A 144,179-nucleotide genomic window follows, 5' to 3' on the forward strand; every position below is an offset into this window, starting at 1 on the left:
CTCACATCGATGTTCCCCTCTCTCTCCCCATCTTTCCTTCCTATCAATAAAATATATATAAATATATATATTTTTTAAATGGTTCACAAGATATCCTTTAACTGAGTTATTTTCTTTAGTATTCCTATCATTTTCCACTTGTCTAGTAAAGGCAATATTTGTTTAGCAAAACTTAGCACTAAAAGGCTTCTCGAAAACTTGACCATTTGCCCTGGCAGATGTGGTCCTGTTGGCTGAGTATTGTCCCATTCACCTAGAGGTCACAGGTTTGATTCCCGGTCAGGGCACATGCCTGGGCTGTGGGCTCGGTTCCCAGTGGGGGGCATGCAGGAGGCAGCCCATTGATGTCTCTCATCAATGTTTCCCTGTCTCTCTAAAAAAAAAAAAATCAATAAAGCATATTTTAAAAAAACCTTGGCCATTTGATAATCAAGTAATTGTGATAATAGTAACATGAGGCTTTTTCCTAAATTGTATCTTGATTTTTTAAAAATGAATAAAGCAGGCAAACATGGAAAGATAACTTATTCCTGCCTCAAATTTTAAAATAGTTGTACCTAATTTCAATGAAATTGAGCTTCCATTATATTCTCTTTCTTATCATTCTCAAAACTCTCCTGACACCCCCAAAAGGGAAAGTTTAATTATTTTTCAGTGGACAGATGTTTTTTAGACAGGCATGTGTGATTGTATGAATGTGCTTATTTATGTATTTTTTAAGTACTAGGAGCATGTTAAACATGTTAAAAATGCTCTCTAGTGGATATTAACCAACCATCAAATAAAAATACACAACAGCCCCAAAGGTGGAAAACAATATATTAATTTATTTCCAAGAAAACAACATGGAACAGCATCAAAAACAGAGACAGATTCAGTAGTTTTGGGGCATCTCCAAGGGGAGGAGAAACCCACTACCCAACACTACACTCTTCCAACATTAAAGTATTAAAGACACAGGAGAGATGACCAACAACAGACATGTAAACATCTATTCCAAAATATTTCTCATTCTATGTGAGAAAGATCCAGTGTAAAACATTACTTCTCAGGTGGTATCATTTAAATAAGTTGCAAACTGACTCTGCCATGAGCTCTCGGTGTTCCCTACCCCTCAGCCCTTTACCACCCAATACACGTCCATCTTTCTAAGCAGCAGGAACAAAGACGGCTTTCTTTCGAAGTCATTCCTTTTAAATAGGATTAACATTCGACAGGCACAATTACAGGAAAAAAAGAAAAAATGTGTTAATTAAATGCATCATTAGCTGGAGTAGCTGTTTTTCATCAGAATAAATAAATATTAAGGAGCCCAGTGGATTAGAGGAATACAAAAGTAGACTTCACATTTTTCTGAGGCGACAGGACTTTTTCTCAATATTAACACTGAGATCATTCTTCAAACGTACCTTCTCTGGTATACTAAATATGGCTATATTTCACCTTCGTTAATATTCCACCTCAGGAAATGAACTAAGGCCAGTAGAAGAATCCCACCTGTCAGACAGAGAGCTTGTTTCCTAAGCCTCAGTAACAACCTCTCTAAGCCTCAGCTACTTCATCTGCAAAAGCGGGGGTCATGAGGACCTCACAAGGGCCTTGTGAGGTTTGAATGCAGTGAGCTGGCAGAATGCCTTGAACACGTAGGCTTTTTAGCTTTCCGTCTCCTCCTTCCCTTCACTCTTTTGAGTAATCTCTGATTTAAACCTTAATTTGTAATTACTGAGATCCTTGGTCCGATATCACAATTTACAATCCTACATATGAATGTCTTAAAATACAACCATTACCTAAGGTTCTCTAGAGCAGTCTTCCCAACGTTAACATTATTACCAAGATTTTTAGAGTGAAAAGCTTGTGTCTTATTTTCCCTGCCTTGTCTCAGCACGTGTCAGGTGTATAATAGACACTCGAGAAATATTTACTGACTGCATGCTGGGCGAATTAGAGGAGGGAATGGACAAGGGATACGTGGCAGGGATGCTCACTCACGACTGAAAGCTCTTAAAAATCTAGGCGTTCTTATCAGCACCAGGCATTGTTAAGCCGCTCAGAGAACACTATGGAGTTGTTAAAGCCTCACAGGACAGCATTTGGTTTCCATTTTGCACATAAGATAATTTTGGTGGGGGTGGAGGGGGGTGGCAGAAGAGGAAAGTGACTCATTCTGAGGTATAAGGGACTTGAGACTAGATCCATGCAGTACCACCTCTCTTCGAGGAGTATCTTCATTCTGTGAGAACTTTCCAGCGTTCTCAATGAAAAGTTAGGGAAGAGGGATCAGAGCACATTCTGACATAATCGAGAAATGGTCTGTCTCCCAGGGGCCTTCTACTGAAGCAGCAGGCAGTGATGCTTAAGGCACGCCCTGCCTCCGGTTAATGACTTTATAGTCTATACAGACCTTCAGACAAGTAAACTGAAAATGCTTGTGTTAAAACTCAGGAACAGGATCTAGTTCTCAGTTCTAATAGCTCAAGTTTTAAAGGAGGTTGGTGAGTTACCTAAAAGCTGCTTATTATGTCTATGTGCAGTTGAGCAAAGAAGAGTGGTGTCCATTAATATGTGGTTGTGGATCTGTTATAAAAGATTCGCTCTTCAAAGAAACCCAATCCTTATTTTCCTAAATCATATTACCTACGATTCTCCTTTTGATCAGAACATTTATATTAGGATGAGTTTCTGGTGCAAAGAGTGACGACAGTGAAATTGATCATTGGTCAGAGAACAAGTGGACACAGGAAACAGCCAGAGTGGCCGAAGTGCCAGGGCCGCTCTGTGCAGCCTCCTATTGGCGTAGTTCACAGTGTCCAGTGGATATTTCAACTTAGAGGGGTGGAGCCAGGTCCTGAAGCCACGACCTCAGTCCTGAACACTTAGCCAAGGCAAAGTCCCCTCACAAAGGCTCTTCATCCCAGGGGCAACTTCCCTTCGATCACGAGTTGCAGTGGATCAAAAATACCAGCTGGGTTGTATTGCAGTCTCACTCTGATTTAGGGTTCTTTCTCGAAGCCTCAGTTCTAGGCATTCCACAGTAAGGGGGTACGTCGTAAGCTCAAACTTGTTAGCAAAAAGGCTTGGCGAATTAATCAACCACTTTAAGTCTCCATTTCCATAGATACAAATGCCACGGACGTAGTGGCCTGCAAAGGAGAGAAAAAACCATCAAAACATGCTTGCTTTCAGAAGTCGGGGTAGCGAACTTGCACAGCGTTCGGTTCCTCCAAATGCTAAGAAGCCAATGCTGGGCCAAGTGCTACGGGTTCTAACGAAACACGATTGTGTAGGCCCAGCCTGCAAAGAAGCTCAGCTCTTCATAGGAAGACAAAGGGTACAATATGTATTTGAAGAAAATGAGTGTTAAGCAATATAAAGCAGGAACACACTAGGCATCACGAGGCAATTCATGTATTATCTAATTAAGAATTATGGATGAGAATTTCTAGAAGTGTCTTTATGAGTTGCACTGGGCAGGCCTCTTCCCTGAGCTCCAGCCTAGTCTCTCCAAGTGCCTATTTTATATCTTCGCTTAGATGAGTGATAAACCTAACCAATATAACATGCCAGGACCGAACTCCTTAATTCTCTCCAGGTCTTCCCCATCGAAATCCACAGCGATTCTATTCTCTGGTGATTTTGGCACTTCTCCCCTCTCACCCCCCACATCCAGCCTGTCAGCAATTCTGTCAGTTCAACCTTCAAAATGTTAATAGAATTTGACTACTTCCCCCCACCTCCACTGCTACCATCCCAGCCCGAGTCACCACCATCTTCCTGTCTTGAGCTGCTGCAATAATAACTGGTTTCCGCTGACTCTGGCCCTGCCTGTTAATAAAGTTCTCAGCACAACAGCCACAGTGATTGTTTTAAATGTAAGCAGAGCGTGTCTCCTCTGCTCGAACGGCTTCTCATCCTATGTGGAATAAAAGCCAAAATCCTAGCAATGGCATTCAAGACTCCTCAGAGTCTAGACCCTTGTCACCTGACTTACTTCCCACCGCTTGCTCGGCCACTTCTAACCCTTAATAACCCTCGCTCGTTCATTTCGGACACACAGGCCTCCCTGCTGGCCCCAAGCACACTAGGCGTGTTCTACTTGAGAATCCCCGTTTGCCCTTCCTCCCAGGGCCACCCCCTTTCCCCAGACATCCTCAAGGCTCCCTCTCGCACTACCTGAGGTCTCTGCCTCAAGGCCATCTCCTCAGTGAGGCCTCGTTTGACCTCCTTTTCTGTTGCATTTTTCTTTTCACACTTATTACCAACTGGTATGTATATATCAGTGCTGTGAAGGAAAATGATATTTTGTTTATTGTCTTTCTTAACAGAGAACTGTTTGTCGTCTTTCTCCCCAGATTAGAATATAAGCTCCAGAAGAGCTGGAATTTGAAACCAGATTGTTTACTGCTGTGTCCCCTGCATGTGAACCAGTGTCTGGTAAATATTAGGTGTTAAATTAATAAGTTTTGAATAAAAGGATGGAGAAGGAGGAGTGGAGAATTAGTGGATGGGTAGAATTAGCAAGCGTCAGGGGGATGAATGGTGGTTTCAGTTGGGGAAAACACCTCTAAAAAACTGTAGAGATGGGAATGTTCTGCTAGAATGGGGAGTTTTATTGGGGAATGGGTTAGAAACAGAATGGTAGGAAGCTGGAGCTCTTTTTCAGAGGTTGCTTGGCATGTAGTAGGACTATTATGGATGACTGACTTAAAACAGATTAAATAAAGACTTGGGCCTTTTTTTATCCCATAATTATGGAGAGTCTTTGAATAGAGGAGTCAATGATGAAATTCATTTTAGCAAGATTAATTTTTCAGAACTTTGCAGGGTACATTAGAAATCAATCAAGAGACTGCAGTAATAACTTAATGTAAACCAGAGAGCTCATTCAAAGTTAATGGTTTCCATGAGTGGGAAAGAAAGGATATTAGAGACAGAACACAGGAGGACTGACAGGTCTTGATGATTAACTCAACGTGGCAGGGAGGAAGTGCAATGGAGAGGAAATCAGTGGGGAAAGAAGCCAGAGTTGCGGGAAGTTACCGAATAACTGGCTGAGAAGTGCAGGCGTAACTTGGTGGGGAGGACCGAGCACACAGGCCGCATCCCCAGGCCTGAGAAAGTGGGAGGAAGGGGAGCGAGTGCTTCGGTCTGCGTCAGGCAGCGGCTGCCGGGACAGCCTGGCCTCCGGCTAGAGGCGGTCGGCAAACTTGCAGACGGAAGGGAAAGAACCATCAGCGAGAAAGACGCCGAGAATGCGAGAGAGCCAGGGGATAAGCCGGGGGCACCCACCCCTCACGGAGACCACAGACAGCGACCTGGGTGGGGAGGACGGGAAACTTTTCCTCTAGGAATGTGAGTGTGTCCAAAATACCCTCCGGTGGAGGGAAGGGGTGCCACGAGAAAGGAATTGATAAGGAGGTTTTGATGAAATGTCTCAAAAGTTCTCCCTAGAGTTGAAATTGTCATTTTTTTTAAAGTGGAAAGGCTGTTTTAGCCCGAGATTGAGAGCTTAGAGGTGAGCGGGGAAGCTAAAGTGGCGTAGGCAGGGAAGATAGTGAGGTAAATAAAAGAGTAAGTGGCAGCCGGGAGCGCCCGGCTGCAGTTGGAGGGCAGGTCCCCTGACCATTCTCCAGCGACGCTGTGCAGGGACACGCAGGCGGCCCAAAGCAGACGCTGGCCGTGACTAAGCGAAGGAATCAGCCTGGCAGGGCCAAATGGCAAGGGAGCCTCAGGCGCTAGTGAAGACAGCATGGGACGGCTGACAGAGTGCACAGGCTGGACACGGGGTCCTCAGAAGGAAACCAGGAAAAGGGAGAAGCTGGAAAAGTTGAACCTCCGGAAATCCCAATTTTAAAAAAGGAAACACATCGAAAACAGCAACGATGATGACAACAACAACATATTTCAGGTGTGGGGATGTAGCAATGGACAATTTGGTCAAAAATCCTAGCCCTCGTAGAGCTTTTATTCTGTTCTGGGGAGAAAGTAAATACATATAGTATGTAAATTGGTGAATGAAATTAGTAGTGTGGCAAAGAGATTGTAAGCAGAGACGAGAGCTCTAAGTTCAAGACCGTAGAGGTAGAATGGTGCTCTGTGATTCTAGGTGCTAAGACGGCTTGTAAAGCAGGTAACATACATGGGGTTGGAACAAATCCTATTACAGCCGAGGGGAACGGTCTAGATCGCGTTACTGACTTGCTGAGTTGGCATGCAATGGTCTGCTTCCTCTGGATTATGTCTTTTTCTTTTTCCTCTATAGTGGTTTGGGGGACAAATTTTTTTTAATTGATTCTAGAGAGAGGAGGGGAGAGAGAAACATCAGTGTGAGGAAGAAACATCAATCGGTTGCCTCCCGCATGTGCTCCCAACTGGGGATCGAACCCAAAACCTTGGTATGTGCCCTGACTGGGAATCGAACCCGCTACCTTCTGGTGTGTGGGACAATGTTCCAACCAACTGAGCCACAGTAGCCAGAGCTAGGAGACAAAGAATTTTTATGCTTTCAGGTGTTCATTGGCATAACAGGGACCAAGAGAAGAAAAATGAGACGTTTGTCTGAGAGGGGCTTGGGCTACCCAAGCTTTGTACCCAGTAGGTTCCTGGCTAGGGGCTACTTTCATGGCCCCCACCTTCACGTGATCAGCAAAGGTTCCTACAGAAATGCGAACCTGACTAACCTTTACCTTCTCTACCGGGACAGGGCCTGGATAGCGGTGATGACAAGGAGACCGAGGTAAAGCTCCACTTGGGGGTGGGGTGGCTGCTGTACAACGGAATGGGAGCTTCTGTGGTGGGGGAGGGCTAGAGCTGCAAAGGAATGATGTCACATGGGTCCCTGTTGGGGATGTTGACGTCCTCAAGTGCTGCAGCTAGAGAGGGTGGAGAAGCAGATCAGGGGATGCCTGCCGCGGTCCTAGAGGGAGGACGGTAGACGTTATGGAAGGATGTGGAGAAGACAGCATAGCCAAATATTGGGCCCCTGACTGATGGTGCTGGTCCGTTTTCTAAAGAAGACCCAGGAGCTCTAAAAGCAAAACATTCTCCTCCTTCCAGCAGAAGGGCAGGGCCACCGTGAGAATGCAAGCAGGTGGTGTGAGCTGTCCCCTGGAGAAAATGTGGGCTGATTAAGGTAAAGATATGACTGTACTAAAGAATAGATTGAAATTCCTGTACAGTGACGTGAGGGTGTTGCCATCCACAGTGGGGGGGGCCTCTCAAGAGAAAGACACAGAAGGAGGTTGAGTGTAATGGAGAGGTGTGGAAAAGCAGCACTCTACAGTTAGGTGTGGACAAAATGAACTGATACGGGAAGCTGTGATTGAACAGGAGAGTGGAGGCGAAGCCTTATTATAATAGGGAAAAAAGTCATATTGCATCTTCACTCATTCATGCGTTCACTTAATCACTCACTCACTGAATAAATATTCATTGCGTGCTATTATGGGCTGAGTTGTGTACCCTGCAAATTCACATGTTGAAGTCTTAACCTCCAGTACCTCAGATTGTGGCTATATTTAAAGAGGTAATTAAGTTAAAATGAGGTCATATAAGTAGGCCCTAATCCAGTATGATTGGTGTCCTTATAAGAAGAGATTAGGACACAGATACACACAGAGGGAAGACCATGTGAGGACACAGGGAGAAGACAGCCATCTACCAGCCAAGGAGAGAGACCTCTGAAGAAACCAAACCTGATGACACTTTGATCTTGGACTCCCAGCTTCCAGGACATGAGGAAATAAATTTAGTTGTGTAAGCCACCCAGTCTGTGGTTACGTGTAAAATGACTTTGCTGTGTTAGCCCTAGCAAACATGTCCACCACGTACCAGGCAATAATTTGAATAAAATGTATGCAGGACTGATAAAAACGCTTCTTCATAAGGTTCAATAGAAATGAGACTACTTAGGATTTCAAGTTCTCCACCGGAAGAGAAATCTCCCATTAGTGTCACCCGCCACCATGCCAGGCCTGCGCAAACCCCTCCAAACTGGAAGCTGTCTGTGGAGGGAGCAGAGGCTGACTTGTGGGATTGGCGTCCGGTTTGCTCGTGGTCAGAGCATGACATCACTACTCCCCCAGACCACTCTCCTAACCACTGTCCTCTCAAAAAGAACAGAAAGGGAAATAAACAATGATAAGAAAGCAGAAACTACCTGGAGAATGTCTGTGAAATGTTTAAATTTACTTTTCAAGGGTAGCCTCTAGTACTCTTTTGATAACTCACAAATCAATCTAAATATACCATGAGAGCCCTGTGCTCCACAACTGCTTTCCTGCCCACACCCGTAAGCAGCGTGGCCTCACAGTGCGAAACGCATGCCTCACCGTGGCAGCCCCCGTGCTTGTCTTCCATGTCAATCCACTTGATGGCTCTGAGGTTACCAGTCCATGATGCATTGGGCATGGAGCCAGGGACACCTGCAATGTTGAGAAAGAAAAAAGCATAAATGAGAGTCAAGAAAGAAGGATGTCAATTTCATGAGTTAACCTTCCAAGTGATTTTCTTTCAGTATAGTAAATTTCACATCAGATTTGTCATCACTGGTACAGGACCCCAAAGGCCTATGGTGTGAATAGTTGGTGGTTATGGGCCTGGCCTGGCCACCAGTAGGAAGAATCTGTTGATTTTTTCATAGTGTGTGATCAAGCCTGAAAAGTACAGCTTAAGAAATACTACAGTGTAAAAAAAAACAACCATAATGCAGAAGATAAAGTTGGGGATTTGGGGTCTCTCAATGGCCTTTAATTAAATTTTCTTTCAATCCTAATGTTAAATTTTTTTAGGGATTTTCCAGATGGCTTCTATTTAAGTGAAAGCCCAGGAAACAGGCTTCTCTAGGTTCTTAGTGCTAATAAGTGAGAGCAATTCCAGGGTCGCTCTTGTTTTAGACATAGAGAAGGCAGACAGCTTGTTCACTGCATATGGAACTCATAAACAAATCCTTCAACACACTACACTTTTTATTTGTTAAAATACTTCTTGAGCATTTGATATGGACAAGCACTGTGCTGGGAACTGGGGACAGAGAGAAACCACACGTGATTCCTGATCGCCCGGTGAAGGTGATGAATTGTCTCTCCCAAGCAGTAGGTTTGGAGCTTTGAGTTTTTCCCCAGAAGATTGGTGTACAGTGACCCACTTGTCTTCTCTCTCTCTTTCAGTTATTCTTTGACCAAATGCTGTTACTGACCTGTTATCAAATTAGTATTTTATCTAATTCATCTTTGAAACATAAAGAATTGGCCTTAAAAAGGGGGAGGCAAATTTAGGCTGTCACCTTGCTAAGCCAAGTTTTCTCCAACTTGACATCATTGATTGACACTTTGTGCTGGATAATTCTTTGTTGCAGGTCCTGTCCTGTGCATTGTATGATGTTTAGCAGCACCCCTGGCCTCCACCCACTAGATGCCAGTAATACATATCCCCTAACTGCGATAATAAAAAATGTCTTCAGACATTGCCAAATAACCCCTGGGAGAGCAAAATTGCCGTGCTAAGCTACTTCAGATAACCCTCTCCATCTCCATAAATTTTGGAGAGGTCCCAGAGGTCGAAGGGTCCATTTAATCACACAGAGTAGTTATACCACAAGATTTCCATTACTGGAAAAGTAGATGGGAATCAACGTAAATGCAACTAGAGGAGGAACACTTCACTTCCTAAGAGCCATGACAATTTTCACCAGCGGGAAATTCAATCAGCATAATTTTGATGTAATGGCACTATGCAAATGATATCTGCATTCATACTGCAATATCCTTTCTTATAAGACCTTAAATATTGATAAGACATACTGCGGTAGGCAGAATAATGCCTCCCCTCCCCCAAACATACACTCCAAGAAGTCCATATCCTAATCCCTGGAGCTTGACAGTATGTTATGTTTCCGTGGCAAAAGGGAATTAGGACTGCTGATCAGCTGACCTTAAACTGGGAAATCGGAAGAGTATCCTGAATTATGCTGGTGGGCCCAATGTCATCACAAGGGTCCTTTAGCAATGACAGAGGGAGGCAGAGAGTTGGCTGGCCTGGTGTGATGTGAGGACTCCACGCCTTTGCCCTCTGAGGGTGGAGGAAGGGGCTAAGACACACGGATGGTCTCCAGAAGCTGGAAGGCGAGGAAACAGCTCCTGCCCAGCCCCATGGAAAGAAACGGTCAGCGCCTTGACTTTAGCCTAGGGAGACCCATGGCAGACTTCTGACCTACAGAACTCTAAGACAATACGCTTATGTCCATTAAGCTGCTAAACTTGTGGTAAGCTGTTATGGTGGCAAATAAAAAACTAAATACAAACTAATGAGAAAAAGTTACCCAAGTCGATGAGTATTTTTTAATAAGGAAAAATATTAGACACAACTAATACTTTTAAAGAAGTTTAATTGGATAGGCACATACAAAATATTTCCTCTTTAACAACATTAACAAAAACATGTGCATTTTCAGGAGGAAAAAAGTTCTGTTCTTTTGCCCTGATGTCACATAATAATTATATGATAATCTAAATCAAGAATTGTACCAAGGTTTCCCAACTAAGATTAAATTGGGCACAGCTTTCCTGTAAATAGCATGAGTCTTTACCCCCAAGGACTCTGTGCAAGTCAAGATTCTTCTTTTCCTGCTGCCAAACTTGAGAACTTTGCTTATATGTGTGGAATATTCAAGAAAAATGATATTTATTATGTGATATTTCTTCCTACTGTTTTGATTTGCATTTAATTCTTTAAAATTTATTTAAGTGCTTGCATTTCCCAAAGTAGCTTCTTTATTTTGTTCTCAGCACATATTTTAAAAGAATTTAGAATAAAACTTGCCTTGGTTAGGTTGGGGTGGGAAGAAGGCAGTCTGGAAAACCACTAGGAAATTTAGTATATTTTCTCATGTCAGAAAGATTAGATTAATATTTTGATTAAATAGCTACAGCAGACAAGTGTGAATAAAACATGGCCATGATGAAAAGTCCCTTACACTCTTTTAAATGACTGCATGTTTAAAAGGACAAGATATTTTCCCTCCTCTGTCATCCTCATTAACATTGATCAACACAGACAGACTCTTACCCAGAGTCACATTCCATTATTTTGGAGATAAGATCGTGACATTCATAATTAATGACTGCTGTCTTGAAAATAAACACATAATACCTATTAACCTCCTGCTAATAAAATTCCAAACCTCAACTTCTATACTTTCTGCTTGATGACAAATCTCAAATTTGTCTGTTTAAATATTATTCATGTTTATGCACCAAAAATGACATTTTTCAAAGCAGAAGCAGAGAGAGGGTCAAACACAGACAAAGTTGGATTCTACTTTGTCTTTTTGGCAAAGAATACTGAAGTACAGAAATATCTGGCAGCAACAGGCAGAAAGCCTTGCTTTCCAAGTGTGATCCTTGGATAGGGGACATCATCCAGCAGCCTGTCAGAAATCAGAATCTCAGGCCCCACCCGACCTCCTGCACCAGAACCAGCATCTTCACAAGCTCCCTGGAGGATCCCTGGGCATTGTCGCGTCTGAGAAGCTCTGGGCTGTCATCAACGCTGTGGGAAGACACAGCTTCCTCTCTTCCTCTCCCTGAAGTCCTTCCCTCAGCCCTCATCAAGTTTCCAGGTTAGACTCCCTCTCTTATTGTCCATCAGATTCTACTCTGATGAGGAAATCTGGTACTATATCCCTTAACATCCTTCGATTAAAGTAACAAACTTGACCCAACTGCAGGGATACATATGCTTTTTAGTAGACCTCAGATCCCCTCCTTCCAGGCCATTGGCCCACCTGTTATGGGGAAAGACTTGTTGGGCAGAGCCCAGTCCTCACAGTGCACTTGATGTCACAGCATTTGGCCCTCAGGAGATGCTGGAGCGATGCTAAAGGAATGAATGAGTATGGCACAAGGGTTGCCCCATCGAGTCCATCTTTAGTGCTGGTGGTGAGGACCACTCAGCTCCTGTGTGGATCAGACAGGCCTGGTTGCTGCCTTGGTTTCCCAATAGGCCACCATAATTTAAGCTGAAATAATGTTCTACTTCTCAGTGTCAAAATATGTTTCTTCTACCCTTTTAGCGAGGCCCAGCCTGTATCAGCTTGCCCTCTGGCAATAGCCTAGGTGGCCATCAGCCATCTTACTCTCCACATGTTCTGCCTGGTACAACTAGCTTAGTGGGAGATAAACACTCAACTCAAATACTGTTAGGCCTCACTTGGTTGTTATTTTAAAGAAATAAGGGCAAGCGAGAGATTGGATAGCCTAAATGTATACTGTACCCACTGTTCAATAATTTAATTTGGCTTTTCTTAAAAGATACATAGGGACCCCAAAGCTACTGATCCCACACTTGTGCCAACGTCCAACTGCTCCTTCTGTTCCATAAAAGCATCTACTAAGCCTAACTCTGTTGCTATTTCTCTCCCAGAGACTGACCTCTAGCAAACCCCCTGATGGAACAGACCCTGGCCCCGGAATTGGGGAACACAGTTCTCATCCCAGTTTTGTCATTAACCAGCTCTTTCCTTGTGCATTTTTTAACGCCACTCAGACTCACCTTTCAAATGAGGTAGATTAGATCAGGGTTTTTTCAACCTTTCAGACTGCAAACCACAGAGAATCAACTTTACACCAACACACACATGCAGTGCAAACAAAAATTTTACAAAGTAATTCTTAGGCTTATTACATGCAATGCACTTGCTTATTTTACACTATTTTCTGGCATAGTCTCCTGTTAAAAACTCTAGTGAAAACCTACTAAAGTGATTGCTAGATCCACTAATGAGATGCAACTACTATTTAAAAAATACTGGACTAGGTGATTGTCTTGTTGCTTCTGTCATTATGATTATTATTGACTGTCAGACTTCTAGGAGGGTAGTTATGGGGTATATGGGTAATAGTCTACCCTCAATCCACAGGTATCCTAGGAAACATCTATTTTTTCATTCTTTCTGGGATGCTGCAAAAAGAAGACCCCAGTATTATCAGGGAAAACATTTCAAACTATTAAATCCAATTCTCTCATTTGCTCTTCGTAGGCTTATTTAAACAAAAGATTTGAGATAAAGTTTACAGAGTAACCAGGAATGTTTTTCTTGGGGCTCAGCCTTTATTAGTTAAATAATTGCACTTGTTGAATAAATGAAGATGATTCTTTGAAATTCGAGCAGTATTTTCATTCACTTGACTTCCTTCGTATTACACAGCGTGGCCCTTATTTGGGGAGACCTACATCTGGTAACAAATCCCAGCAGTTGCTTAATTTTTAAGCTCAAAGATATATTTTTTAACTTATTAAAGAATTTTGTTTTTAAATGTCAAAAGTCAATGCCAAAGTCAGTTTACTGAAAGGGATTTCCTCACAGTTTAATGGTGGTGCCGTAAATTGGTGCAACTCTGGAAAATCAATTTGAAAACAATGTAGGAAAAACCACCATAAAAAACCAATAGTTTTGAAATAAACTAAGGAAATAATTCTTCAAGTGTGAAAATCTGTATATGACATGTTCTCTATGACATTATTTTTACATTCCCACTAACAGCCCTTTGCAGTCAGAGGGCAGGCATTTCAAACCCTATCTGCTATTCCTGGCTATGTGACCTTGAGCAGTTATGTAATTTCTTTGAAACATCATGTATGAACCTTCAAAACCTCACAGGATTTTGTTAATGTTAAATAAGATAATGTATGTGTTGTGCTTAGCATAGAGCCTGGCATACATAACTACTCAATAAAGGGTTGAAAATATAATTCCTCTATTAAAATCACTGGGACATGTAGCTGTAGAAGACATTGCTTTTTTCACTATAGCCTAAAGCAAGTTTCTTGACCTTGACATTACTGACATTTGGGCTGGATAACTCTTTGCAGATGATTCTTAGCCGGGGGGTTGCCCTATGTATTGTAGGATGTTTAGCAGCAGCAGCCTGGCCTTTACCCACTAGATGCCAGTATCAGTCCCTCCCATCCCCCACCCCACCCCCAATTGTGACCTTCAAAAATGTTTCCAGATATTGCCAAATGTCCCCAGAGGGGCAAAATCACCTCTGGTTGAAAACATGAAATCTTACATTATTAATAAAACCTGTACAAATATTTGCATGTGAAATGAAAAATGTTTTAAATGTATAAAACTGTCTTTAATGCTGTTGAATTGATTTTATATTTTTAAAAGTTTTTCACATACATCTGAGTCTTACTTGCCTTACTGATTTAGTAATTGTGCTTGTGGATATTCTAAGGATAATTCAACACAATATAAAAAGACACGATGTTTACTGTTAATTGGCTTTCACAGTAAAAAATGGAAAATTAGCTAATAACTGAGAAAAGCAGTGTTAAATAACATATAGCCTTTTTCTCATTGTTAAGTTGGTTGGAGCAGTGTCCTGTGCGCCAAAGAGTTGTGGGTTCGATTCCCGCTCAGGGCACATACCCAGGTTGTGGGTTTGATCCCCGGTCAGGGTGTGAGCAGGAGGCAACTGGTGGATGTTTCTCTCTCACATCATGTTTCTCTATCTCCCTAAAATCAATATAAAAATGTTTAAAAATAAAAAGATAGACTATTGTTTTCACCTACCAATGGCTCATTCATCACTTAGGATTGTTAACACATGGAACATGAGATCTTGTTTTATTTCATGTAAGTATTTCCTAGAGTTCTGCAGCCATGTGAGATAATAAATGGCACAATGTCCTTAAAATGACAGCTCTTCATTCACCTCTGATAATTGCCCACAAATGGACTCTTGCTTGGTTGCAAAAGGAATAGATGGAATGGGGGAAGGAAGGAAAATCCAGAGTTTTGAACTCAAAGGGGTTTTAGAAGTTTTAATATTTTAATCTTTCCCCCCTCATTGCCACGCTGTGTAAAACAGAGCCTAGGAAATTGAAGTGAATTGCTCAGGAGCGAGGGCATGCTAAATAACTTGTTAGTTTTGTTTCAAGATAATTTGCTCACATATTCAATGGTTGTTTGGGGGTTTTTTTGTCCTAAATATTTTTTTATTTTTATTTTTATTGAATTTATTGGGGTGACATTGGTTAATAAAATTATATAGGTTTCAGGAGTACAACTATATATCATCTGTAAATTGTATTGTGTGTTCACCACCCCAAGTCAAGTCTCCTTCCATCACCATTTATCCCCCCTTACCTTTTTCTACCTCCCCCAGCCCCTCAATGGTTTCTTGCATGGTTCCCATGTTCTAGAGTAGATGCTGGGGGTAAAGCCATGGATGTGATGTTCAGCCTAGTGGATCCAGAGGGTTAATAGGTACTGATATCTTTACTAGCAGCCCAGACACCTCTACTCAAGAGCTTTTCCTGGACAGTCTTCTGATGTGAACAGGAAAGGTTAGTGGAGCATTTGGGACAGTGGGCGGTACTTGCCCCAGAGCAGTTCAGATTTCATTACAATCCCGACCTTGCTCCATTGGCCCTCTGCCTACATTTCTTTTTGGCTGTTTGTCATCTTTAGCTCTCAAACACCCCTTAAATTATGGCAAATTTTTCTGAGGCAGTGAAGGGCTTCACGTTTGCTACTTCCAGACTTGTAGCCTGACAACTTTCCCTTCTTTCCTCCACTAAACCATGACATTCCTCAAAATCCTTCATGTTCATAATTAATTCAAATCTAGTTAATCCCTTCCAGCTCTGACTTTTGGAATTTTGTGCAGTACAGGAGCCCCCAACTGATTTCTAATCTCCTAGCAGTTCTTCAAGCCTTCCCTGGCTTTTTAAAAAACAAAACAAAAACAACAACAATTACATAGCTATATAAAGGAAATACATTTTTTAAACTTCAGTCTAAACTGGCGAAGCATAGAAATCCATTTCTTGAGCCCCACTCCAGACGGAATCAGAAACTCTGGGGAAAGGACCTAGAAGTCTTTTATCTCAACAACTCCTGTATTTTTACAAGGCTTTAAAAAGGCCCTCGTCAAAAGATAGATGGGTAGAATGTGAGGTGGATCTTGAATGATGGGTGACTAGCTAACAGTGTTGCCTGGGAGCAACACTATAGTGACTGTATGGAGGCAGAAATGGTTCTAGCATGAATATAATAAAAATAGTCAATCTTTAAGAACTATTTTCCTTCCAAAAATGTTGCTTCCAGTGGCACCATGCAAGTTTCTGAACTCCAGCTGAGAATAAACTTGGATAAATAATTTGTCTTTCAGCATCTTCCCTCTGGACATCCTTTAGAAGAGTTTGACCTGTGTGAGTAAATGTACTTTTTGTTTTTAATATGTCAAAGCAAAATAAGTTTCCTTTCATCTAGTTTGCTTGCCTTTAGTGCAAAATCATCTAATTCAATACAGAAAAGAAAGAAATACTAAAATGAGGAACAATTGGGTTATATTTATATGCACTATTCTGTGTCATTTTTCACTCCCCCCCACTAGTTCTGTTTAAGGGGTCCTCTCTCTGGCATCACACATCTCAAGCAGCCAAAAATGGTCCTTAGTTTCCCTTTGTAACTTTCCTTAAGTTACCCCGTTATCCTGAGAGTGTGAAGTTTTGTGAGTAAAGTATGGATCAAGTAGCAAATTCATTACGATCATGTTGTTTCATGAAAGCTTGAGATGTAGTAGCCTTTCAACCAAAAGGAGTAGGCCTTTTGTTTAAAGGCTAATGAAAGCACCTGGGAGAAAGAGACACACATCATAGTGTCTGCCCACCGTCTAGTGAGCAAAGCATTCATTCACTGAGAGTGGCAGAATATTCTGTCGCGGAGCTATGTCAGGCAAGGCTGATTTCTGGCAAGAGTAGGAGGAAAGTCCTCTCATGCGAGACTTTTATTAGGTGTTTCAGGACTACCACAAACATCAGAACATTGTCTTTGATTTATAGATAGAACCATCCTCAGACAAGTGGCCAAACTGCTAGCAAATACTCTGGAAAATGTTGAACAAAAGAAAGAAAGGAAAGGGGGAGGGGGAGGGGGAGGGGGAGGGGGAGGGGGAGGGGGAGGGGGAGGGGGAGGGGGAGGGGGAGGGGGAGGGGGAGGGGGAGGGGGAGGGGGAGGGGGAGGGGGAGGGGGAGGGGGAGGGGGAGGGGGAGGGGAGGGGAGGGGAGGGGAGGGGAGGGGAGGGGAGGGGAGGGGAGGGGAGGGGAGGGGAGGGGAGGGGAGGGGAGGGAAGGGAAGGGAAGGGAAGGGAAGGGAAGGGAAGGGAAGGGAAGGGAAGGGAAGGGAAGGGAAGGGAAGGGAAGGGAAGGGAAGGGAAGGGAAGGGAAGGGAAGGGAAGGGAAGGGAAGGGGAGGATTTTCAAGTAATGTTTTCAAACTTCATAATATATCAAAACTTTTTGGAGGGCATGTTAAAATAAAAACTACTGGGTCCTATACTCAGCGTTTTTTTCTTTCCTTTTTTAAATTGAGGTATAATTGACATTTAACATTAGTTTCAGGTGCAGAACATAATGATTTAATATTTGTACATTTCGTGAAATGATCACTGCGGTGAGTTGTTAATGTCCAACTGATTTTCTGTTGAGACTCAACTGATTTCCGGTGGACTGGCAGCTCAGTTCCTCCAGCGTCCCCTGGCCTCCGACAGCGCTGCTTCCCTCTGCGGGCCCTGCCCTGGCTCAGGTGCTCCACTCTCTCACCAAGACTGTTCCATCGCCTACCAAGCAGCCTCTGCCTCCAGACGGCCCACTTCACTGGCAATACCACCCGATGGCTCTTTCTAGATATAATCAGTGTTAATCCTGTTGCTCTTCTATGTGGGGATCTGGGGTTACTTTGAGTCATCCACGCTGTGTCTGTTTCTTCAAGCCATTTTAAGATGCCCACCAGCCACTCACCCTATGACGTATGCAAGCAAATTCAGACTTGTATCGTTCCAGGCCTTTCCTGCTGGTGCCCATTCCGCCTCTTACTAGAATTCTGACTCTTCACCCTATTCTCAGTTTACTCTGCTGCCTTTGCTCCCCTGGATCCAGCTTAATGTTTATCTCCTTCCAAAAAAGCTAAACTGACATTTTTTTTCTTTTGTTTCAGATTGTCACTAACCAAAGCCCCAGCCATTTCTGCATAAATGTAACCCTGGCTGGGCCCATCAGTTTGCTGCTATAGATCACATTCCGACCAGGCAGATCCCCAAATGCTGACTGTGCACATAGGATATTTTGCAATCTTGTCGCCAGACTACAAACAGCCCATAAACCACATCTGATAGGTGTGTTTGGTTAGACCAGCATAGGAGGGGGAGTGGAACACTGAAGAAAACAGATTTCCCATGAAAGTCTGATTGCCAGCATCCCTAGACAACCATTCACTGGGGCCGTAGGCAGCCAGGGGCTCTCCTGCGCCCTGGTTCCCACCAGGCTTCACTCACTCCTATTGTCTGCCTGGCCCTGCTGACATGCAATTTGCAGTACTTCTTTCCAGGCCTCATCTTTCATCACTGTCCACAGACACCCAGCTCTCCTGTCACCCTTTTGGGAATTCCAGACTAGGTCTTCCATTTTCACCTGCTTCCCCATACCTTGGCTTATGCAAACGTCTAATGCAAGAAAACAAGCTCCAAATAAATCCTGGGGATGTAATGTACAGCATGGCGACTATAATAAATAATACCGTATCGTATAGTAGAAAGCTGTTAAGAGTCAATCTTAAAATTTCTCATCCCAAGAAAGTTCGTAACCATATGTAGCGACGTTTGTCAACTAGACATCGTAGTGATCATTCTGCAATATATACAAACATCCAGTCATTACGTTGTATACCTGAAACCAATATAATTTTATATGCCAATTATACCTCAAGGAAGAAAAAGAAAAAAGACCCCAGCCCACTCCCCACCCCGCTCTTCCTTCTTCCCTTCACTTGCCCAGGACCTGGCCCTGGGTGAGCGCGGGTCTGGGGATGGGAGACACCGCCAACCTGGAGGTGGAGGCGGTCAGTCTGCAGGGCGGGAGGCGCCGCTGGGCGGGGCGGGGCCTGGCGGGGGGCGGGGCCTGGCAGGCGGGGCGGGGCCTGGCAGGGGCGGGGTCTGACGGGGGCGGGGCCTGGCGGCCTTTGGCGCTGGCGCTGACGGGCGAGCCAGTCCCCCGCCCCCAGCCATTCGCTCCAGAGCCCCCGCGGGGTAGCGGGTGGAGTGTGTCCCTCGGGCCCAGTGCAGCCTGAGGGAGGGGGAGTGGTCCCCCCGGAACGCCCGCGCTGGGGGCGAAGCGGGCAGGAAGGGATTTAGGGCCGGGGAGGGGCGGAGCATCGGTCTCCTCCACCGAGGGCCCCCACCCCTCGCCCAGCCCCCACCCGGGCCGGGCCTCCCCCTCCTCCGCCTGAGCCCCGACCTGGGCTTCCCTCGGCAGTCAGACGTTACCACCCCGCCTTACTGCGGAGCCCTGTTCCGCAGATGAATTTTTCCAAGCCCTTAATCACGCCGAGCAAACATGTTAAAAGGTGGAAAAGGACTTGAGGCATAAATAGTTACGTGATGTAATTCTGGCTGCTGGTGATGGCGGAATTCCAGCTCATGGGCTGGTGCTCTCCTGTCTCAGGTTATTTTGTGGCCATGTTACTAATGACGTCAGGGAAGCAGTGAAAATGGAAGGGGCAGGGCCGAATTCACGAGGCTTGCTGGCTCAGTGTGCATTTGCAGGCCGCCTTGAATTTAAAAAGGCAATGCTGAGTGCCCGTTAGCTACGTTGGCCTTCAGCTTCCACAGCTGTAAGGTTTTTTTGTTGTCTGTTTTTTGGTTAATCCTCATCAGAGGATGTTTTTTCCATTGCTTTTCAGGGAGAGAGTGAGGGGGAGAGAGAGAAACATCAATGTGAGAGAGACACGTCCACTGGTTGCCTCCAACAGGGGCCCGACCCAGGGCCAGCAGTGAACCAACCACCCAGGTACATGCCCTGTACCCTTGGATGTGCAGGCCAGCAGTCCAACCACTGAGCCACATCCTCAGGGTGCATGCTGCACGTTCTTAATGAAACAGCTTCACCCATCCACCCGTCTTGGAATCCCTTCTTTTGCTGATGCCCAAGGTTATACAAATTTGCATCAAGTGGCTCACAAGTATACTATGGTGCATTTCATGGAGTAATTTGAAATCAGGAATTTGTATTATGGTGAGCCAGTGATAACATGGACATTCCTAATGGAGAGAGGATATTGAGTGCACTCCACAACTTCTGGTTTCCTCTGATGGGGCTGGGTGTGTTTGGATAGGACCAAGATGTGGACCAAGGTCTGCTTCTCTAAGCCCTGGGTCCACAAGCAAATCAGGCAAAGACTCAAAGTGCCCAGAAACTGTTATTCAGTCTCTTAAGGAGCCCCAGACTGTAGAAACTCCCCAGGGTGGGGCCAGAGGTTTTCCAGCAGGGTGAAGCAATTGCTTCCCCCAACCCTCCCCAGGCAAAAGCAGCAAAATATCTGCCTGTGAAAGATGTCCTCTGCAGTATGGGGGAATGACTCCAGATGGGTGGCATCTGCTCTCTATCTCCAGAGGTCCCAACCCTAGATTCTCCTCACACAGCTCCAGTCCACTCTGCCCTCCCAATGCCAGGATCCCAAGGTGAGCGGCTGCACACAAAACTTTGGCCCTTTAAGAGGGTGCCTGCATTTTTAGCCGTCTCTCCCTGGCAGACAGAAAACCAGCTGCTTTTCACAGCCAGATGATATGTGGGCACCTTTCTCAGTGCTGGTGCTCTGGGCTCGGAAGCACAGCCTGGGGTTTAGGCCTCAGGGTCCTCAGTGGGAACCCCCACAGCTGAGATCTCCCTCGGGACCTTTAGCTGCTGCCTGTGGGAGCCCAGCCAGCCCTCTGGCACCTCCGCACTTCCTCCCAGTCTCTATGTGGTTTCCACGTTTCCTCCTTGGTTATGAGGGTGCTCTCCAGCTCTGTCTTCAGTTGCAGCTGATTATTCAGGATGGTTTTTCTATATTTTAGTTGTAATTCCAGTTTGGTCCTGGGAGAGTGTCAGTGTCGCTTCCACTCAATCCACTGCCATCTTGGATCTCCCCAGTAACTATCTAGTTTTATCAAATGTTTTTGCTTAAAAAAACATAGTTTGATTCATTTGTTCCCCTCAAGTACTTATGCATTCATCCCACTGCTATACACACACCTTCATTCAATATGACTGTAGCTTTTCCATCAAGAGGTAGAGAAAGCTGCTTCACCCCATGAATCTGGCTTTGTCCATGTGACTTGCTTTGGCCTATAGAACATTAGCAAATGTGACACAGCAGAGATTTAAAAACATTCATAGATTGGCTCTGCCCTCCCCTGAGGCTGCCCAGTGAAGCAGCCCTAGCCAGTCTACTAGGAAACCAGGGACCATCTGGGGAGAGGCCTGGGTCTGGCATGGGTGCCATGCAGCGCATCCAGCCCTAGTGGAGCTGCCCTGGTCAGAAGCGCTCACAGAATCAGGAGATACTTTCTTCAAGTCACCCACATAACATCTACTAAGTTTTGCAAGTTTCTTTTCCTCCCAGGAAAACCTTAACTGATTTTGTTGTTGTTGTTGTTTTGGATGCAAATGTTAGGGAATGAACGAGGGCTGAGTCAAGATAATCAATTCCATTCTTCAGTTTTTATCTTCAACTCAAGCCTTCATCTATATCAGTGTTCCCCACTCTGGTCACACTGTGGAATCGTCTGTGGAAGTTTTAAAAAGTACCGATGACTGTGCCTCATCTCCCCGGTTTTCTGAATTAATGGTTCAGCGGTGAGGCCCAGGCATTGTTATTTTTAAAAATGCCCTACACAGTGGTAAGGTATAGCCAGGGTTGAGAACACCTGTTCTTTGCAGAATATTTTATTACACATCCCTTCATAGGGATAATACACTTCAGCTTCTATAACACCACGTACTGTGCCTTAATAAGGAGAGATTTTCTTTTTCACCAAATAAAGCAACGTTATTTTTAAGCTTTGGAGATTTTAAAAATAAAAAATGTCAAAGAAGAAACCAATTGTTTCCCAGTTCCCCCAATTTGGCTAGTGTTAAGCATCTTAGCACATTTACCTTGTACTTTACTTTTTTCCTCTTAAAAATATTATTCTATAATTTGCAAAAAATTGAAGTTATTTGGATGGGTTGAAATAATGCATAAAAGTACAAGAACAAAAGTGAAAGTTTTTTAAAAAGGCCAAAACACTACAAAACCTTATAGCTGCAAGTAACAATCACTAAGAAAACATTATTTCACAACGCACCTTTTTTGTACAAATAGATACTTCTGTGTTCCCTTTCGACTACAACATAGCTGGTAACTAGTTGACTGATGTATATTAAATGTAGATTGCAAATAATCTTTCACAAGTGGCCTTTACCAGTGGTATATATGGGTTGGGATTCCTTAAATTAAATGAGTTGGGACAATGCTTATGAACACGTTTACCACTTTGGCGGCTTTATCAGTTCAAAAAACTGTTTCCTTATGAGTTAAGTTTTGTTAGAAGACAGAAACTCAGGAGATTCTGCTATTTGCAGCACATGAACATCAAGTAGTAAGTTTTCTCTATGATCTACCTGTTCAGATGTGTTTTTTCAGTTTGAATTAGGTATTTACATCTCAAGTGGCATTTCCTAGATTTGGTGTGACTGTTTCAAATAAAAGCATTTACAGTATTGATTTGCCTTTTCACTCGACTACACAGGAAGGGATTTCATGGCCTGGTCCTTCCCTGTTGGCAGCCATAGAACAGAGCATGCCCTGTACCGCTTTGCCTGTTGTCTGGAGAAAGGCCCTTAATGAGTCCATTATACAAATCGTCATCTTCCCCTGCACAGAGTGCCTCCTTTATCTTCAAAACAAGGAACCAGACTACACCCAGTTGAATATAAATCAAGAATTCACTCTCAAGTTGTGAAACATTCTGTCCAATTCCTTGTAAAAACAGCCAAATAAAAATCATGTTTGCTTAGGACTCATCTAATTTTAACTCCTATTTACAACCCAAGACAGGTCCAAAGGAGCTGAAGGTCAGTGGTAAATTCCATTTGTTGCTTCATGTACTGGGGTATATATAGGTTGCTGATTCTGGGAACTAAGTGCCTATTTATAGCAAGCCCAATCTTTTAAACAGAACAGCAGAGGGGTTCTGTTTATACTCCTCTTCTACAAATATGAGAAATGTCTAAATAAACTTTAAAAAGAGAAGACACATAGGAGAAAGAGCCTTGTGCTGTGCCTGAAACATGTGTATATCCCCTCCCACCCCTGCCACCCCTGACCCCATGGAGTTTACAGTATTTTTTAGAAATATAGGAAGCCACAGGGTAGGCCTAGCATTTCTTCCTGAAACATATATTTAACCTGAAATATTTGGATGAAAAGCACTAGGCTACAATTAGAAGTTACTTAATGAAACCCATCAACAAACTGAAAAGGCAACCTACTGAATGGAAGAAGATATTCACCAATAATACAACTGATAAGGGGTTAATATCCAAAATATATAAGGAACTCAGACAACTTAGCTCTCTCTCTCTCTTTTTCTCTCTCACACACACACACCCCCAAACAATTCAATTTTAAAAATGGACAGAGGACCTGAATAGACATTTCTCCAAAGAGGCCATAAAAATGGCCAATAAACACAGGAAAAGATGCTCAATATTCCTAATCATCAGGGAAATGCAAATTCAAACCACAATGAGTTATTGCCTCATATCTGTCAGGCTGGCTAGCATCAATTAATCCACAAACAAGGGTTGGCAAGGACAGAAGAAAAGGGAACCCTCATGTATTGTTGGTGGGATTGGAAATTGGTGCAGCCACTATGGAAGACACTATGGAGGCCCATAAAATTAAAAAAAATAAAACTACCGTAGGACTCAGCAATTCTACTTCTGGGTATTTTTTGAAAGAAAACAAGAACACAAATTTGAAAAGATATATGCACTCTTATGTTCATTGCAGCATCATTTACAATAGCCAAGATATGGAAGCAACCTAAGTATCTATTGATAGACAATTGGACAAAGAAGAAGTGGTGCATGTATACAATGGAATATTACTCGGCCATAAAAAGAGAATGAAATCTTGCCATTTGTGACAACATGGATGGGCCTAAAGTGTATTATGCTAAGTGAAATAAGTCAGACAGAGAAAGACAAATACCATATGATTTCATTTATATGTGGAATCTAAAAAACAAAATAAACAAACAAACAAAACAGAAACAGACTCATACATACAGAAAACAAACTGCTGGTTGCCTGTGGGGAGTGGAGTTGGGCAACTGGGTGAAAAAGGTGAAGGGATTAAGAAGTATAAACTGGTAGTTACAGAATAGTCCTGGGGATGTAATCAATAGGTAATATAATCAATGATGTTGTAATAACTATGTGTGGGTGCCAGACTTATTGGGGTGATCATAAGTTATGTCAATTGTAATTGAAAAATACAAAAATAAAATTTAAGTAACATAACGACACAAAAGAGGCAAAACAAACTTATGGGGTGGGGTGGTTGTCGTTTGGGAGGTAACTGGAAGGGAATACGGGGTTCCTGGAGTACTAGTGGTACCATGGTTTCTTGTGCGGTTACTCAGGTAAGGATCAGTTGAAAATTCAGTGACCTCAATTCTGGTATGTGCAGTTTTCTGGATGCATTGACTATTTCAATAAAAAGTTTGAGAAAGTTTATAGAGTGACCAAGGCTGTGATATATACATAAATTTAAAAAATAAAACACTAGGCTTCAAAAAACCTTGGCCTCTTCAGTGCCTCGCCCTTGCCCCCATTCCCTCTGCTCGGGGTCCCAGTAGGCACTGCAGTGTCCTTTTGAGTATCCAGCTTTCTGGCTTTGAGGGCTTGACTTTTAAGCACTTGAATACTGGTGTTTTCTTTTGTGCAACAGTTATTTCAGTGTTTCAGAAACTCTGAATTATGGGCATCTTTCGATCCAGAACAATGACTAATATATTCAATTTGTAGAAAAAGATAAACCCTTGAGCCATCTACAGATCCCGACAGGTCCTCTTCTGTGGGACTTCTGGGAAGCACTCTTACTGGGGAGCTGTTCCACACTAATTTTCATGCTATCCTGTGGTCTGACTGATTGAAAGGACTCACTCTGGGAAGGTCTGTCACTTGGTCACGTGTTTCTGGAATAAATGTGGAACACAGCTTTTGTGATTCTTACTAAATCAGTAATATCAAATGAATATTACTAAAAATAACCCTACCTTTCTAAAATTTTTATTTATTTATCTGTTTGTTTGTTCATCCACACCTGAGGATATTTTTGCCATTGATTTCAGAGACTGTGGAAGGGAGGGAGGGAAGGGAGAAGGGGAAGAGAGAGTAAGAGAGAGACATCGGTGAGGGAGAGACACATCCATTGGTTGCCTCCCGGACACCCTGACAGGGGCCTAACCTGCAACCCAGGTACCTGCCCTTGACTGAGAATCCGATCCGAGACCCTTTGGTGCCCAGGCACACGCTCTAACCCCTGAGTCACACCGGCCAGGGCAACCCTACCTTTTTTTTTTAAATTACAAGAGGGCCAACTGATTTATTATTTATGAAAAATAATAAATAAATAATATGGGAAAAGAAAAGTGAGCCAAGTGGAACCAACACTCAACAGCTATAAAAGCTGCCAGAGCATCTATGGGAGACCATGATATACACCTTGGAAAGCACAAATGAATTCACTAAAAGAAAGGCAGACTAGGAAGCTGCTTTTCCAAACCCCAAAGGCTGCATGTTCTATGAACCCATGTTGTGACATTCTAGAAAAGGCACAACCTTAGGAATGGAGAACAGGTGAGGATGTGCCAAGGGTTTGGATGGGGGCAGCAAGAGGGGATTTTTGGAGGTGATGGAGTTGTTCTTGATTGTGGTGGTGGATACAGGACTCTATGCAACTGTCAAAACACATGGGGCTGGACACCAGAGAGAATAAATTGTACTCCAAATAAATTTAAAAACAAAATGGGGAGCTGCTTCAAATTTAAGAACAAATGTTTAACAGAATGGATAGCCTTCATAATAAATGGATAAATTTTAATTTTACTTTGTCTTATACCTATAGAATTTTTCACTTGAGAAATATTAATATTCACTATCTTTTCAAAAATGAATTCTGAACACTTTTTATAGAATCCTGTTATTAAAACCAGTTTTTCAGGATTAGGCAACATACAGACCAAAATGCTGTTACTGCCCTTCTGCTCCACTATCTAGGGTATGTTAGAGAGAAATTGTGAGAAGCACTAAATATATAAACTGTTGGACTATGACTCAGAAGTTCCATCTTTGTGACCCAATTCAGCTGCTAAATCATCAACCAGAACAAACCGATTCACCTTTGTAGGCTTGATTCATCTAATCTTAAATGATGAGTGTGTCCCTTCCAAGTCCAGTATGAAACTGCCCATTCCACTTCACAAAATCATTTTGTTATTCTTGAAGTAGCCATTCCAAGTTTCTAATCCTTCCAGGATTCTCCTCTTTTAAAAAAAACACCACCACCGAAAACCATTATCACATTCAGCTGGCATCTTCTGTGTGTCCAGAGTGGTTACCACCCAGGGTTCAGAGCTATGGTTCCAGAGTTTTAAGTTACTAGTTAGAGTCATAGCATAGTTACAGAGTTACTACTTCATTCATTTCTCACAACTCGTGCCTCCCCCCCCCTCCCCAAGAGATTATCAATCCTTGGCTGAGGAGACTAGGTTTGGAGAGTTGAAGGGACTGCCCAAGACCACAAGATAGAAGATGCTGTGATTTGAGTCCCCCACCCCTTTGAGGGAGGGGGACCCAGATTCTTCATTCTACAACAGTTCTCCGTTCCATGGGGACCACTGGAAGACTCTGAAGGTAAATGAGGCCTTGACTATTTCATTTGGCACACCCCTTACTGCGCATGTCCCTAATGGGACACAATGGATGAAAGCCAACAGGGAGATGGGCAAGATGGCTCTCGCTGAGACACCCTGTTTCACCCTGGTTCAGGTGCCTCCTCATTCTAGTGGAAACAATGTTGCTTTTTTTTTTAACTGGGTCAGAGAGAGGAGATTCAGGTTATTTGGAAATTGCAGGTATCCTCAAGAGTCGAGCTATCAATACTGATGCAAGATTGTTGTTAGTCGTCTGTGTTTCCTACTATTTAAGTACATGAGTTCATGCACATGGGACAATCTACCTCACCAACCAGTGTGATATGTTCAGTTACTCTGCTCCTCTCATTTCCCCAAGCAGGATGAGCCCTAGGAGTATTGTAAGTTACGGGTAGAGAGGAATTCAATCTGATTTTGTCTGGGTTCTAAAAAATCTTCCAGATCCTTTGTAGTAATCTCAGAAGCCTCTGCATCTTGGGAGATTGTATTTTTGCAGTCTCTGGTGACCCTTACTGAGGGCCACTGGGAGGAATAAAAACATCTAACAGTTATTGGTATTTATTAGGCACCATGCACCAATCTAGGCACTTGCCATATATTAATACACATAATTGGATTACAATTACCATCCCCATTTTACAAATGCAGAAACAGAAGTTCAGAAAGATGACATAATTCGTTTCAAATCATATACATTCAGAATCTGAAAGCTGTATGTGAAGCCAAGCGGTCTGGTTCCAGTGGGCCCTCTTCCCTCCCCACAGTCAATATGCTGCACTAGCCTTGGTCAAGCTCAGCACTTAGGGGCCAACCCAGAAAATACTCTCCAGGAATGAGGGCCAATGAGCTACATTAACACAAGCAGACAAGGGGGAGAGTGTATAAGTGCTCAGTACTGCTCATTTGGTCAGAATTTTTGAGCACGACAATCACCCCCACACACTGCCTTTGGCGATTGGCCTGAGCTCTAAGTCATGGCAGTGGGGGCAGCTGGCATCCAGACACTGACAGAGTAACCATGACAAAGAGAGAAATTCATTGCCCAGAGTCCACTGTTCCATTAATCCTACTGGTCACAGTGTAATATGAAAAAGGCATGGCATTAATACCGCATAGAGAGGGGGATGGGGAGGAATGGAGACGGTGACAGAATTAACAGTGGCTGAGCTGGGAGGTATATCTTCATTGTCTTGTAACACTCAAAACTCTCTCATGAAGTTGATATTGTCTTCCCTTTATAGATGAGTAAACTGAAGCCCATGTAGGAGAAGTCAATGGCTCAAGATCACACAGCAGGTAGATGAAACCTAAGTCTGCCTGTCTCTAAAATTTTTACTCCTTCCATTGCGCTCTCCAGAGTTAAAGCAAAATAATGCAGGAATCTCTTTTGAGATCACCTTGCCCAATTTCATCATTTTACGGAGGACGGAACTAAGACCCAGAGAGGTTTACGTAACATGCCCAAGGTCAAACAGCTAGTTAAAAACAGGGGCTAGAACCTAATTCTGTAGTGTGCATATCTAGGTCAGCAGCCCCTTTTACACGATCCAGTGGCAGGAGTTCGCAGCACTTGTACAAAGGAAAATAAACCTTTACACATAGCTCACATCACTTACTGCCTGTTGGCTTAATATTCTACTATTCTTAGCTGTGAGCTATGAAGTGTTTAAAATATCAAAGTCCATAAACTACTGTTCCAATCCATGACAGCCTTTTGGGATAACTTGAAATTCACATCCTTAGAGTGGCCCAGACATTCTTCTGGCCCTTCTACAAACATCTTTGAAAAGATGCTGTGAGTTGTATTATTCTCTGGATATATATTTTTGGGGGTGAGGTTGAATCAAAACTGCCTAATATACAATTCTTATTTTTTAATAAATTCTTAAATACCTTCCATATTTTTTTGTATCCAGATCATTTTTATTTTATTTTTTAAATTTGTCTTTATTGTTGAAAGTCATACTTTGCCTTGTGTCCTAAAACCAAAATTAACTGTGGCTCAGCTTGGTTGAGTAATCTGTCCAGTGTCAGACGAGCTGTTAAGTGACAAGGCTGGGATGCCCAAGTCCATATTCTTCTACACTGCCCTGAAAGATCAGAGAAACCTCATGCAAAGCTACAGAGCTGAATGCCGGGGCAATCGCAGATTAAATTACATATGTGAAAAATTAACAAGATAATTGAACCCAACAAAGAAAGCTCTATGAGAGCATGTGGTAATGGAAAATACATTAAGATTTGGCTGAAGGCAAAATATCTTCATGTCAATTACAAAGTCATACTCAGAGGGGACTCATAAAATAATAAGACTGCCAATTGGCTCTTTTTTTTTTTTTTTTTTTTAAATAGAGGAAGCAGAATATTCAGTAGCGAGAAGAGATTTAGAAAGGTACCTCTAAGCACTGCACATGGGACAGGTTACTCACTAATCAATTTACTGCTCTTAGTAACATACTCCTCCCATTCTCCACACCGGAAAAGGAAGGCCAAGAGAATGAAAATCCTAAAAAGCAGGGCTCTGACTTTTGCTTCTAATGCCTAAAGAGCATGTGCTTGTAGATTCAACTCTGTCCATTTAAAAAGAAAAAAATGGAAAAGAAAACTCATCCTAGAAGTTTAAGCTGGGTGAAGAGATGTTCATTCTTCAGGAAGTCACTATCATAGGATATGTAGAAAGCCTTGTCTGGAATACTGGACTTTCGCATTTCCTCTGAAAAGAAGAAGCTACTCATTTCTGAAAATTAGAGTCAACCCAAGGATTTGTTATGAATTTTTAAGTTTTCTTGCTTTGAGTTTGTGTAGTATGTTGATGGTTGTTGAAACTGGCTGATGGGCACAGGAGATTACTGTCCTATTCTCAGTGCTGTTGTATGTTTGTAAATTTCACAGCACAGTTTTAAAATGATCTCTGTGTCAGTAGCCGGGAGGAATAACATTTGTTTCAACACTGAGGAAGTTGGACACCTGAAATGGGAAGGATGTGGCTGGGCCAGCAAAAGCCTTGATGGAATGATTTGAAAAAGTTCTCGCTTTTCGTTAACAATCTTGGCTATGTTGATTTCCTTTTCTAAGAAATGATATTATGTTCTGAACAGACATCTTAAGTCCTTTCTAGTACATGGTAGGGTTTAAGAAAATAAAACAATCATTTAATCCCAATTCCTGTTCTTTTCATGTGATGTGATCTCAAAATAGAGTCCTGAGAAACTATTGATGTCTCTGTGTTTTTAAGGAAACACTTTTCTAATAGAATACATGCTTCACAGTATTATTGTGAGGACTCCGTGAGGCTTTGCAGTAGTTTCAAAAATTACACCAATAACATTAAGGGAAATCAAAGTTATAAAGAATAAGTACACACCCCAAGATGTTAAACTGCTTAAATTTTCTTATATTTCCTCCTATTTCTCTTTGGCTATACCTACACCTAGTTTTACATGGTTGGGAAGCCCAATTTAAACATCCTTTTGCAGTGAAACATTTAGGTTTTCTTAATATATATTCATATTAATAAGTGCATAAACGCTTAACCTCATACTTTACAACCTTTTTTCCTATTTAATTCTCAAAACAACCTTACTAAGTAGCCATCACTACTGTGACTCTACAGATGAGGAATCTGAGGTTCAGGAGTACCCAAAGTCACAAAGCTGATGAGGGCAAAGCTAAAATTCCTCATCAGGTTTGTGTCACTCCAAACCAGGATAGTGCCTCAATATGAGTACTTTGAAACATGTCATTTGTCTGCCACTTTCATAATATCCACCTTATGCAATCAACACCAGAAAGCTTTCCCTTATCCAAACTCGCTTTTAGTTTTACTGGTGGCTGCCTTTTTCCCCAGTCAAGCAGCGTCTCTGATGGAAATGAACTGAATCAACATTTGCTGCAAATCTATAAACATGTCAGTCTCTGTAAAAGATGGTCTATGTCAGCAGTTCTCAATGTGCTTTCTAAACAGAAGCACCAGGGTCACCTGGGAACTTGCTAGAAATACAGATTCTAGGAATGCTTGAGGCCCAGCAATCTGTGTTTTAACAGGCCCTGCAGCAGATTCTGAGGCATGCTCTGTGAGAACTACCACACTAGATACATTACCATATTTAATGCTCATAAGTTCTCTGGGAACTATGAACTATTTATTATTTCCATCATCACAGATGGGTAAACAGGTACAGCATAGACTAAGGCCAGTTCCCCAGTAGCATGTGGGCCCAAAATGGGATGGATTGAGATGCTGTTGCAGTGGTCCAGAGAAAGAGTAGGGATATTTATGTTAAAGAGATTATTTAGACATTGATTATATCTATTAGGGCTTTGATATACAATTAATATCTTATTTTTTTGTTTTAAGAGTCATTGAACCCTGGCTGAATAGCTCAGTTGGTTAGAGCGTGATCCCAATATGCCAAGGTTGTGGGTTCAATCCCTGGTCAGGCCACATACAAGAATCAATCAATGAATGCACAAATAAATGGAACAACAAATCGATGTTTCTCTCTCCCTCTCTAAAATCAATTTTAAAAAATAATTTTTAAAAAAGAGTCATTGAAATTCAATTTATGTTTTTGTTAAAAAAACAAACTGCTGCTTCTAGAAAAGATTCGTCTTATGCAATTGGTGGAGAATGATGGGAGGTTGAATGAAAATTGGAGAAATGGTCTTGCCAGTTCTGAAGTGGTAGCTACATTAATCCCTCCGGTAGAGTTACATTCTCATTAATTCAGCCTAGTGGATGTTTACCAATCATAATGGTATGTGTACTTAATTAAATATTCATAAATAAATAAATATTCATATGCACTTTAATCCATTTTTTTAAATCTTGCATAATGTTGTTCTAAAGATTGGGAATTAAACCCGAGTTAAGAGCAGGGTTTCCTGATTATTTCCTTTAACAGAGCTGGGGGGCAAAAAATGTTTGGGCACAGATTACCCAATGAAGATGGTGATCCAAATATTACAGCACAGCCAATGACTGGAGGCATCATAAGTGATCCCTCAAATGCCTATAGCTTCAGTGTAGTTTAATTATGTCAATACCCTGCAACCTGTTTAAGGTTTCTCTACCAAGAGCTCAGCATTTTGTGATGTAGACTTATCAGTCTAGGTACTCAAGAGCCAGGAAAAATTGCACATTATAAATCTTCCTCAGATTACTGGCTCTAAAAGAGCTTAAAGCCCTTTACCAATAAGGAAAAGCAAGTTACACAAGCCCAAATTACTAATGCCATATTTTGAAAATCATGTTCAAATTTATTATGTGTATTTAATATTACCTAGCTATGCAAAAATGATGTCATTTTAAAAACTCTGTTAAATAGATAGAACCCATGTATAATTTTTTCTTTCAACCAGAATTTATTTCCGTGTTGACAAAATGAGCACCAGTGTGGATTGTCATAGGGCCACAAAAAAATAGATTTACTGTAGACCTGAATGTTCTAATGACATTCATTACAACATGATTCTATAATCCAACAATGTTTATCATTCTAGAAATAATTGGTATGATTAAATGCATCCTTTGTGGTTTACAACCTGAATTCTAAATTTGGGCAGATGTACAGAGAACACAATGCATGCAGTCATGTGCCCCATAACGATGTTTCAGTCAATGACACTTAGTGACTAGGACATCTTGACGTCCTAGTGCAAAGGTTACAAAAATCAAGAAGGCTGTGACTGAGATGGCAAACCCCTTTAACCTGGTGTGGATGAGGATGACATGAGGAGCTCCTAGAGGTGGTTCCTGAGGAATAGACTAATGAGTAGTTGATGGAACTGGAACAAGAGGCAATAACAAAGGAAACTGCAGAAGAAAAGGACCTCCAAGAAAATGCACAGTGAAAGATTTAGCAGAAGCTTTTGCAGACCTCAGAAAGCTCCTCAAAAAGTTTGAAAACACAGACCCCAACAACGAAAGGTTTTCATTAATGGAGCAGAATGTTCAAGGTGCATTATCTTCTTACAAGCAAATCTATGATGACAAAAAGAAATAAACCAAGCAAACCACCATGGACACATTTCTGAAAAGAGTGGCACCTCCTCAAGAAGAGCCTCAGGCAGGTCCCTCAGGAGGTGTTCCAGAGGAAGGCATTGCTATCACAGATGACAGCTCCATGTGTGTTACTGCCTTGAAGACCTTCGAGTGGGACAAGATGCGGCGGTGGAAGACAGTGACGCTGATCACCCTGACCCTGTGTGGGCTTAAGCGAATGTGTGTGTGTTTGTCTTAGTTTTTAACAAAAAAAGTTTAAAAAGGAAAAAAAAAATTAAAAATTTTAAAAATAAAAAGGAGCTTATAGAATAAGAATATATAAAAAGAAGATATTTTTGAACAACTGTACAATATGTTTGTGTTTTAAATAAATGTTATTACAAAAGACTAAAAAGTTAAAAAATAATTTTAAAGTAAAAAAGTTACAGTAAACTAAGGTTAATTTATTATTGAAGAAAGAAAATATTTTTAATAAACAGTGTAGCCTAAGTGTACAGTGTTTATATAAAGTCTGCAATAGTGCACAGTAATGTCCTGGGCCTTCACACTCACTCACTCCCCCACCCACCCAGAGCACCTTGCAGTCCTCAGCTCCATTCATGGTAAGGGCCTATACAGGTGAACCACTGTTAATCTTTTACACATTCTTACTGAACCTTTTCTGTTCAGGTATGTTTAAAACCACAAATACTTACCATTGTGTTACAGCTGCCTGTGGCATTCAGTATAACGTGTTGTACAGGCTTGTAGCCGAGGAGCAACAGGCTATACCGCGGAGCCTAGGTGTGGAGCATCTGTGTGAGTGCACTCTATGGTGTTCACAAAACTGGGAAACCGCCTAATGACACATTTTTCAGAACGTATCCCAATAGTTAATGACTGTGCTTTACAAAACACACTGGGGCCCTGGCTGGTGCGGCTCAGTTGGTTGGAGACTCATTCCATACAACAAAAGGCCACAGTTTTGATTCCCGGTCAGGGCACACACCCATGTTGTGGATTCGATCCCTGGTTGTAGTGCATACAGGAGGCAACCGATCCATCAATATTTCTCTCTCACGTCGATGTTCCTCTCTCTCTCTCCTTTCTGCTCTTTCTAAAATCAATAAAAACTTATCTTTGGGTGAAGATTAAAAAAACAAACAAACCCAAACTGGGACTGATCCAGCCACACCCAGATTTAAAGCCCTAGTAAACTTTCTGCAGAGAACATGTATCTTCTAAATAGCTCAGTGTTAGTGTTTGCTGAGAGCTACACCTGGGGAGTTTCAAGTTTCCACTATCGTAGTATTTTCTTAACCTTTCTTAACCTTTCTTCCTTATGTTTCCTTCTAAGACAGTAACTGGCGAGCGCTCAAGATCAAATTAAGACGGAGGAAGCCCACTGCATGAGTCGGGAGCAGGCCAGGCATGGTATTAACAGCAGGGCTGCGAGGGTGCCAAGGTGCGGGAGAAACTCAAACCAGGTGCAAGTAAGGCGGAAACTGGAGGCGTCACAGAGAATGCCAGCGCTTTCTCTTGGCATCAGATGCCACTGCGTGATGGGCCCGGGCTGGCTAGCTGGGAACCAGATTTTCTAAGGAAGCACGGCCCTATTAACATTCCAATGGGAACTCAACAGCTTACTAACTCTACACGGTCTTTCTTATATCTTTCCGTTTACTGACTTTATTTCTTGGCCTAACTATTACAGAATTATACCTCCAAGCAGTATCTTACTCACTGTTTCTCTAATACTTTCTATAAAATATTGTCCCCACCCCATCCACCCAGGTACAGGACACTTATATCCATCCCTTCGATCTTCTCATAGCTATGCAGACACTCCTCAGATCCAACCCACCACCATCCGGCACTCTGCATATCCTCAGTCAGGCACAGCGACAGGTGGTGGTGTGGCAGTGATGGGGAAGACAAAGATAGATGTCACATTTCTTACCCTTAAGAAACCCAAACACTAAGGAGGTAGGGCAGAGAAGATTATTCACTTAGCAGGTTATTATAATTCAATGGTGGCAGCTGCGGCACTGGGTATAAGAGAAGCCACAGTTGGAGTACCAACCGTCTAGGAGGTGGGTTATCGAGATGGCTTCCGGAGGAGGTGAAACCCAGGGTGGGTTATACAGGATGGATGGGAGTTAGACAGAGACGGTAGGAAGGGTATCCAAGAGAGGACATCATAAAAAGCCACCAAAAAGAAAAAAAAGGCAGGTGAAAATTACAGAAGTGTGTAGAGCCAAGGAGTTGGAACATAAAGTCTGAAGCATCAGGTAAAAAGAAAGGAGGGTAGAGAGATGGGGTGAGGAAGTGGGAGGGAGTCCGGTCCTGGAGGTCATGCCACAGGTCATGTCACACTAAGAGCTTCAACCTGACCCTCAAGACAATGAGGAGCCACCGCAAAGCTTTAAAGAAAGGAACAACTGGTGACTGCCAGCCTGCCTGAGAGTTCACCACTGCTGGACTCTGGGAAGCAAAGGTCCCTGGTGCCTTTTCCCACAACATTCCTAGAATCTAGACTGAAGAATCTTTCGAAATACGAAAAAAGTTGAATTTTTAAAATCAGCTCCCTAAATGTCTACATAAGATCTATTTAAATAAAAACCACATCTTGTGGTATTTTGTTTCTCACTTATAGACAACAGAGCATTTAAAAAAGAACCATTTTTCTTTTTCTGTGTATCTCTGTGGTGGACTTTTAAAAAGTATGTATAAGTATGTGTATTGTTTTCCACACATATTTAATTAGTTTTATTATCTGTAAACTTAATAAAGCATCTCCGGAAGGGTATATAAGAAAGCTATATTAGACATTGATGGAGTGCAAAATTTAAAAATTTCAAACCTGGTAAATTTATTTCCTGGTGGTGGTGTTTTTAAGCTAACTTCTAAAATTGTTTTAAAAATAGGGACAGATAGCCCTAGCTGGCTAGCTCAGTTGGTTAAAGCGTCGTTCAGATACACCAAAGTTTTGGATTCGATCTCCGGTCAAAACACATACAAGAATCAACCAATGAATGCATAAATAAGTGGAACAACAAATTGATGTTTTTTCTCTCCCTCCCTCTCTCTCTCTCTAAAATTAATCAATAAAAAAAAAATAGAATAGATATAGGGACAGATATTCAGGGGGTAAAAAGCATTTTTTGAGAGATTGGAGTAGGGGGAAATTTGCTCAATATACCAAAATTATACTGAAATTAGCCCATTATACTAAACAGACACTAAATTTAATGCTCAACCACTCAAATCTTGAAACTGAAATTCCATGAGTCATGTCTGTCTGCTCACAGAGGTACACTCAGTACACAGAATAGTGCTTGGTACCACAGAAGGCTAAATACGGATTTGCTGATTGCCCAAAATATAAATGTCAAAATAGTCTATTATTTTTTGAAGACTTCTTTTCTATACAGTGTGAAGACAAATCCTTAACACACTTCATGAGCCGGGACTCAGGAAGCTGGCACAGAAGCCAGTGTGGGGAGTGGTGATCATTTCCAGCAAGGCCAGCCCTCCGTGACTCAAACTAGCACATTGGCCCACTCAGCCTCAGCATGCTGCCTTTCAACACACACACCCACTCACCCCCCACCCACCCACACACACACACCCTGCTAACCTTATTTCCAGCTTAAGTGGTGAGGTGGGGCTTCCTTCCACTGCCCTCCTCATTTCTCCCCACCCTTATCCTTCCTCCTTTCTGAGATTCTGCAGGGACTTAGCTTTGGATATACAGGAAAGACTAAATAATCATTCCTTCTCTTTCTGCTGGAGAGGGACAGCTCAAGCTGCAGGCCACACAAACCCAGCACCAGGTCCCCGCTTTGCCTTAAAGATGAGCACAGGAAGCCAGTCTCTCTAAGCCTTTCTTTCTTCATTGGTACATGAGGATAACAATAGTCATTTCTTATAATTAAAAGAAATGATGTAGAACATCACATATCTGGCACAAACTGTTATCAACCAGAACAGAATTAGATGCCACATATATAATATTTACATGTGTTATAAATAATAAACAATATGGATGCACACTCACTGCACTGTGATAAACGTTGGTTCACACCCCCTCCTACAAGTCTTCATGATCTGACAATTTAGTATCTCTGAAAATAAACTGCTCCGAGGATGTCTCTGTCCCCAGTCATCTTGCTGGACCTCTTTCTGCTTCTTTCTCTGAGTAGATTTCTATGCCCAGCCACTCTTGTTTAGCTCTTAGGAATGCTGAGTTATTGGGCGCCTAATAACTGCTGTGAGTGTACTTCAGACATGAACATAGTTTCAAACAGCACTCAGATGCCCCAACAATAACGATACTACATGTAAGAGCAAGATCTTCCAAGCACCGCAGGCGTAGGGCCACCCTCACACAGGGCTGGCACCACAGCCATGCTGGCACAATAGTGGAAACTACTGTTGGGACATCACCTGGAAAACGTATGCAGGTCACACAGATAATCCCAGAAAACATATGGGAGACAGAATTTTGAAAAGAAACCCAGTCCTGAATCAAAGACAGAGTTTAGTACTGGGGGGGTTTTTTTGCCTTCAGTTGCCTGACATTGGACCCCTTTCCAAATTATCAAAAACAACAGAAAAGACTTCAAAGCATATAAACACAAGAGGCTGCAAAGTGGAATTTCTGATAAAAATCCGTGAGTTTGAAATTAGGAATTTACTTTGGATCAACTCCAGCTAGAATCTCTCTCTGTATGTTTTATCTCTGCTACCCATTCTTCTAGGCAACAAAATATCAGACTAGATTTATTAAACCAAATCAGTTGAGACCAGAGTATTGGTCCAGGTCTTAGACTGCAGACATTTAAGAGGGAGTGATAATTTGTGAACTAACCAAAGAGAATTCAAAGATTCTGAAAACAGCCTCATGAACCTTGAGCAATGACTTTGAGCATCAGTGTAATATTGGGTAACATCCTATTTCAACTCCGAAGTTCTAGAATGCTTATGAAGAACATGTCTTATTATGCTAGAGCTGTGCTTATCGAGGACTACGAAAAGCATCCATTCAAAAGACCGAGCTGAAAATCGCCAACTATGAGATACAGCATCAAAGGTAGTTTGCCAGAGCTCCTGTGGCTCGGCATGTTTCCTAGATCACTGTAGTGCACGTAGCTGTAAAACAACAGAGCTGGCACTAAACTGTCACTAAAAAGCAACCAGACTAATAGCTTTCTAAGCATTTAAATTTTTTTTCAAATAATTTCAAATGAGTCAGTTCTCTAGAGGAGCTGAATGGCAGCAAACTCAATCTATGAATAAAAAATGGTAACAGAAATTGGTACCTACTTGGAATCCTATTAAGCGTCACCCAGAAATGTTCATCAGGACTATAGGTATCTTTTGACCATTGTAGTAGATCAATGGCCCTTTTGTCCTGAAAGACAAAGTTGACAAACTCTCTGGTGAGGGCCACATAGGCAGTGCCAAAGTAAATCGTCAGCTGATGTGGAGGAGAGGTTTTCAAAACATTAGTGTTTTTCACAAAAGAGCCATCTTTGCCTATGTGCTCTCGGTGGACATACTTAGTCCGTCCAATGGCATGAGCTGGGGGCAGCACCCCTGGGGTAATGTTTTTCCCTTTAAATCCTTTCAGATACTGAACTATTTCCTTGTTGGTTTTCAGGGGGAAATCTTGCCCACAGGTGTTGATGGCGTACTTCCAGGGGACCTCCGAGGCCACCAGGTCTCTCAGGCAGTTCAGGTCGGCCTGGAGCCTGGAAATTCCCGCGTAGACCACGGGCTCGATCTTTGAAGCAATAAAGGCATTTGGGAAGCAGCTCAGTAACTGCCACACAGATTTCTTGAACTCTGCTGCAGCTTTTTCATCCACATGAACGCAGTAGACATTCTGGGGCATGTAGATAGCCCTGAAGAGCCTTTCAAAGGTATGGAATTCTTTGTGGATGACCATGACATACGCCAAAGGGAACGCCACTTCTTCCTCCGACAGGGGCCTTGTGATGTAGTGGTTCTGGATCAGGTAGTCCTTGCAAGGGACACTTCCCAAAGGTGATGTCAGCGTGTTCTCCCAGAGAAAAGTGGACTTGTCTTCTAAGGCGTCCTCACAGGCACTTATCACAGAATACCTTTCACTGGAACCATTCAGCCTCCTCTTGGGCAGGCTTAACCAGCTGTTGTAACGGATCACAAAAATAACCACACTGAGCACGGTGAAAGCAAAAAGGTAGTACCTCCAATAGTTCATTATTTTCACTTCCTTGAGCCAGGAATCTCTCCCCAGGGGCTGAGAAATGATCAGTCCCTGAAGCTCCAAGTACGAAGAGGCTGAATGGACTTCCTCTGGCAGTCTTGAATTTCGACAGCTTCTCAAACAGCGTCTCCTTCAATCCTCACTGATTCTCTGCTTCAGTATCGCCTCCGTCCCCTGGCGGTGGCGGGAGGGGACCTGCTTCTCCAACACGCACTGGTCTCGGCCCTGCCCGCTGGATGCCAGCGGCTGGCAGAGCGCAGAGCGGAGTGGAGCGCTCAGCCCAGCCCAGCCCAGCCCGGCGCAGCCGGCGCCCGGCCTCCGGGAAGCCCTCCCCCTTTGCATATGAAATGCAAGCCGTGGCTCCCAGCAAATTACCTTCGGAGAAGGAGGGACGGGTCCTTTGCACCGGGGCTGGGCTTCTCACGCTTCCCGGCAGCCCCCCTCCCTCCACTCCCTTCCGATCTCATCTCCCTTCTCTCCTCACACTTTCCCTGCGTTTCAGAACGAGTGGTTCTCCTCTTTCGGGTCAGCCCTGTAACCCGCAACCTGCAACCTGCTAGCAGGCCTTGGAAACCACAGCGTTCAGGACCAGTGCTCTGGTTTATATCTTTTCCCGTTTCTTGGCCACCTCTTTTCATTTCAGTGTTATCTCTGCCTCTGAGCACACACAGGCACAGATAAGGGAAAAAGGCACTTGCAACGGGGCTAAGTATTATCAGCATCAAGACGATCAGCAGCAAAACGTCTGGGGAGAGGCAGGTGTTTGCCGGATTAAATCAGACGGTTTCTGATGGTGTCACATAGCATATATATGTGTGTGCAGGCGTTGGGAAATGGGAAACGAGGATTGCACTGCTGCGGGCATGGGGTGGGAGCAGAAGGAACCTAGGAGAGACTTGAAACATTAAAGGGTCGGTGTGGATGACATCAATGAAATGAACACACCTCAGTCTGCCTGCCAGAGAGAAAGGTGATAGTCACTGTTCCCAGAGAGCAAAAGTAGTTGGTTCCCATTTCACAAAGAGCTTCAGATAACTCCTGTTGTTGACACGGTATTATCTACAATATGTACAGTGACTAGCCACTGGGTCTCTTCATAAGCCTGACGTGTTGAGATTTGCGCGCATTTCCGAGGACTCAAAGGATTCTACTTCCCACCCAACACCCTCTCCCACTTCCTCACTCTGAAGAAGGAACAAAGTCTTCTGGGCTGCAGCTAAATTCCTGGAAGTATGGGTCAGTGAAATTCAGGGGAGCCAGGAAGAGAAGCCCAGCAGGTCTGGTCACATAGAGGGGTTCTCAGAGCTCACGGGTGCCAGGTGCCTCCAGCGCTCAGCAAGTGTGGATTGAGCGCTGAGCATTGGTGCCGGTGGTAAGGATGCCTCTGGGGAAAGTAACCAGACCAACTAAAGATAAGCGGTGGCAGTCCCTGCAGTCTCCCAGCTATCCTGCCTGTCTGGGCATGGTGTGGCAATTGAAGCAGTTGCCCTGTTAGGAAAACATCTGGTGTACAAAACAACACTCTCCCTGCCCCTTCTTATCCCACACCTCCGCATAACTTTCTGCGATCCCCTGGACAAATGAATGGCCACAGTAGCATGGATGTGATGGATATTGATTTAGAGATAGACCCAAAGAGTTGGCAGGGATCTTAAAAACCATCTAATACAACCCTTTATTTTACAGATGAGAAAACTAAGGCCAATGCAAATTTTTCTTTTCTTAAGTCATTCGGCTGGATAGAAGCCAGTGTTTTAGTTCTGCAGTTCCCTGGTCCAGATGCTGAAACCAGTCTAATTGGCTTCAAATCCCAGCTGGTCACTGACCGGCTGTGCGACCAGGGTAAAGTTACTTAGCCTCTCTAAGCACCAGGTTGTTAGTTGGAAAAGAGCAGCGGTTGCTGTTTCACATGGTTAAGAACCCTGGATGAGATGGCTCATATTCAGGGTGTATGTGTACGTTCACATATGCTCAATAAGCACTAGCAATTTTTGTTGTTGTCAGTTTTCTTTGGAAAAATATCCATTATTTCTGACCCTGCTGATGAACAGATATTTTGATTTCTGTTCTTATTAATGGAACAGAAGAACGCTTACCTTCTTAAGGCTTTCCAGTGGGTTGAGATGGGTGTTCCCACTCAAAAAGAGTGAAGGTTAAATTTCACATTTCACACTTTTCCTTCCTCACCGCTATCCCCTCCCCCCCAGGGGAGGGGAGGTGGAGTGAGATTGTAGGAATGTGGTCAGATAAAGGGAAGAACTGAAGAGTCCATTTTGATGCTATCACTTTCCTTCATTCTTACTAGAGCCACACCCTTCTCTGCAGCACACATCCTTGGCAGGACCTGTGAAGAGCAGGAGGGGGCGGCAGTGGGGGGAAGTGAGGCAAAGGGCTTTCAATGCAGGTTCAGGCGTTCGCTCCCCCCCCCTTTCCCTTGAGCCTTGGTCCTACAGTAGCGAGCTCTGGGGGATGCCAGTGCAAAGTGAACCCAGTGTTCTGGCCATCACTGTTCTGGCCACCATGGCCAGAAGAACACCTAAGGAACTAACAGTAAAGGTAGAAAAAGATCCCTATTGTACAGGACAAGGCCTGACAAGCTAGCCCAAGAATTACCGCTCCCCCTGAAGTCCTTCAGAAAAACAAAACAAACCAGTCACACCCCGGTCAAGCATAACCCCATTACTCATTGTAAGACATTGTGTTTAAATCATCCCTTTTATGTTACTAAGGGTCCCCCCTTGTTTCATGTTACAAAAGCTGACAACCTAACAAATTATCAAATTATTAGAAGCCCCTTTACCGTAGTTGCCTTTGTAGTTACTGAGTATAAAATGTGGGAAGAACATTTTAGGGTCGGGACTGCAGTTCGGCTCTTACATGGGTGAGACGCTGCAACTATAGCCGCTGGCCAGCTAATAAAGGCTCCAAAAATCCAAACATAAACTCTGGTGGTCGTCTGTTGCGGGTCACACCAGAACACTCGGCAAATCTTTAATCACGACTGAGTCAAAGCACATTGCAGGTGGGAGTGTAACATGACTTATAGTTCAAAACAGCAGTACCCAAAAATAAAAAATAAAAATTCTACAGTTTGTCCTGCCTTATTTACAATGGTTTGGATGAACAGCCCGAGGTTAGCATGTGATGCCTTTTTAGTAATTGGCCTGACAAGAGGTTTGTTTTGCCTGGTACCTGTGATAACTGAACAGGCATTGTCTTCCTGGAAAAATTGGGTGGGCTCAGCTCTTAACTTCCAACCAGGACATTATTTCTACTCCTTTCACTTTACTTGCTTAACATACTGAAAAGTGAGGTCAAGTGGACATTTTGTATCATTTCCTGCCTCTCTCTGCCCCAGGGTAACCTTTATCATCACAAACAAGGACAAAGACAGCAACTAATAACACAGAGTCAGCTCCGATCAATGTTAAAACCAAAGGCCAGGCTGTCTGGGGGCTTGCTGAGAACCCGGTGGGATCTTTTTCCCTTACAGTCGCTTAGCTCTCATTAACCTTCAGTGAGCTGTGCATCTACCACAGCTGGGCGATCACAGGCGAACTCGCACGCTGGCTCTTGGGGACAGGGTAGAATCCTGGCCTGACTTGTTCCCAAGTCCTTATAGCTCTCTACCTCAGATTGCTTCTCTTGGCATAATTATTGGCTACTGAATCAAGGCAGTGCTTCTGATGGGTCCTCTCATCTCTATCGACTTTACACCATTCTGCTCCCCATCTGAGGTTTTGGTTGCGTCAGTCTGGCCACCTCAAACACTCTGGCCATAAGCGAGAGACAGAAAGTAAATAAAAGATCTCCCAGCAACCAAAACAATGATCACATGCTGTAGGCTGGATTCACACACTCAAATGTGTACAGGCAGGCAGATAAGATAAAAAGTAAGTGAAGCTGGTTGGAGGGGACGAAAAACAGGGCTAGTGAGTTCACAAGTGGCAGCTAATGCTTGGCCATGGTGTCATGGATGTGGAGGAAGAGTGGGGACCCTAGTGAAGAGCTCTGCCCACCTAAAGCACGCAGCTCCCTCTCAACCTTAGAGATTAATCCATGCTGCACCATGAACCCCATGTTCAACATCTCTGGGTTTAAGCACCAAAGGTTTAAACATGTCTTGAGGTTTAGCCAACTAACTCTTAGTTTAGGCGCAACCTTAAACTTTCTCAGACCTATACAGGTAAGAAGTCACAGATTAGAAGAGAGATGCAGAACTGGTGGACTCCGGCTCCTTATTGTCAGCAGTAGGTGATAGGCTGGGAATGAAGTAGGTCCCAAAAAAACTCCACAAGCAAATCAGCGCAAGGTCATTCAATGACAAGATGACAAGCATTTATTTCTACAGCTGACTGACCATTTTATTACCGTTGATCAGTATCTCTAGCATTTGTAACTGTCAAATAAGTTAACATCTATGCAAGGGCTGGAAGACTCAATCAGTGCAAACACTGGGCCAACCAGACCTTCTTTGAAAACAGAGTCCTAACATTTAGTGAAACAGAAATATAAATGTATTAATAGATCTCTTCTACATATATCCTGCATATTCTATTTTAAAAGACATTTCTGAAATGTTTATTCAAAATAGTCGTTCTTTAACAAACCATTTTGTGCACAAAAGGGTTGTCTAGAAAATTCACAATTATGGCAAAAATTTTTCCTAAAAATTGTTAGGCAAATATGTGTACCACGTGATTCTACCTCAGTCATCAGCACTTCTGTAGTAAATATTTTAGGCTTGTGGACCATTTCATTTCTTAGGCCACCACTCAAGTCTGCAACTGAAGCTTGAAAGTAGCCAGGACATAAGAGATTCCAAGATGGCAGTGGATTGAGTGGAAGCTACACAGACACTCTCCCAGGACCAAATTGGAACTGCAACTAAAATATAGAAAAACCATCCTAAAAAGTCAACTGAAGACAAGCTGGAGAGCACCCTCATAACCAAGGCCATAAAGCAGAGACCACGTAGAGACTGGTAGGAAGTGCAGAGGCACGAGAGGGCTGGCTGGGCTCCCACAGGCAGCAGCTGAGGTTCCAGAGGGACATCTCAGCTGTGGGGGGTTCCCACTGAGAACTCTGGGACCTAAACCCCAGGCTGGGCTCCTCATCAAAAAGCACCAGAACTGAGCACCAGAACATAACATCTGGCTGTGAAAAGTAGTGGGGTTTCTGTCTTCAAGGGAGAGTCAGCAGGATATGCAGGCATCCTCTTAAAGAGCCAATGTAAAAATTTTCGTGTGCTGCCACTCACCCTGGGCTCTGGCAGAAGGAGGGCAGAGTGGACTAGAGCTGTGTCAGGAGAATCCAGGAGTGCTGGCCCTGCTTATAGAGCTCGGAGGATGGCCATCTGGATTCCTGTGTTGAGTCACTCCCCCATACTGCAGAGGACATCTTTCTCAGGCAGACCTTTATCATCAAAGCAGCTTTTGCCTGGGGGCGGGGGGGGGGGAGCAATTGTCCCACCCTGTTCAAAAATCTCTTACCCCATCCTGTGGTGTTTACTCTTTTCGGTGGTCTACAGCCTGAGGCTCATTAAGAGACTAAGAATAACAATCAGCCTGCAGGCAGAGGGGGACCTTTGGGTGTTTTGAGTCTTTGCCTGATCTGCTTCTGGACCCAGGCCTTGGAGAAGCAGACCTTGATGGGCATCTTGGTCCTTTCTAAATGCACTCAGCTCCAGCAGAGGGAGCCACAAGCTGTGGATCACTGATAGCTCCAAACAAGGTACCCAAAGCCAATCACAAATAGCATCTGACACTGGCCTGCACCAGAGACCCCCCAAAAATACTAGGAGTCATAGCAGATCTACCTAACACATAGACACGTAACCCAAACAGATAGCCAAAATGGGGAGATTTTTTTAAAAAGCCCCAAATGAAAGAACAAGAGAATTCTCCAAAGGAGAGATAAATGAAATAGAGATAAGCAATCTTTCAGATATAGAGTTCAGAAAAATGACTGTAACGATGCTCAACAGCATGAGAAAAGAAATGGAAAGCATGAAGGAAATTAAGAATGACAGCCCGGGGTGGTTTTGCTCAGTGGTTAGAGTATAGGCCTGTGGACTGGAGGGTCCCAAGTTCGATTCTGGCCAAGGGCATGTACCACAGTTGCAAGCTCAATCCCTGGCCTGGCTGAGGCGTGTGCTGGAGGCAACCAATTGATGTGTTTCTGTCACATTGATGTTTTTCTCTCTCCCTTCCCCTTCTACTCTCTTTGAAAGCAATGAAAAAAATATCTTCAGGTGAGGATTTAAAAAAAAGAAATTAAGAATGACATAGCAGAAATAAAGAATACATTGGAAGGGATAAACAGTAGATTAGTGGAAGCTGAGGATCAGATCAGCAAATTAGAAGACAGGGTAGAAAAAAGCACTCAATCAGAGACCTGAAAAGAAAAAGCAAAAAAAACCCCAGGAGGATAGTTTAAGGGAGCTGTGGGACAATGTGAAATGTAACAATATTTGCATCATAGGGGTGCCAGAAGGAGAAGGAAGTCAGCAAGGGGTAGAGAACCTGTTTGAAGAAATAATGGCAGAAGACTTCCCTATCCTGGTGAAGCAAAAAGTCACACAAGTTCAGGAGGCACAGAGAATTCCAAGCAGGAAGAGCCCAAAGAGGCCCACGCCCAGACACATCATAATTAAAATGCCCAACATTCAAGACAAAGAATCTTAAAGGCAGTAAGAGAAAAGAAAGCTGTTACCTACAAAGGAGCTCCCATAAGGCTGACTTCTCATTCAGAAACTCTACAGGCCAGAAGGGAATGGCATGAAGTATTCACGGTAATGCAAAGCAAGGATCTGAAACCAAGGCTACTCTATCCGGCAAAGCTCTCATTCAAAGTAGATGGTGAAATAAAGAGCTTCTCAGACAAAAAAGGGCTAAAGGAGTTTATCACCACCAAAGCAGCATTGCAGGAAATGTTAAAGGGACTGCTGTAATTAGAAGTAGAATGCTTGGTAAAGCTGTCCTGTAAAGCTGTCCGGACCAGGGCTTTTGTTTGCTGGGAGTTTTCTGATTACTGCTTCAGTTTCATCAGTTGTTATTGGCCTATTCAGGTTTTCTGATTCTTCGTGATTCAGTTTTACATGATCTCACTCATATGTGGAATCTAATGAACAAAAGAGACTGAGGAACAAAACAGATCCAGAGACACAGAAGCATGGAACAGACTGACGAATCTCCGAGTGAAGGCCTTGGAGGGGTTGAATGGAGGGAAAAAAAGGGGGCATCTGTAATACTTTCAATAATAAACATAAATTTTTTTTAAGTTTAAAAAAGAAAAGGAAGTAGCCAGAACCATATGTGGCCGTGTCCCTGCTGAAAAAATTGCTTGTGGACATTAGTGCCTCAATGTCATATCATTTTCATGCCATGAAATAGTCTTCTTTTTATCTTTTTCCCAACCATGTAAAAATGTAAAATCATTCTTAGCTTGTGGGCAGTATAAAAATAAGCCAGGTTGAACCCACAGGCTGTATGTTTTTTGCTGATCTCTGGTCTAGATTATCATCATGTTCCTCTGGGCCTAAATTTTGCAATATTGGCATCTTCGCAATCACCTATCTTTTCTGTCTTTCCTGATGAAGAAATGTGCAACGAGGGGAAATAGTGCCGGTGATCCCTACGTAACCGCCTGGTTTACAGGGCAGAGCATTGGACTATATGGGTTTCTTTTCTTCTCTAAAGTGGAGATGGTAAGAGCAGCGACCTCACAGAGTTCTTAAGAGGTTTAAATAGGTTAGTACATTAAAAGGACTTAGAACAATGCCTTGCACATAAAAAGTACTCAACAAATCTTAAGGCATCTCTCTCTGTTGCCAAATTCAGCTTATCTTTCAACAACAAAGATAATTTTTTTTTTAAGTTTTAAAAAAAGAAAAAGAGACGTAGCCAGGACCATATGTGGCTGTGTCCGTCCATCCCCCCCCCTCCCCCCAAGTAAGTTTAGTGAAGACAGCTGTGCTTGGGGGCTGCTTCTGCCTCTCCCCTCGGACCAGGGAACCGCCTTTCATTCTTTCATTCAGCTGCAGGCTGTGGGGCCTGTTCTCTCCACCTGCACTGTGGTTCCCTCTCCCGAGGGTCAGCGGGTCAGTGCACCCGCAGAAGCTGACGGCAGACAGTTTGCAACAGAGTGGTTAAGACAAGGCTTTGATGCAGGATATATTGTCTGGCTCTGCTGCTTACGGTGTGACCCTGAGAACATTTCTTGGGACCGCTGTACCTTGCTTAGCTCCCCACTTTAAAAAAGTAGTTTCATCTATACGATTTATAAGTTTAAACACACACAGGCGCGCACACATGCACACACGTAGTTTGTAGTCTACCCAGGTGGTGGTGTTCTGGCCATCACTGCTCTGGCCACCATGGCCAGAAGAACACCTAAGGAACTAACAGTAAAGGTAGAAAAAGATCCCTACTGTACAGGACAAGGCCTGACAAGCTAGCCCAATAATTACTGCTCCCCCTGAAGTCCTTCAGAAAAACAAAACAAACCAGTCACACCCCGGTCAAGCATAACCCCATTACTCATTGTAAGACATTGTGTTTAAATCATCCCTTTTATGTTACTAAAGGTCCCTCCCTTGTTTCATGTTACAGAAGCTGACAACCTAACAAATTGTCAAATTATTAGAAGCCCCTTTACCGTAGTTGCCTTTGTAGTTACTGAGTATAAAATGTGGGAAGAACTGAGGGTCGGGGCTGCAGTTCGGCTCTTACGTGGGCGAGACGCTGCAACTGTAGCCGCTGGCCAGCTAATAAAGGCCCCAAAAATTCAAACATAAACTCTGGTGGTCGTCTGTCGCGGGTCACCCCAGAACAGTGGAAAGCAAATCCAGGAAGAAGCCTCTGGGTCCCCTCCCCCTCCCATGCCACCTGTGGCCCCCCAGCTTATCTCATTCCCCCAGGGCCACGCTGCTTTTTCCTTCCCCAGCAGTCTCCTTGGGCAGCACATTTCTTTCCCTTCTGGGGCTAACTGCCCAGATTTAACGCTCCTTGTCCAAAACAAAACAAACCCACAAGCCAAAAGTTTACCTTTGACTACATTCTGTTAAATTTCCAGGACAAGAATAGACGACTCTTTGTCTTTCTATGCAACTTTTCTGTTTCCAAATGTCTCCCCTGAGAAAAGAGACTGCAAAGTCCCGAGAAGCCCTAGCATGCCCAGGGTCTGTCCACTCTCTTCTGGTGCGCTTCTCACACCGGACACCGCCGAGCTCCTCCACCCCCATATTTTGGAATATCGAATTGAAGCTGCAAGGGGAGGGTATGGCATTTCTACTAAGAAATAGTATTTTATAATTCAGCTGCTGTCAGAGATGTGTCTTGAAGATACTCGTTATCTTCTGAACATTTTCAAATAAATGAAAACAAAAGTCTTAAAACAGAGCCAGGCAGTGGTTTCCTCCAACCTGTGGTTTTAATAGTCCTATGAAATTCTTAACTTATATTCGGTTTATTCAGTCCACTGCCATACCAGCTTCTCTCCCATAGAACCTGTCGTTGACTGGAGCTTAGACAGTCTGTTAGGGCACAATGCTCGGATAAACCCCCTCAAGCAGATGTTTCTTCTGCTTCCCTAGAAATTACAGCTGGAAGAAGTGTGCCACCAAGATGTGTCCTGTGTTTTGTACTTAATTGAAGAAAATCTTTACATTTGATTTCCCCGCTGGTTAAAGTGGCTTTAAATTCAAATTTTATGTTTACCAATTCATCCTTTGAGATGACATCCTTAAACTCTATGCTTTCTCTGCAAAACCAATGGAAACATTGTTATAAGTAGAGCAGGCTCAGTCCTAGGCTCTGGTTCGGGCCCTCATAGCTGATGGTCTAATTTTCATCATTACCTTTTAATATGTCTTCAGTGTGTTGTGACCTACGTAACTGAGTGGTTTCGATTATAGTCTTTTCCCCCAGTTTATTGATCAGTGCTGTTCTGTGGAACATAGATATCTAGGGTGCTGATTCTCGATCCCGAGGTGCCTTGGCATTGGAAAGGTGAGCAGGAATGGGTGGCGACAGGACTCAGAGTAACCACCTGCTCCAGTTTACCCAGGATTGAGGACTCCCCAGGCCATGGGGTTTTCAGTGCCAAGCCTGGGAAAGTCCTGGGAAAACCAGGATGAATTGGTCACCCCACTCACTCACTGCTGAAAGATATGCCCTCTAGAGGGAATTCAATAACTGATCAGTGTGGAAGGAAAGGAAATGTTTAAATCATTCATCTGGGTTGGAGGAGCATGCAGATCATCCAAAGTCTGCAAACTATAGTGCATGAAAACTCTACATGACCCTTGCCCAAACCACGGAAACATGGGGGCAAAATGATGAATGTTTGTGGGGTAGCTCTACAGTGAACCGAAAAGAACACACTTAAACCATTCTAATTACATAGATGTTCCCCAGTGGATACAAGAATGCCTTAGTAACAACCTGTTTAATGATGGGAGAACCTAAAGGAAATAACTATTCACTGTATCTAAATCCCCTCCCTCCACACTACATATGACTTGAGAGTTCTTTTTGTAAAGTGAAGGCTGATAGAAAAATATGGGGTCTTATGAATGGAAGTGCTTATTTAACATCTATACTAAATGGGCAACGTAGCCAGAAAATGTTAAATCGTTTTACCGAACAGCATAATCAACCAACTCTTTGATCTCTCTTACTCTCAATTTCCAAATTTATACAATGTTAGGATTGGAACTAGATGCCCCCTAAGGCTCCTTTCAGCTGTCAATGCTGCGGCTACCATAGCTTCTGCACAGAATAAAGAGGAAGCTATGTTTTTTACAGAAAAACTGCCCTGAGGAGTTATGTTTATACTAAGTGCAAGGCAAAGTCCAAAATGTGGTAGGATAACTGACCAGAGATAAATCAAGAAGACTTGGAGGTGAAGTGGAGGGCAGTTAGCTCACACAGACCAAAGTCCTAGGAGAGTGGAACGCAGACAGGGAAGGTTAGGGTGACCAGGAGACCACCCCACACCCAGCCAGGACTTCAGGGTCTGGGATGAGCAGTCTTGCCATGGGGCACGGGAGGGCCTTCTTTCTGCAGAACCATAAGAAGCTCAAAGAAGGGGCCCTGACTTGAACTGAGGAGAAAGCTATAGAATCTCAATGAAAGAGGAATTTTGAGGATTGGGGCTAAGGAAGGGGTGGCTAACGAAGAAATAACTAGAAGAAGGGACTGATCATGGCAGGGAGCTAACTGCTTTAGGATGATCTGAGCATCTTCAGCTTGCTGTAAACATGACAGTTTTGTCCTTGGATATGTTCCCAGTTAAGTTTTGATGTTTTAAATCTGGCTGAAAAGAAATATGGGGAATGGCTATCATCTATCCATTCTCTAAAAATGTGGCACTAAAGTAGATGCAGGGTAAATATAGTTGGGGAAAACCTTCTGCTGCTCATGGTTTTGTTCAAAAGTATCTCTGAAAAGAATGCCACATATTGTGCAGGTCAGAAGAGAAAAAGAGAGGTTTGTAGGTGGCTCTGGCTTTGAGAAACCATACTAAGAAATGGTTATTTAGGGAAGCAATTAATAGTACTTGCTGCTTTGGAGATAGCTTTCTAAGATTGCAAATTGTCCACTCTGAGACTCAGGGGGGAAAAATCACCCCACATTTTAGCAGGGTTGTTTGCTTCACCAAATGATAGGTTAACCCCATCAAAGGAGCAGCCTTACAAAAGCCCAGAGTGGTCTTTAAAGCAGGGGCCTCTGCTGTTGGGCTGTTCTTTTTATTTCTTTGGTGCAGAGTAAGACGCCCACCTCGTTAGCACATGGGTGGTGGGTCTCAGAGTGAAGCAGAGGCTGGCTTGAGCAGGTGCTGGCCCCAAAATAAGCTTGGCATTGAGAAGCATTCCCAAGATGAGCCAGATGATTTGGAAAGATGGGGGGAGAGAGAGGAGGAGAATAGTCCCATTGCTGTTGACCAGAAGCAGAAAGGACTTCAGGAACTGTCCCAGAAAACCTGAACATGGCTGGAAGACACTATTTGAAGCTGAGCCCTCAGGATTTAGCAGGGTAATCTAGTCCCCCCCCCCCCCTTTTTCTCTCTCTCTAGTGATGGGGGGGTGGAGGGGATGGTGATTTGCAACTGACTGGGCAGCAGTACTGAAGGGCATATTAAAAATTATTTCCAGCCCGGCCGGGCGTGGCTCAGCGGTTGAGCATCGACCTGGAATCCAGACGATCGGAGTTCGATTCCCGGTCAGGGCACATGCCCTGGTTGTGGGCTCGATCAATGACTCTCTCATCATTGATGTTTCTCTCTCTCTCTCCCTCTCCTTTCCTCTCTGAAATCAATAAAGATATATTTAAACAAAAAATTATTTCCATCTGACTTAATTCAATAGTATCTATTTTTATCCCACTGGATGCTCACTAGTTGGGCTACTAAAAAAGTAAAAGGCCCTAAAGAGATTATAGCCCAGTCAAGGTAATATGATATTTACATTCATAATTATAATACAAAGAAGATTACGGAAGGACGTAAAAGAGTTACAACAAAGGTTACAAGGGTGTACAGTTGAGAAAAGATCAGGAAGAGCTTCCTAAATGACAAGCCACTGAATGCAGACCAATTAAAGTCATGATTTAAATGGGAGACATGGAAGAGATTGGCCCAAGTAAAGATAATGACATACAGCAAAGGACCAAGGCATGGCGGTGCTTCTGGAGTGTACCTTTCAGGGAAAGTGTCCGTGGGGATTGATAGTGGGGTGACACTGATGATCCCGAGGTGATATCCAATAAGGACATATTGATATCCAACATGCCACATTGAGATGTTTATGCGGAATAATTCGAGAAGCTGTTGACACTCGCTGAAGCTTTCAGGATTGAGAAGTTATTCTTAGGGCTATGCCTTAAGAAGAAAAATATGTCGAGAGGGCTGGAATGGTGTGAAGGTGGAGACCTGGGCCAGAGAAAACACTTGGAAGGGTCTAGCAATCCACTTGAGAAGCACGATGGGCCCGAGTGAGGGCAGTAGTGGCAGGAATGGGGAGGGTGCCGCTCGCTAGAAACCTGTCACAGACAGAATGTGCAGAATGTGCTGATTAGATATGGGCACCTGCGAGAGGCGGGGCTGGCCCCCGGGGAGGCCGCTGGCTCCAGCCAGGGGATTCTGGGGAAGTGTGTTAGGGGGGCGTGGGGCGGGGAGCATGTCAGCAGGTTCCAAGGGTAGCTGCAGGAAGAGGTGTCCAAAAGATGGGGAGAAATACGGGGAGGGCTGGGAGCACAGAAATGGGGGGAGCTGTGGACAGAAATGAGCTCACCAAAGGAGAAAGAACAGTAAGAGCCAAAGAGCAAACTGAGGAAAGAAAGACTTGAGGGGATGTTTACTGAAAACTTAAATATCCCGAACTCTGAATTTCACTGAGAATAGTGGCTCTCAAATCAACTTTTATCCAAGTCTCGCTTTCATAGTTGGTAAGCAAGAATACGAAAAGAGCAGAATTATCCATTTAAATACAAGTTTCTCCAAGAAACTTGTATTTGGCAGCATGATAGACTCTTCATGGCACTGCAAGTGGTGGCTGGAAGTTCCAGAGAGGGTCACAGTTCGGACAAAGTGTTGTTCAAAGGCTTGTCGTTGATAATGAGCTCTTCCTAGCACTTTGACTCTATCTGCCCTTCTAAGTAAAACCTATTTTTAGAAAAGAGTGATTCTATACATTGCCTTGTGGATAAGGGACAGGACACTGGATTAGAAGGAAACCAATCCGGATTTGCGCAGACTTTGCTAACTGTTCTAGAAATTCAACCCACATTTAGAGATTAGGTTGCAAAGTCGGCGTGTAAAGGAAAACATTATGCGGTCAAAATCCCTCTGGAGAAATCCTTTGGGAATGTGTCACATTAAAATGATACATGGCCAGTTTTCCTTATTCTTGGTCCAGCGTGGTTTCTTCTCATGAGCACCAGATGAGGTTGGCTCACGCTGAGGAGCTGTGTTGTGAGATGTGTCCTGAATCTTTGCATTAGGGAGCCGCGGGGGTCACCACTCAGCATGGGGCTGAGCAGAATCCACTCACGCTCACTCTGGGCCCCAGGTTTATTGGATAGGATGCAGGGCTTATTGGATAAGATGCAGGGCAGGGCGGTGTGTGTGTGTGTGTGTGTGTGTGTGTGTGTGTGTGTGTGAATACAGTTGGGTTTGTGCAAGCTAAATGAACACAAGCCAAGACTCCATTGCTCATGTGCCAAGAGTTGTGCTGGATATAAGGAAAATGAAAATTAGCAGGTGCAGGTGCTACCCTTGAAGGTCAGTCCAGAAGGTCACTCAGAACACAAACAGCATTGCAAGACTTAGAATAGTACAGTGTGATACAGGGAGAGCGAGTCCACAAAGCAAGAATTAGGAAAGGCTTTTTAGAGAATGTGACTCTAAGCAGAATCATGCATACGGCCTGGCAGGTGTGGCTCAGCGGAGTGGAGCGTCATCCTGAACACCCAAAGGTAGCGGGTTCAATTCTCAGTCGGGACACATACCTAGGTTTCAGGTCCAATCCCAGTCGGGGCGTGTACCAGAGGCAACCGATTGATGTTTCCCTCTCTCTCCCTCTCTCCTTCTCTTCCTTCCTCTCTCTAAAATCAGTAAAAAGCATATCCTCAGATGAGGGGGAAAAACGTGTACTGAAGGGTCAAGTTTAATAAAAAATAATACTTAAAAAAAGAAAAGACAAGCACATCAGTCAGATGAGGGAGAAGGTTGGAAGACCATTCCAGAGCATCCCGGCAGAAGGACTAGCATGAGTCAGGCAGAGAAGGTGGAAGTGGCACACTTGGGACCACAAGCCATCTGGTAGAGCTGGAGTACAGTATGGGGCGGGGCGCACAGTGAGAGAAGGTACTGGAAGGCCAAGGGGCCAGGCTGCAATGAGCACCCTGTGCCCAGTGAAGGGGTTAGAATGTCATGCTGGAGGTGACAGGGACCCATAGAAGGTTTCTAAGAAAGAGAGAGATGTGATCACGTAGTCAAGATGTTTTTTTAAAGAAATTGCTGATTTGAGAGAGAGAGTAACATCAATTTGTTGTTCCACTTATTTATGCATTCATTAGTTGATTCTTTTATGTGCCCTGACTGGGGATCAAACCCGTAACCTTGATATATGGTGACGACACTCTAACCAATGGAGCTACTCTGCCAGGGCCCAAGGTGCATTTTTATGAATGTCATCCTGTCCCTGTGAAGAATGGGTTTAAGCAGGCTGAAGGTGGAGTCAGGGAAAGTACATAGAAAGAAATTAGATTCTGTGGGAGAGAGATGGATGGCAACCAGAGGTAGAGAGGAGGCCAATAGCAGATCCAGATTATTGACTGTTGACTCTGTGTCTGGCACCATGCCAAACACTTGCACACATTGTCTTCCTGCTTCTGCCAATAACCCTATAAACAAGGTACCTCCAGGCCATGTCATCTCCATGGCCTTCACACATGGGCCTTGCCCACCTCATGCCTGGTCTGGTCCTCCACCTCGCTCACTCAGCCACAGCCACAAGGGCTGCTTTCCTGGCTCCTGAACACAGGGAGCTCTTGCTCACCTCAGGGCCTTTGCATGCCCTCCTCCCTCTGCCTGGAGCTTCTTTCCCAAGTGCATGGCTGGCTCATGCTTATATAGGAAGTGCAGGTCATGTGCTACTTTTGGAGGAAGCCTTCCCTGATCAACCCCATTTAAAGAAGGTCCCTTCCTATATCAGCCTGCACTTTCTTGTTCTTTTCCTTGGTATCAGTTTGTTGTTTTTAAAACACTTTATTAAATTTATTGGGGTGACATTGGTTAATATGAAATATAGGTTTCAGGTGTGGGTTTCTATGTTAGAAGATCTGCATATTGCACTGTGTGCCCTCCACACAAAGTCATATCTTCTCCCATCTCCATATATTAAGACCCCTTTCATTCCCCACCCCCTTCCCTCTGGCAACTGCCACCCTGCTCTTTGTGTCCATGAGTTTCAGTTTTATATCCCACATATGAGTGAAATCATATGGTTCTTAGCTTTTTCTGACTGATTTATTTCACTCAGCATAATATTCTCTCTCCATTCATGTTGTTGCAAATGGCAGTATCTTTTCTTGTGGCGAGTAGTATTCCACTGTGTGCATGTCCCACATCTTTATCCAGTCCTCTATCGCAGGACACTTTGGTTGTTTCCATGTCTCGGCCACCGTGCATAATGCTGCAATGAGCATGGGGGTGCAGGGTGCATATATCTTTGCGAATGCATGTTTTGGAGTTTTTTAGGTATATACCCAAGAGAGGGGTTGCTGGGTCATATGGTAGCTCTATTCTTAACTTTTTGAGGAGCCCCCATACTGTTTTCCACAGTGGTTGCACCAGTCTGCATTCCCACAGCAGTGAATGAGGGCTCCCTTTTCTCCACAGCCTCTCTGTTGTTATTGCTTGTCTTGTTGAGAACAGCCACTCTCTCAGGTGTGAGATAGTAAGTATCTCACTGTAGCTTTGATTTGCATTTCCCTAATTGCTAGTGAACATCTTTTCATATATGTATTGGCTGTTCGTATGCCTTCCTGGGAGAGGTGTCTGTTCAGATCCTCTGCCCACTTTTTGATTGGATTGTTTGTTTGCTTGGTGTTGAGTTTTATGAGTTCTTTATATAGTTTGGAAACTAAACCTTTGTTGGAGCTCCTGTTTGCAAATATCATCTGGTTGGCTCAGCCTGTATTTTCTTCATGGCACTTCCAAAATTTCTAATCATCTTCTCTGTCTACTTTTTATTATGTCTCCCAATTCTAAAATACACTCCATGAGAGTAGGACTCTTATCTGCCTTTTTCACTACGACATTCCCATACTGGGTGCAGCTCTGGTGCTCAATAATAACAATGACAACAGCTATAAAAACCAACACTTAAAACATTTGCTGGCCCAACTCATTTAAGCCACATGAATTTCATATAAGTATTACCATTTTCTCTATTGTATTGATGGGAAACGGAGGCCTTCAAATTTAGGTAATTATCCAATATCATACAGCTTGTCCATGTGAGCAAGGATCCAAATTCAGGCGGTCTGGCTCCAGAGTCCATGCTTTCAACATCTGCGTTACACTGCTGCTCTGAGACTGAGCTTGACAAATGTCAGGCCACATGGCTGGTGATGGAGGAGCTAGGATTCCAACCTGGTTCTCTCCGACTCTGGAACCCAAGCTCCAGGGAAAGGCAAATGGACAGGGGTGGAGGTGATGAGCACTCAGGGGAGAGAGCCCAGCTTGGAGGTCTGAGCTAACAGGATGGCGCTGAGTTTAGGGGCACACAGAGGTGAGTGTAGGAGCTGCGCTCTGAGTGTGTAGAATTTGAGCTGCCCATTCGTTACCCATGCTCTCTCCTTTACTGTGCTTTCTGCTTTTGCAGCTGGACACATAACTCAACTCCTCTGATCCCATCTTCACATCTGTAAAATATGGACTTAAGTACCGAATGGACAAAATTCCTGGGAAGATTAAACTGAGGTAAATGCAGACCCACAGGCAGATGTCCAATAAACATTCGTTTCCTCATCTTTCCATACCTTCTGCTCACATGAAAAAGGCAAAAGTTCCAGGAAAATGGGCTAAATACCAAGATGACAGAAGGAACATGAGAGAACATTCTTTGGTGGGCCCAATTATATAAACACTCCATAAGCTTAACGAGACTTACAATGAGCTAAGTTTCATCTTCTGAACACTTGTATTGCAATAATTAAATGAAGACTTTGTAAAGTAGGCTCAATTTCATGTAAATGTATAACATTAGTCTTACCTCTCCTTCCCCTAGATGCTTCCTTTTATTCTAATTTCTTGCTAGGTATATGTAATATTTGTCTTTGAACAAGTCACATATTTTCATCTTAAATTTTCTCATCTACAAAATGGGAATAACAGTCCTTTTACAGGGTTCTTACAAAAATTAAAGGAGCTAATGTACAAGAAAACCTTTTGCAAACTAAGTATTATCCAAATATAATAAAGGAACATTATCAAAGATGTGTTTATGAGGAAAAGTGGTATGCTTACTGGGCTCATGCCACTTCCACAAAAGCAGTTTAATTACTATTCTCCAAGTTAAATAGCTCACGTCCTGACAGCTATGCATCTCAGTAAGCCAGCGACTTTCAACCGGTGTGCCGCCAGAATTTTTAAGGCATGCAGTGCCTGACTATTTAGTCAGCGGCACTGAGCTTTTTTCCCTTAGATGGTCAAATAAAAAACAATAACAGCCAGCACAACAAGAGCCACTTGTGTGAATGAATCAAAATTATACCTTTTTTTTTTGTCAGATTGGCAAAAAATATAACATTTTTTTGGTGAGCTGCAGAATTTTAGTAATTAGTTTATGTGTACCATGAGATGAAAAAGGTTGAAAATCATTGCAGTAAGTCTTGCCCCTCTGATGGGTGCAGATGGTCAGGACAACTCTGCCTGCAGGACTAGGAAGCATCTGCCCAGCATCACCCTAAGTAACCGCCCTGCACCGGAGCCTGCCCTCACCTCTAGCTCTAGTGTGAGAAAGCGACCCAAGAAAGGCTGGCCAGCATTCTTCACCCCCCTGATTTATTTAGAGATAGGGATTTGGACCAAGCAGAAGCAATCTGAGGACTCCCCCAAGCCGTGGCTAGAATTATCAGGGAAAAGACTTTCTTTTCTCCTAGAAGTGCCAGCTGTCAGAACCAAACACCAGGAGCTACTACTGGCCATTTCTGACAACATGTGGGCGAATCTGCCTCAATGTGACCTCCAGGGACAGAGGCAGAGAGATAGGGTGACCAACTGGCCCAGTCTGCCAGGCACATTCCTGGTTTTAGCACTGAAAGACCCATTCCCAGGACCCGCCCTCAGACCTGGGCACACAGGGATGACTGGTCTCCCCACAGAGAGGTGGCCTGGCAAGAAAGAGTCCTGAATATTCTGTTGCAACTTTTGATCCAGCTTTATTTGGAGCCCATCCTTGAACATCTTAATTCCGTGACTCAGTAAGTTCTGCCGTCTGCTGAAGCCACTTTGAATTGCATTTCTGTCACTTGCAACTCCAAGAGTCACGACACATTCCCAAAGAATGGCATATATAAATAAAACTCAAAGTTTAAGAAGCAAAATAAAAGTAGGAAACACGCTATTTTTAGAATTGAAAAATGAGGAAATGTGATCACGTGGTCTCTTCTGAGGCTTGGATAATTTATTTGACAAAGGAACTCTGGAAAAAAAAAAGTATACAAAGTGGAAAAAGGAAGAAAAATGAAAGCATTTTACAGAAGAAAAACATCATAGCACGAGAAAGGTCTGAGTCACGCATGAGCAAAAATCCCCAAGAACAAGCTTACGCAGGGAGAGAGAGAAGAGCTGACGCAGGGCCTGTGCGGCTTCACCTTCCCAGGAGGGATGGGCCTGCCCTGAAGCGGGCAAGACAATTTAGCCAGGGGAATGGAGAAAGCTAGACCACCACAGGCTTCTGCAGATGCTAAACAATCTGACAAGACTTGAGGCAAAAATCTAAATGGCCTCTGACACCCTACCCCGGGGGCAGGTGAGCAAAAGAAAATGCTAGAGGAATAAGCAGAAAAGCTAGAGAAAATGGGCTTTTCTGAAGGTGACATAGTAGCTGTGATTACAAAGACCTGAGAAGTTAGAAAGCGTAAGTGTGCTGGATGTTTCCTACTGTGAGTCAAAGAACTTTGTGCTCCTGGGTTTCCTTTGAGAATACGGCCAGAAGGAGGGGTCTAGACAATAGGTCTGTCCAGGAGCCACAGAGGACAGAATGACAGCCGCTCTGTCTGGCCTCCCGAAAGGATGTGAGACTGGGGCTCCCAAGGGGCTCTTTCAGGCCCCTCCATCTCTATTTCTAACGCAATATAGGAAAAGCCTAAAGGTTGAGAACCGAGAGGGGAGTCATTTTCTCAACAGAAAGCATAAAAAAGTGCAGCGAGAGTATGCGATTTAGTGCTACCTCTAGGAATATCCTTTTCATTGATTCTCACCAATTTTAAACTACGTTCACTTTGTTTTTTGATAGGTCATTATAAGGTACTAATCATTTTCTTAGTCGTACTACTCTTGTGGGGTTTGGGGGAACCTGATAGCCTATGCAGGGTCTTTCTAATGCAAACACTTTAATTTGGGATGTTGAGGAGAAAGAGAGAAGGAAACCGGAGGAAGGGAAGGGGCAGCCCTCTGACCTGCACATTTGTAAACAGGATGCTTATGCCGCATCTACTGAAAAACTTTCCCCTTAAAACATGACACTGAAAAGAGAAGAACTGATGTGGCTCAAGCTTGTCTGGTAATAAGGAAGCAGAGTCACACGGCAAATCTTAAATCACACAGAATGCTCAAGCAGAAAACCTGGGGAGTTACTGCAGCGAGTGGCTGAATTTTATATCGCCTTTGAAGATGAGATCTCCAGCACCGGGGCTGGAGTGTTTGATGATTTGTTTCATTTAATCACTTGTAATTCAGGAAGCTCCCCTTCCTGCCCCCCACAGCAGGATATTCTTTTGCTGTGTCCCTGACCCAGGACACCATCCAGAGTCTAAGAAAGGAAGGAGGCAAAGCCCCAGGAAATGTCACATCCTGAAAAGCTTGCCTTGCAGAATCAGACCTGGCAGCCCACTGACCGGGCTGTGCTCACCCGCCTCCCTGGAGAGGTGCTCTTCTGGCAGAGCTCTCAGCTCTCAATTTCCTACAAGGGGAATGGAATGCATTCGCCAGAGCCAATGGGCAATTCGAAATCCGGACTCCCCAGCATTTTCACCTTCCTAAACATTCCCCATAGCCCTGTGCTGGTTCTGGGCACGGCATCTTCTGCAAAGAAAAGCATGTGTAGGAACAAAAGGTTCTTCCTACCTGTGCCCTCATTTCATAGCTGGGAGATTTGAGGTTCCAAGAGGTTATGTGATTTACATGGGGTCATATTGTTGCTGTGCCAGAGCAGAAGCCAGCATGCCACACTGAAGACTACAGCAAACATGGTTTTCTCTCCTGCGCCGTCCTAGGTACCGTTCCTGGGCTCGGGCCTTGTCTATTTGATCAGGGCTGGGAAAGGAGAAAGGGGCTAAGGGAAAAAAGGGGGAGTGCAGGTTCCTTTTTGCCTTGATTTTCTTACAGATTTGACATTAATAAGACTGACCGTCCTTCTGTCAAAGTTAACCACAGACACTTAATACTAATCAGAACCCGTGTTTTCCTTTTCTTAAAAAGTGACAACTCAGGCTTTGCTAGGTTATGAAATGCCTTCATCTCAGTGTGGTATCTAAGGAACCACATGGCCAGAACCAAACTGCTATAAATCTTAAGGGGATAGTGAAAATAGAAAGAGAATAAATATTTAACTGTGAAAACCAGCCTCTAAGTACCTAATAGTCTCAAATTCTATGCCAATGGTGGAAACAATAGATAAAAGGTGAAAAGACGGAGGCCACAGGGAGAGGGAGGTCAGGAAAGAGACAATGCACTGGGCGGGAGCCAGCCCTGTTCCCCAGGCCAGTCACCCTGGGACTCAGAGCCCAAACACTATTTTCCAGAGAACGCTGGCGTGTCTGTCACCCAGCAGGCCCTGCCCTGAACCTGAGAGCACCTACCAGTGTTTCCAACTTGGCAGCCGCCCACAACCAGAACAATGATTGCTTTTATCTTCCAGAATAATGCTGTCAAGTTCATCAGAGACCCATTTTGTATTTTTCATTGAGTCCAAAGCATGCTGTTTCCTTCAGGAGAAATCCTATCGTGTTTTATACAGTTTTGAAAATAGTCGATCTGCTCCATTAGTAAAGGTAGAAATGTTTTGACAAAAAAGAAGAGAGCTTCTCCTAGAATCTCATTACTTATCTGAAGTAAAAAAAAGACAAAAAACAGCTATATATATTTTTAAGTCTACACCTATGATATGGTACATCCATGAGTCTACATATTTTTCAGTTAACTGGGTCTTAGGGAGACAGCTGCAGTGCCATAGTAAAGCCTTATCCTTTGCCATTCATTCATTCATTCATTCATTCACTCACTCACCTAATATATATTTATTGAGCATTTACTATGTGTTCTAAGCATTGAGGTACAGTCATTAACAAGATAGAAAATGTCCTGACTTCATGGAGCTAATGCAGAGGAGGCAAAGAACAAACCAATACAAATAAGTTAATATGACAATTCCAGATGGTGATAAACTGAAGGAAAAACAGGTTGGGGAGGTCAGCTCAGATGACATCTGGCTGATAAGGAGGAGCCTGTGCTGGTCTTGGGATGGGCAGGAGAATAGCCTGGGGATAAGAGCAAGTTTGACAAATTTGGGAGAAAGAAAGAACTCCAGTGGGGATTGAGAACAATAATCTCTATTGTGGTAAGATGAGAGATGCAAAAGAACACAATGAACTGCAAAGCAATACCACTGAGAAGTATTACTTGGCCGTGCTACAATATTGTAATATCACATTAAAAAAATCATTCTGCATTTAGAAAGGATTAGGCTGAGAACTGTGTGCTTCAGTTTTCATCTCCTGCTCAAATAAAAAGGAGCAGCCTCCCGAGAAGCCTTTCCAAGTGTGGCCTCAGCCTCACGTCAAATACGGATCTCACATACCTGGAATCCTATTGAGCGTCACCCAGAAATGCTCATCAGGACTGAAAGTGTCTTTGGACCACTGGAGCAAGTCAATAGCCCGTGGGTCACGGAGAACAAAGATGGAAAATTCTCTTGATAGAGCAACATAGGCAGAACCAAAGTAAATGGTGAGGTTATGGGGAGGAGGCGGTTTCAGAGCCGGGGTTCTGATCACATAGGAAAGCTCCTTGCCCAGGTGCTCTCGGTGGACGTATTTAGTCCGGCCAATGGCATGAGCTGGGGGCAGCACCCCAGGGGTAATGTTTTTCCCTTTAAATCCTTTCAGATACTGAACTATTTCCTTGTTGGTTTTCAGGGGGAAATCTTGCCCACAGGTGTTGATGGCGTACTTCCATGGAAGCTCCAAGGCCACGAGGTCTTTGATGCAGTTCAGGTCGGCCTGGAGCCTGGAAATCCCACCATAGACAACCGGCTCCATCTTGGAGGCCAGAAAGGCATTGGGGAAGCAGCTCAGTAGCTGCCCCACCGCATCTTTAAATTCAACGCTTGCCTTTTCATCCACGTGAACGCAGTAGACGTTTTGGGGCATGTAAATGGCCCTGAAGAGCCTTGTAAAGGTATCGAAATTGTGGTGGATGACCATTATATATGCCAAAGGAAATCCAGCCTCTTCTTTGGATAAAGGGGCTGTGATATAGTGGCTCTGGGCCAGATATTCTTTGCAAGAAGACTTCTCATACATCATTAGCTTGTCTCTCCACAGGAAAGGTGTTTTGCCTTTGATAAAGGATGTGCACACTTGAGTCAGCATCAGAGTGTCCGAATTATTCAGCCTCTGGAAGCTTTGCTCTGCCCCAAAACTGAACACATAGAACACAATTAAAATGACTACACAAGAGACAGAAACTATAAAGAGGTAACGCATCGATGAAGACATGCCTCAGAGAGGAGCGAGACTGCAAAGGCGGTGAAAATCCGTAAGTCCTTTCCCAAACTTACTTTTTTCCTCTGAGTTCTTATTTTGGTACATACTCCAGTAATTTCTACCCTGAAGGAGCCGCTGTGAATTTATTCAGTGTCACGCCGGGAGTCCCGCTGCTGGCTCCGTCCCCATGCTGATATTAGCAGCTGATCCCGCCTCGGCCTCTGCCTCTCGGCCGCCTTAGTGTAAATGCCAGTAGCAGGTTGCTCAAGCCCAGCCTCGCTCCCTCCCTCTGCCTCCGGACTCGCCTCTGCGAGAGCCAGGGAGGTTTCACTCAAACTCTGCTAACTGCTTCCCCCCGCAGATTGAGTGTCTCGGATCTTTCTTTCTTTCATTTCCCATTTCCCCCGCCTCCCCATCTCTCCCCGCCCCTTGTTATTGCCATTGGGGGAATTAGCGCCGCGAAAGCCAAAGTTGAAAGGATGTGTCCTGGCAGGCACGCGTTTCCTGCGAGTCACCCGACTGGCTGCGGCACTCACCCCCTCTTGCTGCTTTTGGAAAAGATCCGTAACCAGGTCCCTGGGCTCTCCCAGTGTGATCCGTGGGGTATTACGCAGCCTCCACTCTCAAACGTGCTGCTTTAATGAGAAAAGTGACGGAGGCGACAGGGAAAAGAAACCTCTTCCACCCTGGCTCCTTTGTGAAGCATTCCTGCCCCGCCCTGCTGTGTTCTCCAACAAGAGATTGCAGGAGCTCCGGTCCCGGGGGATCTGAAATGGCAGGCATCCTGGCCCTGTGACTTTGAGATTAGGTGACTGCGCCTCTCCTCCCATTTGCAGCACCCACTGTGGGGCTTGTCATAGAATGTTGGGGTCACGGGAGCAAGTTTTGAGCTACAACCCCTGATTTAGTTAGGCGAGACCTTAAAGCTTCGCTTGAATCCTGCCCACAAGTGACGTTCAGATTAGGGGACCGCGGGGCTACTCAGGTTATAACCACCCAACGTCCATCATCTAATACTCAGGGACGTGCTTTATTCCTGCCATTAAGTTTCTCAACCATCTAGGAAATGAATGTTGGTTTCACTATTTGTAGATAATAGTGTTTTGGCTAAGGAGTGCCAAGCTCTTCCTCTTAAAAGGCTCTCTTCTTCAACCTTTCACTTTTCCACCAGCTACTTTAAAATATAGAATATATTTTATTTAAAATGACTCTGAAACACCAATTCAGCTACTGAATGCCTTCCCATTGCTCCTCACTTAATACCTCAAAGCCTCCACCCTACAGCCTCACAAGAGAGACTGAGCCCCACATGACTTGGCGAAGAAATAAGGGCCTTTTTTTAAAAAATTTATCTTTATTGTTGAAAGTATTACAGGTGTCTCATTTTTTCCTCCCATTGACCCCCTCCCCCTTGCTTCCCCCCCTCCCCAGGCCTTCACCCCATTACTGTATGTGTCCATGGGTTATGCATATAGAAGGGGCAATACTACCCCCCAGGATCAGGCATCCACTCCCACCGAGGACACGTGGCGGCCTGAGCACCCGCGGGGTCCCATAGTCCTTTCCATGGTTCCCGTCGCTCCTTCTCTCAGCTCGGCCGTTACTTTCCTCTCTGCCTTACTAAATTGCCCTCGTTCTTTCAGAACCATCATAAATAAACTCCACATAGACTTCACCTCTGGATTTGTAGGCAAAGCGAAAGGAAAGTGCAGCCATTATATGGTTGAAGCAGATCAACCTCATTCTTAGTGTTTCAGTGGATTAGAGCAAAGGAAATGCCCGAAAGTTCAGGATAACGGAAAATTCAATCCCAAGCTTCTCTTTTTCTAAATAATTCCTTTAAATGTTAGGTTATTGTATATTCTATTTCAAAACAACAAAGAGTAATTTCAGTATCTAGTTTGGCAAAGGCTGTTGACTTAGAATGAATGTTAAAATATTTGCAGTTTGACCAAGTGTTCAGTATACAGATATATAAGTTAATTAGGGCAATGGGGCTTGTTTACATGATTAATTCCAACCGGCTGATAATACAGGGGTTCAGCGTACACGGGCATTAACAATATTTCTATATTAATACATAGAGACACTAGCCAAATGAAGAACTTGCATAATACTTCTGTATTCAGTCCATTATGTCAAGTGGCATTGTCTGTATGCTGAAAATATAGCTGTTTTTCCCCTCCACCCGTTGGGCTGTCCTTGAGCCAACTTTCCCTCACCCTCAGGTTCTGTTTTTAAGAAATCCCTACGGGATAACTTTTTTTTAAAACCTCTTGCTGCAAAGCTATTACCTGTTACCTTTCCTTCCTCATAGGCTTCCAGCCTGCTTATCACAACAGACACTATGCATTTTTTTGCTACTGAGGCAGAACAACTCAGCCTTCCCGCCCCGCCCTTGGTGTTGACTCTCGCAGCCCTGGCAACCGCGCCTGTCGCTCACTTTGTAAGCAGCTCTTCCCCAACTAGCCAATTATTCTGGCTAGACATGTTTACCCTCCCCGAGGGCCACCTGAAAAGCTTACTCTTCATTCCATTTAAAAGTCTTTATTTTTTGTACATTTTAAAGACATTTTCCCGGTCATGATACTATCTACAATGTGATCCAAAGTGAAGAAGGTGTTCTTTCTTTGAAATGAGAGACTCAGATCTCAGTGCAATAGAGGCAATCAAAGGGGAGAAAGTGTCCTCTGACACCTCGGCACCTCTAGGCTCTGCGTGTGGAGGGGCGAGGGAGCACTAGCCTCGGCTGCAAGCCTGGAGAAAGTGAGTTTGCTGCTTGCCAGGCTAAGTCAGGCCTGCGAGGGAAGTGGCAGGCGGTCGTAAAAGACCTTGTGTGTTGTGCTGAGAAACCTGGACTTTATCTCGCTGCCAGAGGAGCACCACCAAAGACCGTAGACGGAAGGCAACACTGCCAGGCAACGTGTGCCAACTGGAGAAGGGACAGGAGTAAAATAAATCATGGTGCAAGTCTGCCCATGTATGCATAATGCACACATTAATAATAATAAAAGTACTAGTAAAGGTGCTATCTACTCTTTAATTAACATTGCTTCCTAGAAACAATTCCAAGGCTCTAACAAGGACTTTAGGCCTGTAGATATTCACAGAACATCAGTTACTGCATATTGTTTGAGGTTTTTCTTAAGTAAAGAAACAAAGATAGGGGAAGAATTTAAAGTCCCAGGGACATTAAGGGATTCGTGATGGGAAATTAGAGGAAAGTCTAGACTTATTTTTCCATCCCCTCAACCTTGTAATGTAGAAGTATGTACATTACCATATTTATACTATTTATTTACCTATTTATATGTGTTGAATGAATGAATGAATGGGGTCCACATCCTCCATGGTTCCAGGTGCCCATGGGCTGATGAGCTCTCAATTAGAATTGGGAACAGAGCAACTGGTATCTTTTATTTTGACAAACAAGAACTCTGACCAGACTAACCAAATAGATTAAGTGACAAAAACCCCCACAACGTTTGAACAAATTTCTGGGGGAAACTGTTAGAGTAGGCAGATGATACGCACTGGGAGAAGGTGGGAGAGGCAGCTGGGGCTTGTAGGAAATAAGTGTGAGTTGTTACAAACTGAAAATAGACAATAGAGGTGAAGGCCCCAACGTGAGCAGGAAAGATTGGGAGCCTCCAGGATGCGGTCTAACAGTCTAAGGGGTGGCATACACCTAGATGAAGGAGCCTTACAGCTTAAAGATACATTTTTTTGAGACATCAGGGAGGGGGTGACTTGCTCCTTGCCTAGGGGCGTTCCAGCCTAGGGGTATAAATCCTCTAAACTCCCAAATATCGGGGCAGTCGGTTGGGTCTCGGCCAGCTGAGCTGTCAGCTCAGGTCCTATCTGAGTGTGCCGCTTTCCTACTAATAAATCCTCGCCTGCTTTTGCTGCCATTCGTAGTCTCTTGTTTGAATTCATTCCTACGAGCAAGACAAGAACTAGGGGTGCAGAGTACTGTCTCGAGGCCCCCTTGACCACCACTGACAAAACCATGAAATACGTGTTTCTTGTTGTGTCAAGGAAGGGTTGTCCACTAACTCCCACAGCATTACTCACAGGGCCTGGTGCAGGTCACTCTCTACGTCTCACTGATCGTGTGACCTCACCTGCTTCATCTTTTTTTTTTTTTTTTTTAAACATATCTTCATTGATTTCAGAGAAAGGAAAAGAGGAGGAGAGATAGAAACATCAATGACGAGAGAGCCATTGATCGGCTGCAGCCCGCAAACCGGGCATGTGCCCTGACCAGGAACCGAACCCCGATCGCCCGGATCCTAGGTAGACGCTCAACCGCTGAGCCACGCCCGGGCGGGCTCACCTGCTTCATCTTAAACAGGATGTTCCCTACGGTCCTTTCCAGCTTAAATGAGCTGTAATTCAGTATGTATGAGGTGAATCTGCTAAGCACAGTGACAGAATTCAAGTGTGAGTATGGCCCGTCCTGTAGGAGATTGCATCTTCCCTAAGATTCAAAATACATACAACAGGAAATATAACCAACGGAACAGGGAAGACTACGGGTAAGTTCCAAACAAGAGGCTACCCATTAAATGTCATGGGAGCTCAGGGGACAGAAAGTTCCCTTGGAACTTTAGAATGGTTAGAAAGGGTTAGATTCAGACTCTTAGAGCATGGAGGAGACATTCCAGTTGGAGAAACCATAAAAGAAAGCAAGACCACAAAAATAGGAAAGCCAATGTAGAGAACCTTCCAGGGGAGCATCGTGGCAGCAGAGAGAAACATTCAATCAATAAACCATTAACAAAGTACCACTCAAGGGAACGCCACTGATGTCCGGCTTTCACCTCCTGTTCCTATCGGAGCCCAGCAACCCCCGAGGGCCTACATTCGATGCCTGTTGGATGGGTGGGGAACCATCTGAGCGTCTGAAAGTGCAACCTTCAACAACGAAAAAAAGGATTGCTGAAACCATGTTTCACGATCTCTCAATTTATTTGTTAGAATAGCATGGGCTAGGAGAGCCCTCTGTGATTTTTTTCTTTAAGCTGCTTTGTAGTTATCCGGAGGTGTGGTTTCACTGCACTAGCAGCGCTTTTTCCTCTCTTCCCTTTCAGCGGCCGCCTTCAGGCCTAACTACAAACGCGCATTGGCGCTGAACTCTACTCCCACTTTCTCGTGAGAAAGGCATCTTACTTTTGTTTAATTCCGTATACTAATTCAAAGTTCGTTATACTTTCATAATTGTTCTGGGACTCGGTTTTCCATTCTCAATTAACTGCCGTTCTTTAATTAGGAAAGAAATTGAGGGGACACAGGCCTGAGTTAAATAACAGCAAAAAGGGCACTTAAAGGACTGGCTCTGATAAGCTTGTTGAAGTAGCATCAAGAGGCTAAGTAATATTTGCAGAAAGGTTAGGTAAATGAGGTGAGATTGTATCAGTTCTTGGGCTCACTGATGGCTGTTCCTTGAAAGGTCATTTCTATGTGAATTGCTTTGTTATTATAGCATGTTGAATGACTCCGGGAGTCATTCTTACTTATAAAATTTCAGGATTAATTTTTTTCCCCCTTGAACTAAGAATAATTCACCAGAAAGGAGAGAATGGTGAAAATCCAATTCGCTTTGGACAGCCACGTGAGTCATTCTGTTCTGGTGGCCAGATGGTTTGTAAATGGAGCCCTCCCCCTTTTTTTTCAGTGACTATGATCATGATGTTAAAGAAGAGAAGAGAAGGAAGGAGACATTTCCAAGCACATCTTTAACTGAAATGACAGTTCTGCCATAACTGAGAGTCTTCCAGTGGGGTTCACTGGGGAAAATCCACCTTCTCCTGGGACCCAATCATTTTTACCTTCTATATCGTTCCTCTAATTAGCAACAAAAGAAGTTGTTGTCTAGATTACAAAACCCAAAACATTATTTCAAACTCTCATCTTAAAGAAGGGGAAGAAGTTTAATATACAGAATTTGAAAGGCCTAGGTGGCAGGTCCAGAAGGTGGTCACGCTAGAGTGTACCATGGCAGTGTGGGGTGAAGTGATCTGCATCTGATTTTGATGTAGTGAAGGTATCATGCAAACACTTCCTGGACGCTCAGAGAGCTAAGCAAATCCTTGCAAAAGACAGTGTGCACAGATTCAAATAGGCACATTCAAAGCTCGCACAGATAGGCCGCAATCTTCTGGGAGCATAAGTGTAGCAATTAGAAATATGAAGAGCCTGAAATTTAGGGGCTTAGACAATGAAAAATAAATTACCCAAAATAAGTCACAGCCAAGTATCATTTCAAGATGAAACTTAGCACTAAATTTACATGTGCAAGTTAACTGCTTAACTCTAGCAGAATAATTGACTCAAAAGTTCTATGAAAACATTTGTTTTCAAAAGTATTCAGCCAAACTAGGGGTGTCTTTGGCTTGGCAATAAGAATAGATCCAAAGTTGGCAGACCTCTGTTTAACATCTCATCACCAGAAGGGGTTGTCAAAAATGCAGGTTACAGGGCCCTGATCACAGGAGGTCAGTAGGTTTCAGACGAAACTTAATAATTTGCTTTTCTAACGAGGAATTGAGAGCAAAGTTTAGAACCAATGGATCAGAGACCAAAATTCCTTGATATTTTCTCCTCAATGACCACACTTGATCTATTTTCTTATGACTACACAATTTACTGTAAAACAAAACAAAACAACCGATGTTTAGGATAAGCCACACTATACAATTTAGAAATGCTTAATAAACACGAACTCAAATGGTAGCTGATGCAACCCCCTGTAAAATTTACTAGGGAAAGCAGTCGGCACTCCTAGGAGGACTGAAAGGAAATGAATATACAGAAAGGGGCTAATGCTCTTATTTAAATGTGAGAAACCCTAGGAGCAAGTTGACCTGCCCTGAATGCAGTCTCGAATGTACTGTACACAGCAAGCACACCTGGGCACAATCCCAGGCTTCCTCAAAATGTGGAACAGGATTACTTACTGACAAACATGGATGCTTTGAGTATCTAGTGTGCCATAAGCTGCATGAGAGGAGGGTGTAGGAAAAGAATAAAAACATAAATGAGAAAAATACAGGAAATACAAACATTGGTGCAGAAGTAAAACAACCTGCATGCTCACGCGCTGCTTGTGGAGGTGCAAATTGGCACAACTGAAACACTGGCAGTCTCTGCTAACGCTGAGCAGAGGCACAGCCTATGACTCAGAAATTCCAGTCCCAGGTGTTTACTCAGTGGAAATGCGTGCGTGTTTAGGAAAAGACATATAGCTCAACATTCACTGCAGTCATACTCGTAACAGACCCAAACACCCACCAACAGGTATCATAGATCAGGGTTTCTCAGCCTTGGCGCTACTGGCACTTGGGGCAGAATAAGCTTGTCATGGGTGATTTCTTGTGCATTTTAGGAGGTTTCGTGGCATCCCTGGCCTCTACCACTAAATGCCAGTAGCACCCTTTGCCCTCCCCTACCCCACGCTGTGACAACCAAAAATGTCTTCAGATGGCGCCAAATGTTCCCTGGAGGGCAAAATCACCCCTCCCCACCTCATACGCTTCCTTCTCTCCACGCAGCAATGAAAATGAATACATAACAATGCCTGCAACAACAACAGAAAGTAAATCTCACAAACATAACATGGAGCAATGAGCGCCAGGTGAAAAAAGAGCACTGGCTGTGTGTTTCCATTTATATAGAAGACAACAACAGGTCCAGGTAATCTATGGTGTTAGACGTCAGGGTAGGGCCTGCAATAGTGGTCATGTTCTATGTCTTGATGTGGGTTACATGGGTGTGTTCGTTTAAGAAACTTTATCAAGCTGAATACTAATATGTGCATTTTCTATGTTATACAGTGTTTCACCAAAAATGAACAAATGAATGAATGAATGAATGAATGAGTCATGATCCTCCCAGAAAAGCTCTTTTCCTCCCAGGAGATCTTCAAGGTGAGTGGGGATCAGGAGTCTTTCTTGAATAACTGATATTTATGAGTATTACGATCAGATACTCTGCAGTACCATATACCAGAGCCCACGTCACTTCTTCTTCAAGCAGACTGACTGCTAAGGGTGTTTCTACTCTGGTTCCTGACACCAGTCACCTTCAGCCATGGCCCAACAACCACTCCTTCCTATCAGTGAGCCAACAGAAAACAGAACAGAACGTCAAAACTTAATTCAAAAGCCTTTTGTGCTCATCAACACTGAACTGAGTGCCAGCCCTTAAGGGATTTGTCATCTAGATCAGATAAGAGTGGAGGAGGCCCCTGCACTGACAAACAGAATGTATGTTATAACAAGGTACCAAGAAGCATGAATGACAAAGCTGATAGCTGGCATTAGGGGCTCTCACCCCCACTTGCCCAGTGAGGAAACTGAGACTCAGAAGGTCACTGGTCTCCCAGGGAACCTCCCAGCCCAGGGTCACTCAGCTGGGAAGGGCTGGCCCAGGACTTGAACGTGAGTAGCTTTGCTCCAGAGCTCTTGCTCTCAGTCACAGTGTGAGCCTGTGCCCTTCCAGGCAGGACCAGAAATGTCTTGGCCTCAGCACCTAGATCCACTTCATGGAGAAATCATGATAAGTAAGGAGAGCTGTGTTCACTTCAGTAAGACACGTGCACTCCTTTTTCCAGCACTCCTTTTCTTTCTCTCACATTCAATCAATCAACATGTGTTGAGAAGACACCTGACCCTGAAACACTGTGACATTTCTTTTCCTTTCCTTTCAGTATATTTTCTTTATTGTTCAGGAAGCCATCTGGACAAATCTTTTCCTTCAGGCTCATTTTAGGATTGACTTCCAAATTCCATCTCTCCAGCTCCCTCTTGAGGTAATCACATTTCTGTATGGTCTGACCAGTCACAGGCAGAGGGCCTGATCCAGGGAATACCTGGCCCAGGCAGAACTGGGTTCCAGAAGGCCTGGTCCTGGAACTAATTATCTAGGCACCTGGTAATAATCTCCAGGGACAGAGCCCCTGTGAACCATCCATACCTCTTTGTTTCTACAGAGAACAATTCACCAACCCAGAGCACTTCCTCTGTTCTGACTTGGCACTCCAGGTGCTCAGATCTTGCTACCATGCTTCCTAACCCCCAGCCTTTTGCAATTCTCAGGACACCTGCTCTCCTGATCACTTTTGCTAAGTTTGTTTTTAAGCTTTCCTTTCTTTGACGACTAGGTCCGAGATTATCCAGGAGACCGATATATTGACAGGAGTCTGATACACTATTGTAAGAATTCCATCAGAATCAGTTACCCATTTTATAATTGAGATGAAAAGCTTCCATTTGAGCCTTTGGTCCTTCCCCTGCAGGAGAGCTGACCTATATGGACTGTCATTGGGCTCGGGCTCTGGTTGGGCTCGCCAGTGAGGAGAGGAGAGAAAGATTTACTCCCCAGCTCCTATCTTGCATGCCACTTACAGGATACCTGTCTCCTTCGACTGCAGCTATTGCCAAAGGGGCCCTGTCCACAGTACTTTTCCTAACCCTTTCTTGATTAGCCTAATTTGAACATGCTGTCTGTTTTCTTGCTGGGGCCCTGACTGATACAATAATAAAAGATAGCATCAAGATAACACTTATCAGGTGCCAGGTATTTGGTCAACATTTCATAAACATCACCATTCAATGCTCACAACAACCCCGTAAAGTAATAAGCACAGTTATTATTCCTATTTTAAAGATAAGCAAGTGAGTTTTCATTACCCAAAGTCATTAACTCAGGTAGCATTGGAACAGGACTTTGAATTTATATACGTAACAGCCTCCTAATATAAATTGATTTATAAAGGTATCAAAATTCACTCAGAGCTCCTTCCTTCTTCCCAGGGACCAAGCTGGTGAGAGGTAGATCTACATGTCCTGGGTCCAAGACTTCATCTAAGCACCACAGGGAGAACTAGTTCTATAGTGGGAACTAGTTATTACTGAGAAAATAAGTGAATGTACTGAGGTTAATGGGAGCCAGTTCCTCACTGCTGGAGAAGGAAGTGGACAGAATAGACCCCATGTTGTTAGATTAGAATTAGAGATAGTGTGAAATTGTGTTTTTTAATATATATTTTAAAAATTAAAATATAGATGGGTATGCATGCGTGAATGTGTGAGATGAGACAATGTGTGAGCTGGAGTGCATGTTTGAGAATGCACATGTGTAAGTGTGTGTCATTGTGTATACAGATATTATGTGTACACATACATATATATTTTTTCTAGCTTTGACCCTTGAAAGGTCATAGAAGTAATAAAGCTTCTGAATGCCCAGATCTTGGTTTTGATAGAGGAAGGGTATGCAATAAGAAAAGAATCACAGTTGATTAATAACTATTCACCACACTAACTATAGATAAGAGATTTTTCTTACAGACCCTGGGAAACTGTGGAGGATGTGTTGTAAGAAGAAAGATAGAGTCATAAAGATAAGCAGACTTGAAGTCCAGATGGGTCTATCACTCAGAAAGAAGATAAATTTTGAAAGTAGATCAAGAACAGGACATGCTTAAAGGGAAACAAATGTCTGAGGGCTAATCTTTACAAGGACAATGATAGAAAACAGACCCTGGGAACTCACAGTTTTAGAGTCTCTCCCACCCTCTAACCCTATTTAACAGCTAAGAGTCGAGATGTCAGAGCAGTTTCTTTCAGGGTGTTACACCTGTCGCTCCCTCAGATCGCCAGCCATCTGAAAATAAACGCACCACAAAGATTCGACCTTGTCTCTACTTATCGACTAGGGTAGTGACAGGCAGAGGACACTTTGTCTGGTTTTAGTTTCTAAATATTATTCTTTACTAAATGCAACGAGGATTCCTTAAAGGAAATGGCTGACTCCAAGACCGGGGCAAGTTAGGTACAAGATTAATGGAACATCTCCTTGTGCCTGAAAGTAAGGAAGTGCTCAGAGAAAAATGGGGACATATTGAGGAGACACAGGAATCAGCTTGAAGGGGCCCCCACTGGCCAGGTCTGGAACATTTGAGCAGCAAAATAAGCATAAATAGTATTGAATTGTAATCCATTGAGTAAAATGGGAATACATGTCCATAGGGATAAATATAAATAAATAAACAAACAAAAAAGCAGGTAAGCACATGAGGAGAAGAAAAGGCTCTACCTTAGAGATGAATGTCAGCTAATAAACATAGAAGGATGGAGTTAGAAAAAAATCACAGCTTGGCAACCACACAGTAATAATTGGGTCAGGCAAGAACCATGAGTGGATGGTAGAACTGGAGAGTGAACATTTGATGAAGAGTAGGATGTCTAAATAGTCTCAAACTGTCTCCCTACAAAATATTTAGTAATTACTTAGTAGTAAATACATAATACAAATTTGTCAGATACCATCTTAACCAAATGACAAAAGTTAATGTCACCATTTTCAGAACAAATCAGCACAGCAGGCTTTTATAGCATTATTTCTCTGGTATCTTTGCCCAAAGGGGGTAACTGGAATCTGATCATGAAGAAACATCAACCTGCACTCAAAAATGATGAGTCCTTGAAGAGACACCATAGACTGAGAAATTGTTCCAAATTAGAGGAAACTAAAGAGATACGACATTTCAGTGTAGTCTGAGATGCTTAATGAGATCCTAATTTTATGAAAGACATTATTAGTACAACCAGTGATGTGCGGACTGAGAGAAATGCTGTATCACTTGATGACTGTACTATGGTTATGCAAGAAAGTATCTCTGTTGCTGGTGTTAGGGAATATATGGTAAAACGTTATGGGTTGGGAAATGTGGGTGAAGGGTACAGGAGAGTGCTTTACACTCTTCTTATAAGTATAGTGATTTTGAAATTAGTTTAAAATAAAAAGTTGAAAACTCATTAAGATCTTTAAATATTTTCTAGATATTCAAAGAGTAGTATTTTTATTAAATACATTGCTTCAGTCACTGGAACATCTGAAAGGCAGTATGGTGGATTAGAATGATCATAAGTTAGGGGTCAGGCAAACCTAGATTAAGCCGTTCTACCGTCTGGAGCCCCGTTTCCTCATCTGGGAATTGGAGATGATAGTATCTACTTCCCACAGAGGATTTCTGTGAGGCTTAAATAACTTAATCAAATGAAGCATCATCATGTTGGCTCTTTTTGCTCTCTCCTTGAGAAAACATTTGTGCTCTAGGACTTCTTCAACAGTGCCAGTATTGGAACCATCTAGGACATCGAAATAGCCCCATTCCATACAATTAACATAGGCCATTCATTAAAATATGATTCTACCAAAAGATATATGCTGAGTTACAGGATTCAGCTCTTTTCTACCTTTTATGACCAAATGGAAACTTTGCCCCTCTGAGATTTTGAAATTTACTTTTAATTTGAGATGGTATATTAAGGAAGTACTTTTCAATAGTTTTCTCACCATGACACATATTAAAAATAAGCATTTGGCCCAGCCGGGCGTGGCTCAGCAGTTGAGCGCCGACCTAGGATCCAGGCGATCAGGGTTCTATTTCCGGTCAGGGCACATGCCCGGGTTTTGGGCTCAATCAATGACTCATCATTGGTGTTTCTATCTCTCTCCCTCCCCTTTCCTCTCTCTGAAGTCAATAAAGATATATTAAAAAAAAAAAAAAAGAAAGAAAGAAAATAAGCATTTGTCTGGCACCTATTAAAAAAATGGACAGCCCTGGCTGGTGTGGCCCAGTGGTTAGAGCATCGGCTGGTGCACTGTAGGATCTGATGTTTGAATCCCAGTCAAGGGCACGTATCTAGGTTGCAGGTTGGATTCCGGCCTGGTTGGGGCAGGTGCAGGAGGCAACGAATCAATGTGTCTCTCTCACATCGATGTTTCTCTCCCCCTCCCTCCTTTCCACTCTCTCCAAAAATCAATGGAAAAAAATATCTTGGGGTGAAGATTAACAACAACAACAAAAATCTAGAAAAACCCACAAATGGACAAAGCTCTTTCAGCCAGAGGTGTCTGTCTAAAGGGTTCCAACTGCCTGGGCCTGTGTGCCGTACGCACTGCTGGGGCCCATAAGGTAGCCAGCCTGCAACCACCGCCCGCAGGGCCGCGTGCGCAGCCACAGCTGGAAGGGGCGCAAAGCCTAACAGGGAAAGAGCTGCCGTTATAGCAAACAGATGGGAATAAGCTAAAAGCACTCCACACACTGGAAAAAGATGGAGTGCTTTTCAGTTGCACTATGTATGAGGCCCTAAGACCTTCAGAACAAGCTCAGGTTTCTATTCTCGGGCCCGGCTCTTATCAATAGTGATTTATCGTTGAAATTAACTTCATTCTCAGTCCTGCCTTGTCCTTGATTTCATTTCCCCTCCTATCTCAACCTTCCCTTTTATGGCTTCGAATCTGGAAAGCCAGAGAGCCTGAAACCCCGGCCCTCACCGAGCTTTCGCCTGACTCATGAGACTGAAGATGCTGGAATCTCACAGAGCAGGACTGTGCCCTGTAAAGTCTCAAAAGCAGCTAAAAAAGAGCTGCACATGCCTCAGCATATGAATGGAAAATTCTACAAGGGTGGCTGATTTACCTTCCATAAAAAGTGTTCTGATTTTTCACCAAAGCTAAACGGAGGTTAGTTAGGATTGCAAGGAAGATAGGAATTTGAAGATTGCTTCATTCCTAATAAGGAGAAAATTAGACACATTTATGAATCATCTGAGGTAAAAACAAATGATTGTGAAACGCTGTCAGACACTGTCTAAATCTGTAACATAGGAATTCCTACTGGAAGCAACAAATTGATGTGGGTCTAAACAAGCCCCCTCCTAAGTTTCTGGGTGTTAACAGGCCAATCAATGCCCACACGCAGAGGGAGGTCACAGCCAAGAAGCAAATCTTGTGAAATGGAGGAAGCAAAAAATAAAAGCCACAAAAATACTAATTAGGCCTCCAGCACAAACCCTTCATCTCACTGCTAAACAGCAGGGTAAGTAAGGGCTGTGGACCAAAAAGGAGCTCTGTGATACATCTCGCCAAAAGTAAACTGTCAGGGCGATCTGACCGGGAACTCCTCACTGGGCAGGCGTGGTGGGTGGTCACCCCCCAGGCATATCATTTCTTTAGTAAAAGAAGATTTATCTTTGCCTTAAGCAAACCCTATCCATTGTTTCTGTGCCTCTAGGTTAACACAATGCCTGGCCGGGTAGCTCAGGTGGTTAGAGCATTGTCCTGATACATCAAGGTTGTGGGTTCGATCTCTGGTCAAAGCACATACAAGAATCAACCAATGAATGTATAAATAAGTGGAGCAATGAATAGATGTTTCTCTCTCATGCTCTCCTTTTCAAAAAGGCAATTAAAAATGTATTAAAAAAGATTAAAAAATAAAATGCCTCTCCATCAGACCCGGCAGAAACATGACCACCCTGAGAGAGTATATAATCTTATTGACTATCCTGTAATCCAATCCCTGTCTTGCTTTCTCCTACCTTTACATAATCTTCTTTTAATTCCCACTGCAATTCCAGATGCATAAAAGACACTGCAAAACTGTTATTCTGTAGTGCACTTGAGATTTTACCTCCCAGCAATTGTCGTCAGTTTGCTCAAATAAACTCTTATAAAAATTCTCTACAGGTTTAGACATTTCTGGTGTTGATAGGATATAGACTAAAGATAGCCGAAGTGGTTTCATTAGAAAGGAGAGAGTTACGATCATTTGATTCTTAAAAGGAGGAAGACTTGCAGTTTGCATAAAACCACAGAAAAAGGGGTCAAATTATAGTAACTATATAGTAAGACAGTGTCTCGATTAAATGGGTTGCTTTATTTATTGAATGAGGCTTAGCTAATTGCTGAGAGGGCTCAGAAGATAGAAACCTAAATTAACATTTTAGCCATGTAGTATGTCCTTAACTCAATCTTCAACAATTTCATCACTTAATCCTCTAACAGGCACTTAGTATTCTCCTAAGAAGATATACCAATGACCAACAAGCGCATGTAAAGATGTTCAACATCATTGTTCATTAGAGAAATGCAGATCAAAACAATTGTGAGATATTATTTCACACCCATTATAATGGCTTAAGTAAAAAGACAGGCAATAACAAGTGTTGGTGAGGATGAGCGGTAATTGCAACTCTCATAGATTGCTGGTAGAAATGTAAAATGGTGCCTTCATTTTGGAAACCAGCTTGGAGTTCCTGAAAATGTTAAACATAGAGTTTCCATAAAAACCAGCAATTTCACTCTCGTGATCTACCCAGGAGAAATGAAAATGTGTCTATACAAAGGTTTGTTCGGGGATGTTCATAGCAGCATTATTCATAATGGCCAAAAAGTAGAAACTCCCCAAGTACCTATCAATGGATGAATGGATAAACAAAATGTTTATCCATATGATAGAATAGTAGTCATGCACTTAGAGGAAGGATGCACTAACTCATGCTACAACATTCATGAACCTCAAAAATATTACACTAGTCCCTGGCTGGGTAGATCAGTTGGTTAGAGCATTGACCTGATAGACCAAGGTTGTCGGTTCGATCCCAGGTCTGTGTACATATAAGAATCAACCAATGAATGCATAAATAAGTGAAACAACAAATCAATGTTTCTCTCTCTATTTCCCTTCCTCTCTCTCTAAATCAATAAATTAAAAAATTTTCTTTAAAAAGAAAAAAATTTACACTAATTGGAAGGAGCCAGACATGAAAAACCATGTATGATTCAATTTATACGAAATGTCCACAAAGACCAAATCCATACAGAAAAGTAAGGGCTGGGTGTGGAAATGGAAAGTAATTGTAAATGGACATGAGGTTTCTTTCAGAGGTGATAAAAATATTCTAGCCCGGCCCGGGTGGCTCAGCAGTTGAGCATCGACCTATGAACCAGGAGATTGAGGTTTGATTCCCAGTCAGGGCACATGCCCAGGTTGCGGGCTTGATCCCTGGTGGGGGCCGTGCACGAGGCAGCTGATCAATGACTCTCATCATTGATGTTTCTCTCTCTCCCTCTCCCTTCCTCTCTCTGAAATCAATAAAGATATATTAAAAAAAAAATTCTAAAATAGGTCCAGAGGCATGGAGGCATGGAACAGACTGACATATCTCAGAGAGGAAGGGGGTGGAAGGGGAAGAGATTAACCAAAGGATTTATTTATATATATGCGTAACCAATGGACACAGAAAACAGGGTAGTGAAGGCCCGGGGTGGAGCAGGGGCTGGGAGGAGGGGGATACGGGAGGGGGGGGAATTGGGGGACATCTGTAATAATGTCAACAGTAAAAAAAAAATTCTATTGGGATCTTAGTTGCAAGACTGTAAATATAACAAAAATCATTGAATTTTACACTTGAAATGGGTAAATTTGGTGAATTTTGCAGTGTGTGAATGATATACCTGAATTACATACCTCAGTTTTGCCGTATGCAAATAATACCTCAATAAAGCTTTAACTTGGAAGAAAAAAGGCAATTCATCCAGTGGGGACCATTGCTAAGGACTCATGGTGATGGCTTACCTGCCCTCTAGAAGGCTCTGCAGTGCCTACACTAGGGTCTGCTGTAAGGTGTCAGTGGCATGTGGAGTAGAAAACTTCTGGATTTGACTGAAAGTAACACCATATTTATTTTGTACTAGCAACATAAGTGAATCAGATTCACTCTGAAGCCAAGCTTGGTGCTGGTGGGGGCTTGAGAAGATACGAAGCTCAGGGGCCCATCAAGCCTCTGCATTCTGTCAGTTCCCATGGAATCCCAAGCAACAAGCCCTAACAAGAAAGTAAGGACTGTCAGGTGAAAACAGGGCACCTGGGGCACAGGGGACAAAGGTCAACTCTGGGGGGGGGGCGTTGGCCCAACAATGGAGGGAGAGTTGCTCAAAGATAATCAGGATGTCTCCAGGCTAAGAAGGGCGTATGGGGAAAACTGCCAAGAGGTGTGTTTGGAGTTTAGCAATTAACCGGGAATTCAAGTTGTAGCCAAATAAACCACTTTAACTACATTTTCTGGACACCGTCAATCAAAGCCTCTCCTGGCTAAAATGACTCTGGCAAATTTCCTTAACTGTTGACTTTACTTTTCTGGACCTGAACTAAAATGTACAGCTTCAATCTACAAAATGCATGAAGAGGTTTTACGGACCTTATACAATCAGATGACTAATAGCTCCCAAGGGCCAACACCACTCCCGGAGCATTTTCTAGTGCATTCAGCAAGGGAGGCAACAAATGTCTGCCCTTTAGGAAAGCAGGTAAGGGGCAGGGCGCAGGATTCCTGCCCTGTAGGCTGCGTAAAAGCTGAACCAGAATTGAGAAAGAAGAAAACACACTTTCTGCAAAGCTGCAGGAGACTTTTCTTCAATTGTATTAAATTTTGTATTAGACAAGCAGAGTAATACTCTTCTCTCCCATTCATTTTCTCCTTACTCAAAATTATATGGGAACCCCACAGACTGGCGAGGCTAGTTCACATTCTTACACTGGGGTGGGGTGGCGGGGGGGCAGAGATGCCAGGCAGAGGGGGGGCCAGATCCACACAAGTAGTTAGGATGCAGTGCAGGAGATGCTCTTCCCCAAGTGGAGTAGAGGTGGCTGCCTGTGTGGGAGAGGAAAGGGGCAGGGAGGGCTTCTCTGAGGAAGTGACATGACGGTTCTAGTGGTCTTGAGAAATGACTAGAATGAGCTGAAAAAGTAGAGCATTCGAGAACAAGGGGACAATACAAGCAAGGACATGAGACCGTTTGTTTTCAGACCAGTCTACAGTGACAGAGGGTGAGGCTTTCAACTAGTCACAGAATGCTGCTTCCTAATAAGAGGAAAGAGAAACCAACTACTTAGGACTCTACACATGACATTGCTAAGTGTAGCTACAGCTGAGGCATAACTTCTACAGGCCATAACCTGACTACTAGCAAAAAATCATCTTTGCACCTTCAAAGCCAACTGTTTGTGAGGGTTTTTGGTTACACACAGACATTTTAAAATAACATTAAAACCTCAAAAATCAACATCTAAGAAGTTAGCCTGCTCCTCCTCTGAACAAGTAAAGCCTTCCTACAATGCACCGGGTACAATTCGTGTACTCTAACCCATCTACCAGTCCAACAAGGAGATAGTTTTTCTTCAAGATACAGGTGAAGAGTCAGACTTAGAGAAATTAGGCATCTTGCCCAAAGTTACACAGACTGTATGTAGCAGAGCCAGGACTGTTTGGTTTTAAATTCCACCAGCAAATGGGAGCAACCATTTCACTCTATAGTGTAAACACATCTTTAGATCATTTGTTCAACATACTCTACAGTTTGCAAAAGTCTGAAATGCGTTCTAATTGATGACCCCTGACTCCAGTTCAGTTGGGCCTAAACCTTATTTTTACATTCCTGTGACCACTCTGCAGCTGCCAAACTGTACCTCCAGTCCCCCAATCTCTTCCACCCATCATCCTCCCCCCCCAATCCAGAAACCACCAATCTGCTCTTTGCATCCATGAGTCTGTTTCTGTTTTGTTTGTTCATTTGTTTTGTTTTTTAGACTCCACATATAAATGACACCATATGGTATTTGTCTTTCTCTGTCTGACTTATTTCACTTAGCAAGTACCCTCTAGGTCCATCCATGCTGTCACAAATAGTAAGATTTCATTCTTTTTAATGGCAAGTAATATTCCATTGTACATATGTACTACCTCTTATTTATTCATTCATCTATTGATGATCACTTGGGTTGCTTCCATATCTTGGCTATCATAAATAATGCTGCATGAACATAGGGATGCATATATCTTTTCAAATTAGTGTTTTGGATTCCTTTAGGTAAATACCCAGAAGTGGAGTTCCTGGGTCATAAGGTAGTTCAATTTTTAATTTTTTGAGGAATCTCCATACTATTTTCCATAGTGGGTGCAACAATTTGCAATCCCACGAACAGTGCACAAGGGTTTCTTTTCCTCCACATCCTCGCCAACAGAAAAGGTTATTTCTGAATATTAAATATTAATAATAGTTTCATTAAATTAAATAATTAATTATATTTTCATTTAATTAACTTGATATTAATATTAAAGCAGGGTCACGGCTCTGATTATTCCTCAGAAATCCCAGAGGATGGTATAATTAACAAAGCTAATGTGTTCATATGCATCATCATTATTATGCAAATAATTTTTATGGTAATGTATGTGGATATGTAAGAAGCATATAAATCAACTAAACTACATTTTAGGGCAATTTCTGATTTGCAGACATTGTAATCTTTTTTTAACACAAAAAAATATATAAAAATCTCCAATGGTCCTCTTTTCTGCTGAGTCATCTTATAACTAAGAAATTAAGCTCATTCATTATTCCATAACTTAAAATGTAGAAGATACTGAATATCTAGGTGCCCTGAATCCTACTGGGGTTTAACTTCCAAGACAACACAGATATGAATTATCCTCTTGAGAGAGAAGAACCTGGAAAAAATAGCCTAACTTAGCTGGGGAAAGAGAAAGAGGTAAGTAAGGATAGAGTATGAACCCCAGAATGGTCAAAGAACAAACCCAGTGACCAGCAAAGGAGGGCAGACAAAAGTATAGCAAAGATAAAAGATCATCCACAAGTTAACACCCCCGTCCCCATTTCTTCTGGACAAGCTATAAAACTAGTGCCACTGTTTCCTTGGTAACCTCTCTCTCTATATATATAAAAGGTGAAGTTTGTCTTGCCATTTATCACCTTCTCAAGAGACTATACAGTGTATTTCCTTGGAAAGAACTCACAGGTGTCCCAATTCACCAATTGCTTTTCTTTTCTTTTCTTTTCTTTTCTTTTCTTTTCTTTTCTTTTCTTTTCTTTTCTTTTCTTTTCTTTTCTTTTCTTTTCTTTTCTTTTCTTTTCTTTTTTTTATCTTACCCAAGGATATTTTCTCCTTTGCTCTTCAGAGAGAGAGAGAGAAACCTCGATGTGAGAGAGACACATCAATTGGTGCCTCCCTCATGAGCCCCAAGGCCGAGGGTTGAGCCTACAACTAAGGTAGGTACCCTTGTCCAGAATCGAATCTGGATCCTTCCATTCATGGGCTGACGCTCTAACCACTGAGCCAAATCAGCTAGGGTTGGATTGCTTCTCCTATGAGGTGACAAAAATCAGTATTTCTAGCAGATATAAAAGTGTAAATTGCCCAAGATAACAGTAAAACTTACCTTCAAAATTTTTCTCCCCTGCAAATCTGCCCATATACCCAGTGACCTGGAAGCTTTGTGAGCAGGTGTTTGAGGAACATAAGTTCTCTTTGGATCAAGATCCCAGCCAAGTCACTGGGATCTTCTTGACTTGTATGAGTTCCCAGGACCATCTTGACTCACATCTGCTCTTCCCTGCCTCCTGCAGTCACTTCTCTTGAGATTTCAGGACTTGGAACCTCAGCTTTGCATTTTTACATATCAGGACTAAAGCTATTATTAGCCAATCTCAAATAATGACAGAAGGTCAGGCAGTATGGACTCTACAGCAAATGGAAATGCAACGAGCTTCTCCTATCAAGGGCACAAGGGCACGTATGTGACACAGAGTACCAGCAGGGCTGGGCCAGAGGCTGGCTCCTGGGGGAGAAAAGTGAGAAGCAGGTGGAGTCTTGCTTCCAGGCCCACTATCTCCAGTGTTCTTCCTCTCTCTAATCCTTCTCCTCAGGCACCTTGGAATTCCTCTTTCCTCCCACCTGCAACAAAACCTGCTCTCAGGAAAGGCTCTTTTCTCATCCACTCACATTTTATTTATTTTATTATTTTTTTAAATCCTCACCAGAGGATATTTTTTCCATTGCTTTTCAGAGAGAGTGGGAGAGAAAGAGAGAGAAACATCGATGTGAGAGAGACACATCAATTGGTTGCCTCCTACATGCCCCCCAACAGGCGCCAGGGATCGAGCCTGAAACCAAGGTATGTGCCCTTGGCCAGAATTGAAGAGGGGACCCTTTAGTCCTCAGCAGGCCAAAGCGCCAACCACTGAGCCAAACCAGCCAGGGCTCATCCATTCACATTTTAATATGAATGAAATAAACTCCCACAGAGTCATATTAGAAATTCTCCTTTGTAGCAAGTGAAGAAGAAATTATTGGTTAGTTTTTAAATCTTTAAATCCATGAAACCCAGAAAAATAAAACAAAGCCAATGAAAGTCACCAGCCACATGTATAAATGTTACTTTACATTGTGTTAAAAACATTATTTAAATTAATTTTGCCTATTTATTTTTGTTTCTTTTAATGTGGCTACTACAAAATCTCAAAATTACATATGTGGCTCACATTTTATTTCTATTGGGTGTTGCTGTTGTAGGCCCCCATGAGGCCATTTCATTTGTGAGATGTTGTATGTGTGTTTATCTGGCCTATTACTTCTTTGAGAGTCCTAATTAGCCCCCAATCATCACACTCAACTAGAACAATCTTAAAAATGGCTGAAACAAACAACTCATGCCTCAACTAGAAGAGTCCTCTAAACAGAAATACCCAGATTTCCACATAGCAGGAGTGACAAACACAATGGTCACCTAAGTTTCCAGTTTTCTGTCCTCTTCATGACCAAGTCCTACACTCTGGCCACCCCAGGCCCCCGCAGACATCAGATGCACTAGTGATGGGCCACAGCCCCCAGCAAGTATCTTTCAGACTAGTGACACACAGAGTATCCCAAGGGCTTACTCTTCTAAATTTCTGAAAGGCATGGAGCAGTACATTTGTTTTCCATTGCTTTGCTCACTTGTAACTGCTAAGCAGGTATGTAAAAATCCAGTTCCAAAAGATAAATAATGTTGAGAAGTCAGGGTGTTACTCTTAAGTTTCTGTTCAATAAACTGATTAGACTTAGAATCATGGACTCTCATTTTGTCCAACACTGGATTATGAGCTTCTTACACAGCCTTTCTCCAGCTTCTGCTTCCACATATTCCTTGAGCTTATTAACCACTGAGAAGCTATCTTTTCTAATCCCAGGCGGGTAGGATTTTTATCTCCTACCACTGATCCTAGATTCTTTCAAAACTACAAAGTTGGTTCAATTTCTCAAGCAAATCTTTATGGGAAAGCAATGATACCTCTTCAAGTCTTTTTCAGATTAAATATCCTTTTGGTTTGTCAGTGATAATTTCTAAAAAAAAAAAATAGGGTTTAGTCTTTTATCCTTGGCTGCTCTCTTTGTCAATGTCTCCCCTTAAGGTATGGTGCCCAGGCCTGAACAGTATCCATCATACTTGGTCCAAGCAACACATAAGACGGAGCGGGGCTTTTCCTACTCCGTAGGAACAGCTGCACGGTCAGACCTCCCCACTTCACTTTCTTGAGTCCTGATTATTTTGTTACTATACATTACCCCTTCCAGCTCCGAGAAAGCCACAGATTGAAAAGGAAATAAAAACACTAACTTAAAAAGATATATGCACCCCATGCTCATTGCAGCATTATTTAGAATGGTCAAGATATGGAAACCACCTACATGTCCTTTGATGGACGAATAGCTAAAGAAAATGTGGTGTAGTCCTGACCAGCGAGTTCGGTTAATTGGAACGTCATCCTGACATGCCAAGGTTGTGGGTTCGATTCGATCTCCAGTCAAGGCACATATAAGAAGCAACCAATGGGTGCATAGATAAGAGGAACAATAAATTGATGCTTCCCTCTCTCTCTCTCAGCATGGTGACTCTAGATAATAATACTATATTGTATATTTAAAAATTGCTAAGAGAATAGTTATTAAAAGTTCTTATCACAAGAAAAAAAAATTCTACCCTGTGGTGATGGATGTTAACCAGACTTACTGTGGTGATCATTTTGATCAATATGGACAAATACTGAATCACTATGTTGTTCACCTGAAACTTACATAATGTTATGCCAATTATATCTCAATTAAGAAAGAAAGGAAGAAAGGAAGGAGAGAGAGGGAGAGAAAGAGAGAGAAAAGAAATTTGTTTCCCAGTGGTTGGGGGCAAAAATAAAAAGCATTGTAAGTCTATAAAGCTTTGTATACTAATATCTAAAACTAACAGCTATAATGAATGGTTCATAGCCCTGTCTATTCCTGAGAATTTCATGGAGACCGAACACATACAGAAGGCTAATCGGCCCAGGAAGTCAGGCCCTCTGGGAGATGGGGCCTGGTCTTATGTCGTTTTAAAAGCTCCAGGAGATCGTAGCATGCATCCAGGGTGGAACTACTAATTTCAGGAAACCGTGAACCTGATCCTCATAGCAATTCACGTGACTTTTCCCTTCACCCGTGACTCTGAATTTTCATTGAATTGAACTAGCAGAACGGAATCGGTTCACTGTAAACAACTTGAAATCATTCAAATCATTTGAAACTTGGGCCAAAGGAAAAGAGGAGTTAATTTATAAACAATTGGGACCTAACTGGAAATCAAGTTAAAAAGAACATCAGACTTAGGAGACCTGGTGTTTAACTGGCACGTTCACTTACTAGCTGCGTGATGAGCACATCATGTAACCACAATGAAGTTTCTTTGTCAATAAAATTAAGGCACTGGTCTAGAAACCTTTCAGGTGCTCTAAATTCTGGCATAATTTCAGGAAAGAACTTGCATATGGAAAATTTGAAGTTGTACCCTGCTCTGTTTTGAAAGGATATGAATTTAGCCATAGGAGCTTCAACAGGGGCAAAAATATGATTAAAATGTTCAAATTGTCCTTCAAATTTAATTTATAATACCTATTCCTGATTATAAGTGCATTACACTTAAAGGAGACCTGAGTTTAATCTTATTTGCACAGCCAGTGTTCTGTCAGTCCCCTGCCCTGTTTCAAGGCTGCAGCCCGTATTTGAAGTGGGTCTCTGGGCCCAGAAAGGAGCCTGGGATATCAGCAAGATCAAGCCAGACAGTGGAGCTCACCACTGCCCTGCTAAATCACTATGCCTCTTTTCCTCATCTGGAAAGTGGAGGTGAGTTATATCAACCTGCTCTGTGAGCAGAGCAGCTACAAAAAACTTCTAAGTTAACATTTGAAACGGTAAAGACCTTTGAAATATTAATTTTTCACTATATTGTAAGCACTTCATTCAATATTGACCATGCAACGTGTATTCATAAAAACAAAAGTTAAGATACACGCTTACCAGGAATCCTATTGAGTGTCACCCAGAAATGTTCATCTGGACTGTAGGTGTCCTTGGACCAGGACAGTAGGTCAAGTGCATGCTGGTCTTGGAGGGCGAAGTTAGCGAATTCCCTCGTGAGGGCCACATAGGCAGTGCCAAAGTAAATGGTCATGTTGTGAGGAGGCGAAGTCTTCAATTTTGTTGTTTTAAGCACGTAGGAATTTTGTGTGTGTAATATTTCTTGGTGGACGTATTTAGTCCGGCCAATGGCATGAGCTGGGGGCAGCACCCCTGGGGTAATGTTTTTCCCTTTAAATCCTTTCAGATACTGAACTATTTCCTTGTTGGTTTTCAGGGGGAAATCTTGCCCACAGGTGTTGATGGCGTACTTCCAGGGGACCTCCGAGGCCACCAGGTCTCTCAGGCAGTTCAGGTCGGCCTGGAGCCTGGAAATCCCACCGTAGACAACCGGCTCCATCTTGGAGGCCAGAAAGGCATTGGGGAAGCAGCTCAGTAGCTGCCCCACCGCATCTTTAAATTCAACGCTTGCCTTTTCATCCACGTGAATGCAGTAGACGTTTTGGGGCATGTAAATGGCCCTGAAGAGTCTCTCAAAAGTGCCAAAGTCTTTGTGGATGGTCATTGTGTAAGCCAAAGGGAACGCAGCCTCTTCCTCAGAGAGTGTTTCTGTTATATAGTGACTCTGAGCCACATATTCATAACAGGCAGATTCGCTGAAGGTAGTTTTCAGGGCATTCTCCGTTAAGTAAAAAACCTTGCCCTTAAAAACCTGATGACAGGTTTCTGCTAAGAGCGAAGCATTGGAAAGAGACGCCCTCAGGAAGCGTTTCTTCTCCCATAACTTGTTGTTGTAAACAAAGACGAAACTCAGGGCCGTGATGAGGGACACGCTGAAAAGACAGTGCTTCCAAGAGCCCATTCTCCAAAGCCAGAAAGGGGGTAAAATATCTCGAGCTCTGATCAGAGGGGAGATGTATTCAACTTACATTTTTCTCCGGAATCCAGAACCATCCTTTGCGTACGTGCAGTTCTGATCGGCTGTTTCACGCCCTTCCGATCGACCACTCCTGTCCTTTTTCCTGCTTCCATTGACCGCTGTGCTGCATCTCCACCTTTCTTTGACACATTTCTGAAGTAATTCCTTTGGATTTGCTTTGCTCAGTCTCCCACTAATCTGCAACCTGTTACTACACAAAAACAAGTTGCCTCAGGGAGGTTGCGGTTCCAATGCTTCCACCTATCTCCACAATAAAATCATTAAAAGGTGAGGTGACCATTCTGCATGTCATTGCTCCAAGACTTCAAACCCAGCCTCTCCTCTTGGCCAAAGGTTGTCCACTGTGTCAGCTCCCCAGCTCCCTGTTAATCATTGTGCTCAACTGACTGAGCTTGTTTGCTTAAACAGCACTGCCAAGTGAAAGGCGTCAGTTCCGAGCATGTGAACACCGCCTGGAGAGCTATTCTGTCAATAAATATTTAGTGCTTAAAAATAAAACTCTTAACCCTGTCTTTTTCCACACGCACCTCCATCTCCATGTTGGCTGGGCATGCTGTAAAGTGAGGCATATGACTGGCTGTTCAGTCAAATTGTTTCCAGGACTTAATTTTCTCTGCTGTTAGATAAGGCCTTTTACAAGCTTACCTCACCACCTAATTACTCCACAAAGTGACGGGGAACTCCGATGAATAAAGGCAATTAAAAAAAAAAAAAATTAACAGCCCATCATCATCCAAAAATTGTGTAGAAGATAATGCTGAATGCCAAGTGTATTTCACCCTAGCCCAGGCAGCACACAGGGGAAGCGGCCTGATGCCTGTAGAGGTGGGAGAGAGGAGCCATCTCAGTTTGGGACCATCCAGAATTAAGGAGAGAAGGTCCTTAGATTCAGATTTATGAACACTTTCGAAGGCGTTTCCTTAACCAAAAAAATGAGAATATGTAATTTTACCACCTTCATAGGTCAGTGGTGAGAATAAAAATGAGATCTCTTATGTAAAGAGTTCATAGTCATTCCCAGCAATAAACGGGACAACCAGAAAAGAGTAAACAAGAGCGTCTCCCCGCCCCACATATCAAACAAATGACACAAGTACGGCCTCTCCTTTGAAGCCTTGTTCCTACTTTACTTCCTCCTGTGTAAGCCGGTGCCAGTGAGATTATACATCTAGAATAGCGCTGATTAGTTTCCTTTGATCTGGTAGTTAGCTGTGCATACCTAAAGAAGGGGTGCATTAGCTCCGGGCTCATTATTTCTCACCTGTTTCTTGCTCCTACAATTGACTGCACATATTAGACAATCAATCTTTATTGAGCGAGTGCTCAAGTTTTCATTTCTGTTTTCCTGATCACATTTGGTGTGAGATACCAAGTATTAAAAATTTACAATCTACACTTACATCTTGTGGATATGGGTGCGTTCAACTACCTATTTTTCCCAATACACCTTTATTATAAAGACAACATAATATTACAGAGTTTATAAACACAATCTTTTTGTGTTCTGGACTCTCGTTTACCTCCTGTCCAGACACATATACATTTTGATTTTACCAAGAAGACAGGAGATATGCAAATTTGCACCATGTGTTTTGCAATTCATATCATAGCATAACTTTTTCATAATGTTACTCAGTCTTCATTGGGCAATGTCTTCACAATCATTGCTTTAGAACATAAGACTGAAGTTATTATTTGTTGCTTTTCACCATCCCAGCTGAAAGCGAATGCACTGAAGAGACAGTTGCCAACCCTGTTTTGTAAGCATCAGTGTTAGATAAGACAAGGGTCTCAAGGTCTGGGCAGTTCTAAATGTTCTTTCTTGCTAAATGTTAAAATATAGCCTAGTATTTTGCTGACGCAGCAGTAAACAGGACCACCTGACAGGAATCAACCAATAAAAATAGACAACTGCAAAGAAGAAATCAACATGTAATTGACCAAATAGTGTGTATAAGCAACCGCTAAGCCTTCCTTTGAGGAGGCAGAGTTTTGCATGTGAATCCCCTGTCTCCTTTACTTGCTGTTAAGTAAAAAAAATTCCCTTGCAATAACCACCTATTGTTTTTGAACAGAACATCCCAAGCCCCAAAACCCTTCAGTTCAGTAACATCAGGAGCAGAGGAAGTGATGGTAAGAAAGGACCCAGGGAAATTCTCCCAAACTAGGTGAGTCAGCCTTCACTTGTTTTAAGAAATAGAATCCATATTATGATTCAGGTACATAGTCTTATCTATATGACCCAAAATATAATTCAATCAACTCAAATACTTACTTACATAGCTATGTCTCATGTATCTATCTAGAATTCCTTTGAACAAATCACTTCTTCAATACTGAAGTCATATAAGGGCAATCTTTTCAGAAATGATGACTATTAAAACACTAATTTAAAAAGATATATGCATTCTCATGTTCATTGCAGCATTATTTACAATATCCAATATATGGAAGCAACTTAAGTGTCCATCAATAGACAACTAGATAAAGAAGATGTGGTACATATATACAATGGAATATTACTCGACCATAAAAAATGATAAATTACTGTTTTCAACAACATGGATGGACCTAGAAGGTATCATGCTAAGTGAAATAAGCCAGACAGAGAAAGACAAATACCATATGATTTCAATTATATGTGGAATCTAAAAAACAAACAGAAAAACAAACCAAACAGACAACCTCATAGAGACAGAGAACAAACTCATGGTTGCCAGATGGGAGGGGGTTTGTTTGAGGAACTGGGTGAAAAAGGTGAAGGGATTAAAAGTACAAATTGACAGTTACAAAATAGTCACGGGGATGTAAAGTACAGCATAAGGAATATAGTCAATAACATTGTAATAACTACGTATGGTGACTAGTAGGGCCTAGACTTACCAAGGGGATTGCCTCATGTTATACTCTAACTACTGTGCTGTATACCTGAAACTAATATAATAGTGAATGTCAATGGTAATTGAAAAGTGTTTTTAACTTAATAAAAGAAATGATTACTAAAATTTTTATTTTATTTGTAATACCCCTCTAGGTAGTCACCGCCCAAGTCAAATGAAATTTACTTTCGATGATTAAATAAAGGCGTCAATATCTAATTATATTGTCTAAACTAGCCAAATGGTTTTGATAGCTTTTTTCTCCTAACACATCCAGATAATTTTCATCAGTTCTTTCTTTTGGCTATTGCCTCATTCTTGGCACAGTTTCATCCCTTCACACATTTCATGCCTAAAAGCATCTCTAATAATTTGCCTGCTCTTTTCTGAATTTACAGGTCTCTGAATTTAGTTACAGAGTGAAGAACGTTTTCAATATAGTACTTTGCTACAGTGGAGTTAACTGTACCTCATCTGAAATGCCACAAGGGTCCTTTGATTTTGAGCTCTAGAAACATTCACAATTATTCAAAAATCATATCTTTGACAATGCTAGATGCTTATAAAATAATTAGTATCAATCTTTTTTTCTCCATCCACCCATGCTATTTGAAGTTTACTCTCATGGTGGTCACTTAGGAAACCTGAAAACTGATTTTCCTGCCCCTCTTGGCTTTCCCCAGGCCCTTCTGCAATATACCATTAATCATTCTTCTAAGTTCTGGGCTCTATGCTCTTGCATTTTTGCAAAATAATAGAAGGGGATGGTAATGAGTGACTAAAAAGAACAGTGTGATTCTTCATCCCAGCTTGACCATTAAATCAAAATAAATACCTTAAATACTAAGATAGAGGCAGTGACAAGGTAGGCTAAAATTCTGAAGAAATTAGGAACTAGTATAGACTTGTGGCTTGATCACTCAATAAATTTATGTCCCAGAGTTCAATCTATACTTGCTTATTTCTATATAATGTGTACTCTTATAAATTATCACTTCAGGATACATATTAATTTTTATTTTGTGGCAGGATAGTAAGAAGCTAGGAAAATTCCTGGGTAACTGAAATGGGGAAACTGAGATAAGAAAATTAAACAAGGTCAAACAGTTTGGTCAGATTGCAGCCATCTTGTGAATCCCAAAACCTTATCTTCCCCAACTAGGGACACTTGAGAGCAATGGTTTATATCTCTAACCAGAGAATACATAGCTTAAATCACCCTGACCTGGAAAAATAGAGAACAAAGACCCAATTAATGACATTTGTGCCAGCTAAACCCAAAGACAGATGAAGCTTGGAGGACAAATAACCAAAACCCCAAAGTATCTGGATGGTGTCACTTGAGGGAGGAATGTGGCAGGATAAATAGCTTCTAGGGCAGGAGGAAGCAAAAGGGAGGAAAAAAAGGAGGAGTTTATCTCACCCACTGAACAAAGAAGTTAGCATTCTTGGGACTTGCCAAGATAAAAATCGCCAAACATTCTCATAAACTCTGGGAAAAGCTGCAACAGTGTAAAAGAGGGATCTTAAAATCTAGTCTATCCAGCAGGGGAACCTTGAAATGTATGGGGGGGGGGAGGGTATAAAACCTTTGAACCACCACCAGGAGAGTGCTCAGACTAGCTGAGTTGCCTGCTTATACTTTATGCCAAGTGTATTCTTAATAAATTTGCTTTCTTTGCTTCAACACTGCTGTCTATCTCTCGTCTGAATTCTTTCTCATGACTGACATGACCCGAGGAAGGAGGAGTCACCTCTAACACTAAAATAACTACACTTAGAGTTTCATCTCAGCAACTGTCTGTAGAAAGGGAAGCAGAAGAAAAGTGCTTCATTTCTACAGATGTGGATAGAACCTCATTTTATTGTTGGATTCATATGATGGCCAGAGTGCTTTTTCCATACTCATTTCATCATGACATTACCTCTGGGCCCAAGTTGGGAACCAGGGGAGCCAAAGGAAACTTTCTTAGAGTTTATGAAAGTCTCATGAGTTTATAGAGAAAGAGCAGCTTGTATTAAATTGGCTCTAAGTGCACTTGAGGTTTTTTCTTTATTCCAGCTGTTTCCCTGCCTTGGCTTTCTTTTTTTCTCTTTCTTTCTCTCCCTCTTTCCTTTTTTTTCTCTCTCTCCCCCTCGCTCTCTCTTTCATGTATTTACTATTGTTAAATGAAGTACGCTGTTTTACCCTTATCATTTTTTTTTTTTTTTTTATAACCATAGGAAATAACCTGAAGCAACAGGACTTATAATAGCCAAGAAGTGTGGCAAAAAGAGCCCTGGACTATGTTTCTCAGAAAGTCTACAGTTGGACCACGGCCACTCTTGACATCTTGGAGCCCTTGAACAAGTCATTTTACCTCACACATTACAGCTTCTTCTTGCGTAAACTATAATTACTCAGGGACCTCCAACCCCCAGTGGCAGCTTTCTTCTTAGCTAGGTCACCCAACCTCTGGGTCTTGGTTTTTTAATTCTAAAACCAAGACAACATCAACCTCCTGGTGGAGCTAGGAAGATTCTAGAAATACTATGTATAATTTCAGGCCCTGCAGGAAAACCATGGGGAAGAAAAGAGTGCCAGGAGTAAATGGGGAGGGTTGTGATAGTTTAGCATAAAATATCTAGAAATAAGATAGCAGAAAAATGCACAAGAAAGCTGGTTCTTTCCAAGCCAGGCAATGGAAAACTGAGGCAAAGAGCTGAAAGATGATTAGCTCCTTGAGATTAGGTACAGTCTGTGCCCCAAAGGTACATTCTGGCTGCAAGTGCACATAAAAACTTACCTGTAAACCGAGGCTTTAAATGCTAATGGCTAAAGGAGGACCCTGAGTCCAAGGACCTCAGATGTTTTAAGTCTAACCTCTCCCTGCTCAGAAAGTCCTCAAGTTAGAGTTTTGTCTGGGTTTTAGAGTGTTCCCATTTCTTCCCGAAGCCCACAATCTATAAGGAACTCACCGATGCCTCCTGTCTGCTTGGCCAATCCACCACTGGATGGAGAAAGACTTTTATACCAGGGACATGATCAAAGGCCCAAATTGAAAAAATGGGGATAACAGAAAAGTAACTTTGTATTTGGCAAAACCTGAATTTACTTAGGAAATCTGTCTTTAATTGTGGAAGATGGATTTTTACCAGAATTGCAAAGCTACCTCATTTCTTTTTTAGAAAGTCTGAGACTTCATTTTCAGCTTTATCTATTATCAAAGGAAGTTCATACCTCACCGGAATGTTGTGGGAGTGACTAAAGTATGTTTTAAATACCAAACAGGGTCAAGTACTTTGTTAAATTCTGGAAACATTTTCCCCCTGCCTGAAGGGAATGGAAGAACATAATGCAAACCACTAAGTTAGAAATGAACATGGTCCTTTAATAAAAAATTAAAAGTTGGAACTAAGATTTATATGAATACTAATGACTTAACAAGACAAATGAAAATTCGTAGTGCCTAGTAAGTACATCACAAAATGAAACACTATACTGTATTAACATGCACTATTTTTTGAAAAACCTTTGGAAGTGAAATCTCATGTACCACAGTCAAATGATTCATTCAACAAGCATTGTTTTGTGTACTTATTGTATGCCAGGCTAGGTTCTGGAAATATAAAATATAATGTAGCCCAAATGAGTACAAACCTACAGGATCTTAAACTGGTATGGGGGATTACATAGAGGTAATGTTACAGGAAGACCAACTCCCTCCGATCTCCCTCCAGTAGTTTTCCAGCAAGTTGGCTCCTACCTACCTCTCTCAAGCGTTTCCCAGGAGCATAAAGTTGCCAGGAAGCACATCCTACAGTACTTTCCAGTACTTTCCAGTACAGTAAAGGCAGGTTAACCAAGTTGACTGCAGTGTTCAGAAAGCAGGATCACAAAAGCTGGAATGTGGAAATACAAAGTTCTGTAGCTTTTAGCTCCACCTCCAAAGGCCTGGCCTTTAGAGCCTTTGAGAATCTTATCTTGAGGTCTCAAGTGACTAAAGTCTAAGTGCCACCAATACCAGATTATCCTGAAATGTTACAAAAAGCTGCACAAGGAAATAACTGCCATTGAAGTAACTGGATTGCTCACTCGGACACTCTAATATAGGGCTCATGAGCACAATTCTCTGGAATTTCCCTGACACTACCCTGCAGGCTACCCACTCAGAGGCTGCTCTTCCCAGAAAAGGAACGTTTGGATTCCCTTCACAGACCCTTTGTGCTTCAGGTTCACCCTTAAATTTAGTTCCAGGTGGGAAATCCTGGAGTCCCAGATCCAGAGTGACCTTTAACAGACTTAGGTCTGCCTATGAGGGAAGGCAGATCCCAGGTGGAAATGCCCTGGGCTGGGTGTTAGAAGACTAGATTCTAGGCTCCATAATGCAGGTTCTGTATCTTGAGCAAGTGACTTCTCCCTGAACCTCAGGTTCCTCCTAGGGCAGGCAAACAAGAGGCCTGTGTGTTCTTCACACTCTCTTCTGGGAATGAATTATGATTCATAGTCCAGAGAACAAGCTTAAGTGCTATTGTGCATTTGGGGGAATTCAGAACTAGTCATCTTGCTGCGGGTGGAAACAGGGCTCTTCCATGGAGCTGCGAGAAAAGCATTTCAGGGACCCACACACTGGAGAAGGAGGTGCAGAGGTAAGATTTATTGAAGTAAAAGCAAAGGACTGCCCCCAGGTGCCCAATGTCTCATCCCTGACCAGGTGGCTTAGCTCTGTCTCGCTGCGGAAGAAGTGCTGGGCCTGGGGTGTCCACCAGGAGGGGCAGGATCCAGAGCTGGGATGCCATCACCCTGGCCTCAGGTAGCCCAGCATAGTCTCTGCTCCCGGCTGCACTCCAGCAGGTGCTGCACTGCCACACCCAGGCCCGCACTTGGAGCCCTGCGGCTGCTACGGAGAAAATGCGTGCAGCCCGGCCGGGCGTGGCTCAGCGGTTGAGCATCGACCTGGGATCCAGGCCATCAGGGTTCGATTCCCGGTCAGGGCACATGCCCGGTTATGGGCTTGATCAATGACTCTCTCATCATTGATGTTTCTGTCTCTCTCTCTCCCTCTCCTTTCCTCTCTCTGAAATCAATAAAGATATATATATATAAAAAAGAATGTTTAAATGTTAAAAAAAAAAAAAGATGACAACTAAAAATTAAAAAAAAGAAAGAAAATGCATGCAAACCGACGGGCAAATGCAGGAGCCCACTTATGCTACCACGAGGGGCCTTGCTTGAGCTTCGATATATGATCCTGGGCTTGGGAGAGAGCAGGCTTTCTTTCAGACTAACCAACCTCTTTCCTAATCCTTCTGGGGCTTGGGCTCGGTCTCCCACTCATCCGATCCGGCCTCTTTCCCAGGTTTCCCAGGCTGGACCTCACCTTGACGCCACCATTTGACTCTGCTGTGCTTGCCCCAACGCTTCGCCGCCTCCTCTGGTTTCCGCTGCCTGGATTCTACCAGGCAGGCGCCCAGCAGAGGAGCTGCCCCTTGACAGTGTACGCCTCACCTTGACAGCCCTTCCTCCCTGTACAGGGCATGTTCATCTACCCTTAGTGGGGATTTGGCTGTCCCCTGGGGTGTCCAAAGCTGTAACTCCCAGACTTGATCAGGTTTCGGTGTCTCCAGTTTTGTTCCCCTCTTTTTCCTTAATATCTAACTAGCTGCCTATGTTAAAAATCCAAGAGATCATCAATAATCTCTTTTTGATCCACCCCTGTGGCAGGCAAACTTCTATTTACTAAACATCTGCTCTTTCTATCATTTTTCAAGGACCCTTTGAAGCGCCCAGGGCACCTTACCTCGTCCCCAGCTCAGGAGGTCTCCTATACCCATGTTCCCTGTTCCCTGTCTCCGACTCTCTCACGTATGAGGAGTTACGATACACATGTATGTATTAAGTCTGGTTATTTTCTCTTGCTAATCTGTCTCTTGTCTTTTTTATTATTAGACCAGCCAGAAGAACCCTGAGGGTAGAGGGAAGTGTCTTCCCCCCCACACACATTTATCCAGGTTCCTCTTTCGCATAAACGGTTTGAAGCTATTTATAAAATTCAATGGAGTTTAAAAGTTTTTTGTAGGAGTAGAGCTAAGAGAACCAAAAGAGCAGCAAATCGACATTTCTTAAAACTACTTATTTCTGGAAAGACTAGAAGAAGCCCAACTGTTTTAACAGAGTGTAGGCATAAGACTGTCCAAACCTGTAGAAAATTCTTATGAGTTTATGATTTTTACGAGGTCTGATAGCAGTATCTCAACAAACTGAGAAAAATGTTTCACAGACTGACAGTTTGCAGTTTCTTTTATGCATCTGAAACTAAAGAGGGAAGATAAAATAAAGGTGGGAGAAAGCAAGGTGGGAATTGGATTATAGGATAATTAATAAGGTTATGGGCTGTCTTAAGGGTAGTAAGCTTCAGGGTTCTGAACTAGAGGTTTACTCGGGCATTTCAAAGATGTGCTAACCTAGCCCTGGCCAGTTAGTTCAGTGGTTAGAGCATCAGCCCAGGAACTGAAGGGTGTCAGGTTTGATTCCGGTCAAGGGCAGGTACCTCAGTTTCAGGCTCAATCCCCTACCCTGGTCTGGGTGGGTGCGGGGGACAATCAATTGATGTGTCTCTCTCACACCAATGCATCTCCCCCCCCCCCCCTTTCTCCCTCTCTCTCTCCCTTACAGTCTGAAAAAGCAATGGAAAAAATTTCCTCAGGTGGGCTAAAAACAAACAAAAGATGTGCTAATCTAGATGCATGAGAACAATGGACAAGGCTTGCTTAAGGCAAAGATAAACCTACTTAAAACAGTTACATGCTTGGGGCGTGACTACCCACCATGACCTGCCCGGTTAGGCATTAACTCCCCATTACAGGACTTGCAGGGTTTATTACAGAACCCCCTTTTTGTCCAGAGAGTTTTCTTTTGAGTGTTGGGATTATGAGGAATTACTGTCTTGTATACACTTTCCCTTGTTTTCTAAAATGCTCAAGAATAATTTTTCTAATTAGAAAAGAAAATGTGTAATGGCCTTGACTGGCTGTCTTTTCCCTCACCCAGCGCTGTGCTGCTTGGGTTAGGCCTGGATCTGCAATCCAAGGTCCTGGTTAGCATTCACCCTCCTCGGTGTCTTCATGGCCTGGCATTCTGTACCTTTTGCTAAAGTCTAAAAAATAGACATCAGCTGATAGGAATTTTGCTAGACAGGTAAATAAAATGCTTTATATGACTTTATGTCTTTTACCAACAAAGGAATAAAATCATTGAATATCTATATTTGTATACACCAGAGTTTTGCAAACCCTTCCAGAGCCTGAAGATGGAGGCAGGGCAGAAGACTAAGGACCGAGTCCTCTCGTTTGGAAAAGCTAGTCAAACCAGCAGCAAGAGCTGATTTTCCATTCCTTGGCGATTACTTAATTATTTCACTGTGCCCCTTAACAAAAAGCGCCCATTCAAATTGCTCCTTATGGGCAAGTTCCATTCTTTTCTCTAAATATCCTACTCTTTTCTTCTACTGACTCACCCAATCTGCTGTTGTCTATAATTAATAATAGAGCATCTAAGCTCCGTACCCACCCTGGAGAAAACTGGCAACTCATATAGACAAGGAAAAGTGGTTAATAGACATTTAAAAAATATTCACTATCTTAAAGAAAAGAGAACATAATCACTCTCAATGCTATAGTCAGCTGTCTGCTTTGTAAAGGACCCATCCCAACATTCAGCCCCTTTAGAGTTACCAGTGTATTAGGTACTATTATGCAGAAGCAGTTTAGCTATTTGCATTCAGTAATATTGTTAGGTGGTCAGTAGTATTGTTAGGAGAAGATCAGAGAAATGATATTGTCCCACACCACCTTCTTTCCGCTGTTCCCCGTTGGCGTGAGGCCGAAAGGAGGCTTGAGATGATACTGGGTAATATCTAAGAAAGGCTAGGAGGGGGGGACAGTCAGTTCCTTGATTGGGCTGCCAAATATGTTCTCCTACTGTAGTGTTTCTCTTTGACCACCCAGCAAATCAGTGGCTTGCTGGTCTTGAAGAACAAAGTTGGCAAATTTTCTTGTAAGGGCCACATAGGCGGAGCCAAAGTAAAGGGTCAGCTTACGGAGGGGAGGCGAGTTTCTCATCCAAGTCCACAGCTAGAAGGAAAACCAGCGGGATCTCTGCTCCAAGTGCACGCATTAGGCCCTTCTGGTGATAGGAGGGGGCAGCACCCCGGAGTTATATTTTCCCCTTTAAGTCCTTTCAGACACAGGACTATTTCTTGGCTGGTTTTCAGGAGGGAAGCTTGCCCACAGGCGTTAGAGGGACTTCCATGGAGCTTGGGACGCTGCGAGGTCTCTCAGGTAGTTCAGGTCAGCCTGGAGCCTGGAAATGCCGGCATAGACCACAGGCTCCCTTCTAGAAGCTGGAAAGACACTTGCAAAGCCGCTCAGTAGCCCTCCCGCTGCGTCTCTGGAAGCCAAGGTGGCTTTCTCATCCGCATGAACACAGTGGACATTGTGAGGCCTGTAAACAGCCCTGAAAAGCCTTTCTAATGGATTGAGGTCTTTGTGGGTGACCATGACATATGCCAAAGGGAAGTCAGCTTCACTTTTAGACAGAGGTTTCATTAAGCAGCAATCCTGGATCAAGTGTTGTTGGCCAGTTATGTTTCTCAAAGGTGTCATCGGTATATTTTCATCCAAGAAGATTTTCTTTCCTGTCACAGCCATGTCACACACTTCTACAAGGACTGGGGAGTTTGAGATTTTTCTCACTTGCCACTATTTCTGCAGGACTAAATTATTGGTCTACAGGAACAAAAGAGGTAAAAAAAAACCCAAGAAACCCACTGTGAGTCCTATAGTAAACCTGAACAGCCAACTCAGCTTCTTGTTTCTGTATCATCCCTTTTATTTGTCACTTGCAGGACTTCATACCATTGCTGAAGTCAGTGCATCCCCAGCCTGTTGAGAAATCTCCTCCAACTTCTTATTTTGAGCAAGAGAAATATTGCCTCTCATTTACAGGGCAGGGGTCAACCACAAGCCTGCATTTCTCTTATTTACATTGAAGGGATTGAGTGGATGTGAGAACGTGGGCCACTGGGGCAAGAGCAGTGGGTACGTCTGTCCAGGTCAATCTCAAATTAAGACCCTGGCAGATGGGCCACAGCTACCAACTCAGGCTGCTCTTGCCATGTGAGGTGAGGATAGAGTGTGTCTCCGTCTTGCGGCCCTTTCCCCCTGAGTCGGCCGCCATCACAATCACTTGATGTCACCTTTGAACACATGGGATGATATATTTCTTCCACTTTGGGCAGTCTCAGTTGTCACGAGGCAGGTCTCCATCGTCAGCTGCATCAACAGCATCCGGAATTGCTCAATAGTAGTGTTTCTCTTTATCTAAAAACAAAAACCAAGAGCTCATAGAACCTCATAGATGGAGAACACTGAATATGAACTATAACTAACACGCTGCCTTGCTCTTGCCTCTGTTATGTCACTGGCGGCCTGTGAGGGGAGCCCTGACATTACATGCACTTTGCATGTGAAATCGAAGCCCGCGTGTGGGCCGACTTGCCTGAGAGCCAGTAATGAGTTAACGAGAGCATCGGGCCTTGATCCTAACTCTTCTGATTTCACAGGCCTTCTACCTGGAATATTCTCTCCCCACACCTTTTTTTTTCTTTTAATCCTCCCAAAGGATATTTTTTCCATTGCTTTTCAGAGAGAGTGGAAAGGAGGGAGGGGGGTGGGGGGGGAAAGAGAGAGAGAGAAAGATCGACGTGAGAGAGACACGATGACTGGTTGCCTCCCACACATGGCTTGACTGGGGGCGGGGACCACAACCCAGGCAGGTGCCCTTGACCAGGAATCGAACCCTCAACCCTTGGGTGCTCTGGCTGACGCTCTAACCGCTGAGCACAGCAGCCTGGGCCACCCCTTTTCTTGATAAGTTCCTCTCATCGACATCCATCACGTCCCTATGCGACATCGCTTTCCTGGTGTCCCCTCCCTTCCCTCCCAAGCCTGGGTTAGGAGCCCTTCCACTTGCCCTGATAGGACCTTGTGCCCTTCTAATGGTTCGTTTGCTCTCTTTGCCACTAGCCCATGGAGGACTATTTCTGTCTCCTGACCCCTGTGTTTTTAGCACCTGGCTAAGGTGGATTAAGTCGCTGCTACTCCTCCCTCTACACTAGGGGTCAGCAAAACTATGGTGGAGAGTGGGGAAGGGGGGTCGGGGTGCCCAATCGGGCCGCCACATGTTTTTGTACAGCCTGTGAGCTAAGAATGATTTTGCATTTTCAAATGGCTGAAAGAAAAAGCCAAAGAAGAAAAATATTTTGTGACATGTAAAAATTACGTGAAATTCAAATTCACTGTCCATGAATAGCAGCCACACTCATTTGTGTACGAATTAGCGATGGCTGCTTTCACAGTGCAGCCGCAGAGCTGGCTGGTTGCAACAGAAACCATCTGGCTGCCAAAGCCTAAAACATTTGCTATCTAACCCTTGACAGAAAAGGTTTGCTGTAATTACTGATGCTTTTGCTAACCATATGTTTCTGCTACATCAAGATGACTGTTTTGGACTTGACACTGTTTTACAACTTTTCCTTTATTTTCTAGATTTTCTTGTGACATCATATTTAGTAGCATGGCATGGGCTTTAAAGAGAGACTTGTGTGGGTTTGGTTCCTGGTTTTGCTGGTTCTTAGCTGTGTGGCCTGGGCAAGTTGCTCTGCCTTTCTGTTTCAGTTTCATTGTCTGTAAAATAAAGATAATACCAATATAAATGCTAGCTATTATTTTTTAAAATTTATTGTTTGTTTTTGTGTTTTTTTTTAGAGAGGGAGAAAGAGGAAGGTGCATTCATTGATTGCTTCTTGTATGTGCCTTGACCAAAGATGGAACCTGCATCCTTGTTGCATTGGGATGACGCTCTAACCAACTGAGCTACCCAGCCTGGGCCAAGGCTAGCTACTGTTGTGACCTGCATATGGTCACTTTTGAATTTACCTGCACGTTAATGAACTGGAAATTCAGCACTGCATTTAGTCTGACCACGATCCCCCAAACTTTGGCAAGATGTGGTGCTGCCACATAGTGGCCTAGTACAGTGTAGCTTGACATCTTTCCTTTTAGGCGGTTGAAAATCTTGCGGATGAGAGGTAGGGAGAATATTTATGGCGTTATGGGAGTATTTTATTTCCAACTAGACTGGGAACAACTTGAAAGGAAGAACCTTCTAAAAAGTAAGGAGTGCTCAACATGGCATTTGAGGGGCACTAAAAAAGTCACCGCTCCCGAGATCTCAACCCCACCACCAGCCAAGTTTTCCACAATGACATTAAAAAGGCCTCATAAGGAGGCAAATTGAGTTATTTGAGAAAGATGACAGTGTCTTATCAAGCTATTAGCAACTAATGACGCTCAATAGAAGTTCTGAAAAAATGGGGCAAGAACAGGTTGGATTAGATGGGAAAAAAGCAAGTGAGGTCTGGAATATGGGGTGCTATTGGGGATCCTTTGGAATGTGCGGCGTGGAGGCAGCCAGGAGAGGATACGAAGGCAGTAAGATGCATCTGGGCCGTGTACCATCACATATCATTCAGTTTCAAAATTAGAGATACTCTTAAAAATCAAAAAGTTCCCCATGTCCTAGGCATACTCCCATCAAAATTAAGTAGTTTCATTTTAATGCTTTTCGTATACTTTGAATATCAAATTTTAAATTCTCACTATTTTTTCTCTAGAAAAGTTAAATGGCTATATAAGAGGACAGTCCGTGGATAGAACCAGAAAGAAGCTGAAAGTTCACCTTGTCCCATGCTGTCATTTACCGGAGAAAGCAAAGTGGAAGGTGCCTTGCCCAACATCGCACAGCTACTGGGCACCGGACCTGGTCACTCCTGGTGCCCTGCAAGATGCTGGTTCCAAAAAGGTTTTCTACCTTCGTCTGATAGAGAGGAGTTCAGGAAACAAAGACTTACAGGCCCTTCTCGAAGCCCAACTCACTCTTCAACTGAAGGACAAATTAAACAAAGGGTGAGATGACCATAACTTCATGAGATTTGTTCTTATAATCAGTTTCTACCCTCAGGAACCTAAGCTAAAGATAATATTTGTGTTTTTCAAAGAGGCTGGTAAAATATTTGCACTTTGAAGCACAGCATGATAACACTGATTTGGGCCAGTCTTATCAAAATTAGGTAAATAGATCCAAAGTAAAACAAACATGATTTGGGAACCTTTGTGGTGAAAGTCAACAGTTATATTCAGACTAATAACATTTATATTTATGAATGTTCTCTATATTCTTAGCTCTTTTCTATAATAGATTATTTCTCATAAAAACAAGAGTTCACCCAATACATCAGTTTATTTCCAAGCACTTACTCAATGTCTCTAGCATGAGGTCCCATTGCAGACTCTTCACCCCTCTTCCCGCCCACCTCCCCACCCTGGCCTTCCCTGTTTGACATTCTTGCATTTCTGTAAAATTAACTGGAGTGGAAGAGTAGCTTTCACTCAGGTGCACTCACTGCCACAGGGAAATTTGGCCCAGCCTGCTTTACTAGTCCCCACTACTGAAATCTGAAACCTGGTAGAGTTCAAATTCTACCCCTAATCACTGGCAATCAAGACTTGTTAAAGCATTTGTTTTTATTGTGGTAAAAAGCTCATAACGTAAAATTTACCATTTTGACCATCTTTAAGTGTATAAGTGTACAGTACTGAAGTGCTAACCCTACGTATATTGTTGTGCAACGGAGCTCCACAACTTTCCCACCTTGCAAACTGAAACTTTATACCCATTGAAGAATGCCCACGCCCCCTGGCCCACCCGCCGCATTCCTGGTAACCACAGTCTACTGTTCTTTCTACGAGTCTGACTACTGTGGATGCTTCATATAAGTGAATCCCTTTGTGGCTGACTGATTTCCCCCAGCATCACGTTCACTGAAGCATTTTTGACATGCACTGATCTATCCAACAAATGTGAGCTGAGGGCCTCGTAGGGCTAGCATTCTCAGGAAATCCATTTGTAAAACAATAACAATAGCAGTTTGGATTTGTGAGTGTTTTCACATCTATTATTTCATTACCATTTAAAGCAGGGCTTCTCAGCCTCAGCACTGGTGACATTTTGGACCAGATGATACTTTGCTGTGGCGGCTGGCCTGTGGGCTGCAGGATGCTTGCAGCATCCCTGCCTCTGCCCACTAGATACCAGTAACACCCCCCCAGTTATGGCATCCAAAACTGTCTTCAGACATTGCCAAATGTCTCCTATGGGACAACCTTGGACCAATAAGCTAACTTCTAAAAGCAGTAAAAGAAAGCTAACTCGCTGCACTCTGTGAGGCTTTGTGTAATACCTAGTAAGTATTGTATGAAGCTACACAGCAGGCAATTAAATAAGAGTTCTTATTATTTAATAATAATATACAAAAGATATAAAATTCATTAGCTAAATAATAATTGTGACTCATTAATGTGACATTAGTTGACAGAGGTTCACTGGATGTGAATTATAATATTTTTATTCTAAATCTGTCTCCCCCTCTAAGTCGCTATGTGATGTTGGCAAAACCACTGAGTCTTTCTCCCTGGGTCTCAGTTTCACCAACTGTGAAGGAGAATGAAATAAACTTGCCCTGTGTACTTTATGAGGCTATAATGAGATTAAAATTATATAATGAAAGGAAGGTACTTTGAAAGTATAAGCTCCTTTCAAATGCAAGTCATTGTTTTATATGATATACATTTTGCAGTATTTTTAATGAGATATAATTCATATACCATACAATTCACCCATTTGAAATGTACACTTCAGTGGTTCTTACTATATTCACAAGGTTATGAGACCATCAGCATTCTCCCATTCCATAATAGTTTTATAATCCCCCAGAGGAACCATATAGTCATTAGCAGTCATTGCCCTAGCCTTCCTCCCTCCCCAGACCCTGGCAACCACTAATCTACTTTCTGATTCTATAAATGTGCTTATTCTATACATTTCTGTACACTTTAATGCGTGAAATTTTATAATCACTCATGCAAGGATATTTGGCTCTATTTACTGAATGCCTTCCCTTTACAAGGATTGAGCTTGACATGGGCTAAATGCTTGGGATACAGGAATGAGAGACAGACTTGTTTCTTGCCACACACAGACACACCCTCCCACATACACAGAAAAGAAGACCGGAAAATGTTCCCTGCAATGTTCCCAGGGGTTATCTCTGTGTTGCAGGGTGATGGATTGTGTTTGTTACTTTCACGGCATTCTAGAATATCCATTGCTTTTATTTGTGGGGATATATATTTTTAAGTCTCATTTTTAAGATCTAAATCCTAGAACCCAGAAATGTCAAAGTGGAAGCCACCTGGGCTTCAGGTGTATGGCAGTGCCCTGAGTGTGGGCATCCTGAGAAAGAACAGTGTTTCAAAACTGCTGAAGAACTGAAATTCCTAAGAGGAATAGCCAGAGACTTCTAGGTTTCATACATTAGTGACAAGAAAAATAAATCGTATCTGGTGTTTTTATTAAGTTATTTTCTATGTTCTGGATAATTTGATTGAGAAGAATGAAGTTAAGAGATTAGTTAGGAAATTAAGCATTGTCTTTCTTTCTACATATCCTTTCCAAAGACAGGAAAGACTGGTGAGGGAAGAAGCAATCATTTCCTCCTACTTCCTCCATCTGCCCTCTCCTTGATGGCTGCCGAGGGAAGAGGCACACAGGCCACCACCACATTTAGTATCCTTCCTGGGCCAGATGCTTATGCAGTGGAACTGTAGATTAATTAATTAAAACAATTCTCAGGATTGGTGTTCTGCTTTATTTTATTTTACTATCTTGTAGTTCAGGTTTAAATGTCTACTAGTTATTGATCAACTTTTATTATCGATTTACTCCGCAAAAAAAGGGTGATTTGAAAAATACTAATTTCTCACCCCTCAATGACTACAATTCTAACCAGCCCATTAAAGGTTCTGATACAGCATGCAGTAAAGAAACCCGTGGGCTTTATTTAATCCACTATTGTCCAAACTCATCTTTTTAGCGTTTAATTTTTTGTCTTATTATGATGCAATACACCTAACATTTATGTGTACAATTCAGTGGCATTAAGCACACTTGTAATGTGCAGCCATTATAACTATTTTCAGAACTTTGTCATCAGCCCAAGCAGAAGTTCTGTAGATTAAACAATATCTCTCCATTCTCCACCCTCCCCACATCCCCTGATAACCTCTCTGATACTTCCTGTCTCTAGGGATTTGCCCCTTCTGGGTACCTCATATGGAGACAACCGTGTACTTGCCCTTTCGTGTCTGGTTTACCTCACTCAGCATAATCTTTTCAAAGCTCATCCATGTTGTTACATTGCCAGAATTCCATTCTGCCTTACGACTGAATAACACTCCATTGTGTGTATATTACACATTTGTCTCCATTCTGTTAATGGATATGCAGGTTGTTTCAATGTTTTGGCTTTTGTGAACAATGCTGCTGTGAACACTGGGGCCGAGTTCGAGACCTGCTTTCCATTCTTTGGGTGTATGCCTAGGATTGGACTTGCTGGGTCATCTGGTAATTCTATATTTGACTTCTTAAAAATTCTCACTAGCAATGCACCAACATCTCCACATTCTCACCAACACTTGTTTTGTTTTGTTTTTTATAATAGCCATCCTAAGGGGGGGGGGTGTCGACTCATCTTTGCACAGAATGCTTTCTTTATACAAGCCCTATCAGTAACCCAAGGAACTAGCTAGTGTTCCATGGAAGGAACTAGTTAGTGCTCCATGGAAGGAACTAGTTAGTGTTCCATGGAAGGAACTAGTTAGTGTTTCGTGGAAGGTACTTGGGCAATGCTGGTTGGCCCACTCAGCAGGTGTGATATATTACTTTTCTGCAGAGGAAATGGGTATAGCCGGAAAATGTCAGATACACTTGTTTTGTAAAGAAGACTCCATATGGGTTTTTACTCAGTTCTGTCAGGGTAATTGAGACCACCAATATACTCAATATCTTGCTTCTTATTTTTTATATTACTTGTTGTTTTTAAAAATATGTTCTAGACTAGTCTTTCTTCATGATGTAGCCCCGTCTAGCATGAAGGGCAGAGGTCACACAGGTGCAGATGCATGTATGTGTACACATGTGTTCACTCTTTTAGAGAACAGATATTGGGCTAATAGTTGGGCCAGGCTTGGAGAGTGACATGTATAAATCAGAAGATCCTGCACGCAAACAATTTAAGTAAGTAGAGAGGCCTGTGGACTAGAAGGAAATGAAACCATTGTCCTTGGAAGGAACTCCTGAGTCATTTACAACATGTCCTGGAGAAGAAGGCTGTTGTTTTTGGTTGCCCTCCAACCATGTAGCTCTGTGAGGTTACATTTCACAGTAGTCTTCTCTTCTCATGCTACTAAGATACCGAAGTTCAGAATAAAGGAATATTCTAGTGTAAATCATATCAGAAATAATTCAAATAAGTTATTAAACCACAATGAAAGCTCTATTAGATAACAATTCAGCAATCAAGGCGCACTTACACTTTATCATGATCATTGGCAACAGGCTTCAAACTTAGGACACCAGGCAGCACAGGACAGCGGGCCCTGAGACGGGAAGCCCCCGAAGTGAGCCTGCAGTTGATCCTGCTCGCTCAGCAGGGAGCTTCCCGCCAGGAACAGCCAGGGGGAGCCCAGGGGGAGCCTGGCCCCCTCCTGGAGCTGAGCAGGCAGATTCGGGAGCTCAAAAGGTCAAGAAGCTGAGGTTCCCTGGAGACAGGACTGAAAAGGAGAAAGGACAGAGAGAGAGAACTCCAGACACATGCACAGGGTCCCACTCAAGTCTCGAGCTGAATACTGATCAGGAAAAACATGTAAGGAAACTGTCAATGCCCAGGAAAGAACAGCCTGGAAGGACTGAAGGATTTAAGCCTACTCAGGGCTGGGAATGGTTTGCTGCTACCAGCCAGAGTGAAGAGCCTTGTCACTGACCACCAGGTAGAGTATGAGAAAGGGGCTTCCTCATTAATCCAGCGAAATTAGAGCTAGACCAAAGGCTGCCACAAAATCAGTAAGGATTTGTAAGGATTGTTCAAGTAAGGCTTGATCAACTGACGTTGAAAGAACACCCGACACGACCAGAATTCATATTCTACTCATGTGCGCCCAGATCATTTAACCAAAATAGACCATGCTCTGGGCCATAAAATAAGTCTCAGTAGATAAAACAGGATTTAAGTCACATGACAAATGTTCTCTGAGCACATTGAATTAAGTTGGAAATCAATAACAGGAAGATATTTGGAAAGCCCCAAACATTTGGAATTCACCAGAAAGAAATGGGACTCTGGAAAAAAAAAAAACAATAAAAATATCCAAAAATATTTGGAATTTAATAGCATACTTCTAAATAACGCATAGTCTAAAAGAAAAATCAAAAGGGAAATTAGAAAGTACTTTGAACTTAATGAAAATATAACAAATGTTTATGGGATTCAGCTAAAGAAGTGCTTAGAGAAAGATTTATAGCACAAAACACTTACATGAAAGGAAAAAGGTCTCTAATCAATGTTTTCAACTTTAATAACCTAAGGGGGAAAAAAGTCATATGAAACCCAAAACATGCAAAATAAAGGTAAGGGCAGAAACCAATAGAGTAGAAAACAGAAAAAAAGAGAGAAAATCAGTGAAGTCAGGGACTTGTTCTTAAAATGGATCAGTAAACTTGATAACCCTGCACAAAAGATTCAAACAATTTACCAAGAAGGTATATGAAAGGTAAATAAGTGCACTAGAGGGTTTTCAAGCTCATTGCAAATTAAAAATTAAACCACAAGTTCAAATCACAATGAGGTATCAGAATACTCCCACTAAAATAGCTACAAATAAAATGACTGGTCGCACCAAGTGCTGGTGAGGACATGAATTGATGGGACTTCCACACACATCATTCCATCCAAGGCACAGTAGAGTCCCATTATTTGAGGACCTTATTTCTATAAAGTCATCACGAACTCTGAATTAGCTAATACTGAACCATTGTTACTAGGGAAAATAAATAAATATATATATATTATTACAAAAATATAAGGAAAGGTATATGAGATATATGTGTATGCATGATATACGAGAACATATGTGTATATATATATATACCAATCCCATGAATTACAATCTTAAATCCTAAAAATAACTTATCCTGGTAGATTCAATTTTCTTTATTTTACAAAAGAGAGAACGATGTTCAGAGGTGTTGAGTGAGTGAGGCTGCCACACCAACAGGTGCCTGAGGGGGACTTCACACCCTCCCCCACCGGCCCGAGCCCCAGCTTTTGCACTGCCCTGCGCCGCCCCACCGTCCCCACGGTCAGGCCACCTCTGTGCGAGCAGGAACGAGGGCCGGAGCTTCCACCTCAGCTGGGACCGCGCAAGTCCTGAGGCTCACATTTTTGGCAACTGTGCAAGCAAATGACCGCAAGTATTGATGTTGGGGTTACAATTTTAGGAAGTAGACAAATTTGCAAATACAGAATCAGTGAATGATAAAGATCGACTGCACTGACTCAAGAGAAGTGGAAGCATGTGCACCAGTAGTCCTGTGCAGGGCCATTCAGGGCATCTTTATTTGGGATAGCAAAAACCCTGGAAATAATATAAAGGTCCCTCAACAGGAGAATGGATTAAAAAACTGTAGAGTAGCCATGCAGTGGAATACTTCTCAGAATAAAGGGAATGAACTATTGATACATGCAGCCACATGGAGGAACCTCAAAATATTTATGCTGAAAAAAGCCATACTGAATATATATATATATATATATATATATATATACTTACTATATGATTCCAATAATATAAAAATCTAGAAAACACAGACTAATCTATAGTGACAGAAAGAAGATCTGTGGTTTCCTGGGCCTGGGAGGTTCAGAGGGGAGGGATTACAAAGAGGCACAAGGAAACTTTGGGGTCTGATGGATACGTTTAGTATTTTGATTGTGGTGATGATTTTACGGATATATTAATATGTAAAAATTTGTCAATTGTACGCTATTGTATCTCAATGATATACCTCAATAATGCTGAGGGAGAACCTAACAGAAAAATCATTAGATATAGTAATCCATAGAATGGTTAGATATAAAAATAATTCATACTGCATGTTTCTTCTGATTCCCAAGATATGAAAGTATTAAATGGCATGGAATATTTGTAAGGTACCGGGCACTGCTCTATGCCCTTCACATACACCAAACCATCTAAAACTCACAATAACCCCATGAGAGGGATACTAGTATTATCTCCCTTTTACCCAACAAAAAGCCGAGGCGCCGAGAGGTTAAGTAACTGCCACACAGGGTGAAGGGGAACCAGTTCTCAAGCAGGCAGTTTGGCGCCAGGATCTGTGCTCTTAGCAGCTATGCTCTGTCATTTTCACCTTGAAGGAAGGCAAAACGTTGTGGCCAGCCGTCTGAATCATTGGTCCCCAGGCCAAAGCTCTAACCACTGGGCAAAGCCAACCAGGGATGATTTAGAAATTAAATTGAGGACATAGGATATCGAGATGAACAAGAAATAAACTGGTGAACGAGACCTGGAAGGTGAGGCAGATGAAATGAGATTTATGCTCATGCATAATATTACTCTGGGACTTAGTCTAAATTTAAGTTGTTTCATGTAAAATATTGGAATGATCAGACCTTCTTGTTGAGCAGTCGTGAGGACTGAGCTGTACAGTGATGCCTCGCTTTGCCCAGCAATCCCTGCTGTCCCAGCGCCCTGCCTGTCTTGGTTATCAGATCAGCTGTAGCAGTATTGTTCTGGCCATCACTGCTCTGGCCACCATGGCCAGAAGAACACCTAAGGAACTAACAGTAAAGGTAGAAAAAGATCCCTACTGTACAGGACAAGGCCTGACAAGCTAGCCCAAGAATTACCGCTCCCCCTGAAGTCCTTCAGAAAAACAAAACAAACCAGTCACACCCCGGTCAGGCATAACCCCATTACTCATTGTAAGACATTGTGTTTAAATCATCCCTTTTATGTTACTAAGGGTCCCCCCTTGTTTCATGTTACAGAAGCTGACAACCTAACAAATTATCCAATTATTAGAAGCCCCTTTACCGTAGTTGCCTTTGTAGTTACTGAGTATAAAATGTGGGAAGAACATTTTAGGGTCGGGGCTGCAGTTCGGCTCTTACGTGGGTGAGACGCTGCAACTGTAGCCGCTGGCCAGCTAATAAAGGCTCCAAATATCCAAACATAAACTCTGGTGGTTGTCTGTCGCGGGTCACCCCAGAACAGTAGCACAGTGCTTGCTTTCAAGTCACCCTTATTTTACATAAAAATGGCCCCAAAGTGCAAGACTAGTCAAGCTGGCAACTCAGATATGCCAAAGAGAAGCGGCAAAGTGTATGTACGCACAGAGCACCCAGGAGGCTGACCCTGCCGCAGCGACCATGGCCTCCGGCAGCGGGGCCTCATCACCACTGCCTCCTGTCTCACTCCTTCCTGCGCCAGAATGGAATTGGTGTGTTCCTCTACAGCGTCCCTGAAACACCTCTGTGCTGATGAAAATACAACGGTCATTTGCCAGGGTTTCCCTGGGAAACAGGGCCCCCCACAGCCAGCAGGCACTGGCCTATGGCCCCAAACTCGTTGGAGGAACCACTCCAGCCAAAGGAGGCCAGACCCATCTGGGCTTACCGGTCTTTAGGACTGTAAAGGAGGCTGAAGAGCAGACAGGAGTGACAGCTTCTGTCATGTATGTCCCTCCTCCTTTTGCTGCTGCTGCCGTTGACGAAGCTGTTGAGGAGGAAGTGCCCTGGGTCGTGTGTATTGCTGAAGGTGGCGCACAACAGGACACGGTACTGGTCAGCACGGACTGCTGGGTCAGGGAGAGACAGGGCTGATCAGGCCACACTGCCCTGGAGTCCTCGGTCCTGGAGAATGCAAAATTGGTATCATGCCTGGCCACAGTCACAAGAAGGGAAGGATTGGTATTGTGTCCAGATCTGGTACCGAACAGGGAAAGTTGGATTGGGGCAGTCTTTGGGCGTTGCCATTGGAGGTGATCCTTTTATGGGACAGGTTTTATTGTCTGCCCTGAAGTCTTTTGGAATGATCCAGCCACAGAAGGCATCATGTGATTGGTGAAATTGGTGGCAATGCAGAAGAAAACGCTGCAGAATTTTTGAAGCAACATGATTCAGGTCCCAAAGCCAAGCCCATGGCATCCTTCATTGCTGGGTTAAGGGCTCCTCGGGGCAGAGAATGGGTGATGCAGGGGCAATTATTGCTGGAGGGAAAGGAGAAGTTAGAGAGAAGATCTCTGCCCTTCAGAGCACAGGAGTTGTGGTCAGCATGTCGCCTGCTCAGCTGGGAACCACCATTCACAGGGAGTTTGAAAAGAGGAAGATGTTATGAGAGAAAAAAACAAAATGTTCTTTAAGCCTGCGGAATGAGTCATTGTAGAAATGTGAACCAGCTGCAGTTTGTTTCTGCTGTCCAGTGATTATCAGTCTGTGCACCTGTCTCGGGGCTTCCAGGACAGTGGAAGTCAAAACAAGGTCCAGAAAGTTCTGTATTAAGACAATTTCACCTCATTATATAACAGAGACGCCAATAAATCTACCCTTTGATTTGAAAAAGAAAAGAAAACACATAGTATAAATGGAGTTCGGTACTATCCATGGTTTCTGACATCCACTGGGGGTCTCAGAATGTATCCCCCTCAGATAAGGGGACCACTCTGTTAACATTATTATCACGCCATTATTGAATACCTACCACTCCTGGGGCAAAACCCATCTCAGAAGCACTTCAGGACAGCCACATGGTGAGTGTGGTTCACAGCAGCTCTAACAGAGGAACTCACGGTGAAAATAAAGACAGTAACCATAGTAGTCAACACATAAACCTTGCCACGTACCAGGCCCTAGTCTGAGTGCTTTATAGGTGAGAACTAATTTAACCTTTGCAACAATGCTATGAATTAGATGCTTTCCAGTTGCTTATTTTGCAGAAGAGAAAACTGACTCACTGAGATGTTAAGCGACTTGTTGAGGTCACACAGTGGTGAGGCAAGGATTCAAACCCAGACAGACTGGCTACAGTGTCTACTCTTCTTGCCACTACTCTGTACTGAGCTTCAAATTGGAGCCTTGCCTTAGGAAATCAGAATTCATATCATTTTTTCTCTTTGAATTATTTTCTGGAGTCCTTCAAAAGCTTTAGGGAAGCATGTTTGTCTAACTTCTAAAATCATTCATTCGTTCACTTATTTCACAAAAACACATTGCAAGCCCAGAACTCTTTCTTAAGAAATGCCTCCATTGGGTGATTAGCCTTCAAAGGTATGGGCATGGACAGAACAGCCTTTAAATTTTTATTGATTGATTTGAGAGACAGAGAGAAAGAGAGAGAGGGATCAATTTGTTGTTCCACTTATTCATGCATTCATTGGTTGATTGTTGTATGTGCCCTGACCGGGGATCAAACCTGAAATCTTGGCTTATCGGAATGATGCTCTAATCAACTGAGCTACTGGCCAGGACCCAGAAGGGCCTTTAAAAGAACTCAGAGCAGAGGGAACCCCAGTGGTTGGGGAAGTCTCCACCATAAACATTGAGCCGTTGGGTCTAGGAAGATTTGGAAAGAAATACTAACTTACACAAATGTTCTACTCTTATGATAAACTTGTTGATGGAGGATCAGATGGACACTGAGAAGCTTGGGGTCTAAGTCCCTGAGAGGGCTCTAAAGCTTTTCCCCTGACACGTGTCCACAGGTGAGCAGTAATTAATGCTTAGAATTTGCTTCATTAAGCCAGTCAGAACATACAGAAGGAGCATCTTCCCTGTGCAAAATACTTACTTAGGGCTGTAAGGGATGCAGGCCCAGAAGACAGGACCTCTGCCTTCCCATGGAACCACAGCAGCAGGTGGTGTGTGCCATTCCTGCCCACTGGGGGGGGCCACCTCTGTTCTGACGCATGTGGCAGGCAGGGTGATGTGGTGGCTGAGAGTAAGTTTTGAGACAAACAAATATGGCTTCATGTCTTCACTGTGACTTTGGGCAAGGGTTATACCCTCTCTTGGTCTTAGTTACATCATCACTAGGAGAGAAACTCTTACAGATTAGACTGTGTTCCCCAACATGCATATGTTGCATCCCTAACTCTCAATGTGACTATATTTGGAGATAAGTCTTTAAAGGGATGATTAAGGTTAAATGAGGTCCTAAAGGTGGGCCCTCATCCAATAGGATTGGTGTCCTTATCAGAAGAGGAAGAGACACCAAGAGTGCATGTGTGCACAGAGTAAAGGCCATGTAAAGACACAGCGAGAAGGTGGCTGTCTGCAAGCCGGGAAGAGAGGTCTCACCCAACCAGCACTGCCGGCACCTTGATCTTGGACTTCCAGTCTGTGAGAAAGTAAATTTCTGTTGTTTAAGCAGCCCAGTCTGTGATATTTTGTTATGGCAGCATGGGTAGGCTAATACGGGGCCCAAAACAGTACCTACCTTCCTGAGTTATCATGAGTAAATGAGACCACGTGCTTAGCTCAGTGCCTGGCACAGAGGAAGCACGCAATGCTTGCATACTTCCATCATCAACATCATCATCACCATCATCATCGGAATGTGCTACCTCCCAGGAGACATTCAGTACTGATTTCTCCCAGGGAGGGGGTGTTCCTCAAAGTCATCTCCCTTCTTACACATCTCCCACCATATTCATCAATTCATAGCCATCATTCATCAAACTTCTCCAATATACACCACCTTGAGAGGTGAAGTCCTGTGACTGCTGCAGTCTGACTCCAACACATCAAGTAGTAAAGACTTCACACATTGGCAGAGTCCTTTCAGAATGGCAGAAGCCACGTGAGGCCACACATTGGGAATCGTCTCAGGAAGCCATCAGACAGCAAGAACAGAGGTGGGACCCCAAGCCAGGCATGAGCAGAGTGAGTGAGAACCCTGGGGTTTTCTGGGATGAAGCACTGAGGCTCAACCAAGAGGTCAGCAAGTCTGAGGACAGATAAAAGAAAGACCCACAACCTTAGAGGTGTTAAAAACTGGGTCAAGAAGGGAAAAGGCAAGGAAATGAGAAGGTTGCATAGCCCTGGGTTTCTGGGGCTCATCTGAAAGCCCAGAGCCCTTGCCCCAGGTGTTTATCTTTTCTGTTCTTAAAGATGCAATACTTGGAGATTAAGAATCATTCAACAAATATTGACTGAGCACCTACCATGTACAAGCACTGCACTAGGTCCTACGGACAAAAGTTTGAATCAGAAAGAGGGCAAAGTTTGCCCTCGCTGGGCCGCTCAATTGGCTGGAGCATCGCCCTGATACGCCAAGGTTGCTGGTTCGATCCCGGGTCAGGGCACATACAAGAAGCAACCGATGAATGCATAAATAAGGGGAACAACAAACTGATCTCTCTTTCTCCCTTTCTCTCTTAGAAAAGAAGGGGTGGGAGGTGAAGTTTAACACAGACTGTGGAACCAGAGCCTTCCTGATAGGTGAGCAGGTGACAAGTCTGTGACTATGTGTCGGGGGATGGGAGGGAATGGAGCTTACCCTCCCCTGAAAATGATTTATCAACATAAATTTAAAATTTTTTAAAGGGGGAACTTCCACGCTGGCAAATAGTACTGGCTATCTGAGAGGGTGTTACAGAAATTAAACCTGAGGAAGTATTGCAGCCCAGCTCCTGGTACATCTAAGCATTCAGTATATATATATCCCTGGCCCTCCTTCCCTCCGCTCCTGGGAAGACAGCACAGAGAGAAAGCACAGAGGAGTTTTCTCTTTTGTAAGAAAGTTCAAGGTATTTCCCCTTATAGAAATCCACCCCACAAAACACAAATGTCAGAAACAAGGAAATGGACCAAACCCAGAAAGATAAATTTATAAATAATAAGGACTCTTAAATGAAAAAAAAAAAAAAAAATCCCACACCCATTGGAGTGGAATTAAGAAAGCAAAGAGCTCCCCCCATATACGCATAACACGGGGACAGACAATAGCGGAGGGAAGGCCCGGGAGGGGTGGGAGTGGGAGGAAAGGGGACGCCTGTGATGCTTCCAACAATAAAGACAAATTTAAGAAAGAAGAAAGCAAGCACTTCGACACTGAAGGGGCAGTTGAGGCCATCAGAGAAACAGGGAGCACACCGCAGGGGGTGTCAGCGATGCTGGACTTTCAACAGCGACCACGAAATGAACGAGTCACCAACACAGGGTCTGCAGAATTAAGGACGTGAGGGAATGGGGAGGGGTGCCTGCCGGAGCGGAGGGCCACCTGCGGTCCCCCTGCTTAAAGGAAAGAAGAAAGGAGCTTCCCTGGGAGAAAAGCCGACAGCCCCCGGGGTGAGATCTGGGAATGAGGGGTGGAGGGTGGAGAGTTCCATTTTTTTGACACACAGACCCCTTTAAGAATCAGGTGAAAGCTGTGACCCTGTCTTAAAAAACCCACAAACTGAAAACAAGTGTAGGGTTTCATGAACCCATCACAGTCTATTCCTGGAGGCCCAGGTTAAGGACCCCTTATTTCCACCACAAAAGAAGAAATCATTTTGTGACTGGACAGCGGTGCTAGCCAGTGCTGCATGGCAATCATATATAAGTGTATCAAGTCAGCACGTTGTACACCTTAAACTTAGACAATGTTAGGTGTTAAATATATTTCAGCTTTTTTAGAAAACGACTCCTACTTGAGAGTGAGACTGGAGGCAGCTGGTGGGGTCACCGTGTTTCTCGACCTTGGCTGCATGCTGGAATCATCTGGGAACTCTGGAAAGGACTGATGCTGGGCCACACCCCAGAAAGTCTGAACGAATGGGTCTGGGTGCAGCCTAGGTGTTTGGAGCCGTCAGTTTCCCCCCTGGTTCTCAGGTGCAGCCAGAGCTGAGAACTAGGACTTTAGGAGAAAGGACTCCAAGGACCAGGTGGGGGACATGAGCTGTCTGCGAAGGAGGGGGCAGCAGAGTGGTGTCGAACAGAACCCAAACTTGAAAAATGTTACCCCATTTGAAAATCAGTAAACGTGAAATAACAAACACGGCGCACAAAGGAGTAAGTGGCGGTGGAAAAGATTGCTCTAAATGCTGGGGTGGGAGGCAGTCGCGTATAGAGCTCTGAAAAGCAGCCGCGTGCAGAAGAGCAAAGGCTGAGCCACGCACCTCCCAGCCAGTCCGACTCACAGCCAACACATTAACAATGAGAGCCACAGGGCGGGCTCCGAGGGACCCGGGACTGAAAGGAAACCATGGAAAGGAAAAGGCCGTTGAATAATAGGGGTGGTGTTAGTTTCCGTGAGGCTTCTCCCAAGAATTTGGAAATCAAATATTTCCCTGAGAGGGTTAGACTGTGAAATCAACTCATAATAGATGACAAGACGCAGGATTTGACTGTGACCGTTGATGTCAACATACCCAAGGAGAGAGGAGAGGGCAGTGAGTCTTGGAGAAGGCATCGTCGTGTCCATCAGAGAACTGTCCTGGGAAACTGGTGCTCTGGCCAAGGACTGGGGTCAGTGTGAGAAGACTGAGGGACAGACTCAGACATCAGGTACTCAGGTGCAAGGATGCCTATTGTTCTGATTACGGGCTCATCAAACCGCCTTCTGATTGCATTGCATTTCCCCTGTGCCTTGCCTTCGAGCTATGTGCTCTGGCCAGGAAGCATTTACAGTTCCTACTGTGTATGTAAATGGTCGTCTAATCCTATATCTGTCTTTGTGGCTTGATAAATGCCTATTTCCTGAGAGACAGAGTGGCTCTCGACTTTCTAACAAATTGGATTCTGAGCTTGCACTGTTGAGGAGCAGCTTCTGGATGATAGGAGGGGACTCTTCTGCTAAATCCCTTGGGAAGTACCTTCTGGCGTGGTCCTAGGCTTTTTTTCCCATCCCCACTGGAGATTTTCTTCAGAGGTCGTGGAAAGGCAGGAAGCCCTGTGCGGCATTCCCACCCCTGGAGATAATAATTTCTGTCACACAGTAGCTAGAAGAGAAAGTCATGTGGGATCTGGAGATGGACCATGATGGCATTTTCATAACAAGGTGAATTTTCTGATGTCACCTATCTGTGCCCCAAAATGGTTAAAATGATAAAATTTGTGCTGTGCATATTCTACACAAAGAAAAGAAAAAGAAAGTCACTAGGATGGGCAGAGCTTTTGCCCCAAAAGGGACGTCTCAGGCCACACACTGGGGCCACCTGGCTAAATCCCAAACCTTTGTTATCCCAAGTGGTAATGGAGAGGTGACATAGAGTTCGAAGATACAGAGAAAGTAGTGCAGGGAAAGAACAAACCTTGTTGGTGAGGAAGGTGGTCAGGTACCCGAGAATCCTGCCCTGGACACTGGAGTCATAATCACTAATTAACAGATCACTCCTGAGAGAGTGCTGTGCAGGTGCAAAGACAACTCAGAAATTATTCACAACAGCAGCAGTAACGTCCTGGGCCAATGCACTTGCCTAATCACCTCTCTAGTGTAGCCTTGGCTGTGACTCCTGTTGCCTGGTCTCCCTTAGGTGCTGTCCTGTTTTAAGCCTGGATCTTCAGATTCTCTATCAAACCTGGGAGCTTCCCAGTAGTCTACCAATTAATTCTCTCTCCGTATGTTTGCAAGCATTGTTTTCTGTTGCTGGCCACCAAGAACCTCAGCAGATAGAACCCGAGAAAAGATGTCTACATATGTGCTGTGGCTGGATGGCTTGCCATCGGATTAGTTTCTCATTGCTGTGGTAACAAACCACCACAACCTTAGTGACCTAGCCCCAGTTTATTATCCGACAGTTCTGGAGGTCCATGCCTGAAACGGCTCCTACAGGCTACAAGCAGCAGCAGTTCCTTCTGGAGCCTCTAGGGAGAACGTTACCAGCCTTGCCAGCTTCCAGAGGCTGCCTGTATTCCTTGGCTGTGGCTTCCTCCCCTGTCTGTTAAGAGCACCACTCCAACCTCTGTTCCCGTCCTCACATCTCCTCTCTGACCCTGACCCTCCTGCCTGCCTCTTATGAAGAACCTGTATCTTCATAAGACTTATTTGCTTGATGTAGTTGAATCTTACCAAGAAAACCAGTATACACCATAGTTTAGTACAGTCATGGCACAATTACAGAGCAAATCAGTAAGAATTACAGAGGTATTTTCTTTGCCTCCCCAACAGAATCTACCCTTGTCCATACAAACATACCAGGTATTATTAAAGACAAGTGTTGTTACAGTTTGGTCATGACTCAGTTATTTCTGGTTTCCAAGTTAACTGGAGACAAAGTCGTCCCATCTCATCTCACAGGCTTGTGCTGTGACTGGGTTCCATTGGGTTTTGCAGTAACAATGACACAAGTGGTACTTAGAATAATTCCCATCCCTACGAACTATACCGTGGATTACACAGGTGCAAAACTGTTGGGCTGTCCCTACCACTAGGCAACACAACAGCATCACTGTCAGCCTCAACTCTGCCACATCGGGTGGAGGCACAAGCCACCCTCTCAGGTCCTTAGGAATTCTGATATAAAGCTTTAAAGGTATAGTTACGGTTTCTTGCTTAAAAATTGTCCCTGGTTCCAGCACCTGCATTGGCACCCCTAGTCCTGGGACCACGCATCAGGTAGAGAAAAGAAAGGTGAAGTGATGGGGCGAGGAAGAATTATGTAGTTGCACCGGCATCTGCCCCAGCCCTCTTCCCCAGACCCTGCAGGAAAGCAGGGAAGTCTATCCAGTGTCAGCCCTCCCTTAGCCCCCTCATGTTACGTGTAAGCACACCCTCAGGAAGGTGTGTAAGTCAGCCCCATGCCTTTATGGCCCCCTCCCATGTTAGACAATAAAAGTTTCAACTGCCTGTTCCACTTGGCTATTAAACCATTACTCTAATGGGAGTGTGCAACACCATCTGCCCATTTGATAGTGGACACTGGTGGACATTACGGGCTGTAAAGTACAGCCCTTGGTGTGAAGAAATGGAACTTGGCAGCACAAACCAGTACAGTATCTTCTGCTCCAATCCTGTAATAGTAATTTGAGCACTTTCATTTTCCCCTGAGAATGTAAAGCCCAGTCCACATGAAACATCTATTCCGGGTAGGACCCATTTATTGCACCCACCCCCACCAGGCTACCAATAATTGGCCCAGTGTCATCCACTATGTGCAGGGCCTTTCCCTGGGGAGTGTCCCCATGGCCACCTATAGTCTCTGTCTCCCTGCTGAAGACAGAGCAGATTCTGTTGTTACTTTGTGCCTCAGAAGGTGCAAGAAGAGCACGTCTAGCTTCAGTCCATCTCTGCATGGCTGCAGGACCCCTCTGCCCGCTCATTTCATGGTCCCAGGCGGCCACCTCAGGCAGTACCCAAAAGGTCCACTTGGTAGTTCCAATCACCTGCTGAAACTAGGACGGGGTTCTTCCGATGGCCATTGACATGTCCCATTTAATGTAGCCCTTAGAGTGATGTCACCAAGATGGTGGCGAGGAGACCCCAGCCTCTGTTCCCCCCACAAAGATCAGCGATTAGACAGCTATCCATGAACAAAGCAGAGAGCTCTGGAGTCCACTTAAGAAACTTTAGCAATGGAGTGGAACAAAAGTACCTGAGAACAAACACACACAGAGAAGGCAGACAGCTTAATTTTGCCCGTATCGCCCTAGCCCTGGAGCTGGCACTGCTCAGTGCCAAGAGGGACCTTCCAGCCAGAAAGAGTTCTCTTCTGCGGGAAAGGGAGAGCGGGGTGGCAGCCAGCTTCCCCGGCCTTCTGGGGAACCATATGAAGGCCCCGCTCAATCTCACCCCATTCAGACTGGCAAAACTGAGACATTTAGAAATGGCTGGAAACAAGGGGAAAAAGCAGGGACTAGCATAGCAACCACACAGTGGAAACAACCGCAGTTCACAGTGACCTGCTAAGCAGACAAACCCAGCAGCTTTCACCACTGAAGAAGGAAACAGCGGACAGCATAGCAGCTCCTCTCCTCTCCCCCCAGTACCCACACTCAATGACTCCAGTGGCCTGATTCTCTCCTCGCCCCTCCTCCACATGCTCGAGCCCGAAACCCACAGGCAGCCAGCCCAGGCCCTGTGGCTGTGTGAGTGCAAGATGCCCCCTAAATCACCACAGCTGACCTCCTCAGTCACGCGCACACTTGGGGATAGCACCCCCAGCTGTGCACTTGCATGCTACCTACCTGACACCTGTCACCCTCAGCATCTGCATGCACGCGCCTCAAGAAAGATTGAGCAGCTATGGGGGTGCCTGCCTGACAGCCAGGGCCTCTGCAGCTGCTTGCAGGCCCAAGTCAGGCCCTGTCTTCTGTCTCTGTTCTGCATCACTGTGCTCATATGCAGCTAGTGCCCCTAGCGGAGCACCTGTGTGTGGTCAGCCCAGCCTCTGCCATTGGTATCCACTACTGTGCAACTCGTGGCAAGACCACACAGCCACAGTAAGTATGCACTGACAGCTAGGGTCCTCACAGCTACCAGTGCACCTGCAGTTGGCCCCAGCCCTTGCTGCTTGCCCTGGTCCCCACCACTATGTGTGTGTCTGAAACCTGTCCCTGCCACTGCACAGCCACTTGTAATTGGCCCCTGCAGCTGAGTGTGTGCACACTACTGGCTCTGGCCACCATCTCTGCCTGCCCTGGTCACTAGCTGCTGCCCCTGGAAGGATGGCTGAGGATCCCAAGAGCCACTGAATCTACTGTGGACCCCCTCCCCCCACAGTTCTTGCCAAGTACCACACAGTTGTCAATGCTCTGGACCCCAGACATCTGAGCTGAATAGACGCCATGGTCCCCTGAACTCAGTGTCACCACGCACCTCTGTACTTGGCTTTTTGCACCACTAGACCTGGGTTTACAGCAAGCACGCTCCAGTGTGTCCCCACCTACAGGCGAGGGTCTCCCCTTACTGAAGTCAGTCCATAAAGTCCGGAAGAGGTGACTGCTTCTTTAAATATACAGACACTCATGCAAGACCACAGGGTCATGAAGAATCAGGGAAACCAGACTCCACCAAAGGAATACAGTAAACCTCCACTGGCCCAAAGAAATGGAGACTCAGGTATGGCTCCACATCAGATTCAAAGTAATTGGTCTGAAGATGCTCAGGGAGCTACAAGAGAGCGCAGATAAACAAGTTCGTGATATCAGGAAAACCATCCATGAACAAAATGACAAGTTTAGCAATGAGATAAAAAACATAAGAAGGCCCGGCTGGGCGTGGCTCAGCGGTTGAGCATCAACCTAGGATCCAGGTGATCGGGGTTCGATTCCCGGGCAGGGCACATGCCCGGGTTGCGGGCTAGGCAGCCGATCAATGACTCTTTCAGCATTGATGTTTCTATCTCTCTCTCTCCCCCGCCTTTCTTCTCTCTGAAATCAATAAAGATATATTTTTTTAAAAAAACAAAACATAAGAAGGAACCAAACAAAAATTTTTCGGCTGAAGAATACAATAGAAAGCTTCAACAACAGATCTGACCAATCCGAAGAAAGAACCAGTCAGCGAGCTTGCAGAATTGCCGGCTACATTAACAGAGATGGGTTAGTTCTAATACGCAAATGAGGGAGGCAGGAAAACACAAGGAATGAAGTAAAGTCCATATACGTCCATGTGGCAGCTGCTATTACAGGATGTTTATGGCTCTCGAGCTGAGTTGAGCAACAGGTTTAGCAACTTAATAGCTGCTCTGAAAACTGAGGCGTAAAATGTGCATAGGGCTCTGCTTCCTTAATCGCCGCCCAACTCTAAGCGATTCTCTTAGCAATTCCATGTTGTTATTTTCCACTATCACCTGCTTTTCTTCTCCCAGCTGTTAAATGAGTTGAGAGGAAAGGAGGGAGGCTAGTGAGCCCGTATAGCAACTTAACCTGAAGAGGGTAGATAGGAGTAATAGAAGAAACGGGAAGTCCCTGAAGTAGAGGGTGGGGCAGGGGAGGGAATGTCTGTATCAGAACCAAGAGGTGGAGTCGAGTGGATGCAGCACCGAGTCCTCTGATTCATCACCGGTGAACAAGCCACCATCCAGCCATCCTGGGACCCCATAAGCCTCTCAAACAGAGGGAGAAATATCTGAATACTTTGTGTCAGAATGAAGACATAAAGGACAGGGTGGTTCTTTACAAAATCAGGTGGGGGTGACATCATGCATGTGCCATTTAATAATAAACTATATGATTTGAGAATTTAACTTCTTTGTGAGCGTTTCTGTGCTGACCTCTGGGATAGCTTGCCTTGGTAGAGTACGTGGGGGCTTCATAGTATCAAGGTAATTTCCCCCATAACAGAAATAGAAGAGAGTGTATCCTGGAAAGTGATCTACAGATTCTTCCTTGGTGATGAAACCATTTTTAAAAAGCAATGTTTTTTTCCTTCTAGAAGAAGATCCAATTATAGCTAATCATCCCAGTTTAGTTGGGAGCTGTGCTCAAGGTTAGAAGTCATGAAGACTAGATCTTGTCACTAAGATGCGTTCACTGAGAAAATTATTTTTCACATTACCGAGGGAAACTTGTCAACAATTAAGACTATTCTCGAGAGATGCAATACAAGAAACAATACCCAGTGAGGTGGCTATTGAACCATAGCCAGCCAAGTTATTGCTTGTTCGAGTGGAGGGCATCAAAGTTTGAACTCCCTTAAAAATCCAATACCTCCAAGACTGGGGCAGATTGTTGGAATGCCCTTAGGCATGTTATTTTTCTGCATAATAGAGAACTCAAGGGCAAAGCTGGTTGATTCCTTAAACACTTAACAGAAAACTGGGATATAACATACGTGCTGCTATGCTGAAGTTGAAAAAGGGGTACAGAGAGCCATAGCTGAAAGAAGACTGAGTTATAGAAAATGTACATAAAACCACACTGATCAAGTTTAGGTGGGGGCTGCTCTAATAAAAAGCTTTGTTCCCAATTTTGAAAGAAATAATTAACTTACCCTCCCACGTTCTCTCAGTTATTAAGGCCGGGCATAATAGGAAAGATAGTATGGTTGCCAGAGTTAGCATGAAAAAGACAGGACACCCAGTTAAAGTTGAATTTCAGATAAACAAAGACTAATTTTTTTAGTTTTAATTTTTAGTTTTTAAATTAAAAATACTTAACACAAGTATATCCAGAGCGGAGTTTGCATGGGATATACACTAAAAAAAAGTGTGGCAACCCTAGTTGGGGAAGGCAGAGGTAGTCCAAGTAAGTGTCTAAAGCACACTCCCAAGAAGACTGCTTAGTGAGGGTATCAGGCATGGTCCAGAGAGCCTGTGCCAACGAGAACACATCCAACAAATAAAAGCATTAATGGCAGTCCTACAAATCTTTGGGAAAAAAGACAAGGGAGAGAGGTTGTCCAGGAGCTCTGCCAAAGTCAATTGCTGAAACAAGTAGTTCTTGATCCTCATAATCATTGTGAGCTCTCTTCTGCTCAGGCCACCAGTTCTATTGGATAAGGGCCCCACCCTCATGCCTCATTTAACCTTTACCTCCTGGAGGCCCTGTCTCCACGTAGGCAAATGAGAAGTTAGGACTCCAACGTCTGAATGGGGGCGGGGCGCCTCCAGTCCACAGCAGGGGTGTGAAGGGGCTGTGTGGAGGGTTGTGAACAGGAGAATTTCAGCTGCCCTCTTTGGAGGTCTGGGAACACTTGCATTAAGTTAGGAAATCTCTAGGAAGCCTGGACCTGAGAGTGGGTCACATCAGGCTGTATTTGTAAGTCAGTTGTATTTTTTTTCTTAAAGACTTTATGATCTTTTCTTTGTTTCTAAGATTCTGAAATTTCATAATGATACAGCTCAGGATTAGCTCTTGTATCTACTGTATTGGGCACATGATGGGCTTGTTCGTTTTTTATTGGGGAAACCCGTGCCATTTAGTTCCGAAAATGTTCTCTGTTGTTTCTTTGGCAATTTCCTCTCTCTGTTTTTCTCTATTTTCTCTTTATGGAATACTTATTATTTCTTGCTTATGGTCAGATTTTCTTTTCTGTTTTCCATTTAATTGGGGTTTTTAGTTGTTATTCTTGTTTTGCTCTTCTAATTTCTCAGTTATTTTCTCCACTTACCTTCCAAACTATCTATTGAATTTTTATTTTTGCTTTCTTAGTTTTAATTTTCAAGAGCTTTTTTTTGTGTTCTCAGAATATTCTTCTTCAGAGACTTTCATTCTTGTTTCATGGACACAGGTTGGGGTGGGAGGCAACCAATTGATGTGCCTTTCTCACATCTATGTTTCTCTCTCTCTTTCTCTCTCTCTCTTACTCTGTCTGAAAATCGAAAAGGAACGGAAAAAGTATCCTCAGGTGAGGATTAAAAAAAAAAGAAAGAAAATCACTGAAAAGCCCGTTGATTTAATAATTTTCATGTCTTTCCAACAAGAATTTTACATTTTTTAGAAAATTATTAATGTGATTTTTGGGGGTTTTTTTTTGGTCTTTCCATGTAGATGGTTTTCCTTTTTGTCAGTCCAAGGCATTTGTTACTGAGGGATTAGGGAAAGAAATAATGAGGTATTTTCCAGCTTCTGACATGCAAAATGGGATTTTGCAGCAAAGCAATAGACTCGAAAGCCAGATTTTATGTGAGAGAGTTTCCACATCCCTTTAGTTCCCATTTAGTATAACAGACTCTCAGTGTGCAGAGAAAACTGCTATGACATTGGAGTCAGGAGAAAAGAAGGCCTCATGCAGGCAGCAGCCTGCCCTCCTGGCCCCAGGGTGGTGGGAAACAGGGGTGAGAGGAGGTGGGCCCATCGGGTGGGCAGGTGCCCCAGACTTCCTGCCTCCGGCCTTGGGCCTGGGGGGGGAGGTGTGTCAGAGACTATGACTGATATAGTAAGTATGGGGAGCCAAGGGCCAAAGGCAGCCTTGCCCCTGATCCCATTTGGAACTCCAGGAAGATTTCCAGCAGGCTGCTCCTTACCAACTTCCCTCACCTGCCAGACGGCTCTGCAATCTGTCCCTGTCACAAGATATCCCATCCAGACCTTCCCTGTGTCACCAGATACTCTCCAGCAGTACTAATGTCACAAAGAGACCCCTCCTCCAGAACACCCTTCCACCTCGAGACACACACACACACACACACACACACACACACACACACACACACACAGCTTTCCAGTGTCACTAGAAACCCCTGACCACTGACTGAAACGGAGAAGGAAGCTCTTGGAAACACAGGTCGCTGATCCAAGAAAGACAGTTATAAGAGCCTGCTCAAGTGACTGAGCGAGTTCTCATAAAGCGAAATAAGTGAGTATTTGTAACGTCGAGATGCTATGAAGGTTGGGGAGTTCAGCCCCGGTCACACATGTGCTTCTCCCAATTATCCGCTCCCCCCCCCCCCCCCATGCAGGTTAGCAGTAGATGGCAGGGACTTAAATGAAAAGTTTGAGCCTGAGGCCTCCAATTTCTATGACAGTGGTCCCGTCGTGGCTCAGTCACGAAGCATGACTAAGCAGAGAGGTGCTGGAATGTGGGTCCCTGGCCCACCTTTTTTTGATTTAATTTACTGTTTACCTCCTAGTGTCTGGGGCAGGGTAGGAGTCTACTTCAGCAGGTGCCTGGCTCCAAGTTGCAAAGCTACCTCCTGTTATAAAGAGGTTTGTTTTTCCTTTGTACAGTGCTAATTAACTAACGGACCGCCTTCGAACTACCAGGTGAATTTAGGATAAACTATGTGTAACAAATGGTGGCACCCTGTCCTCTTACCGGAGGCTGAGTTATTGTTTATCTTGAGAACATGGGCCGTATCTGCTTGGCTCTCTACGGTGATATATCTACGCTCCCAGGGGAATGCCCGTGGTGCGTGTCACATTGGACTTAATGCTTATTCAGTAATAAAGGTGTATTCTTTCCCTACTACCTTTGTGGAGAGGTTTTCTGGGTCGGAAGAAGTTGTGTTGTTTTTCTAATCCTTACCTGAGGATATGTTTATTGATTTTAGAGAGAGTGAGGAGGAGGGAGAGAGAGAGAGAAACATCGATGTGTGAGAGAAACATCAATCAGTTGCCTCCCCTATGTGCTCTGAATGGGAATTGAACCCACAACCTGGGTATGTGCCCTGACCAGGAATCGAATCTGCCACCTTTTTGGTGCATGGAATGACCTCCAACCAACTGAGCTGCCTGGCCAGGGCAAGAAGATTTTGTTTTTAATTAAATGTTCCCAACGCAGTATATTTTCTCCGAGATTGCCCTTTCAAACTTACTAGGTGTAAACCTGCAGCCTGCCTCTGGTCAGCCCTCTCACCAGGCTCGTCTGGTGCCCTCGGGCACAGCATCCTTCCCCAGCTGGCGGAGGCCTTAGTCCTTGGAGTCATCCCCGGTCCCGCCCGCTCCCCCTTCTACTTGGCCTCGGAGCTCTGGGCACACTTCCTGCACAGCCCCCTCACTCGCACTCCTCTCTTATTGTCCCTTACTTCTGCCATTTCCCAAACAAGGGACTGTACCTCACCTTCCTCTTGTTCTTGTATCCTGTGTCTCCTAATTGATGCAGCAAATACTTATTCAACTCCTGCTATGTGCCAGACACATAGTAGATCCTTGTCTTCATGGGGTTTACTTGTGGGGAGAAGGGAGACAAAGCATAAGCAGTCCATACAATAAGTAAGTTATAGTATGTTAGAAGATGCTAAATTCTACCGAGCAGAAAAATATGCGAGCAGGGTACAGCTTCCTGGGAGAGGCCGGGCAGAAGAAACAGGCTATGGTTTTAAAAGGGGGGTCAAGGTGGGCCTCGCTAAGAAGGCAGCATTTCAACAAAGAAATAAAAGTGAAAATCGAGTTAGCTGTGCAAAAAAGGGGGCGGGCTTTCCAATTGTCTTATGTTTTGCAGCCAGGTTAATGTTCATCAGTATTATGATCTTGCTCAAAAATCTTCAGCAACACCCCACAGCCCATGTAGTAAAATATAAACTTCTTCATTTGGTTTTTGCCGCCCTCCACAATTTGTTTGCCATAGCTGTGTTCCACCTGCATTTGCATTTGTAACTTTTAAAATAATTACTCACATATTAAAGTAAATGAATTCAAAAGGAAAACTTAGCCCTAGCTGGTTTTCTCAATGGTTAGAGCATCAGCCTGCGGACTGAAGGGTCCCAAGTTCAATTCTGGCCAAGGCATGTACCTCGGTTGCAGGCTCAATCCCATGCAGGAGGCAACCAGTCAATGTGTCTCTTTCACATTGATGTTTGTTTGTTTTTTCTCTCTCTCTCTCCCTTCCACTTCCTCTGAAAAGCAATGGAAAAAATATCAGTGAGAATTTTAAAAACACACACACACACAAAAAAAAGAAAAGAAAAATTTATATTTATGACTAAAATAAAAATATATAATTTGTCATATACAGCAGGCAAAGAAAAATAAATACAAAAAAACAAAGTAAATATTTTACAGCTCAGGCTAGGTTTGCTTGCCTGATAAAAGCTTGGAACCTGTGGCCAGCTTTCTCTCTGTTAAAAAAAGAAATTCACAACCATTAGAAAAGAGTTAAAAGCATTGTAACAAAAACCTAAGATTTATCTCTCATTACAGATACTTTTTTTTTTACTTTGTGATTCTGTATTATTAATTCCATGCACCCATGGCAACTGAACTTACAGCATATGTTAATGTGTGCTATATTTGGGGAGACATTGCGTTGGTCAAAATAGATTTATTGGAAGGACCATCTTTCCTGTACCTTACATTTTCTTTCAAAAGAAGGGAACTCGGTTACTACAGTTCCTTTCCCATCTGTCCCAGGAGAAGAAAAGCGATTTACCTGGTTGGTAATTCACTCAATGTACTTGGCTCAACCGCCCTTTCTGCTCAAAGAGCATGCATTCGCCTCTGTTCCATGTCTTTGGTCTTTCCTTGCCCGTTGGACATTGTTTGTTTACTTAATCTAGACATTCAGTTAGTAGGCCTATTTGGTTCTCCCACTAAGCTAGATACTGTTAATAGACAATTAAAAAAAAAAAAGGTAAAATCATAATTCTCATACAGATACCAAAATGAACACTAGTTAAAGATTGTATTTAGCTCATTGAAGAAATTAGTAAAGTGTTACAACCAATTCAAAGGGGGGAAAAAAGGACAGTTACAGGCCAGGAATATTTAAATTAATGGAGATAAAACTGGTTTTCTACAGTGGGCATTGGACAGAATTTATTTTCATGTCTATAAGCAAGAGCAATAATAATTGTTCTATTATTTTGTCTTTCGAAGGAAATTATTTTGCTTTGCTATCAGTTAACTACAACTTAAAAGAACTGTAAAATAGCTCCCACAAAATCCAAATTGGATAACTGGGAATGGATTTTTATCAACCAATAAATAGAGCTGGCATTTCCATTAGCCTCTTGCCCAGTTATTCAAATGATTCACTCTTCAGGTGGGGAAAAGAGAGTTACTTACTGAGTCTCCAAGCAAGACTGAGATTTACATATTTTCTCCTTGTTATATCCCTTAGCCTTTAATATTCCCATTCTTTAAGCCTTTGCTTAAAAAAATTATTTTAATCTATTTTTTTACTGTAGTAAAATATACATAATATAAATTTACCATCTGTAGGTTATAGTTCAGCGACATTCACACTGTTGTGCAATGACCACCACCTTGCAGCTCCAGGATTTTTTTTCATCATTCCAAATAACAACTCCTCACTCTCTCCTTTTCCCGGGACCGTGATTCTACTTTCTGTCTCTATGAATGTGCAGCCTTTTCTTTCAACATCTCCCTTTCACATTTTTATCCCATCTCCTCCTGCCTGGATCGCCTACCTTCTTCCTGAAACTCAGTCCTGACTTTTTTCTGCTGTATCTCAAGACCAACCTGCACCGTTACAACCTCCCCATCAACACCACCCCAGAGATGGTGGTGACTCTACCCTGTGGGCTACCTTCTCCTGGTTTTGCTTCTCTGTTATTTAGCTTTGTGAAAAGACTCTACCTCCCCAAGTAGATCTGAAGCTCTTAAGTGCAGCAGCCATGATTTACAGCCATTAGTCTTCTCCATTGCTCGGGAGAGGAGAATGCGTTGCACTAACCCTCGAGAAATGTTTGTTGATATTGAGGAAGATTATAAGGAGAGGGAGCATAAAGAAATGTCTTGCAGGCACACTTCAAAATGCAAAGTGAAAACATTAACTAAGCAACCCCTTGTGAAAAAATATGGTTGACCAGGGAAAACCAAAAGTTCTTTAGAGAATCCCACTGTTCTTAAACAACCCAATGGTAAAATAAGTGAACAAGGACGCCATTAGACTGAATGGGATCCAACACCTTAGGGTCTAATGGAAGCAAACCAAACCCAAACCTGCAAATGCCTCAAGGTTAAGAAATTGAAACCTAGGGAAAACCCACCACAAACAGCCAACTAGGCCTTCAATAAGGCAACTGCTTAAGCTACAGCCAATCAAATAATTTCCTTACTTTGCTTCCAGCTCTTCTCTGTAACCTTTTCTGCTTTTGCACTTGTCTGACTTCAATTGATTTTTGTTCAAATAAACTCTTAAATTTTTATATGGCCCAGTTTATCTTTTAACACCAAGAGTAAAATCAAGACAAGCAGAGGAAACATTGCATCAAGAACAGGCTACAGGAGAGGGAGCTGGGGTTGTGTGTGGGGCTGGGGGGTGGGGGTGGGAGACATCTGTAATACGATCAACAATAAAAAGGTAAATTAAAAGAAAAGCATATTCCACAGGAGATCAACTTAGAGCACCTAAAACCAACCAAGCCCTTGTAAAAGGCATGGGGGCGAAGGAAGTTGTCCAGACACAGGGCATGCATAGAACACAGGAGAAGGACATTTCCAAAAGCATTAGCAGGACTTCTCCAAATGCCAACTCAAAATTTTAATAACATGATTGATCCTGTTTTTGAATTCAGAGTTTTCAAATGGCTAATAAATAATGTGAATTTTTTTTCTCTGTGTCTTTTTTTTTTTTAAATCATCACTCAAGGATATGTTTTTATTGACTTTAGAGAGACGAAGGGAGAGAGAGAAAGAGAGAAACATTGACGTGACAGAGATACATCAATCAGTTGCTTCCTGTACACGCTCCAGCTGGGGATTGAAGCCACAATCTAGGTATGTACCCTTACTGGGAATTGAACCCACAATCTTTTTAGTGTACCAGATGATGCTCCAACCAACTAAGCCCCCAGCCAGGACTTTCCTCTGTGTCTTTTGAAAGACCTCTGCCTTAAGGTAGCCAGGTACTTAATTTCTCTTATTCGTCTAAGGAGAAGTCTTTTACTTAGGGTACAAGCACCTGGTTTGCTTTATGGATAGAATTACTTTGAATCATGAAAACTATTTTGTCCTGTGGCATTTGAAAGTATTGGTGTTTATAAAGGCGTTCCTTTGCTTAGTAATAATGTTTTCCAATATTTTACCACCATCATGAAAAGAACAGTACAGGCCAATGTCAGAATCTGTTTATGACTGGCCCTGAACCCTGTTTGGAGGTATCAGCAATCCACAGCTTGTGGTTTCCTCTGTTGGGGCTGGGTGCATTCGGAAAGGACCAAGATATCAACAAGCTCTGTTTTTCCTAGCCTCAGGTCCAGAAGCAGATCAGGAGAAGACTCAAAGCATCCAGAGATTCGCCTCTGCCTGCAGGCTGATTGTTATTCTCAGTCTCTTAATGAGTTCAGGCTGTAGACCAAAGCAAGGTGTAAACTCCACAGGGTGGGGCAATTTCTTCCCTCTGAGGCTTAAGCTGCCTGGATGGTAAAGGTCTGCCTGAGAAAGATGTGCTCTGCCCTATGGAGGAATGACTCAGCCGAGGAGTCCAGGTGGCTGCCCTCCAAGCTCTATCTCCAGAGCCACCAACCCTGGATTCTCCTCACACAGCTCCAGCCCACTCTTCCCTCCCTCTGCCAGAGCCCAAGGTGAGCGGCTGCACATGAAACCTAGGGCATTGGCTCTTTAAGAGAGTGCCTGCATTTCCAGCCATCTCTCCCTGGCAGACTGAAACCAGGCTGCTTTTCACAGCCAGATGTTACGTGGGCACCTTTCTCAGTTCTGGTGCTCTGGGCTGGGAAGCCCAGCCTGGGGTTTAGTCCCCAGAGTCCTCAGTGGGAACCCCCACAGCTGAGCTATCCCTCCTGACCTTCAGCTGCTGCCTGTGGGAGCCCAGCCAGCCCTCTCTTGGGCCTCTGCACTTCCTGCCAGTCTCTATGTGGTCTCCACTTTTTCTCCTTGGTTATGAGGGTGCTCTCCAGCTCGTCTTCAGTTGCACTTTATTATCCAGGATGGTTTTTCTATACTTTAGTTGTAATTCCAGTTTGGTGCAGGGAGAGTGTCAGTGTAGCTTCCACTCAGTCCACTGCCATCCTGGATCTCCCAATACTTGTCTTTCTCTGACTAGCTCATTTTGCTTATGCTTGAGCCTGCCCAGTTCCCCTGTCTGTGAGCAACGTCTCCTTAGTCCTGCTCATAGACACGCTCATCATTAAAGGATCTAACCTGTAGCCTGAAAATTACTGAAACAACCTCTCTGCTCAGAACTGCTTTCCCAAGGAAATAAGGAATTCATTCACGAAAGTAATAATTGTTCACCCAAAGACTTATAGGAGCCTCGTGACTGAGACCATGGCACCCAGAGTTTAAAGTTTCACCATCCATCCCCCTTGGACCCTTGCTGCTGTCCAGATGTCTGCTGTCATCAGTCACCTCCTGACCTCAAAGCCCTCTTGTTCCCCTCTTTCCCTGACATAAAAGAAACCTGAATTCTATACTTTCTCAAGCTGGTTCTTTAGGATGCTAGTCTGACATCTTCTTGGCTCGCTGGCTTTCCGAATAAAGTCACTTTCCTTGCCCCATCTCCTTGCCTCTGACTTGGTGGCTGTGGTGTGGCAAGCGCTTTAAGCTTCCACCCTGTTAAAGCAATAGCATCTTTTTCTTTTCTTTTTTTAAAGGAAGGTTAAACATCAGACAATATTAGTATAAAATCAACTCCAAACATTTGAGAATCAGTGACTGGCCTTTCTCCATGAAGTTTGTAACAACCAGATGGATAGTGACTCGTAGTGATCAATATTTTAAAAATGAAGCAAAAGGAAATAGTGAAAAAGCAATGATATGGCACCATCTACAGGTTAATGTGTGAATTACAATAATTTGCTTTAAATTTAATGAAATTACTCCCTACTTTTGTTTTCTTTTGGAGTCATTTCAGATCACATCAAAAGCTAACAACTTGAAAATACTAGAGTAAAACCCTAGCCCCTTGTTTCTTCTTCAATATACTTGAAACACTTTGTAACCATAGAGACCAAAGTGTATTCCACGTGTTGAAGGACAGTGTCTAGCCCCTGCAGGATGTCAACCTAAGCTAGAGTCCTAGCTGTTCCCTAGGAACCCATCTCTACCTTCTGTCAGGACAGGAGATTTTGGGTGAGCATATATACCAGCAGATCCTGTGGTTGTGCTCACCTCACTTACTATTGAGTGAATTCCTCTGTTACTCCGGATCCCAAGACAGTAACTCAGACACTCAGTGATCCCCAGGAAAGGTTACTGATTTAGTGGATTAATGGGATACTCTACATGACATCCTTTAGGGTTTAAATGTCTTCAGGTATAGTCAACACAGCCCTGAGGCAAAAATGTGAATGTGTGTTGTGAACTGCAAAAAAAATGTATAATGCAAATGCAAACTGTTTCTGATCTTTCCTGACAAGGATAGAAAACGACACATTTGCCAGGCCAATGGCTGCACCCCAAGTGCCCGAGGCTATGTGATTCTGCTTTACGTGTTTCTTGCAAAGACATTTGCCATTAAATTTACAGCCGACCTGGATAATCCAGGATGACCTAATCTTGAGGTCTTTAACTAAATTACTTCTGCAAAGATAACCCCCCTTTGTTTTCAAATAAGGTCACATTCACAGATCCTGGGGATGAGGATGCAGATGTATGTTTGGGGGGGGGTACCATTTAACCCACTATACCATTCTAATGAGTTAACAGCAACTCCTGGGGTCTTTACCAAGCGGTTAAATCCTGGATTTCTCAGCAGGCTCTCAAGTCAATAAACTCTCCCTTTTCCACATTGATGTTCTGGCCCCTTGATCAAGCACCCTCGGGATCCAGGCCTGCACCTACTCCCCGGCACGGCTGATGCATGCTGCCGGTTGTACAGCTTTTCGGGGGCCTAGCCCCTTGTTTTCTCCCAAAGCCCAGCACAGTTTTGGCTAGGCCATGCTGCAGCTTCCCTCTAGTCGTCCCTGGGGGCCGGGGGGTGGGGAACACAAATTATCTCAAAGGGGAAAAGGCCTCTTCAAGGCTCTGTCTTTAATTCTTTCAGATATATACCTAGAAGTGGAATTGTTGGTACTTCCTGCTAGTTCTAGATTTTTGAGGAACCGGCACATTGTTTTCCACAGCAGTCGTACGATTTTGCGTTGCTACAAGCAGTGCACAAGGGTTCCAATGGATCCAGACCCTTGCTATACTTTTTTTTTTTTTCTGAATATGTTTTTATTAATTTCAGAGAGAGGAGGGGGGAGAGAGAGATAGAAACATCAATGATGAGAGAGAATCACTGATGGGCTGCCTCCTACATGCCCCCGCCTGGGGATTGAGCCTGCAACTGGGGCATGTGGCCTGACGGGGAATCCAACTGTGACCTCCTGGTTCATGGGTCAATGCTCAACCCCTGAGCCATGCCAGCTGGGCAGTATTTGTTATTTTTTATTATGCTAGCCATGCTAATGGGTGTGAAGTCTCACCTACACTTTTTAAATGGCCGATGAATGGCACTAGCTGGTACATTCCTTCCCACCAGACACACTTCCCAGCTCTGTTTACATTTCTGGTTATTTCATAAATGTCAAGCTCTTAAAATTTCTCTGTCTACTTATATCCCTTTCTAGACTTTAAACATTAATTAATTAGCTGGTCATTGGAAACGAGAATGACCAGGACCCAGTTAAGACGCAGTCTAAGGAGAAAATAAAACAAGAGAAAGAAAAGAGAAAAAGGAAGAAAAATGAGAAAAAGAAGGAATCTTTAAAGTCTAGAAGATTTTTGTTTAGTACAATTGGGGGACGCGTGTTTCCCAGACGCGAACAGGAATCTGGGAGCCCCTACACTTTCCTATCACATTCAGACTTTGGGTAACTATGTTTCAGGATCTACTGGGCCCTAGTGGCCAAACGCAAACCTCCCACTGTTTATTGAAACTCGATTTGTTTAATGTGACATAGTGCTGGCGTTAGGTTTTAAATTGGATAAGCTATTACATGGACTCTGATTTTTATTTTGCATGTTCTCCCACTAAACTGGTCAGGGTTTATTTTGTCGTTTTCTTTTGGAAGAGAAGGGGAAGGGTGAAAAATCACTGATAACCCTTATAAAACAACAAACTTAGAAAGGCAGGCTCAATGCTTGCTGGTATATAGAGTTAAAATAAGTTTTTTGCCTTTTTAAAAATTGTGGCAAAATACACATAACATAAAACTTACCATCTTAACCATTTTCAAGTGTACAGTTCAGTGGTGTCAGTACATTTACACTGTTGTGCGACCAGGCTCAGAACTTCCTTTCATCTTGCAAAGCAGAAGCTCTATATCCATTAAACAGCCATTCTGACCCCATAGTCTTGAAGAGACCTCTTCCCTCTGAGATAATTCGCGTTCCCTAATGAAAGCAGCTGCATGGGAGCAGGAAAACCACTTCAAGGCCGGCTTCGCCACTGCTGCTGTGGAATGTCAAAACTCCCAGCAATGAAGGCCAGCGCAGCCTTGTTACCATCCCGTCATTCCTCAGGGAGACTAACTGGTGACTTGGAGGAACGTTAACTACGTTGGTTTCCATTCTGGAAGGACAGAGATTTGTTCTAACAGGAATAGACACATGTTTCAGGTATGACTTTGCCTCTCCTGCCCACAGAGCCTCCTCCAGATCCACTATCTGAAGCTAAAGGAATGTTTGATTCACTGACATGGGATTCCATACAGGATTGTGTCAGACCAGTGGGCCCACGACAGTGGTATCAGTTGTATTCTGTATTTCACCACCCAGAAGCTGCAGCCTTGTAAGGCGCTGGGGTAGCTTGCAGAAGGCACGCTTAAGGCACCAGCTCAGAGGCAATACTCTGTGAGAAGGGGCCGCATCCTCCAGGACGCAGCATTTACACTGAGTCAAAGACCTTCTTATATGCAGCTGTCTTCCCAGCAGGAAGAATATGCTGATCTGGGAACCTGGGAATGGAGCGAGTGTGTTTCACTTCCCATCCTTCCCAATGACGCACTGGAGGACTCTGTGTTCCTGTCCCTAAAACTCTAGTTTCTGCAGTGCTAGAGATCCTGGAACTGAAAGGGGACACACTTCTGTCAGGGGACACAGCGAGGGTCCCGCTGAATCACAAGCTACGCCAGCCGCCTGGGTGCTTTGGGCTTCTTGTAACCAGGGCCTAGCAATAAAAGAGGAGTTACCGTGTTGCAGGGGTAACTGACCCTGATCATCAGGAGGAAGAAAGGCTGCAGTCACACCATGAGGACAGGAAAGGGGGCGTGTGTCACCTGTGACCCACTTGGGCAACTTACTATGATCCTTTGCTCAGCTGTGACGATAAATGGACACGTGCAGCAATCCTTTGGAAAGGGCGTGGTGACCAGAGTTCAGGCTCCGCAATGATGTGGATCAGGGTCACTCCACTGGGTAAGCGCACAGACCTGCAGAGGTGAGGGGGACCATGAACCAACGGTGAGGAGGGAAATGATGAACATCAGTTGTGATCCTAAGACCAGCTGCAGCAACAGAGGTTGTAGTTCATTCTTCTAAACCTTCTTCTTTAATGTCTCCCCCAAGGAAGAGAGGCCCACTGGAATGCTGGAGGAGCTGCGCCCCAAATGTGCAGCACAGTGATGGGGCAACTGGAGGCGAACATGAGGATTCCAATCAAGAAAAGACCTGTCCTGGCTGCTGGGAACGCTGCAAGCACACAGCCTATAACCCTCAGGCCCTTCGGGGTTTGCCCAGAGAAAGCTGCGTTGACCAAGGTCATACCCTTCGCGATACAGCTCACTTCCAGCGGCTGATGGCCAGATGGGCATAAAAGCCCAGCCACTTTGGCCAAATGTTGGACAACTCTGAAAGGCTGTATAAGACCCAGATTTCCCCATGAGACTGGCCAAGGCTTTTTTGGATCTGCAATACACTTGGACTTCTCCCTTTGCCCGATCCTATTTCCTCCCCATTCCTTCCAGAGGTGTTAAATAAACATCCTAATGAATATCCTGCTTGACACACTCTCTCAGTGTCTACTCTGAAAGACGTAGCTGCAGCCCCCATCTTAGTAAATGGTAAGAAGGTTGTAGTTAACAGTTTGAATCTCCCTTTTCCATTGGCATTCAGTGTCTCCTTTGCCTTCAGCCAGCAGCTCAGCTGGTTGAGGTTATTTACCTAGTGGGGTAACCCAAACATTTATTCTTGAACTTTTGATGGTCTATCCTTTTGTTGTTGTTGTTGTTGCTATAGTTTTCTATTAACTTTTTCCATTGGACAAGAAATTATTAAGAGGCATCTTGGAGAATCTCCTAGGTTCTAGACACAGCCGTCTGTATTTTCCAAATATGGGCATAACAATATCGCTTATCTCACATGCTCTCCTTCAGCGTGGCCTTGTCACTCTTCCATCAGGAGGTGAAGTCTAATTCCCTGCCTTTGGGTACGGGTTGGCCTTGATGATCCACCTGGCAACGGTAGAGTAGACAGCAGTAACGCTGTGTGACTTCTGTGCTTAGGCTAGAAGTAGTCTTGCAGCTTCTGCCTTAGTTTATTGGATGCTCCCTCTGGAAACTTTCCACCACTTGGCGAGAGGCCCAAGCCACACTGCAGGCGCATCTACGTGCGCTGGTTGATTTCTCCAGCTGAGCTCAGCCTTTGAGTCATCCCAGCCCACTTACCAGACACAGAGTGAAGAAGCCTGCAGATGATTCCAAGCCCAGTCATTCAGATCATCCTTAGCCACTCAGGACTTCCCAGCAGAGGCCCCAGACACCATGAAACAGAGACATACCATCTTTATTCTGCCCTCTCTGAATTCCTAACCCACAGAATCTGTGAGCGTAATAAATGGTTGTTCTAGGCCACTCGATTTAGGGCAGTCTGAGTACAGCTGGAGATAACCAGAACTTTCTACCTGCTCCTATGATGTGAGAATGCGCAATTTCTTTTTGGTAACCAGGATAAATCTCCCCAGCCAGTACAATAACTTTCTACGTTCTCTAATGGTTTAGTGGCTAAAGAGTCCCAAACGGAGACTCTCCTTTAGACTGCCAGATGACAGTCTCAGTTTCCAATTAAATGGAGCCTTGTATGTCCCATGGTGGAAAAATTCCTTCCCTGGGATCTAAGACCTACAAATAAGCAGAGTCTAAAGTTGCAGAGCTGAAAAACAAAGATTCTGTGAGTGGGTTATTAAGAATCATAGAGAAATAGCCCTCTCTTCCACCTCTTGATAATTGAGCTTATATATCCTGATTATAGAAGAAACAGTATGTAAATTGACTGTTTTTTAAAAAATATGTTTTTATTGATTTAAGAGAGAGAAAGAGAGAGAGAGAAACATTGATGAGAAAGAAATACCGATCGGCTGCTTCCTGCATGCTCCCCACTGGGGACTGAGCCCACAACCCAGGCATGTGCCCTGGCCAGGCATCGAACCAGTGACCTCTTGGTGCATGGGATGACACTCAACCACTGAGTCACACTGGCCAGGCTTGCCTGTTAATTTAAAGCATAAACTACATTCTGTAAGAGAAAACCCTACCTTTTTGGTGTGTTGTCTCCCAGTTGGCATCATAATTGGGTATTCAGTTGGCCATCCCACCATTTTATTGGGTTCATCTTCTAAGTAAGATAAACACAGTGCATTTTATGTGTATGAATCCATTACTGTATTTTGTGTGTTATTATGGATTTTTTCGTGTGTTGTGTTTTTTTCGTGTTGCTTCCCAATTGGCATTATAGCTGGGTCTCTAGTAGGTAATTCCACCGTTTTATCTGTCCTCTGATGGTAAAGCCAGTGAATTCCATATTGCACAACCCTACTGCTGCTTTTTTCGCTATTTAATTAATTTCTTGATCCGAGGCAGAACTGTAAAGAACACCATGATGGTAAGTAAAACATTCTTTAAGTCAAGGATAGCAATGTTATAAGAGGTACTGAGTGTAGGAAAGGCAAATTTATATACCAAAATGCAATCTCTTCTCATGAGTGCAAATCCCTGCAGCCTCCATAACATTTACACTGGTGATGTCACCAAGTGATGCCTCTCCTGAGTGGTAGGCATCTTCCAATTTAGAGGAAATATTTTTACATGATAAAAATACTAGGCCTCCAGAAACTTCAAGTTGTTAGGCTGTGAATTTTATAGGACTTTCCTCCCACCTTGTGGCACTCAGGTCTCTAAGGCATCCAAGATCCTTGTCACTTACGCTCATCAGGTTCAGTCGGCATGTTTCCTTAATGTAGTGGAACAGTGTGATGTGATATTTTGGGATATCAAGACAGTCAAGATCTCTGCAAATTAGATTATGGCAGGTAGGAGAACTGGCATTACCCTGGTATAACAAAATGTGAAAATGCGCTATTGTGCCTGCTAGGTGAAAGCAAGCTGCTTCTGGAGGGACTTGCAAGTTGGTAATCAGAAAATAGCATTTTTTAGATCAGTAGCTGCTTATTCAGTGTCATGTGCTGAATGGTTCCAGTAAGATACCACATTCCTAACATGCCTTAGGAATCATCAACTCTGCATTTCTTTTATATTGGCATTAACCTCAGCAATTGCCCCAGGGATGCAGTATTGTTTGCAATTTTTTCAATTTATCATTCCAGCAGGAAAGAAAAATTCCAGGGTCTTCCTCTTGGCTCTTCCTAGCAGCCCTCATTTAATGGATCAGAGACATAGTGGGGACTCTTCCAGATACTGCTCTATCAGCTACACTAGGGGCTGGCAAACTCTTTGTGATTCAAACCTGGCCACTTAGCTGTTTCTGTAAATGTAGTTTTATTAAAACGTAACCATGCTCATTCATTCATAATGTCTGTGACTGCTTTCATGACAAAATGACACAGTTAAATAGCTGCCACAGAGACCATATGGTCTGCAAAGCCTAAAATACTTACTCTCTAAGCATTTATAGAAGGGTTACCAATCCCTGAATTATACATTCAAGAACTGGAGTAAATACGACAAGGTTGGTCCATGGACCCACTAGATAGATGCACAGTGAAATGGGCCTGGTTACAAACTCCATTACCACGATAAGCCCGCACTTTGAACTGTGGAATGTAGTGGTACATTCAATCTCCCAGAATCTACCTAATAATCTACAAAAGACCCAGGTAACAGAGATGGCTTTTTCTCTTTCTATACGCATGCTACCCCTAGTAATGATCACAGATCCGTTACTAGGGAAGGTTTAGAGCAGGAGTGGAGAATGTCCAGCCCGTGGGCCATATGTGGCCCACAAAATCATTTGGTCTGGCCCTGCCAAGGCCTCACCAAAGAGAAACAGTTCCAGTCATCACACTAGAGGTGAGTTAATTAAATACAGCAGGCTAACTTTTAAGTTGATAATTTTGTATGGTCAATGAATAATTTTATAAATATCCAAATAGCCATTGGCAGAAAAAAGGTTCCCCACTCCTGGTTTAGAGGAAGAAATACACTTATTTATGACAGTGTTTCTGGGTCTTTCTCAAGGTGACCTTGCCTCCTCTTTATCAAGGGCTCCAGGTTTAATAACTAGCTTGGTTCTAAAAACTAGGCAAAAGACCATGTCACTCCACTGTGGCAACTCAAGCCAGGTTTCTGGTCACCAGACTTGGAGTTTTTCTTGTAATATAGACTAAGCCATATTTAAGTAAGCCATCATTTTTATTTTTATTTTATTCCTAGGGACAATGTGAACATTTAGCCATCACCAAAGATCCCTGTGGGTCAAAGCATTCTGATTAACACTTCTTCCCTGTTGTCTGTTGTGACATTTGTGCCCACTTTGACTTTATAGTAAAGTTGGCTCTCTATCCCATAGTCCACTGAAATCAGAAAGCCCATCTCAATGACACCTCCCACTGCCGTTTCTTTGTGGAGAACATTCATCTTCTTTCCATTCAGCTTTTCAACAGTGCTGATGTCTCCACTCACATTTCTCAATGCCATACTGCGGGATATAGAACGTTCTTGAATTCTTGGTGCTTCTGCAAAAAGCCCTGGCCTATTGAAACACAGAAAATTGTACGATATAAAGTTTTTAAACTTCCTTCAGAAATATTTTACTCTTTGCATTCCATAAGCCATTTGTCCAGTTAACTGCCCTAATCTGAAAGGGTAATAAACTCTTATCTGCCCTAGAGGGGCAGATGTTTATAGCCCAGACTCTGCCCTTGGCTAAGCCCCAAGGTGCTAGCAAAACTGAAGCAACTACCTCCTTAGGAATTTGCACGTCAAAAGGGGTGAAACCTAGAATTTGCAGTCATCTCTGGGTTGCAACAGCAAGATTCACCTAGATAGATAGACAGACAGACCGTCAGGTCCTTGTAAAGGTATATTCACATTCCAAAAAGTTAGGGTGAGAACCCTGGGCCCTTTCTGTCCAGTCTCAAAGGAGTAAAGGGTTTTTTTTCTCTGCTTTTGGGAGAGGAGAGGAATGACTATCTCTCTCTTCTAGTTACAAAGAGAAAAAGCCATTGATATCCAATCTTTGTCTACAGGGCAGAACCTGTCAGCGCACGGATGTTTCCATCAGCTCTCATTACATCACTGGTGGGACAAAGGTGTGGGCTATTGATGCTGCAGCGTTGCTCTGGCTGTTGATCTGGATGTATCAATAAAGAGCGGTTTTCCCTGGTCCAGGCGCCATGTGTTCCTGCCGGAGCCACATGCACAAAGCACATAAGGATGTAAGTGGAGCAACATCTGATACCTTCCACAGTTCATGGTAAAGCACACAGTGAAGGGAGTGTCCTCCAGGCCCTCCCAGGAGGGTATTTGGGGAGGGGGATTTGGTGGCATACGATTAACCTTCCTGTCCATTCCAACATTTCTCCCTTGGTCTTTATTTATATTCCTTTCTCTGTGTTACACTAGGAAGGTTTGGCATCTTAATTTTTTGAATATAAGCTACGTTTGAATTCAAAGTTTACCCAACTAACCAATTAAATCAGTAAAACCATTCCCAGATGCTCAAGCTAACACACTGAATCCAGAAATCCCAGTAAGTGGGCCCATTTCCTAACTTGACCTAAGACCATGCCACAGTTTATCTTAACATTCTTAGAATCCAGTTCCAAACATATTTCCCAGGCTTCTGCCAGCATACACAGCGAAACCTTGCAATTTGGGGGGAGTTTAAGCTATCTCTTCCTAGGATGCACTTTGGGCTTTCCTCCATGAAACATGCTGAGCTCTGACTCCAATTAGAGGTGCAAAAGCACAAAGGAGTGAAGAGGCAGATATTGGAGGGGACAGGCATCTTCTTGCAAGGTAACTGCCTCAGGAGAAGTTATTACAAGGTTTCCAAGCAAAGGAAAGCTTATCTCCCCACACATATGAGGAAGCGTTGCTTCTGCTGGTAAAAAAGACTTGAGGATTCAAAGTCCTCAGCCTACCTAAGCTCACCCAGCTGCCTCGCTCCTTCCCAAACAATGCTCTTTCACATAAGAGACTCGGCAAGTCTGTGAAGTCAAGGTACATTGTAATTCCACAATCCACACAATTAAAATTTTATTTTCAGTGAGTTCTGCCTGCAGCTACAAAAAAATAAGAGGTGTTTGGGGGTTCCATAGATACACTCTGATTCTCTGATTCTGACTTGAGTTGAGTGTTCAGTGGTCTGAACCTGTCTTTTTTACCCTCTTTTGTATAATTTCCTCCCCTTGAATGTGGGTAGGACCTGGGAATATGATGGGATATCAGTATCACGATGCCAAAAGAATTTTACAGATGCAATTAAGGATACTAATCAGTTGACTCTCAGCTTATCAAAAAGGACATCATCTAGGTGGACCTGGCCTACTCCTATCAGCCTTCTAAATCTGGGTCTAGAAGTCAGGGAAAGAGGGAGCCAGAGATCTGAAGCATTAGAGGAATTTGATGTAAAGGAGATTCTCTGTTGCTGGCTTGAAGTGGGAAGGGGCCACACGGCAAGGAATGTGGGTGGACTACAAGAGCTCAAGGTGGCTCCTGGTCCACATCTTGCTTTTAACCTCGTGAGACTGAGCAGAGATTCCAGCTATGCTATGTCTGAACTGCTGACCTACAGAATCCTGAGCTAATAAGGGAACCTTGTTTTAAGCTGCTAAGTGTGTTTTTTTGTTCTTTAGCAGAATAAAACGAAGACACCAGCCTACAGTCCTTTTAGAGATCATGACTAATAAACTGTCCAGTGCGGCAGCTCCTTGGTCTCCCAAAGCTCCCTTCATTGGGATTGTATCACAATCATGAGACACGATAATATAATCAATCATGAGGCCACAGCATAGCATGGGTTACTGTCATTCTGATTGGCAAGGAACTTAGCACAGTGTTCAAGATTTCCAAGCTAGTCCCAGAATCTCATTTTGATGGTCTGTTTCCTGGAACCACTCGTGATAACAAGTAGTTCATCAGTTAGGGTCAAATTGGGAAAAAAGAAACAGCATAACACATAATGTGTTTCAACAGAGAGAACTCAAGAAAGGGAGATGATACCACAGGCATTAGAGAAAGAAAGAAAGAAAGAAAGAAAGAAAGAAAGAAAGAAAGAAAGAAAGAAAGAAAGAAAGAAAGAAAGAAGGAAGGAAGGAAGGAAGGAAGGAAGGAAGGAAGGAAGGAAGGAAGGAAGGAAGGAAGGAAGGAAGGAAGGAAGGAAGAAAACCACCCCAAAATAGAAATATACAATCCACACTAGGAGCTTAGTGGAAGAATAGTTTGCTCCCAAAATTCACATCCACCTGGAATCTGTGAGTGTGGACTTCTTTGGAAATAGGATCTTCACAGCTGTAATCAAGTTAAGGTGACTCTAAGGGAATGAGAGTGGCCCCTTAAATCCAACGACCGGTGTCCAGATGAGAAGGCCAAGTGAGGACGCCGGGCACACGAAGAATGCCATGTGAAGACAGAGGCAGAAACAGGAGTAAGGCCGCCACAAGCCAAGGAATGCCTAGGATCGCTGGCAGCACCAGACGCTGGAGGAGGCAAGGCAGGGTGCCCCCCAGAGCCTTCAGGAGCTTGGCCCTGCCCGGCTGCAGGTGCATGATAGGGGGGCTATAGTGCCAAAGGAAAAGGGAGCGACCAGCTGCTGCTGCGTGGCTGAAGTGCCACTGTTGGGACAACACACAAACCAAGAGAAGGCTTTTCTCCCCTCCTCCCGCCTCCAGCCTTCCCCCAGGGTCTCCTGTGGGCAGAACATAAGCCACAACCAGCTGGCAAAAGGGAACAGCCCTGTGAAGTTCCCAGATCCAGCATCGCAGAGCAACAGGAGGGTGGGCGTGGGGCTGACAGGTGGGTGACGGGCACCAGGGGTGTGGGTGTGTGTGTGTGTGTGTGTGTGTGTGTGTGTGTGTGTGTGTGTGTGTAGGGTCTCAGGCTGTGGGTGAAGAGATTGCTGGGCAGATAGAGGAGCAATGCTGAGTGCACAAATAGTCTACGTCTGAGCCTGGAACGAGGCGGCCCAGGAAGTGTCCGAAGAGAAGTTTATTCAGCAAAACTTGCTGTGAGGATGGGCAGGAAAAAGGTGGGTCTACACTTTCCGAAGGCAAATAAC

At 43.5% G+C, this 144,179-nt stretch overlaps 1 protein-coding gene and 1 pseudogene across 5 annotated transcripts; one reads left to right on the top strand and one right to left on the bottom strand.

Annotated features, from left to right (window-relative positions):
- Positions 1-804: 804 nt before the first annotated feature.
- Positions 805-87,952, bottom strand: GCNT2 (glucosaminyl (N-acetyl) transferase 2 (I blood group)). Of its 4 annotated transcripts, XM_081144724.1 has the most exons (4): positions 63,080-63,275; positions 61,637-62,478; positions 8,331-8,423; positions 805-3,143 (listed from the first exon to the last, which is right to left on the bottom strand). In XM_081144724.1, the coding sequence occupies exons 2-4, from the start codon at positions 62,427-62,429 to the stop codon at positions 2,953-2,955; spliced, it is 1,077 nt and encodes a 358-aa protein (XP_081000850.1). In that variant the 5' UTR covers positions 62,430-62,478; positions 63,080-63,275; the 3' UTR covers positions 805-2,952. The 4 variants fall into 4 exon arrangements, with proteins under 4 accessions (XP_081000850.1, XP_081000847.1, XP_081000849.1 ...); XM_081144721.1 differs by lacking the exons at positions 61,637-62,478; positions 63,080-63,275 and adding an exon at positions 86,563-87,952; XM_081144723.1 differs by lacking the exon at positions 63,080-63,275 and having other exon boundaries at positions 61,637-62,826.
- Positions 87,953-110,843: 22,891 nt separating this feature from the next.
- On the top strand, positions 110,844-111,855 carry LOC308560385 (succinate--CoA ligase [ADP/GDP-forming] subunit alpha, mitochondrial pseudogene; annotated as a pseudogene). The gene has a single exon. The product of its transcript is annotated as a succinate--CoA ligase [ADP/GDP-forming] subunit alpha, mitochondrial pseudogene (transcript).
- Positions 111,856-144,179: the final 32,324 nt, after the last annotated feature.

This window comes from Miniopterus schreibersii, assembly GCF_964146895.1.
Source record: "Miniopterus schreibersii genome assembly, chromosome: 8".
NCBI classification, from domain to species: Eukaryota; Metazoa; Chordata; class Mammalia; order Chiroptera; family Miniopteridae; genus Miniopterus; species Miniopterus schreibersii.

Excerpts from the sequence above, each read along its gene's own strand:
- GCNT2 (XM_081144721.1), bottom strand. The coding sequence starts at position 87,484 with ATGGGCTCTTGGAAGCACTGTCTTTTCAGCGTGTCCCTCATCACGGCC. Across the intron at positions 8,424-86,562 it reads GACACTCAATAGGATTCCTG|GTGTCCCTGGCTCCATGCCC; the intron begins GTAAGCGTGTAT and ends TCAACATTGCAG. Across the intron at positions 3,144-8,330 it reads CAAGCACGGGGGCTGCCACG|GCCACTACGTCCGTGGCATT; the intron begins GTGAGGCATGCG and ends TCTCCTTTGCAG.